The sequence below is a fragment of the Populus alba genome, chromosome 19 (assembly GCF_005239225.2).
Source record: "Populus alba chromosome 19, ASM523922v2, whole genome shotgun sequence".
In the NCBI taxonomy this organism is placed as follows: Eukaryota; Viridiplantae; Streptophyta; class Magnoliopsida; order Malpighiales; family Salicaceae; genus Populus; species Populus alba.
Window position 1 is genome coordinate 19,986,433 of NC_133302.1, and position 104,173 is coordinate 20,090,605.

General features: G+C 32.4%; 9 protein-coding genes, 1 non-coding gene and 1 pseudogene across 26 annotated transcripts; 7 read left to right on the forward strand and 4 right to left on the reverse strand.

The window, feature by feature from the left end:
• The first annotated feature begins 17,618 nt into the window (after positions 1 to 17,618).
• On the forward strand, positions 17,619 to 22,593 carry LOC118038529 (probable protein phosphatase 2C 52). 3 transcript variants are annotated; one of them, XR_004685775.2, is made up of 7 exons: positions 17,836 to 18,700; positions 19,106 to 19,604; positions 19,684 to 20,031; positions 20,143 to 20,260; positions 20,352 to 20,575; positions 21,409 to 22,008; positions 22,125 to 22,593. XR_004685775.2 is itself a non-coding variant. In XM_035044915.2 (6 exons), the coding sequence occupies exons 2-6, from the start codon at positions 19,347 to 19,349 to the stop codon at positions 21,883 to 21,885; spliced, it is 1,425 nt and encodes a 474-aa protein (XP_034900806.1). In that variant the 5' UTR covers positions 17,619 to 17,775; positions 19,106 to 19,346; the 3' UTR covers positions 21,886 to 22,112. The 3 variants fall into 3 exon arrangements, 2 of the variants coding, with proteins under 2 accessions (XP_034900806.1, XP_034900804.1); XM_035044915.2 differs by lacking the exons at positions 17,836 to 18,700; positions 22,125 to 22,593 and adding an exon at positions 17,619 to 17,775 and having other exon boundaries at positions 21,409 to 22,112; XM_035044913.2 differs by lacking the exon at positions 22,125 to 22,593 and having other exon boundaries at positions 21,409 to 22,112.
• Positions 22,594 to 26,204: 3,611 nt separating this feature from the next.
• Positions 26,205 to 30,242, reverse strand: LOC118038528 (uncharacterized). Of its 2 annotated transcripts, XM_035044912.2 has the most exons (7): positions 29,603 to 30,239; positions 28,877 to 29,017; positions 28,660 to 28,773; positions 28,392 to 28,565; positions 27,466 to 27,581; positions 26,884 to 26,965; positions 26,205 to 26,642 (listed from the first exon to the last, which is right to left on the reverse strand). In XM_035044912.2, the coding sequence occupies exons 1-7, from the start codon at positions 30,017 to 30,019 to the stop codon at positions 26,637 to 26,639; spliced, it is 1,050 nt and encodes a 349-aa protein (XP_034900803.1). In that variant the 5' UTR covers positions 30,020 to 30,239; the 3' UTR covers positions 26,205 to 26,636. The 2 variants fall into 2 exon arrangements, 1 of the variants encoding a protein (XP_034900803.1); XR_004685774.2 differs by lacking the exon at positions 26,205 to 26,642 and having other exon boundaries at positions 27,466 to 27,577; positions 29,603 to 30,242.
• A 3,344-nt stretch (positions 30,243 to 33,586) lies between these two features.
• Positions 33,587 to 33,658, reverse strand: TRNAQ-CUG (transfer RNA glutamine (anticodon CUG)). Its single transcript has one exon. It is a non-coding gene; the product is annotated as a tRNA-Gln (tRNA).
• On the forward strand, positions 33,617 to 36,863 carry LOC118038527 (uncharacterized). The gene has a single exon (XM_035044911.2). The coding sequence runs from the start codon at positions 33,632 to 33,634 to the stop codon at positions 35,741 to 35,743; it is 2,112 nt and encodes a 703-aa protein (XP_034900802.1). The 5' UTR covers positions 33,617 to 33,631; the 3' UTR covers positions 35,744 to 36,863.
• Positions 36,864 to 42,542: 5,679 nt separating this feature from the next.
• LOC118038525 (indole-3-acetic acid-amido synthetase GH3.10) lies at positions 42,543 to 46,051 on the forward strand. 3 transcript variants are annotated; one of them, XM_035044910.2, is made up of 5 exons: positions 43,090 to 43,209; positions 43,297 to 43,342; positions 43,553 to 43,654; positions 43,931 to 44,751; positions 45,418 to 46,051. In XM_035044910.2, the coding sequence occupies exons 2-5, from the start codon at positions 43,299 to 43,301 to the stop codon at positions 45,954 to 45,956; spliced, it is 1,506 nt and encodes a 501-aa protein (XP_034900801.1). In that variant the 5' UTR covers positions 43,090 to 43,209; positions 43,297 to 43,298; the 3' UTR covers positions 45,957 to 46,051. The 3 variants fall into 3 exon arrangements, with proteins under 3 accessions (XP_034900800.1, XP_034900799.1, XP_034900801.1); XM_035044908.2 differs by lacking the exon at positions 43,297 to 43,342 and having other exon boundaries at positions 42,550 to 43,209; XM_035044909.2 differs by lacking the exons at positions 43,297 to 43,342; positions 43,553 to 43,654 and having other exon boundaries at positions 42,543 to 43,209.
• Positions 46,052 to 50,524: 4,473 nt separating this feature from the next.
• On the reverse strand, positions 50,525 to 56,620 carry LOC118038524 (uncharacterized). Of its 3 annotated transcripts, none has more exons than XM_073406458.1 (12): positions 54,860 to 56,620; positions 54,133 to 54,695; positions 53,921 to 54,028; positions 53,736 to 53,836; positions 53,522 to 53,612; positions 53,325 to 53,435; positions 53,178 to 53,243; positions 52,811 to 52,870; positions 52,109 to 52,666; positions 51,323 to 51,442; positions 50,879 to 50,998; positions 50,525 to 50,788 (listed from the first exon to the last, which is right to left on the reverse strand). In XM_073406458.1, the coding sequence occupies exons 1-12, from the start codon at positions 56,544 to 56,546 to the stop codon at positions 50,723 to 50,725; spliced, it is 3,651 nt and encodes a 1,216-aa protein (XP_073262559.1). In that variant the 5' UTR covers positions 56,547 to 56,620; the 3' UTR covers positions 50,525 to 50,722. The 3 variants fall into 3 exon arrangements, with proteins under 3 accessions (XP_073262559.1, XP_073262558.1, XP_073262557.1); XM_073406457.1 differs by having other exon boundaries at positions 54,133 to 54,707; positions 54,839 to 56,620; XM_073406456.1 differs by having other exon boundaries at positions 54,133 to 54,712; positions 54,838 to 56,620.
• A 3,512-nt stretch (positions 56,621 to 60,132) lies between these two features.
• Positions 60,133 to 63,434, forward strand: LOC118038523 (uncharacterized). The gene is made up of 2 exons (XM_035044906.2): positions 60,133 to 60,758; positions 63,113 to 63,434. Exons 1-2 carry the CDS (start codon positions 60,459 to 60,461, stop codon positions 63,275 to 63,277), a joined length of 465 nt encoding a protein of 154 aa, XP_034900797.1. The 5' UTR covers positions 60,133 to 60,458; the 3' UTR covers positions 63,278 to 63,434.
• Positions 63,435 to 73,796: 10,362 nt separating this feature from the next.
• LOC118038522 (protein STRUBBELIG-RECEPTOR FAMILY 3) lies at positions 73,797 to 80,793 on the forward strand. 6 transcript variants are annotated; one of them, XM_073406874.1, is made up of 17 exons: positions 73,797 to 73,963; positions 74,331 to 74,505; positions 74,857 to 75,034; positions 75,143 to 75,214; positions 75,548 to 75,613; positions 75,720 to 75,791; positions 75,879 to 75,950; positions 76,035 to 76,106; positions 76,183 to 76,248; positions 76,395 to 76,460; positions 77,384 to 77,817; positions 77,907 to 78,310; positions 78,734 to 79,005; positions 79,322 to 79,460; positions 79,738 to 79,874; positions 79,962 to 80,118; positions 80,271 to 80,793. In XM_073406874.1, the coding sequence occupies exons 2-17, from the start codon at positions 74,382 to 74,384 to the stop codon at positions 80,385 to 80,387; spliced, it is 2,448 nt and encodes an 815-aa protein (XP_073262975.1). In that variant the 5' UTR covers positions 73,797 to 73,963; positions 74,331 to 74,381; the 3' UTR covers positions 80,388 to 80,793. The 6 variants fall into 6 exon arrangements, with proteins under 6 accessions (XP_073262975.1, XP_034900792.1, XP_073262976.1 ...); XM_035044901.1 differs by having other exon boundaries at positions 73,798 to 73,963; positions 74,905 to 75,034; XM_073406875.1 differs by lacking the exon at positions 73,797 to 73,963 and adding an exon at positions 73,996 to 74,117.
• A 436-nt stretch (positions 80,794 to 81,229) lies between these two features.
• LOC118038521 (secretory carrier-associated membrane protein 1) lies at positions 81,230 to 86,334 on the forward strand. 5 transcript variants are annotated; one of them, XR_004685772.2, is made up of 13 exons: positions 81,230 to 81,650; positions 82,042 to 82,107; positions 82,758 to 82,859; positions 82,952 to 83,014; positions 83,359 to 83,392; positions 83,482 to 83,604; positions 83,953 to 84,015; positions 84,092 to 84,185; positions 85,038 to 85,083; positions 85,166 to 85,233; positions 85,491 to 85,604; positions 85,729 to 85,794; positions 85,892 to 85,963. XR_004685772.2 is itself a non-coding variant. In XM_035044896.2 (13 exons), exons 1-13 carry the CDS (start codon positions 81,600 to 81,602, stop codon positions 85,976 to 85,978), a joined length of 912 nt encoding a protein of 303 aa, XP_034900787.1. In that variant the 5' UTR covers positions 81,238 to 81,599; the 3' UTR covers positions 85,979 to 86,334. The 5 variants fall into 5 exon arrangements, 4 of the variants coding, with proteins under 4 accessions (XP_034900790.1, XP_034900791.1, XP_034900788.1 ...); XM_035044896.2 differs by having other exon boundaries at positions 81,238 to 81,650; positions 85,491 to 85,539; positions 85,892 to 86,334; XM_035044899.2 differs by lacking the exon at positions 82,758 to 82,859 and having other exon boundaries at positions 81,234 to 81,650; positions 85,491 to 85,539; positions 85,892 to 86,334.
• Positions 86,335 to 90,235: 3,901 nt separating this feature from the next.
• LOC118038520 (uncharacterized) lies at positions 90,236 to 90,796 on the forward strand. The gene has a single exon (XM_035044895.2). It carries the CDS (start codon positions 90,468 to 90,470, stop codon positions 90,672 to 90,674), a length of 207 nt encoding a protein of 68 aa, XP_034900786.1. The 5' UTR covers positions 90,236 to 90,467; the 3' UTR covers positions 90,675 to 90,796.
• Positions 90,797 to 97,575: 6,779 nt separating this feature from the next.
• Positions 97,576 to 99,732, reverse strand: LOC118038511 (wall-associated receptor kinase-like 8; annotated as a pseudogene).
• Positions 99,733 to 104,173: the final 4,441 nt, after the last annotated feature.

Consider the following 104,173-nt stretch of genomic DNA (forward strand, 5'->3'; position numbering starts at 1 on the left):
TAAATTGGAATCATTTAATTAAATATTACTTGATTAAAAATATATTTTAGAACTTAAGGAACTACAATATAATTAATACATGAATTATATCTCTAGACTTAAAAAAATCAAGTAAGGACTTGATTGAGTTAATTTCTAAAATTTTCTTGAATTAATATATGAATATTATTCAAGAGGATAAATTGGTATTTTTGCCAAGTTATAAGGTTTTTTAAATTTCTCTATAAATAATAAATTATACCTCTTATTTTAACAGAAAAATAATGGTTGTCTGTTAGATAAAAAAAAACTATGTAAACACGATATTGCGTAAATACTCTAGGCGTATCAATCCTTTTCTCCTAAATAGGGATTTAAGAGATTTTTAATAGATGGTTTGTGTGAATTATTATTGGAGGTTAAACAATTGGATGGTTTGTGGTTTGCAATAACTCAATTTTTAAAGAATTATTCAAAACCAAAAAAGATCAAATATTTAGGTAATAGATATTTAAATAACTTTAGATCTATCTAACGGGATCTTAAAAACTCTAGAATAATTTTATTTTATACTTTCTGCTGAGGGTATGATATTTATGATAATTTTTACATTAATACATTAAAATTATTGAAAAAACTAAAACAACTATTAATTTAATATTTTTTTATATTAAATATATTTTTCAAACACATAATAAAACACAATGCTAAAAAGCCTAACCAATTCTATGCCCCTTACTCTCCGATTGTAAGAATCTTTAAACATTTTTATTTTATTTTAAAAAGGCTGTAGACTTTCAATTTGGCATCAATTCACCCACCATTCAAGTGTTTTACGAGCAAAAAATGCACCAAGTTCTCTACCTTCCACGAATGAGTGACATTTTTGCTTTACCATTCAGAGTTGATAACCTTCATCGTTATCATATAGAATTTATGACGCGGAATGTTTAGCAAATATATTCTTGAATTCATGGAATAAGTTGATAATGTTAACTATAAGAAAAGGTTGACTATAATTTCTTATCTGATTACTTAGATAGATATAATTTTATCAAAGTGTTCTACAAGCCTTGTCCCTTGTAAGATTGTTTAATTTTATGTCTAAATTAGGTTTAGAAAATGTTGTCTTGGTTTAATTTTTCCTTTGTAGACTAGGCCAGTTTAGCTATTATAAAAATAGTTAGTGTGCTATTTTCTTAATCAGTAAATTTATATTTGAGTTATTTTCTATAATTTAATATAATCTTAGAACTTGGTTTCACTATACAATATGTCAATTTAAATCTTTGAATTGAAGTCAAAATAAAATATTTTCTAACAAATATATTTGTTTGGATATGAAAATTTGTTTGGTTTTGTTAAATAGAAAAATTTAGAAGTAGAAAGATAACATTAGAAGATTTTTTTATTATTTTCTTCTTGATTAGGGATTTCTAATTGAAAATTTTTGTGGTCAAAATGAACTATCTATATATATATATATTATATATATATATATATATATATATATATAATTGTGTAGAATATCTTCCTATAATTTTTCAATTTTATTTGGTTCTCCTATTTATTTTTCTTTTTTTCATTTTACATGATCTTCTGTTATATTTATTTTAGTCCTATATCATTTAATTAAAAAATAATATAAATTATATTTTAAAATTTTATCTAAAAATATAAGTTAAGATTCCAATATATAATTTATATTATTTTCTAATACACTTTAGTATCTTTTTTTCTTCTCATTTCACTCCCTAAATTTTGTTTTTTTTTTTTTTATTCTTTAATATTTTTTTATTTTTTATCTATAAAATTGATTTCACAAAATAATATAAATCAATGAAAAAAGAAAAAAAATATAAAATTGATTTCACAAAATTTTGGGGGGATACAAGTTATGACATATTTTACGGTATAATACCTAACATTTTGAAAAAAGAAAAAAAAAACAAAATCATAAAATGTTAAACAAGATGGAAAATTAACCAAACAAAACAAATTCAATGAATCTGACCCATGCCCAAGCAAGAGTTGAGTGCACGTCGGTGGTTTTACGCAAAACCCATGCTGCATAGTTTTTTTCTCTCTCTAAAAGTTCTGGTTACCTAAAAAATTCATTTTACTTTCCATCCGAGACACGACGACATAAGATATTAAAAAAGCTTGTGATCTTTCAAGATAAGATAAACATTTGGATTTGAGATTTTTTAATCAACTAGTAATTTTTTAAGATCAATCTTTGCTCGCTTACAATTAATTTTAATGAAATTACATTGCATAAAATGTTTTAATAAAATCTTAACCTCAAATATGAGCAGATTTTGCTTTTAATTTTATCTTATGTTCATGTGAATATTCATAATTAGATCTCTCATCTATAAAATATTATCCAATTAATCTTACCATTAAACAAAAATGGACATGTTTTAAGAAGTTCAGGCTCTCCTTTTTATGATTTTAGAGGCAAAGATATTAAGACAATGAATCCATGGATAATGTTCGATTGAAATATTTTCCTATAAAGATGTAATTGAGAATGGGATGATAAACGAGAATAAGAATCTCCTTTTCACAAAAAAGTATATCCAAGCTTTCTAGTGGCTTTCATTTTGACTACGTTGCCTAATTAGCTCCATCCTTAATAAATAAATAAATAAATAAATCGTTTTCTCTAAAAATCTCTAAATGCCTCATAAGTTCCCATCAAACGATGGGCAAGTCAATGCGAATCATCGATGGTCCATCGGCATGGGGGTTCATATTCTTTTGATAGATGGAGATTTTCATGTATTCTTTAATTTCACATTTAATCATTTTTTTAAGATTTAAATCAATAAATTTAAAATTAATGGCAATGATCTAAGATCCCTTTTATTTTTGAATAAAAAATATAATTTAAAAAAAAATAAAAAATTATTTTTTTATTTACTTCAAATTAATATTTTATATATATATATTTTTTAATATCATTTTAAAATTTTAATGTTAAAAAATAAAAAAAATTATTTTGATATATTTTTATAAAAAATAATTATCACCACACTTTCAAATACCCATAAATATTAAAAATGATGATGGCTAAAGAATTGATTTTATTTTAAATATACATCATCTAATTCAAAAGTGATGATAAAGCTTGAAACATGATTGGTTTCTTTTCGAAAACAAGAGGATCTAAAATTATTTTCAGATGTTACGATTTTTCTCGTCACCCAATGACAAGAACAAAGGAACAACTTGATCTTGACATAGCATTGAAACCAGTGTTTGACACTGTAGTTCGTGGAAAATAAAGGCTAGCAAGTTGAGTTACGAAGCTTAGTGCATGGCTACCCTCCTTCGATGGCTGCCCGTAAACAGGCCAAAAATGTCAACTAGACTTTTGAAGACTATTTTTCCTTCGCACTCAATTATGGAGCTATGGAAGTCGGTCACGAGCCATGCAGATCATGACCATAATATGTTTTGGACATTTTTTAAAGCTAAACGGGTGGTCTTTTCTATATTATATTCCTGATTTTTGTCGGTTCAAATGTATAATAAAAAACCACTGAATAAAAAAAAAATCCACAGATTAAAATATCAAACTTGGATCTATTGGGTGCAAATGGCCATCAGTTTTAATAACTTCAAGTACTTTGTTTTCTTTTGAAGTTTATGGCACACGGTCAATATTTCTTTATATCACCGCTAGTCAAGGGTAGAAATTTTGATAGGAATAAACAAGCACCAATATAAAATTCATTGTATATGTCCATTGGATTTATTACAAGAATAAGAGTCAAGAAGACTAAAGAGATATTTAACGAGCCTATTCATGGTATTTGTGAACTTTGAGAATTTCTTGTGAGATGATTTCAAGTGTGAAGTCGAGTTTAAAAAAAGATTATGTCTTAAATTGGTGTAATTCAAACAAGAAATGAGGTTGATTAACATAACATATACTTGATTACACAATTTTATATTAATATGTAGTCATAACTTTTTATTTGATAGTTGGATCCAATTGAGATTTTGCTAAATGATTTTAAAAACCTTGTTTTTTATAAAATTAAAAATTTATAGTAATCTGATATATATTGAGAAGGTCTTTAAATAAAATCTAGAAGTTGGTATTCAGGATATATATATATATATATTATGCCTCATTGAATACAAGCGTGGACTTTGTAATATATTCTTAATAAATAACTTTAAAATTTGAACTGAACAATTATCATAATTTATATATCAATACCGTTACCAAGCTTCTATATCCATTTTTTCCCTCAAGATACGAATTTTCCAACCAAACACAGCACAAGAGAGAAGACTTTCATTTAATAATAAAATCCATAATTAATTTCAGATTAAACTGGACTCCATAAGCAGAATGATTCGACCGTCCACCAAAAAGTGCTCAGTTCATTGAAAAAGTATGAGTTATTCTTAAGAATTAAATAAATAGAAACTTTAGTCTTGAGACAAAATCAACGGCCAAAATTATGGATCACATAAAAAAATTGTTATATAGTCAAATACTTTACCCTACGAATTCCATTCATAGAAAAGTTTAAAAAAAAAAAAAAATAAAAAACAAGGAGAGAAGGAGAGGGGGAAAAAAAAAGAAAATTTCCAATTTTAACAAGTGCCATCTAATTTAATTAGCAAGGACAGAGTTAATCTAGGCTTGAATTGAGTGTTTTTTTTTAAAAAAAAAAAGTAGAAGAAGTTGATTTAATCAAATTTGAGATACCAGGTATTTAACCTACATCAAATTAAAACTCAAGTTTAATTTGAAAAAAACCTTAAATTAATATTATTTTAAATTAAATCAAATTAATTTGCTCTATTTATAATTTATGTATTTTATTGGTTATGATCAAACTGGATTTAAATTTTTTTATTTTAAATTAATTATTTTTAAATAATTTGAGATTATTTTAATATAGTAATGTTAAAAATAATTTTTAAAAAGTAAAAAAATATACTACTTTAATATATTTTAAAATTGAAAATTAAAATTATTATCATATTCTCAAACAAATACTAACCTCGACGGAGAAAAGAAGGAATTAAAAAGATACTATTTGACCTGAGTCGCCGTTTGTGGAAAAGAAAGGCAAGAAAGTGGAGGTGCAAGGCTAGTGGCTCCACTGGTTTGATGGCTGCCCAACAAGAAAGGCAATAAATTAATGACCTTCGAAGACTTTTTTTCCTTCGGCAGGCATTGAATGGATGGAAGCAAGGGCCTTACAGTGGGACCAATCGTGGAAATTGTAGCCGCCGATGGTAAACTGTCGGAAATTTGCTCTGAAAGGCGAAAGCTGATGAGGTGGTCGTCACTTGTACAATAGTCAAGACACTATTGCTGCTTTGGGAGAGAAGATAAAAGACATAAATAGAAATACTATTTGGTGGTTTTGGAACCGGAGAAAAAAATAATTTTTTATCTTTGTTTTAAGAAGAATTTTCAGTCCATTTGTTAATCCAAATTTAATTTTCATTATCAGAATTGAAAACTAGAAATTATTAAAAAAAAAATCATAAAAAAATAAGAAATATAAACAAAAAAATTAAAAGAGAAAGTTGATTGAATGAAATTCGATCAAACGAACAAACAAATAAAAACTCTTATAATAAAAAGTTTATACAAACTTGATTTAAATATTTTTTATTAATATAAATATTTGAGTTAGCTTGTACGTACCTCAACTAATCTTACAGGCCCTAAAGTTAATGACCATTTAAGCCTTCAGCGGCCTTGAAGTTTGTAAAACTCAAATTGATAATCTTTAAGGAAATAAGTTTAAGAGCCTGACTAGTTGAGCTACACCCTTGAAATTCTGATTTAAATAATTTTATTATTAAATTAGAAAAATATGTGAATTTAAATTTCTAGTTCTTAAAATGTTTATAATTAATTAAATCTGTGTGTTTATTGATCGTTTAAAAGTGATTTTCAATGTTAAATTTGTGTTTATAATATTCAATTGAGTGTATTCATTTTTATTTTTTAAAAAACTATTTATCTAGATGGTTATCTATTTGACCACAATTCAATAATAAAACCAAACTAATGAAAGATTGGAGAAGACAATAACGAATAATTTAATCTATTAATTGTTTTAACTAAGTCATTTGGGCTCGATTCCAAGCTCAGTAGTGATTGAGCTTTGTTCAAAGTCTATATATATATTTGGTCATTTTTAGATTCGCACGTCAAGGACCATGTCCTAACAACCGAATCCTCAAATATCAAAATAATTTAATTAGATAGCTGATACACGATGCGCCACGGGTTCAGTTAATTTCTTTTTTTTTTAAATGTTTGCATCATGCTAGTATTTAAAAAATAAATAAATAAAAACTCCATCATTACTTAATTAAATTCAATAAACTAAATTAATTTAATAATATTATTAAAAGTGAAGCATCAACAACAAATGAAAAAAAGCAAAATTTCTTTCACAATAATTAACTCATGAAATTTTTAAAATCATTAAAAATACAACATAATACAAAAAATATATAACAGAGCTCAATCTCTAATTAAATAAATGTCAAGGGATGAAACTCGAAAAATATGAGTTAAAAAAAAACAAAAACAAAAGCATACCTGGACAAATATAATAAACAAGGGTTAATTTTCTAAGCTTGCAACCCATGAAATCTCAAAAGAATAGGAATTAAATTTGACAAATAAAAAAATTAGAGTATAAAATTAAAAAAAATTCAAATTTATAAATTATTTAAAATGAAAAAAATAGTAATCAAATAAATAAATTTGAAGGAGAAATAAAAAATCCCCTGAAAATCAATTTAATAACGGATAATTTAGTTATTTTAATATATTAATACTAAGAAGCTTTTGATCACTAATTTAAATCTATATGCTTTTAAAAATAATTAAATCACTTTATTATATTAAAAAATATAAGATTATTAATTTGTCCTCAATAAATATGGTGATGACCACTGGGTCTTACAACAAATATTGTTTTACTCCCAATGGCTAATTCATTATTTTTGTTTATTAATGCTAAAATAGTTATTTTATTTCATTATTTCATAATAATATATATTTTGAGCGACAGTGAATGGCGATGATTTTTAGTTTAATTTTAATTTTAATGTAGCAGGAAATAGTGGCTACTAGCTAGCGATGTCGAGGATAGAGTTACCTTTTCCAATAATTTTCATGGTGCAACAACTCCCCATAACTTTCCGAGTTTTTTTATGCATTCAAAACACCAAAAAGTTTGTGGATTCATGGGAATTTTGATTATCTTACAATCTTATAAATCGTAGCTCTTGATTACAACAGCCCTTTCTTTATGCCAGATGATTCTATGAACCCTAAATTGATCTATCCGTACATGCAAAATCAAAGATGGGAAACTTATTTCATAATTAGCATATTCAAGTATTTTTTTTCACGGGCATTTTTTTAAAGCCTGTTTGTTTTGTTTTTAAAAATATTTTTTTAAAATATTTTATTAATATTTTTAAATTATTTTGATGTGTTGATGTTAAAAATAATTTTTTAAAAAATAAAAAAATATCATTGATATACATTTTAATACAAAAAATTATTTAAAAAGCAACCACAATCACACTATCAATACTATAGTGGCTAATACCTAGTTAAAACTACATTAAATGGTGATTAATACAGAAGCCAAAACAGGGTGGGCATATTTGCACAACCTAGCTAAGAAGAGAAAAATATTTAAAAATTTGCAACCACTTGTTCATCCCTTTGGAAGACTAGCCAAGTGGGAACTCCGTCTATAAATTTTGTGCCCACAATTACAATTTCAACTCGATGAAACAATGGAAGATTTGACCACCATAAATTAAGGAGTGGTATGTGTTGAATGGATAAGGATACGAATATTCAAGATAAAAATTAAAATATACCAAGTCATTTTGGTCAAGCTACAAGAAGATGGTTCGTAGGAAATCTCTTAATTTCAATGTAAAAAAAATCAATTTTGGTCACAAGAGGATGGATTTAATATCTCAATTCATGCAAGATTTGACCTAACTACTAAGAGTACAAAGCTATATTATTTTAGCTCTTAGTTTTGTACCTTCAACTAGCATTGGTTTTGGGACTAATTAATTGCCTTGTGTAGGAAGTCAAAACTTTTTTTATAGGAGTTGGATAATGTTGTTTTTTAAAATATTTGTTATTTAAAAATATATTAAAATAATATTTTTTTTTTTTTTTAAAATTTATTTTTTATATTAATATATTATTAAAATAATATTAATTTAAAACAAATAAAAAATTTAAGCTTCTAGATATAGCACGGTCCATTAGTGTACAAGTAAACCATTTCAGTCATGTGATAAAACTTTCTAAGGATAGAAATCTTGGTCATCTTGTACACATGGGTTTTGTTGGCGATAGGTGTGTTTCATGTAAATAGAAACGGTGCATTTTTATAAATAAATATTTGTTATTTATATATAGATAAACTAGAGATGAAGATGGTTTACCAACTTTGAATTAATTGGTGGTATCACATGTGCCTAAAATTAATTTATTCCGTATGATTTGCCTAAATTTCAGTTCAGAATTGCATTTATGTTACCATTGTTCATCTTTGGACAATTTTGCCAACTTTCTAGGCATAAAGGCCACACTTGAAAAAATGTTTAGTTTTTTTTTTTTTTTTTTAAAAAAAGACAGGCATGATTTGGTTCTTTCCTAATGCCTTTAGGAGGTTTGTTTCTTCTTTTATTATTTTGGCATCTAAAGGAATATAATTCTCTCGATGTGTTAAGTTAAAACGGATGGATACAAATTTATTTGGAGAAAAAATAATCTCTATTGTTGTACAAATTCATTTAAAAATACCTGTAAACATCAAATAATAATAATTTATTAGTGTTCTTAATTGGTGGTATAACATGTGAATTTTACCTTTTTTGTTTATAACAAGGGAGAGATAGAATGGAGTTCTTCACGGAGTTCATTCCATGTTATTTTTTTTTTAAAAAAAAATAAAATTACATTGTTTAGAAGAAAATAAGAAGACAAACTGATTTTTTATTGTATTAACTAGATTAATTTTTTATATAATTTAATTTAAAACTCATTGTAGTAGTAGTGCAGGGTTTTCTTGAAATAAATCGGGTCGGGTCGGAGTGGGTTGGGTTAAAAAATAATGAGAAGGGGAGAAATAGTAAAACTAATTTGAAAGCATGGGCTAACACTGAGTTTTGTTGGGCTAATTGAATACCGTTGCCATTATGTGGCCTGAACATGCTTACCAATTTGCAATGCATCAAGAAATATCATGTGGAAGGTTTGGTTAACCAAAAATAAAAAAGACGACTCTTTTTTTAAAATCAACATGTCATGTGGCCTTTTTATCAAATGGACATAAAATCTGGCCGACGTCAATTCACTGGTATGACTTTGTCGATCATAATTATCCTCAAAATTGGCTGAGAAAATAAGTTAATTGAAGATAAATTGATAAGAACAATACTTTTCCTCCCTGTCTCTCGCTCTTTCCTGCCATGATTATCGGCAAGCAATTGAGACCGGCAGCATCTCTTACCAGGACTAAGGTTGTCTGGTCTCCATGTCAAACCATGTTTATCTGCAATAACTTAGGGTTGAATACGTCGCTGTAAGCTAAATGACACGCATCCATGTCCAAGATGTGGAAGGAACCTCTCTCGCCTCTCATGGAGTTCCCATTATCCTTTGTGTTATCTTTCAAAATTTGGATTCAATCCTCCCATTCTTTTTTAAAAAAAAAAAAAAACATGTTGTTACCTCTTTTTAAATCGAAGCCTAGAACAATGATATGAGATACAAACCCATTTGTTGCATGAATATATAAAACTTGAAAGGTAATGCAATTCCTAAACTAAAATGCTTCTATAATTATTAGGTATTGATACTGTTTAGTATTGTAGTTCAATTATATTTTTAAAAATTTTTAATTTTTTTTTCTTAACTATATGAATGGAGTAATCACTCCTGGCTTTCACTCTATGGATAATTTATTTGGGCCACTTCTCACGGGCTAAAGACTTTGTTTGTCGGAGCTGGTGGCCTACCAACCTTCATAAATTCTGATTCTTGTGACACAATAGTTCAGCTGAAACCCACCATGATAAAACTGTTTATAAAAGCAACGTGATGTGATTATGTTTTTTTTATTTTTTTTAAAATTTAATAATTTATATGTTTTGGATTGTTTTGATATGTTGATATAAAAAAAACATCATTAACATATATTTCGGCACGAAAAATTATTTGAAAAACAACCGCTACCACACTGTCAAACAAACTCAAATTATATACATACACATGTGTGTTTGAGTCTAATAGCTCAATGCGCATAATCATCTTTTTTTTAAAAAAAATGAAACTCCACTCATATAAGATTTTTATTTTGTTTTAATTTATTTTCATAGCTGAAATGAGATTTAATTTTGGTTGATATAGAAGTTGGTTTGAATTACACTTTTATCATCTAATTTTTTCAAAAAAAATATTTACACAACTTTTAGTATTAATATTAATTATTCTCCAATGGATTTTAAGCAATTTATTTAAATTTAATTTTTTTTCCTAATATGTTAAGATGATAATATTTCAAATAAGAAATGTCAAATTCCCAAGAGAAAAGTACAGATTTTTTTTTTTATCAAGGAGGATAAAATATTTTGTTAGTGTTTCAGGATATAAAAAATAAATATAAAAAAATAAAAATATACTTGAATGCAGTGATGAAGATAGATGATGAAAAAAAAAATTTCTACCCTAGAAATAAATTTATGCACCTCTAAAAAAAAAAAAAAAGGATGAGAGGACACGAGGAGACTACATAGAATTATGAAAAAAAAAGACTTCACAAACTTTTCATATTTTCTGGTCATGACCCCGCATTTGAATCTAGACCCTTCATGTTCTATACATAAATATACACATGAGCGGTCGTCGACAATGTTAGTTGGATTCCGACGACTCTGCCCAAAAAATGATGAGATGGTTATAGAGGAAGAAGCGCGTTGTTTGATCCTTTGCTTGAAGCTTGGGCTGCATCATAGCGTAGGCTGGTCTGGGCTTCATTCCAAGCCCATTAGTGTCTATAATTTGGCACAGGTCCAAGCTTATTATATTTCTTATTTTTTAGCCAGATCCCTTCCTTTGTTACATTTATTTTCTAAAAAATATATATGTGACATATATATTATTCATTGAAACATTGTTGTATCACAGAGATTTATTTATCATTTTATGAAATGAGAAATATATGAAAAATAATTAATCAAAATATAATATAGATTTTTAATATATTTACGCTACATTTATTTATGTTTTTATCAGAATTTATATTAGTTTATGTTTTTATATATAACTCTAGATTTAACATATTAAACTTGGACTATTAATAACTTAGTATATATAATCTATAATATTCAATTGAAAATAAAATATTGTATGCTTACTACTAGATTTTATAACTTGTTTTTAATTAAGGAAGAAATTATCATTTCAAATTATTAAAAAAAAATAACCTGTAGTTAAAAAGATATTCAAATAAGTCAGTTTTAATAATAATATATATCAAAGGTGAAATATAACAATTACTATATCTCCTATATCACTGTCAGACACAATCTTATCTTTTTTGTATTTTTGATACATTACATTACATCAAATCTTGTATTGTCTTTGTTAGAAAATAATATAAATTATATTTTTAATATTTCATTTAACAATTTAAGTTTTTTTGGTTAAATTTATTTTTTGACATAGTATAAAAAATGCGATTATAATTTTAAATCTTACTATTCTTATTTATTCCATAAAAATTAAGTACAAAATAGTATGAGTCTGTACAAATTTCAAGTTTAAAGAATTTTCATTTAAAGAGATATGTTATAAAATAATATAAATTATATCCTAAAACATTACTTAAAAAACTTAAAGTTTTAGATTAAATTAATTCATAGATAATTTTAACCTCTAAGCATTACCTAATCGTGATTGATGATAGCACATTGGTTTTGAAACAAAGTTTAGCCAAGATTTACTTTTCATAGAAATGGGGGGGAAATAATGAGCGAGGACCCCAATCTCCATTGACTACAACTTGGATCCTTTAAACTTTGTGTAATTTATGGAAGCCACCATGTATTGCCCATGCTTTAAGGGGATTTCGATTTAAAATATTTGAAGATAAAGTGCTCGTTGCTTCGTAAAGAAGACAAGCTTAGAGTTTTAATCATTTTATTTTGTACCGTTTCACTTAGTTCTATGCCACTGCGCATTATCCTTCCTTTCTTACCTGAAAAAGCTGAAGCTTTTTCTTCTGCTAGCTGCCTAGAAGGCATATAATTAATTAGGGCTAAGTGTATCATTCAAACATCATCACCAAGTCAAGCATATTACTGTGTATATAGTTTTGAAACACAGTTTGGGTTGATTTGAAGCTGAAATCAGATTGAATTAAAAAAAATAAAATTTACTGGTTAAAAACTTGATTATAACTTGTTAATTTTTATTTTTTTATTAAAATAATGTTATTTTATTTTTAAAAAAATTAAATTAATGTCATAATAATCCAATCAAAACCTAATAACTTGATTAAAATCTAATTAAAACTCAAAACTTAAATTTTAGATCCGATCAAGTTTAATAACTATCAGCAGAGCTATCAAACTAGCAGGAGGAGAAGCATCCTTGGACATCAAAAGAATTAAGTTATCGTTTTATTTTTTCCAGAGAAAAGAAAGAAAAAAAATAGGATTCATAAAAAAAGAGAGAGAGAATTTTAATATTACTTGAGAGGGAAAGGAAGTAAAATAGAAATAGAAATACCCGGGTGTCATTAATTGATTTTTGTGAAGCTAAATTAAAATAAATGATCGGAATTCTCTTGATGTTTTATCATATTTTTGAAATTTAAATATGAATACGATCTAGTGCCTGCGGTAATTCAACTTCTTATTAATTTATTTTTTAGAGTTTATTTTGTATTGTAATAATTATTACGTTTTATTTGAAAATGTATTAAAATAAATTTATTTTTTGATATTGATATATTAGATTATTTAAAAATATAAAAAAAAATTTAATTTTTTTTTTTTATTAAATTTCATTTGGACCCTTTTCAAACAATCCCATTTCAATCCAAACATTAAAGTTAGAACACGACAAAAAAAGAAAGAAAGAGAAAACCCATGTAAGAAATATAACTAGAATTTAAGTAATAATAAATTGCTATGCAACTATATATAATTAAACACACACAAATATAGCTTCGCAAAAAATCCTTTTCTTGTTTCTCAAGTGCGTCTTGCAATTTCACATTACTAAAATAAAATAATTAGTTATAATAATAATAATAATAATTGAAATAATAATTTATTAAAATCAACAAGAAGAAAGAACATAATGTGTTTAAAGATCGAGACAAAGAGAGTGTTCGAAACAAGGTTATACCTATTTTTTTTTTTTAAAAAAATTTTTGTATATTTTTTCTTGTTTTGATATGCTGATTAAATTTTTTTTTTTAAATAAAAAAAATATTATTTGATGCATTTTAGCATAACAAATATTTTTAAAAAGAAATATAACTATACTTTCAAATATACTAAAAAAAAAAAAGTGTGGAGAGATCATGAATGGTGGGTTGTTGTAAAAAGAAAACGATAATCATGAAGGCACTAAATAATGATTTGTGATACAAGAAATTGAAACGAAGGAATGCATGTACAAAGAGAAAAAGAGGGCCTACATTCTTAGACTATGTTGTAAAGGCAAAGAGCATTAGAGAAACCATCCCAAAAGGTTGTGGAAAAGATAGCATATCTTTTGATCGATCGCCAACACCAAAAGAATAAACAAAAGAATTAAATAGTGAAATACATTAAAAAAACTATGAAAAAGTTTATAGATATCTTTGAAAATTCAATGTGTGGGAATGGAAATAATGAATCTGTAGTCTTTTGAAAATTCTAAAGGGATGTTTATAAAATCTAAAGATTTTCTTTAAAAGCTAGATTTTTTTTTATTAACGTTCGAGTTAATTTACACGTATCTCGAGTAATTTCACGGGCTTTGAAATTAATGATCATATAAATCTTCATCAATCTTAAAGTTTGTGGGGCTCGAACTAATAATTTTTATGGAGTAAGCTTAAAATCTGATAAGTTGAGTTATATCTTTCAAAGTTAAAATTAAAATTTTCAAAATGTAAAATGTAGTTTAAATTTGAAATTATACTTATAACAAAATATATTTCTTCTATCAGGATTTTAGTAAATTACCTTCTTCTTTTTTTTACAACTTCAAGACTGGTTTAAAATTGTATTTGACTATTATTTTAGATAAAAAAAAATATATAAAAAAACAAAACATGTTTTGATTACATGAATGAGATGAATTTAGAATGAATTCATGCCCTTATGCTCTTTTCAAATAGATAGGTCAAGGCAATATGTCTTTTTGTAATAATTGTCCCTGGTTTTTTTTTTTTTTTGAGATAATAACCTAGCGCTATTTAAGTAACCACAATAAATATTTAGGATTACTAAAAAGAAAAGAAAAAAAGAAAAAAGAAATTTTTTGCTTTTATATTCCTCAACTAAATTTGGTTTGTTCATTAATTGTTATCAATTTTTTTTTCAGGTCAACACGCTTCCAAGTCATTGTCTGATTGGAGTTGGAGATGGTTGAATCAATTTTTCATTATCATAATTCTAGAAATAAAGAATGAGGACCAGTTGACAAACCAGGTGGGTGGTGTTTAATATTGTAATAAATATTATTATTTATTTAGAAATATATTAAAATATATTTTTTTATATATTTTTATAATGATTTTATTATTATTATTATTACCATGTTAGATAACGAGAAATTTAATATTTAAATAAATATAAAAAATAAAAAGTACAGTAAAACATCAAAATAACTTAAAAATTAAAAAATTAAAACTAGCATTAAAATATTTTTTTTTGTATTTTTATAATGATTATTTTTTGTTATCATCACATCACCTAACAATAATTTGGTATTTGAATAAATAAATAAATATATATGCACTATACATAACACTGAATATCCATCTTATATATTTATATATGCATTCAGTTTCAAAACCAACAACACTCCATGCCAGCAATAATAACACAGCTGCCAGCCTACACAGGCTGCATATGTACTCTGGAATGTTTTTTTCCCTCCTTCATCAGCCTTGAACTCTAGAGTTATTGCATAATTAATGTCAATGATACATCATGATCCATTATGCAAGACTTTTATAACTTTAAAATTATTTGATTTTCATTCCTTAAACTTATTTTTCATTTAGAATGATGGTGATAATTTATAATTTTATTATTTTTTTTTCCAAACAGTAATCTTAAAAGTTATTGCAGCATCAAATAGATTAAAAATATTCAACTAAAAACTTGCATATATAAAACTTGAATTATAATTTAAGAGTTATCATAACGACAAATACATTAAAAATATTTTAGGAAAAACTTGCATGTACAAAACTTAGCAAAAAGTAGGGCAATCACGGAGGGGATATTCATGTATAATTATGAACGAATAGACAACAATTGATTAACCCCAAGCCTCTCTCGTATCTCATAAGATATCATCATTAATGCTTTGTATGGTTGAGAAGTTAGAACATTTAATATTTCTGGTTGACTTTCACGTTGTTATGCCCTAGCTAAATATTCAACTTGTACTAAAGTTTCTTTGACATTTTTTATTTTGTTCCGTTTTATTCACTCATCGATTAACATAGGAAGCAAGTCATCTCTAATTATTTTAAAGAAAACATTAATATATAAGCAACGAGGGCTCAAAATTATAAAATTAAAGAAGATAGATGGTGTCATTGCAAGAGTATAAAACTAATAAGCACACTTGTGCATGGGCAAACATGATTTAAAGGCATATAGATAGGTCAGGCATGTTATTGAGATTGTAATAAATATTATATTACTTATAAGATGTGTAGCATTAGATTTTAAATTTGTTTTTTAAAAATTACTAGTTCAAATTTTATAAACATCAAAACCACTAAAAACTTATATAATATTAATTTTAAAACCTGTAAAATTAATTAATGTATATTTAATTTAGTTCAGACATCCATATTAATAATAATAATAAAAATTATATTAAAAAAAGGCCCGGCCGATCAACTTTTCCCTCCATTCCATCTAGAATAATTAAGGTGTTCTTATAAAAGAAAAGAAAAAAATAAACTTAGTATTTATTTAAAAAGAAAAGGAGAAGAGAGGACAGCAGGGCTAACACGGAGGGTAAGTGACTGTGGGCCTGAATTCTACCACTAGCAAAAACCTTTTTTGTGGCCCATCATTTAATTCCCTTTTACCCTTATACTGCCACGTCACGTGACCCAAACTATGTGTCCGTTTTTGGCCTGCCCCTTTTAACAGGAAATCTCCACTCTTCTGAACCTCGAATTCGTTCCCTTTCACGCTCCCCACTTCAAGTGTAAAACACACGCTACCAACAAGGGACCCATAGGCCATCACATGACTATCAAGTTTTGGCTGTAAAGTTCTAAAGATAATTCACAAGCACAATGTGTATTTGATTTCGAGATATTTTTTTGTTGTGGTTTAAAATAATAAATTTTTAAAAAATTATAAATTATAATATATTTTTTAAAAAAATTTCAATGAAATCCATATAAAATTACACACACACATATATTGTTAAGCATTGATGACTAGGTCCATATTTTGATCGGCTGGGTTAAAAAAAAAACAGGAGAAGAAAAAATATAGTGTGACTTGGCTTACCTAGCAAGACTCGGTCAAAAATCTAGTTGTAACTCTTTGATTTTTTTTTAAAAGAATTAACCCGGAAGATCCGGTGACCTAGTCAAAATCTGGAACCCAAGCCTTGAACCGGACCAAGTCTAAGAACTATAACTAGGTTTTATGGTTTTACCATTTCATTGCCCAGCTTTGAATATGTATTTCTAATTCATTATTATGTCATTTCTCTCTTTCCATGCTTATTATTTATATATCAAGTAATATTAGTGTGACATGACAACTTTTGGTTAGATTTTATATTAAATTATTATAATTTAAAAACTCATAAAATTAAAGTATTGCTTTAATATTTTTAGTTCAAACACTATAAAAATCAACAAATTTAAACTATAACTAAATGATAATCATTAGAATTCGTCTCAAAAATCAATTCTTAAAATGTGTCTAATAATGTGATAGTGATTGTTTTTTAAAATATTTTTTATCTAGAAATGCATTAAAATAATAATTTTTAAAAAAACTATTTTTGATACTAACATATTAAAATAATGTAAAAATTAATTAATTTTTAAATTTTTTTTCATCAAAAACCATTTGAAATGCAAATTTAAAAGCAAATCTTAGATGTCTTAACTCCATCCTCCTTTCATAGTAACCTCTCTTCATTTTTGCAATCAACATTTGGCATGAATTAATGCGTCAGTAACCAACGCGCTTAACAAGTGCGAGTGTTATTTTCCTTAACAACAAGAAAAATCATGATTTAGGCTCTGAGCCCACACCCTTAACACATCAGTTACTTCCGGCCAACGTCCCTCCCTCTCGCCTGCTTTGCTTGCTTTTACAATTAATGCATCCACACACAAACAAGTTCACCTCTCTCCCTCTCTCTCTCTCATGTTTTTTATTTAAACATATTTTGTTTATCTATGGGTTTTGCCCTGTTCTTCTTATCCTTAACTCTGAACTTGTTTTGTTTCACTTCTCGACAAAATATTAAAGGTGCTGTCTTTGTTCCAGTTTTGAATGCCCCATTTCATGAACTTTGCTTGTCTTTCGATGATAAATATGTTTTCTTTATAGTCTTTGTTTGCTTAAGATAATGTCAACACTTAATGCAAGAAGGCTTAAAGATCTGACACATTTAACTTAAAGTGTTCATGAGCTAACTCTAACTGTTTACAGAGGCAACTGAGGAAACCAAAGGATAAAAGAAAGATGCATGCTTTATGGATCATGGAGTGTTTTTGCTTTTAAAAATTGAGAATTTCTGTTCTCCGCTATGGTATACCAAATGGGGCTCTTGAAAAATGGAAAATTTTGAATTTATATTCTATGTTTTTTGCATTCTAAGTGACCAAAGAGGGAAACGGAGTTTGAGTTGGGTTGAATTGAGTTGGTTGGCCATACAAGTTAACAGAGTTGGGTTGAGTTGGTTGGCCAAACAAGTTTCCAGTCCTTGTAAATTTTTGTTTTGTAGTGTGTGTTTTGCTCCTCTCGCTTTGTTAATAATAATTATGTAATAGTCGATATCTTTGTTATATTCTCTTTTTAAGGCCATCTTTTGATTCTGTTTTGACAAATCATACCTTTGTTTCGTCCTTTTCTACTTTTCTGTTTCTGCTTTATCTCTTCTTGGTTTTCTCTCTAGTGGGAATTCAAAGTTCTACGTTTCCTCTCTCTCTCTCTCCCTCTCCCCCCCTCTTTACTTTGAAATAATGGTCTCGTCTTAATTTTGAATTTGCTTTGATGGGTTTCTTTTTTTAAGTGGAAACTAATTAAAATGCATACTTTGTTCTATCTTTAAGTCTTTTATGGAAAACCCACCAGAAATCTAAGGGTTTTAATTGAGATTGTGCCAGCTATTATACTACTTGTCAACTCTTTGTTTTGATCTCTTCTTTGGTTCTCTACTCAAGCATAAAAGGTAAGAATTCAAGAATCATGAAAATACGTTTATATTATTCTTATGATTGTAGTGTATTTTTGATGCATTTTACTTGGCAGGACAAACAGGTTTCTTGTTTTCTGATTTGTTCTTGAATTTTAAGCTTCTCTCTTTGTTGGCTTCAGTTTTTTAATTATTTGTTTGTGGATTCTTAAGTGACATGATTTTAACTCTCCAAGTAGTGTGAAAATAATGTGAATCCTTATGAAGGACAAGATATTAGGACAGCCTTTTTAAGAATATCCTATTCCAAGGTCACATGGAAGATTATTAAATTTGGTTTTGTTTGATGTGTTGAGAGTTTAGTTACTTGCAGTCATCTCTGGTTTCTAACGAGGTATTTAATTAACAATCATTAACTGTTGTCCTCTTGTTTGTGTTCAGCCAGTTTAATCGTTGATTTGCGCAATCACTTATGGATTGTATTTGACCAAGATTAAAAGGTCATGGTTTTCTACATTGGGGTGTACAGTGACTAGTGTGGGAATCTTTGATGTTTTGGATAGTCTTTTTCTTGGTTGACTAGCTAGCGAAATTCGGAATTTTATGCGAGATCTGTTCTGGAAATAAGAGGAAACTTTTCTATTAATTAAACCATAGATGTCTTTGTTCTGGGATTGAGCAAATGGGAGCTTGTGTTTCAACTAGTCGGAGTACTTGCAGCAGTAAGAGCAATGGAGAGCCAGTTCCCCTGCCTTGCTTGGGGATTGGTCTTTGCCGGCAAAAGAGAACTAAAAGAACATTCTCTGATCATGTGGTCACACTACAACATCTACCATCCATACCTAACAGGGTTTTCACCAATGGAAAGAGCCGAACTTCTTGTATATTCACACAGCAGGGTCGCAAGGGCATAAACCAGGATGCAATGATTGTGTGGGAAGTAAGTTTCATTTTCCATTGAGATTAGCTTTTAATAACATTTGGAGTTAAATGCTTAGTATCACTTTGGATCTATGTAGGATTTCATGTCAGAAGATGTGACCTTCTGTGGTGTTTTTGACGGTCATGGTCCTCATGGCCATCTAGTTGCCCGCAAGGTTAGGGATGCCCTGCCTGTAAAATTACAATCATTCTTGAACTCTTGTCAGTCAAGGCAAAATGGGTCAGATCAAACTTGTTTCAAGGGGAATTCGATGAAATCAGATGTTGGGGATTTGGACAAGGATGGCTCTATCGAGGATAAATTGAATTCTTTATGGAGAGAAGCATTCCTGAAGTCATATAAGGCCATGGATAAAGAGTTGAAATCCCATCCGAATTTGGACTGCTTCTGCAGTGGGAGCACAGCTATCACTATTGTGAAACAGGTATTGTAGGGTGGACAGCTCAGTGTTGATATTCCATTCATATAGATCGCTCTTCATGTCCCATTTGTTTATCTTCAGCCTTATTGTATACATTTATTTGTGATTTTAAAGGGCTCCAATCTATTCATGGGATATATTGGGGATTCCCGTGCAATCATGGGATCTAAGGACAGCAATGATTCCTTGGTGGCAGTCCAGTTGACCGTTGATCTGAAGCCTGATTTGCCAAGTAGGTCATATACATTACAATTAGCTATGAATTTTGGTGGTATACCCATCTTTGCATACCCATGAGTTGACATGAAATGCAATTGTTGCAGGGGAAGCTGAAAGAATTAAGCGGTGTAAAGGTAGAGTGTTTGCATTGCAAGACGAGCCTGAAGTGCCAAGAGTTTGGTTACCATTTGATGATGCCCCTGGCTTAGCAATGGCTCGGGCATTTGGTGATTTCTGTTTGAAGGAATATGGAGTGATCTCCATACCTGAGTTTTCACATCGGACCCTTACAGAGAGGGATCAATTCATCGTTCTTGCCTCAGATGGGGTATGTTTTCACCTCTGATATATTTTTCCGAGCAGTTCATTTTCTATCTGTTGATATTGAATCCAAATTTATTTTATTTTGAGATACTCAGCTGATGAGACTTTTCAATTTGATATTTCTAAGGTCCATATCACTGACTGAATGTTTAATGACTCTGGTTACCATGTGGATGCTTGGTGGAGAGGAAAGCTTGTAGAGGAGTGTCAAGTGTATATAAATACCAATCAGGCAATAACACTTTTTTTGAAAGGCATACAAGGGAAAAAAGAGAACTCAATGTGGTGGATCATAGATGGGCCATCTGACGGTGTGGATTTTGTATGCCTATAGATTGAATTGAGGGTTCTTCAAACCTAAGCAGCAAATAGATTGACCCAGCTGTCAGCTGCCATTCCATGACAGCTATGTGACAATGGCCAGTCATGTTTTGCTTTGAATAGTGTTGCATTGTTCTATGCTTGAGCTTTTGAGTCAAAATGAGTTCCTGATGTTCCCAATCTATTCTGACTTCCGTATAATCCTGTCTTGTGCAAGCTTTTCCAAATGTTATTTTTTGATGTATTGAGTTTCTGATTGTGATACATGTGCATCATCTTGATTGGATTGCCAAATCTTTTAGTCTAACCCATCCAAATTCATCAAGAATACAGAAATGCTAAACAGTAATGTAATATCAAAGCTAATTACACCTCAGCAATTTTGAAATACCAGAACTGTAGCCTCGATATGTTCTTTTTTTCTTTTTCCGAGACAATGCTTGGCAATATATATGTATGTATGTATGTATGTATATATTTTACTTATGTGCTAAATGTTAAGTTTGAATTGCACAGGTTTGGGATGTCTTGAGCAACGAAGAGGTGGTTGAGATTGTATCCTCAGCTCCAACACGGGCATCAGCTGCAAGAATTCTGGTGGACTCTGCTGCTCGTGAATGGAAGCTTAAATACCCAACTTCAAAGATGGATGACTGTGCTGTTGTTTGCTTATTTCTGGACGGGAAAATGGACTCAGAATCAGATTATGATGAACAAGGCTTTTCCTCGGCAACTCTTGATCAGAGCAATCATTCTGGCAATGCTGCTGAATCAGACGATGGGCAGAAATCTGAGCCATGTTTGCAAAGAAATTTTACAGTTAGATCAGCAGAAGAAACGGATACTTATGGAAGGCAAGCTGTTGAAGTTGATGGAGATGGCGAAGCAGTGAATAATGCTGAGGATCAGAGTTGGCTAGGTTTGGAAGGAGTCACTCGAGTGAATTCACTTGTTCAACTTCCAAGATTTTCTGAGGAAAGACCAGGCCCATAATCTTTGTGGTATCTACATGGATGAAATGGGGCTGCCATCATTGTAATATTTTGGCTCTTGAGCCTCATTATACTCAGAAAGCTCTCTTGTTCTGGTGGCACAATGTTTTGAAACTTTGTCCAGGTAAATTATTGCCCCAGCTCCTTTTGTTGTATGTTCACAGAAATGTAGAAAGACAGCTTTGTTCAGAGAATTGAACTAAACATAGCTTTGTTAATACCACTTCATCTACTGTCTAGATTCTGAATGTGCTTGTGTAAGTTCTTCATGGCTGCCATATCAAATTCTTGTCGACAGCAAGTTTCTTATCCCAGATGAGCTTTTTCTCCAAGAGCTACGATAGTAGTCCTGCCTGACGTTCAACCATGATTGCTTCGCTGCTGAAAAAAAATGGAATTGATTCTGAGAAAGAGAGGAAATGCAAACGTAGTGTTACATAAGCAATCACTTCACCTGGCTTGTCTGTGATACATTTTCTTCGTGTGTGAATCCTGCTCCCTTTCAACCAGTCACTGCTACATCATCTTCACATATGCCTAGAGATTTGGGGGCAAAATATTCTATCAGGGGTCCTTGCTTTCTATGATGGTCAAAATCAAGACTCCTGTGAATTCAATGGGCAGCTTATAGTTTTGAGAGCAGTCATTTCATACAAAACATGTTTCAAGTGATTTAATCCCATCAATATCATCTCGAAATTTGAATCAATGGGCGGCTGCGACATAATTTCTAGTTAACGCACCAACAAATCTATATGCAACAAAGAATTTCTTCCCCCTCCTCCTCCTCTTCTGCTGCTGCTGCTGAAGGGACACCCGTTAACATAACCACGATAATTTTGATATGTTATTCTAACCCTTGCAAACATGACACATTATTTAGCTGATACTATCCATGCATTCATTACTTCTCCAGTTACCATCTCAGCAGGAGATTATTCCATCTCTTGGTTTGTTGCGTCCTCCTAACGTTTACGTGAGACACATTTGTAAAAATTATTAATGGACACGATCACAAAACCAAATCAAATTTACTAGAATCATATGAACAGGTATGGTTATGGACAGACATACCATTCATAGCATCTCTCATCTGGTCACAAGGACAAATATGTAGTTAGAGGGACGGAAGAGACCAATTTAATGGCCGCCACAGGCTTGGTAATGAAAAATAGGACCCAAATGTTAGGGAAACAAGTTTAGCTCTGCATGTTTCAACTTGTCAATAAACAAGAAACCACCTTACCATGCACTTCTAAGAGCCCCCAAACGATTTTTAGAGGGAAATTTCCAATTTCCATGGCCTTTAAGAGGGAAGCATCATTGGTTCATCCTTTATTGATCAAGACTGCTTGGATTTGTGCATACCCATCGCTACCAATCGTCTGTATGATTTTGTTTTTCATTTTTTGAGGTTTTTTTTTCAAAACCAAACTTAATGAATGTGGTTTCTAGTCACCATCAGCAACATTTAAATCAGTCTCTTCCAACCATGAGCTACCCATCTCTTTTATCCTTAATGCAAGCATAGACAGTAACACATTTACACCTTGCTGGAAAACCATCTTTGATCACGAGCAAAACCAGACAAAATCTTCCAACAACCACCCAAAAGTTCAATCAACAAAAACAAATCACTTTAGTAAATAACGGCAACACGTAGAAGATAAATAATAACACAAGATCTCAAATAGTTTTTCATTCAAAAGAGAATGCTAGGTTCTAACTTTCAAAACATGACAGGAAATGGCCAATAACCAACCATTCTGATTCTCTGTTCTATAAAAGGGTTTTTTTTTTTTTTTTTTTTCTCATTTCAGAAGTACATATTTTCATAGCATCAGGAAGATATGAAAACCTAGAAACCTTATCCAAAGGGGATAACCCCTGCGGATGCTCTCTTAATTTGGAATGTCCAGAATGGAGAGATGGATGTTTCACAAAGAATAATCTGCAGCGACGATTATAATATTTCCAGGTAAGAAAAAAGAAAACAGGTGGGGTAAAAATCTATCAGAGAGCAGCACACAAGAGGGACAGTATGTAGATCTTTCTGTTGCAGTATAACCTCTAGCATAATCTTATCATTGACTAAGGAGAAGATCAATGGAAAATGTAAAATAGCACTCAGTTCTCCGGATCGAGACGCAACACACAGTAATTTCTTAGTCACAGTGTGCACTTGTCTTCTCCAAAAATGAAGGCAAAAAAACATTTTGAGCTGCTTTTAAAGCATCATAGCTAATCACTTTTAGAGAAACTTTGCCAAAATCAGTATGTTGGAGCTAATTAGCGCGTGTATCCACCGAATATGGTGTGTACAAGACTTCACCACGAACAACCTTAATAACCAAATGAAATGTGTTTGCCATAAAAAGAAAAAAAAGAAAAACCATAAATCTAGAATCTGCCTGCTCGTAAAGGTTCCAAACATCAGTTCCGCTCCATCTTGTAACTATAAATGTGGGAATTATCTCAGTCATGTTTTGATTCAGTTCAAGATATAAGATCCAAGAACCAAACAGCATTAAGACTTGAGCTGCCGGTTTAAAAACATGAGGGTAATAACTTAACTAATTAAATTTTAAATTTGTTTTTTAAAAATTATCTATTAGAGTTTTATAAATTCAAGGTTTCTGGAGACTTATATGGTTATTAACTTTAAAACTCGTGGGATTAGTTGAAACACGTGCAAACTAGTCCAAACACCCATCTTAATATTAATAATAATAATAATAATAAACTATACTGATGTTCAAATGTTGTCTTTGACCTTCATAATAAATCACTATCATTTGAAATAACTAATCTTTGAAGTCATCGATGCCCAAGAACCACTCCTATTCATAGACCAAAATCAAACCTTTTATGATTCCCCTTCCCTCTTATGCTACCAACTCACATACAATGCAACTAATTCAAGCATCCATGTCAAAACACTATGCAATCTTTAATACCTAGATTTTCTTTTTGTTTGCTACAAAATTTCTAAATTTTGTGTCTTTTAATTTGGACTAAAATCTTTCTTGAACTCCATAATGATCTTTTATTTGCTTTTTTTTTTTAAAAGTAGATGCTCCATAGTATTGAAGGACATATCTTAATTTATAAAATTAATCTCTCACGATTTGTTAGGGAAGAAATGACAAAAAAGAGGGTAAATCCTATAGATTGACACTACAAATTCCATCTCCCAATACATATTTTTTAATTGTACTTAGATTGATAAGTAATTATAATTAGTGATGACATCACTATTTCCATTGCTGTTACATAATCAAACATGGCATTTTCACTTTATATTATTTCTTGAAAACCATAAATAAATCAAAAGGCTAAATCATATTATTTATCTTATAAATATGATCAAAATATATCTTATGCTTTGAATTTCATAATTTTACCAATGTAATTTTGTTTATTATAATACTAAAATAAAACACTTATATTTCAATGAATATTGATATAGGATAGAGGGAAGAAAAATGATTTTTTTTTTTGATATATTGTGATTATATTTTTTTTTCCTATTCTTCCTTCTGAAAGGAAAAAAAAAAAAAAAACAAAAAGGAAAGGATTAGCCCATTCACGATAGTCATTTGTTTAATCGATGGCTAGGAGCATATTTTGGATCACAATCATGAGGAGTATTACCTGATCATTATTACTAATTTTAATATATTTTTAAATAAAAAAAAAAAAAAACAATTTCTATCATATTTTCAAACAAGTTTAAAACTTTATTTATTTTTTATAATAAAATACAATCTACATTTTACCTCATTCATGAATTTAAAAATACTTAATTAATCAATACATATCAAAATTTTATATAAATTCTATTAAAAACTCTACTAAAATTTTAATTAAAAAAACTATAATTTATAATTTTTTTAAATCACAAACTACAATAATACCATTCACACGCTACCCATGCTATGACTACTGAATTCACGAGGAAGTATTTATTTGTAGCCTTGGAACATCCTGACTGAGAAGGTGAAGATACCTGCCAATTTCAGAATACGAGCATAGACTGCCTGTCATGTCATCCACATGCTCCTCACTTATTTGTGTTTGTAACATGCTGGGATATTTTTTAAAAAATATTTTTTATTTAAAAATAAATTAAAATAATTTTTTGAATTTTTTTATATTAACATATCAAAACCTTCAAAAAATAAACACATTTTTTAAATACAGAAGTAGGACAAAACACAGCCAAAGAGCCTCTTCAATGGCATGTCCTCCATCTAGTGCATGCAGCCCGGGAGATCGATTTGTTGTCCCTGTTTCATAATGGTCAATGGATAACAGTCCTGAGGAGAGAAGGAAAATCAGATGTTTCATTTACTTTTCTTCTATAGCTCCATGTTTCAATACAATGATTCTTGATTGATTGGTCCATGACTGAGTTTGAGGACCAGGTCCGTGTGATAATTTCTCCCAATGCAAGAACCTCCTTGAATTGCAAAGGTCCTTTGAGGGGTCAGGTGTCACAACCTTGTTGCTATAATTGCAGGAAGCTGCTTCTGTATTTTGAAGCTCGTGCTCCAGGCAGCAAAGAAACAATCTGCTGTTGCAGCAGCCACCAAGCCTCACCCTAAAACAATATTAATATACAGTATACACATCAACAAAACAACAGGCAAATTACGGTAGAGGCTGTTCTTGCACAGCAAGTCTGTCCATGTTTGCCTGATGACAGCAAGTGCACCACCCTTCTTGTTGGGACATGATTTTCCAGTTCATTTATTTCTGCAAGGTGAGATAAAGGGAAGGATATCAGCATATAGGAAACTAAAAATCAACTGCATCACAACATGAACCTGTACAAAATTGTGGTTCATCTGACCTACAGTATAGGTTCGATTACTTGACGCAAAGCCTAGAGGAGCGGTGATTTTTGGTTACATAGTTCAGAGTCAATGGACTTTCCAATAATATAGTTTTATCCATAATGGGATTATTTGAAAGGAAAAGTTTAATTGTGATGTACCTCATCAGCGCTGCCTGAAGAGCTTGAGTTTGCCTCCAAGGTTGTGTCAGAAATTCGAGATTCTGATTTCTCATTCGAATAACTTAAAACAGAAAAGAAAACAGTGTTAAATTGAAAATCAGCCAAGCATTTTACAAAGAAGAAAGGCTATAGCACAATTTTAACACCAGGAAAAAAAACCCACCAAAACTATGATAATAGTAACAAGTTATCACCAGAAACAGAAATAGAAGAAAGATGCAATGCTACACAAACGGTAAGAATAAAAGACATGCTCCTTTTGAGTTCATAATGGTTTGTACCTGGGGTCCTAAGTGCTTCGGAATCCTTAATTGTCATATGTTAATTACACTACGCAACCAATTAGCCACCAAAAATGATAGGTCGTATGAATTGAACAAAGCAAAAAAAAAAAAAAAGTAATTTTATAGTTCAATCCTATATATCAAGTCATAAGATTCAGTAGTTGCAAATTAAACAAACTATAAAGAGACCAGCCATTCTAGCTGGTCTAATTGTTGAGACTGGTGTTACTCATTAGATGCTCTCGTTTTTAGCTGGTTAATGATCATGAATACTTACGTTGAGAGTATGGTCACCCAGATGAGCTCCACACAATCTACCCAAAGAAGCCTTTGTTCAAGAGGGATAACACCATAGGTAATCAAATGAGCAAATGGCCAAAGCTTCCATCCTGCCTATCAAGCAGATCAACAGAAACAGTTTACTATCACCAAGACACGATGTATAAATGAACAATTATCTATCAGTTGAATGTTATTTTACATGGACCTCAAAGCATAAATGAACCTCAAAAAATTGCCTCGGTGAAAATCATTCAACTACATCAGTGTATAAAGGCAAGAAAATGGACCTTTACCATTGTAATATTCTTTCTTGCTGCTAGTTCATGCTACTTTTAGCACCATTGGAGACAAATGAATGCAATTTAGATTACATTGAGCTGTTCAAGATTTTTTCTCTTTGCGATAAAAATGATTTCAAAGAAAATTCCTTTGTCAAATTTTTAAGGGTTACAACAGGTAGGATGCTAGTGGCAGTCTATAGCCCTTCTATGTCATCTTCTAACCAAGGGCCTCAATGCAAGCACAAAAATCTTTCTTCTTCATATTCTCAATTGACATGGAGGACATTCTCAGGCAGGCTATTAATTTGTCCCATCACAATCCTAAGACCATATGTTCAGTAGAAGCCTCAATCCTGCAGTCTAAATTAGAAGAGACCTATTCTATCCTTTATTCAGTTTTTCTAGAGAAACATTTTAGCTGAATTTAAAAGCTAACAGCAAATTTCAAAATGCAATGAAAATGCTCATAAATAAGTTTGGTATAAAATCAAAATCAAAGCTGGTAAATCAATGACTTTTGCCCCAGACAACAATGTTAGTATCATGGACAAATTGAAATCAAGGGGAAAATGTGTCACTCAGGAGCATTTATTTATAGCATTTTCAACTTGCATATGGAAAAATTCGAGGAGCTTCTTACAGTCAACATTAGCCAAAACGTTGCCTTCAGCTCGCTAAAAATATTGTCTGGGGACTCAAAACGCAACAAACCTAGCGCCACATAGTAGATGCTGTTCCAAATTGCTGCCCAAACTGTTTGGTCAAAGGCAACTTTGGCTGGGACCACCCACCAATCTTCAAAAGGAAAAAGAGCCTAGAAACCAATGTAAACGATTTCAGCCATCCAAATGACATCAACATGACAGCAAGTGAAGTGAAATGAACAAAACCCAAACAACAATAATCACCTCACAGAATTGATAGTAATAATGAGAGAGGGATCCATGTAGAGTAAACCCAACAAGCCCTGATCTAAAAGTGCGAGTCCTGTCAAACTCGAAAATTGGTTTTCCTTCATAGCACTGCATTTCAGAACAATATAAACACATCAATTGTGAAAAACAAGTTGATAACTCTGCTAAGCCACCTGGGAAAAATCCCATACAAGGGAAACAGAAAACTTACTTGAGCAATCCAATCTCCTATAGAGTAGACAATCCCACTAATTGCCATTTTGGACAAAACAGGGTTCGCTTTGAGAGCTTGTTCATATGCAATCCAATTGTGCTCAGGCAAATACCTTAGAATCTCATAAAGGGTCCATCCCTGAACGATATTAAAAATTACGAAAAGTTTCCTGAAGGATAGAAATGCAATAACTAGAACAATAATTCTGTTCATTACTGATAAAAAGGTAGCAAGGAAATTTATATTAAGCTTTCTTTAGAGCTTCTTTCATCAATGGATAAAACTTCTATTCTTTAAATTACGGAAAACATCAAATAATGCTGATCCCACAATTTGTGAACCAATTCAGGTGATGCTTAACCTCACAAAACATGATTCTGACAATCAAAGGGTATCAAACCTCAAAGATTAATATCAGATTTCTAAGAGCCAAATTACAAAAAAAAAAAGAGCAATTAGTTTCACACATGTAAGATCAATGAAAAAAGAAAAGTTCTTGTGCAAACCAAGAATGAACCAATCCAAATTTTGCACAATACATCACAACTAACATTGCAAACCAAAAATTAAAAACAGAAATCCCACCTGTTAATCATAAACAGAAGCAAACTACAAAGAGCACAACTTTCACCCATGTTCATGGTCAGCATAAACAGAACTGTATTCATTTACTAACCACGAGAAAAAAAGAACGGAATTTAAGGTAACAAAAGCATTACTTACATGCCAATAATCATGATCAATAGTAAGCAACCTAGAGACAGCAAGAGTACCAAACCCCAATACAATGGTAGCATTAATAGCTCTACTTGTCATTCTCTCTTCTTCATCATCACTCTCAACAGTAGAAGAAGAAGATGATGAGAGAAGGTCAGAATCTTTGGACCCATTAACAAGCAAAGGGTTACTTTTATCTTTCAAAGGTTTATCTTTGACTGGAACAACTTCTTTGTCTTCTGTGAGCGATCCAATGATCAAAGTTCTAGTCTTTTTGGTTGAGAGGATTGTGTTCTTTGATGGGTTGGATTTGGTGAAGGGTTTTGTGGAGAGGAGAAGTGAAGGAGAAGAGGAATAGGGTTTGTGGGTTTTGGTGAGCGAAGAGAATTTGTTATGGGAAGGGAGCGTGTAAAGAGTGGCCATGGATCAGGAAGTGAGCTAAAACCAAAAGTGCAAGAATGGCAATGAAGACAATGTTGATTGGAGCTTTGATTGTACTTAAGGTTATATATCTTCTTCTTCTATTAAGCTAAAATGCATATTTCTCGAAGAAAAAAAGGGAAAATGAGTGGAGTTAATTCTGCACATACTTCTAGTTAAAGAAGTCGGATAGGAGATCTTACATTTGGACCTCAAAGAGACGAGCTTGTGTAAGATAAAGGAGCCACATCATGTGTTCGATCTCCATATACAGTAAGTCAGCATTTCAAACTTTGCCGACCTTTCCTGTGGAGGTTTTCTCGCCACATATCTTCACCTTCCCTTATGGGAAAACTTTTGATAAATTTTAGAGAACAAATCCCAAACAATGACTACCTTGTTAATGTCACTCAAAAATAGATTCATTGACATTTCTTCCTAAATTGGCTTGTAGTTAGACATTTATATAGGTTTGATTTTTAATTTTGAAACAATCATAAAGGAATTCCTTGTGATAAAACTTGTGCAGAAGTAAGTGTGTGTAATTAAAATCTATAAGTTCTCTCGGTGACTCCTTAATTTGACTTTTAGCCAAATTAGATTTTAAATCAAAACAGACTAAGTTGATTTATTCAGTAAAATATATTAATTTATAATCTGGTTGACATATTCAAAACCTGTTTTAACTTTTTTATTCTATTTTTTGAAAATAATATCATCTCATTTTTTTTTAAAATCTTAAAACAATGATATTTTAGATTGATTTAAATCAATTAGCCTGATCCTTAATTAAAACAGGTTGGGTTTAATGATTTTAATAATAAATATGTTGACCGATAATTAACTACTTTTGCAACTATAATTAGTTTGCAGGTTTGAGTTATGCTATGATTCAAAATAGTTTTTTTTTTTTTTTAAAAAAAAAAACTAACAAAAAATATACAAATTGCATATATTTTTATTAAACTCAACCTAATAGGTTTAAAATCTCTTGATCCGACTTTTTACCCAGCTTGAATTTAAAATTAAATCACATAACAATTACCGTAATGTGACCCAGTTGACTAAGAGCGTGTTTGGGAGTGTTGTTGCTATTGCTTTTCAAAGTGCTTTTCACTCAGAAAAGAATGCCAATAATTTTTTTTATTTTTTAAAAATCATTTTTGAGATCAGCACATCAAAATGATTTGAAAACATAAAAAACATATCAATTCAAAGAAAAAAAAAAAATTCAAATTTTTTCAAAAACGCTTTTAAAAAGTACTCTCAAACACTCTCTTAACCTCTCAAAAGGCATTTCAATCAACTAGTAAAATAAGCAAAAGGATAAAATTGAGAATAAAAATGAAATCGACGTAAAAAAAACTCAACTTTTTACCTAGTCCGAGTTTGAAATCAAATCATATTGGAGTTGCCTTTACATGACTTGATCGATTCAAAAATAACTTGATTAATTGGTAAAAATAATTGAAGATATAAAAAAATAATAAAATTAAAAGAAAAAAACTCTATATATGTTTATTTGCTTAGCTCGAGTTTAAAATTAAACTATATAGGAGTTGCTCTAATATAATCTAGTTGATTTAGTTGGTTTAAGAACAACGTAAATAATTGTTAAAAAGAAAATTGAAAATAGAATTAAAAAAAAAAAAGAGAAGATAGGGAGATGAATTAAAAAAAAAAAAAAGAGAATATAACAATGAAGCTACATAATGTTCTCAAGTTTGTTTTTAGTATCAAGTAATATTTGCCAAGATAATCGTAATTCTTGCTCGATATCAATCCACTCTTAATTCTTAATTATTTTATATACTTTAGCAGTTATATATTATAAACACAATCTAATTTATATGGTAGTTTTAGGCGATCCAAATGGAATTTTGCCAGAGGGAAAAGGATGTAAACATCCCCTTGGTTAAAAGTAATTTGTTTTTTTATTGGGACATGGTAGTGGTAAGAAGATATTATTTGTTATTATTAAGAAAAATTAAAAAAGATGGTGTTTTTAATGTTTATCACTTTACAAAAGTATGATTCATTGTATAGTATTTTTATATTTGCTTTTTTTTTTTCAATCTATATTTTTTCTCAAACATATTATTTAATATTTGATTTATTAGAAATTAAATTTTATCATAGTTTTGATTGAATAACCTAATTGACTTGATTTTCTTGTCTCTTTTTTAGTTGATAATTTTTTAGTTTTTTTTTAATATTTTTAACAATAGGTTGATTAAAAATCAGATTTTAGCATTTATTTCAGTTTATTTTCTATAAGGTTATCCTGATCTCATGACCCGAGTCATGAGTTGTGCATGTTAATTCGAATGAACTTAAATTGCTTTATTATGTATTTTTTTATGTTGATTTTTTTTAATTTTATCCTTCAACAATGAATTTATTAAGAATTGAACCTCATAATTTGTTCGATTTGATTTTTTTAGGGTTATTCGAGTCTCATAACTCAATTCATGAGTTTTGTAGATCAACCTGGATTGACTCAAGTCATTTTTTTTAAAATTTTTTTTATTAGATTAGCCTAGTCTCATAACTTGGGTCATGAGTTTAATGGGTTAATCCAACTTATTTTTTAATTTTTTTTTTAATTTTATTATTTAATATTGGGTTAATCAAGAATTAGGCTTCATAATTTATTTTAATTTACTCTCTATAAAATTATTCTAATCTTATGACTCAAGTCATGAATATGATAGGTTAACTCGGGTTAACTTTTATTTTTTTTGTTTCTTTTTAACTATTCCTTTCAATTTTATTTTTTAATATTGGGTTGATTGAAAAGTATGGTTTAATTTGTTTTCATTTGAATATATACGGTTATCATGATCTCATGATTTCAAGTTACGGATTTGAAATGTTAACTCGTGTCAATCTAATATATTATCATTTTAATATTAAAAAAAATATATTGCCTTGAATTTTTTTTAGTTAAATTATGTTTTATTGGTTATTCAAGTTGTCTTTTGAACTCATTAAGTTAATGAAATTATATCAAGTCAACTCCAATGCTATTTATTTATTTTTTATTGAAAAAACATTAACTATATATATATATATATATATATATATATATATTTCACCCACTGGTCATGGATCCAGTTCCATCTATGTCTTTTTAACGTAGTAATTGAAATTGAGATGTCCTTAATTGGAGGTTACATCGATCACTTTCTTCTCTCGCGTAGCTTGATGATAATCTTTAGATTTTCATACTCATCTTCATTGAAGATCTATTAATTTTTTTAGATTAGGATATGGAAAACAAAATAAGTGTAAAAAAAATTAAAATATTCCATGTTCATTAAATAAATATAAAGACTAGACTTCACTAGAAAAAAAGAGAGAAAAGATCGATTGTATAGGTTTTTTCTACATCAGACTGATCTCCAAAGAATCGAGTTCATAAACTAAATTTCAAAAAATATTTCATAATAAAATAAAAAAAAATATAAAATATAAATCGAAATACCAAAATTCAGGTGGAGTTGGGAGGTTATTAAATGTGCCTCCGCCATCAAAGAAATCTGTGAAAAATATAGTTAGAAAAAATAAAGGTCCCACCGAGATTTGAACTCGGGTTACTGGATTCAGAGTCCAATGTCCTCACCACTAGACCATGGGACCTATGGCGAGGAGTTCTCACTGAAAATATTATTTGGGAATGTTGCTCTGTCTTCTAAGCCTCTGCCATTTCTGTCGCTCAGTGTGTACACTCAACACCCAAAAACCCTGATGAGAAGAATAAACCTTTTGAGACCTCCTCCTTCCCTTCTCCCCGCAACAACCCTTCACTCCTTTACAACTCTCCTACCCTACAACAATGGCGGGTCTTCATCAAAACCTCCAAAAAAGGGACCTACACTGACTTTCACTTCAAACTCTAGGTGGGTTTTCACAGACAACTATCTCCCTCCACCTGAATGGATAGAGCCCTTTAATGACCTCTCTGATATAGCCTCAAAAATCCCTCAAGACCTTAAACCCTCTCCTTGGGTTCACCAAATTATGAGTCTTTTGTTAGATGGCTCGGTGGACATGGAATCAAGATTGGATCTTTTTTGCAACAAGTTCTTGATCAAGTTATCGCCAAATTTTGTGTCTTTTGTTTTGAAATCTATGGAACTTCAAAATAGACCTGATCTTGCTTTAAAGTTCTTTACTTGGGCCGGTAAGCAAAACAAATATACTCATAATCTTCAATGTTATGTTTCTTTGATTGATGTTTTAGCTATAAATGGTGATTTGGATAATGTAAAGTCAGTGTTTTGTAAGTATAGAGGAATGGGGTTTTTGATGAATGTTTCTGCTGCGAATTCTTTGATTAAGAGCTTTGGTCGTTTAGGGATGGTAGAGGAGTTGTTGTGGGTGTGGCGTGGAATGAAGGAAAATGGGGTTGAACCAAGTTTATTTACCTATAATTTTTTGCTTAATGGTTTGGTTAATTCAGTGTTTATTGAATCCGCTGAGCGTGTGCTTGAGGTTATGGAGAACGGAAAAATTGGACCTGATGTTGTTACCTATAATACTATGATTAAAGGTTATTGTCAGGTCGGGAAGACCCAAAAAGCATTTGAGAAGTTTAGAGATATGGAGTTGAGAAATGTGGCACCAGATAAGATTACGTATATGACTTTGATTCAGGCGTGTTATGCGGAGGGGGATTTTGATTTGTGTTTAAGTTTATATCATGAAATGGATGAGAATGGATTGGAAATTCCGCCTCATGCTTATAGTCTAGTTATCGGGGGGCTTTGTAAAGAGGGGAAATGTGTGGAAGGATATGCTGTTTTCGAGAAGATGATTCAGAAAGGATGTAAAGTGAACGTGGCAATATATACAGCCTTGATTGACTCAAATGCAAAATGCGGTAACATGGGAGAGGCAATGTTGCTTTTTGAAAGGATGAAAAAGGAAGGACTTGAACCGGATGTGGTTACTTATGGGGTCGTTGTTAATTGTATGTGTAAGAGTGGGAGGTTGGATGAGGCTATGGAGTATTTGGAGTTTTGTAGAGTTAATGGAGTGGCAGTTAATGCCATGTTATATTCTAGTCTTATTGATGGCCTTGGCAAGGCTGGGAGGGTGCACGAAGCTGAGAAACTTTTTGAAGAGATGGTCAAGAAAGGATGCCCACCAGATTCATATTGCTATAATGCTCTTATTGATGCCCTTGCCAAATGTGGTAAGATTGATGAAGCATTAGCATTCTTTAAGAGGATGGAGGATGAAGGGTGCGATCAGACTGTATATACATACACCATAATGATAAATGGATTGTTCAGGGAGCATAGAAATGAAGAGGCATTGAAGATGTGGGATATGATGATAGATAAGGGTATCACGCCAACTGCAGCTGCTTTTAGGGCTCTATCTATTGGTCTCTGTTTATCAGGCAAGGTAGCCAGAGCTTGTAAAATTTTGGATGAACTAGCACCAATGGGTGTCATTCCCGAGACAGCTTTCGAGGATATGCTCAATGTGTTGTGCAAAGCAGGCCGTATAAAAGAGGCCTGTAAGTTGGCCGATGGCTTTGTTGACAGGGGCCGGGAAATTCCAGGGAGAGTTCGCACTGTTTTAATCAATGCTTTGAGGAAAGCTGGCAATGCAGATTTGGCTTTGAAGTTGATGCATAGCAAGATTGGGATTGGGTATGATAGAATGGGTAGTGTTAAGAGGCGAGTGAAATTTCGGATTCTTGTTGAAAGTTAATTCGTCTGCCTTAATTTTTGCTTCTATACCTCTGGGCAGTTTGCTTGTGACCATTAATTGGAGGATAGCGTGCCTGCAATGACTCTGCAGTTCATTCCTGTACATAATGCTATTCACTTTATGAAGAAGCTTTGCCACCAGATCTTCTGTCCAAGTGACATCTCTTGGATAGCATGTTCAAGATGCAAATGAACAGCTCTCATTCTTTGGAGTGGAAGGATTGAGGCCCAGCCAAAAAGAAACAAGGAAAATAATGAACCTTTTACACTGCCGTCCTTAAAACTCAGCCCTACAATTGTCTTCTTTGCATCCAAGCGATCCTTACTCTGAACTGACAATAATTCAAAGACCAATAACACTCCTTATGTTAAGTTATCATACAGTTTAAATTTTGGTCCCTTGGATGTTTCATGCCCTCCTCACTTCTGCTGGTGCTATAACTCACCATGCCTTGCTGGTCACTCTTTAAAGCCACGGCCTTCTTCTCTATGTTCTCCACCTGTCAAGGTTTATGTAATGTCATTAACACATTTCCATCTACAATATAGTATCCCAGTGTGATTTCTTGATATCTCTTCCAAGTAGAGGAGAAATCTTTTCTTTTCCTTTTTTATTTTTTTGCTGTTCCTAAGTTTTCTCAATTTGGATATTTTTAGGCGGTTAAATCCAATAAAATGAATGGATTTCATTTATTTTAATCTGAAAAAAATCAAATTAGTTTTGGAATCAATTTAACACTAAGTTGGCTGAAATATAATTGAGCTGGAAAGTGAATCCTTTCTCCTTAAAACTTGCCAGATAAATGTGAATTTATGTGCAAAACAGATTCCTCATTACAGAAACATGCCCAGTGTAGCAGTGGGTCAAGCTTAAACTTCATAGTGATAGGAGCATTTCTCTCAATCAAAGACAGATCCATACAAAGGTATGTCTTCTTGTTTTTTGCTTGGGTATCCATGTAAAATTCTTACATTAGATAAACGACATTGTTCGCCCTTTTTGGCTCCATGTTACATCCCAAAATATAATGACTGTTTGTCCTTGAGCTCAATGCTCCATGCTCTATCCTTCAATGCCATTAATTGTTGTTATTCTCCCTTGTTTGTCAGCTTATGAGTCTTTTCACCGATAAGCATCATCTCACTGCATTCTTGGCCATAATATTCCAAGTGTCTGAAATTTTGCTATATTTTTTGACCTTGTGGCTCTGCTGCAGATATTTTTGTTATGACCCAGCATGTTAGTGGCAAAAGCCACGAGCTCAAAAAAATCGGCCTTGGGGACCATATCCAAGTGGATTTCATTATAGTTCCGCTGAACAACGTTTTAAAGGAGTTAAAAGTTGGAATCTAGACATTATTGTTCTTGTTTTCATGTTAGCAAGTGTTGGTTTTTTAGCCTGATTCATTACAGTGATTGATAACAATACTGCAACAGCGCCAGCCATTCAAATGCACTTAAGTAATAGCTTGATACTATGCATATAAAGCTAATGTACACAAGCATCAGTAAAGATCCTGGTGTGCTTTTCTTGCTGATACCTAGACTCTCTAATCACACCTAGGGATTTCTGGCAAAATATGATTGAATATAAACCATTATGTGGGCTTCTTTTCTGTGATCTTGCTTTCATGATATTCCATTCCCTTGCAGTGCAAAGCCATTTATGTGGATCGAGTTAGCTTCACTTAAATGGCAGATTTAGCCTGGAAATTTGAGATTCTTGCAACATTTAAATATTCATAGTTGCTGAAGGATTGATAACTGATCGATTAGCTTTGCCAGCCCCTTTAATACCAAGATTAGTTATTTACTTTAAAGTGGTCCCCTTCAACAAGTACTTTATATGTTTTGAGCAAGGTTAATAATTTTGTCTCGGCAAAAATGTCTAGTATATCTTCTTTCAATTCAAAAGATAAAATAAACCTGAATAAATGTTATCTCATTTCAAATCTTAGTCCTAGTCTGTTCTATAAATTTTGACCGTTCCAGCCAAGTAGGTGTTTTTTAATTTTTTTTTTAATTTCATTCTTCAATACTGGTTTATTAGAGATTAGACTTCATAATTTATTATAATTTGTTTTTATTATGATTATCTCAGTCTCATAATCCATATTACAGGTTTGGCGGATTAACCCAGTTAACTTAGAGTTTTTTTTTATTTTATCTAATTTTTTAATTAACATTTTTTTTATCATTCAATATTTGGTTGATTATGAATTAGGTTTTGTCATTTGTTTCAGTTTGCTTTTTATAAAATTATTCTAGTTTTATGATCCGAGTTAAGAGTTTTGCAATTTAACCCAAGTAGAGTTTGGTTGTTTTATGGTCTCATTATTCAAGTCGATATAATATGTTGTTGTCTTAGTATTTTTTTTAAAAATAGATGTTTTTTTAAATTTTTTTTGAGTTAAATTATATTTTTATTAGTCGTTGATTTTGTTTTTGAATCCATCAATTGTTCAGGTCATTTCGGGTCAATTCTCATATTTTTACTTGTGTTTTAAATTTAAATTATATATTTTCAAGTTAATTTAATTTTAAATTTGAATAAAAATAATATATATATATATATGCTGCGAAAGCCGTTCCAATTAAAAACAAAAAACAAAACGTGACAACCTTGGATTAGAGGAGTCCCTTGATGTCTGTGTTACTGTCAATCAAAGTGCCATTTTCGTCGGTTCATTCTCTTTCAATGGCAATGGCTGGTCTACATTTGGTGAAGAAGGTGTGGGGACTGGACGTTTATTTCTCAGCTTAAGAAAGCTCAGGATTGTTTGAAAAAATTTAATTTTTTTATTAACTTTAAATTAATATGTTTTTAGTGTTTTCTAATCATTTTGATGTGTTAATATTAAAATAATTTTAAAAAAATAAAAAAATATTATTAACATACATTTTAGCATAAAATATTATTTAAAAAACAACCGTAACTACATTATCAAACAAGCTTAGTCTAAAATGTGAAAATTAATGGCTGATTCAGAGCTATGGTCGGCAATCCTAAGGGTCCTTAATGCGGAGAAAAAAATAATAAGGCAAGGGTTTGATGAGCAAGTGAGAATTCCCGCAAAGTCCTAGAAAATACAGCTTAATAAATTGTGTTGTTGAAAATAGTGTTACCCAGTAATAAATTGATTGATCATAACAGTGCAATCTTTTTTTTTTTTAGAAAAATATGCAGATTCCTCTACTGAGAACAACAAATTTTGAGGTTGCTTCGTTACCCAAAAAAGCAAAAAAGAAATTTGTGAAGGTTAGCAAACTTCAAGGATGTTCAAATTCTGGGCACTCATTTGTCCAAATCTTGAACTTTTACTACATTTGTTTGTCCAAATCTTGGACTTTTACTTAAAAAAGAAGATGATAAATTTGAAAATAAAATAAAAAAAATAAGATAACTAAGTTGCAAACCAAAGAGTTGGCCCAACGCTATTTTTTTTAAAATAAAAATTCTAAATTTCTAGATAATAATCCATGAAAAAAACTACACAACTCTTTTACGAATGGAATTTGAGTCTGGATGACCTAACATGAATCCCAGTATTTTACCGGCCGGTGAATTTTGAGAGCAGTCCATCGTAAAACACCCACATGGGGCTTTGAGTGTAAGGGTTGGTTTTGGATCTCTCGGAAAGAAAATGTCGTCGTTTTTTGTCTTGCTCAGTACAACAAATGCTCCCAACCTTGGTGAAATAGCAGAAACTCCCCCGAAGTCGCTTCAAATCCCAAGTTAAAGAATGTGATCATCTTTTGATTTGTTTTTTCTTATAATTATTTATTTATGTTTTTAAATCTTTTTATATATTAATGTTAAAAATAATTTTTTAAAAATAAAAAATATATTTTTTAAATAAAAAAACTTTAAAAATCAACCGCTCTGCATAGACGCAAACATCCCTTTAATAAACTACAGTCTCTTCATTTTGAGAAAGATATTTCATTGGCTTTACTGAAACATGATCTGGATGAGGATTCTTGAAGTCATTACAGCATGCCTTGGTGACGAAGAAAATACAAAAATGTTGACAGCCATTAAAGATTGGGGGACCTTGAGATATTATATACTACAAAATATGGTGGTGACTGAAGAAAGTGACACTACAAATATGATCAAATCTACGTTAACAGGGGTCTGTATTTTGAGACCACAGAAGATGAACTGCAATTTAATGGTCCAACCCTTCAGGCCTGGTGAAGATGCCAGCCGATTTACAGGGGCCAATCTATTCCAATATGCTGGTCATTTTTCAACCACGCTAGTACGTGAGATGGTAAATTTTCAATCTTCTTTGTAATCTCTTAAACCAGTTTAATTAGTATTGCAGTTAAATGAAGGTGGAAGTATTGTAGGAAATACAAAAAATATTTGGGTTGATTTACCAAGATAGAAAAAATAAATATATAAAAGATAAAAAATGTATTTGGTTAAAGAAATAAAAATAAAAACATAAAATAAATATATTTTTGAAATAATTTTAGAATGAATTTTATATTTTTAAGATATGAAATACAAGAAGAAATGTTTATTTTATCTCAACTCTCCATGTCTCTTCCGTCTAAGATAGTACTAACCAAACATTAATGTTTTTTCAATCCAATTTTATTATTAAACATGCAATTACAAGAATAATTATTAAAATCAGCATGGCATAATGGTCCGACTCGGTAACCCTTCAATCTAGAGCCTAGTCTAGGTTGGGTTTCATTTAAAATTAATTTGGAGATTGATCTAATCAAGCATGAATTAACCTGATCAATCCTAATTGGGTCAACTTTAAGAATTTTTGTTGTTGTCTGAAACGAGATTGTTTTGGATTGATCCAGTAACCTCGCAACTCAAGTTTATAACAGGGTCTGATAATTATACATACATGTAGAATTATAAAAGCATTCATTTAGTGTTTTTTCAATCCAATTTTATTATCAAACACTCATAAACAAATATAGCTATTATACTCGGCGTAACGAGTGGACCTGATAATTAATTGATCTAAAACCTAACCGGAGATGAATTTTATTTTACTTTATACTAGTTTGGAGATTGATTTAGTCAAACTTGATTGACTCGGTTGACTTGACCGAGTCAACTCTAAAATATTATTTAAAATCATGTCATTTTAGATTTTTTTTAAGCAACATTGTTTCATTTAAAAAAATAACATCTTTTTGGGTTGATTTGGCAAACCTAAAACTGAACCTTGAATCAGATATGATAACTATGTTTACATGTAAAATTAAAAAAAAAAAAAAAAAAAGTAGCCTTTTCTTTTTCAAGGCTACTATATAAATATTTTCAAATAAACTTTGAATTTTTGTAGGAGACAGGAGCAAAAAGTCAATGATTCAAAAGATTAGTGTGTATTTAGCATTGTGGTGTATTATATTTTTTTAAAAGTGTTTTTTTGTTTAAAATGTATTAAAATAATTTATTTTTTTAAATTTTTTTTAGTAAAATATACTTTTAAAACACACCCAAAACAAAAACTACTCAATCACAAACACTAGTTTAATGGTCAAGAAGAATCATTAATTTTTTTTAACAAGTATAGATTTATATGTTTCTACAAGTATGGTAACGCAATCGGCAATGCCAATGGTTATTACGATTCAATAAATATATGAGATGTATATGGTTTGTTTCAATTAGTTAAATTGGCAAAGAAGACGTGCTTTCCATAACGAGAAGGTCCATAAAGCAAATGTTTTATTATTATTATTATTATTATTATTATTAGGGTTTGTCCATCCCTCATTTTAACCTAATATATGATTACATATGCATACAATTTGTGGTGTAAAGGGAGAGAAACTTTGATATTTGCATGATAACTTATAAGGTACGCAGCCAATCACTTACCTATATTTCTTTATTAATATGTTCTTCACTTCCTTCGAATCAAGGAGGCCCGCCCTCAAGTATAAGACCTACTCCTCTTGCCTTCTGAGTCAAGTACTGAATGAAGTTTACTAGATCTTAAGAACATCTTTAATGGCCATCTAGCTCATAGCTTAGGATCGGAGGCCAATATCTAGCTTGTTTCTTGGTCCACGTAGTTTTCAATACAAGGATCTAAATGAGTCAAACCAGTTATTGTGGAAATGGTCAAAGAGTGTTTTGTTGTTGATTAAGGAGTTAAGCACATATATATATATATATATATATATATATATATATATATATATATATATATATATATATATATATATAAGGGATACGAGGTTTAAAATTAAGTTATTTTTCAGTGATTTATACTGCTTACTAACTTAAAATAGGAGTAAAATCAAATTTAATCAAGGAGAAAAATAACTCCCACATGTTTCTCACATAATTGTTTTTTATTCAGCAATAAAAAATATTTATGAATGAACTAGTAAATTTAGTTGATAATAATTTTTTAAAAATGTTTTTAAATATACACCCCCAATATAAACTAGATACATTTTAAAATGTTTAATAAATTTAATTGAACGTTATCATCAGAATCTAAATAATAATAAAAAGTGTATATATATCCTTTATCAGCAAACCAATTGTCTTAGAATTTCTCGAATTCCCCACTCTTGTGCCCTAGCCACCCAGGAATGGCTGGAATTCTTGCAAATATAACCATATGTTGAAACATCCTGTCATCCACCAATCATAGCATCTCTGGATTGTTCCGAAGACACAAGAGAAAGAACCCACGAGTCGTTGGCACCAAAAATCGCTTGATGCCTAGCTGTCTAAGCAGAAGTGTATAATGGAATGGTTTTTTTGGTCCTGACTGCTTGTCACATTCTTCTTCATACATCACTCAATTTGAATGAAGAATCTTTATCTCTCTGTCGTCTCTATAGGCTATATCCGTATTGATAACATGGCCCTGTCTTGTGGTCTATAACCTATCGTACAATTCCAAGACGGAGCTTCAAGCAACTCACATAGCAGCTTTTGTTGAGGTTTTTAACAAGGGGACAAAGTTCAAGATAAAATTACCGCAGCTAAGAGAGCAATATTTCAATGTGTGCGGGCTCTCCTATATATGTCGATGTATCGATTGTACACAAAGTGCCCCCCAACTCCTAGCTTCATTAATATTGGTTCCATTACTTGTTTACTCTTGTTTTGTACCTAGCTTGCTCGGTTCCATCAACTTCATGGAAACGAAAAACACCAATGGATCAAGAAGCTATGATCATGACATTATCGGTTGGTTTGAGGACGTATCAGAGAAGGCCGGCCAGGTCCAGACCGAGACTCTTCGCCGGATTCTTGAGCTCAACTGCGGTGTGGAGTATCTCAAGAAATGGCTAGGGGATATTGATGTTCGAGATATGGATGCAAGTGCATTGGAGTCGCTTTACACTTCTTTGGTGCCTCTTGCTTCCCATGCAGATTTAGAGCCTTACATTAGCAGAATTGCGGATGGGGATACTGCTCCTTTACTCACTCAACAGCCCATAACACTTCTATCCTTGAGGTATGCACTTCCTTTTACCTCTTTTTTTTTTTAATCAGTTCTCGGATGCTTGGACAACATTACTATAGCATAAGCTTATCTTTTCAGATATGATGTGGAAAATGGAATCAGAATGTATACAGGATTATCATGGGTAATGGGCTCTATTAGGCTCTTCTTCATTTCATATACCTTACGGTTATCTTTTAGGATTGGCTAAGGGGTACAAAAGCTCAGCTTTTTTACATTGATTTGAAAGGATTCCATTAGCCATTATTTCCACCATTTGTGTCAGAATATTTTCAGATTTATTTTCCACTTTCTTGGATGATTCTGATTTTGTTCACGGTCCATTTCTATCAAGCTCCGGAACCACAGAAGGAAGGCAGAAGTACGTTCCTTTCACTGACCATAGTGCCCGAACTACTCTTCAGATTTTCACCTTGGCAGCAGCCTACAGATCAAGGTTCATCCAATCTCTCTCCCTCTCTTGCACAAACACAACCCAAATCTTTGTGGTCTTTAAGAAGATCATCTCTGGAATCAAATGTCACTCGTACTTGGAATATTAGATAGACAATTAACTTAAGAAAAGATGGATAAGTACACTTTATACGTTGTGTGGCCCAACTGTCGGACATGAGAAAAAAATATAGTAGAATATACTCTTAACTTATAACAGAACTGTTTCAAGATATTTGTTTTTCTTATACTCTCTCATTGTTCTATGTGATGGACGTAGGGTTTATCCAATAAGGGAAGGAGGAAGGATCCTTGAGTTCATATACAGCAGTAAACAATTCAAAACAAAAGGAGGGTTAACAGTAGGAACAGCTACAACCCATTATTATGCAAGTGAGGAGTTCAAGATCAAGCAAGAAAAGACGAAGTGCTTCACTTGTAGTCCACCAGAAGTCATTTCCGGTGGAGACTACAAGCAATCTACTTATTGTCATCTTCTCCTTGGCCTCTACTTCGGTGATCAAGTAGAGTTTATAACATCTACCTTTGCTTACAGCATAGTTCAAGCCTTTAGAGCATTTGAAGATGTTTGGAGAGAAATATGCGATGACATTAAACAAGGTACTCTGAGTGAAAGAGTCACCTTGCCAAAGATGAGAAAATCTGTGCTGGCTATCATCTCTCCGAATCCAAGCTTAGCTTCAAGGATAGAAGAAAGCTGCAAGGAGTTGGAAACTCTAAACTGGCTTGGTTTGATTACTAAACTCTGGCCAAATGCCAAGTATGTTTACTCCATAATGACAGGCTCCATGCAACCTTACTTTAAAAAACTAAGGCATTATGCTGGGGGCTTGGCATTAGTGAGTGCTGATTACGGATCAACAGAGAGTTGGATCGGAGCTAATGTGGATCCTTATTTGCCTCCTGAAGATGTTACTTTTGCAGTAATACCCACTTTTTCATACTTTGAGTTCATGCCTCTTTATAGAGAGAATCATGATCGTAGCTCAGCCATTGATGACTTCATTGAAGATGAGCCCGTACCACTCTCAAAAGTTAAGGTTGGGCAGGAATATGAGATTGTCCTCACTACTTTTACTGGTACGTTTAAATCCTTTTATCCTGTAGTTTTTACTATATTTTCCATTTTGATCATATCATCAAGTTTTTCCAGTAAATTAAATATCCATTTCCTGTCGGTTGATATTTTCATCATATATTGGACATGGTGATCAAGCTAGCAGCTAAAATCATTGAGTGTTTTTAATGGGAATGGACATATTGTGTCCTGCACATTTAATGACGTCCCTGGAAAATCTTTAGTGCATTATTGATATGTTTGTGCCCCCATTGATTATTAATGGATTGTTTGAATATATAATTTCAAAAATAATTAAATTTTTTAAAATAAAAAATATTTTAATATATTTTTAAATAAAAAATACTCTTCAAAACCAAACCCTCTCATTCTTCATTTAGTCTACCATCAATGTGACATGTCGAAAACTCATAGAACAAGAAAACAAATCTTGCGTGAATCTTTCCCTTTACATTATTGAGAAGATAAAACTCGTACAATATAGGAAGTTGGTTCCAAGAACTTGGAGTCAGGTTTCCATGGTCACAAGACTGTCCACAAGCCATGGTTTTAGAATTGTAAGCATTCCTATTTCATGGGGACAAAAAAAACAAAAAAAAAAATTATTTGATGAAGATATATATGATCAAGTCACCTAATTGTTGTTATTATTTTTCAAATTTGTTCAGGGCTTTATAGATGCAGGCTAGGGGATGTGGTGGAAGTGGCTGGTTTTCACAAAGGGACACCGAAATTGAACTTTATATGCAGGAGAAAGCTAATTTTAACGATAAACATTGACAAGAACACTGAAAAAGATTTACAATTAGTGGTGGAGAAAGGGTCTCAGGTGCTCACGAGCAAGGGGAGAGCAGAACTGGTGGATTTTACCAGCCATGCCGAGGTAGAAAAGCAACCAGGTCACTACATAATTTACTGGGAAATCAAAGGAGAGGTCGAGGAAGGGGTTCTTGGCGAGTGCTGCAAGGAAATGGATGCATCGTTTAGTGATCATGGCTACGTGGTCTCAAGAAGAACCAACTCCATTGGACCTCTCGAGCTTTGCGTTGTCAAGATGGGGACTTTCAAGAAGATCTTGGACTATTTCATAGGCAATGGGTCAGCATTGAGCCAGTTCAAGACTCCTAGGTGCACTAGCAACCAAGGAATTTTGAAAATTCTCAATGGTAGCACCGTTAAGAGGTTCTTCAGCACTGCATATGGCTAATAGTATAATTCCAATCATTTTTGTTTGTTGTCATAGTCCTCAATTAATACTTTGTAACATTTTATTTTAAAAGATTAAATTTTCAACGAATAAAAGTGGGCAATTTATGAAATCCAGGACCTACTCCACAAACTGAGTTTCATATATATATATATATATATATATATATATATAGATGATGTGACTTGTTCAAAAACCATTACATGGTAAAAAGAATAAATAATGTTATTTTGATTTTGTTTTTATAAATAAAATAATATTATTTTGATTTTTTAAAAAACAAATCCATCTTATCTATAACCTAATTTGAAACCTATATCAATTTTAATTCAAAGAAAAAGCTAAAACATGCTGGAGAAGTATTGTACACATCTTGGTTTGTTGTGCGTTATAATAATAAATTAATAATTTTATCATTAAAAAAATCACATTAAATAGTCCAGGTACGATAGTTTTTTTCACTTGATTCATTTGTTATTTTAAAATTATTGAGGGTATCTTGGTCTTTTCATTATATTTTGTACAATAATATTATATTATTACTCTTAAGCATAAAACATTTAGCTATGGTCTAGAAACTTTATTGATATTTTATAATTTTTGCTACAGTATAATAACTCTTTTGTCCTTAAAATCAAAATTTCAAAAGCCTGACTATAAGAGCTTATTCATCATTTCACCTGGATTTAATCATTTTATTTTAAAAGATTAAATTTTCAACAAATAAAAGTGAGCAATTTATAAAATCTAGGGCCTACTTCACAGACTGAGTTTCATATATATAAAAGATTAAATTATACAAGAACTCGCACCTCTTCTCTTTTGAAACTTGAACATATACCTTGTAATAAAAATCTCAACAATGTTCTTGCGAATCACAATTAAATTTAACTTGGTATATACTACTAAGTACTATATATTATGAAATGTCATTGTTGTTATGGTGTCGACTTTACAATGTTGTGGTTCATATTAATAGCTGGGATTCCCAAATATATATATATATATATATAAAAGAGAGCTTAGATAACAACTTGAAAATCACTTTCTTGTACTCCTGACCGGGCAGATTTTTCTTTGATAGAAAGATAGCTTCAAAACGTGTTCAAATAAAAACTGCTACACCTCCCCATAAAAGGAACATTTTCATGACTATTGCCATCATTACTTGTCCTTGACGATGAAACAAGAAGAGAGAGAGGGCTCTTAATTCTACGATTTCTGTAAATTTGGACCTATTACAGGGTTATCATGGAATGAAAAACCGCACGTTTTGTATAAAAAAAAATGGGGGAAGGGGATTTCCCACTTGTTTGAAAGATGTGTTTGTTCTTAGCCATTTCCATATATGTAATGAATTAAGGGAATTATTCAATATCAAATATGTGTTTTGTTAATAGGTGAATATGTTTTTTTTTTTTTTAAATTAGGATGGATATATATATCCAATATGAAAATTAACTAGCATTTTTGCATGCATGGGAAAAAAAGAGAGAGAGAAAGGAAATATACTTCTAAAGATAATTTCAAAGAAACATACTTTTTAAACAAGTTTTTTTTTGCATGCATAGGCAAAAGAAAGAAGAGACAGAAAGGAAATATCCTTCTAAAGATAATATATATATATATATATATATATATATATAATTTTAAAGGAAACATACTTTTTAAAACTATTTAAAGATATAAAAAAAATCTCAACCTAAATATATCATAAGTAGAGTACAAATATATTACTAATATAGTTTAATACAATATAAAATATTAAAAAAATTATGTAACTTCTTTGATAACATATTGATAATACATAGTTTACATGAAAAAATAGCTAAAAATTTAGTGCATCTGAGTGTTGACTCGGTTTGTCCAATTCTCAACATATCTTTTTATAAATTATTTTAAGTTATCAATAATTGTGTTATAATTAGAACTTTACTATATATGCACTTCTTTTGTCTACATGTAATAAATATTATTTTCTATATCAATAACATATATGACACAATAATCATATTCCATGATACACTAACCAAGAAGCAAACATGACTTAGTTTTTTAATATACAAAAAGCATAAATGTACGAGCACCATTCTTTCTCTAGTGGATGGCCTCCTCCACAGCCAAGATCCAGCACTAATTTTTCTACCACTCATATGGTATATCCTTCTCCATTAATAAATTCCAAGACCTTATTGTATAAATTAATACATTTATTCACCGGACAAACAAGTCAGGGCAGAGTCAGGCCTAGAAATTAATCAGGACCACTCTAGCCACACATGGCATTCACACCCCTGAAAAATCAGCCTCAACACATTGAAAGACAATTAGGGCTACACCATTGAAAATCGGTTCCAACCATACAGTTTGTAGGCCGATACATATAGACATTTATTCTCTAACTTTCATTTTATATTTTCTTTTTCTGTAAAATTTACCCTTTTTCATAACTATATGTCAAATGAATCTCTCATTTATATATATATATATATATATATATATATATATATATATATAGACACACACACGCAGTGTGACAGAGATTATAGTTAGTGTTTGATATTATGTTTTGAAAATGTTTTTGAAAAAATTTAAATTTTTTTATATTTTTATTTTAAATTAATATATTTTTTTTTTTTTAAGATTATTTTAATATGCTGATGTTAAAAATAATTTTTAAAAATAAAAAAATATTATTTTAATATATTTTAAAAAAAAAAAATATTTTAAAAAATAATAATAACCCTAATAGATTTGCTGGGAGAACTTTCAATGTTTGAAACAGGAAAGCTTAGAAAGCCAATTATTTGAGCATTGGTCCGGTATCGGGTGGCTTTTAAATCCACTATATTTAATTGGAGCATTTTTAAAAAATAATAATAATGATGATTGTAGAAGTTGAAAGTAGTTCACTCTATAAAAATATAAAAGTTTTTTTAATATATATAAAAAATCAAAATAAACAATTTTTTTATTCCTTTCTAAAAATCTGAAACCAGAAACGTAAATGTCACCAAAGAATCCTTTAATTTTTTTTCTTCATTATTCAAGAACTCCTACCTCTTCTCTTTTAAAATTCAAACATGATACCTTCTAATAAAATTCCAAACATCAACAATTGGGATGTTCTTGTAAACCACAATTAAATTTAACTTGGTATTTCTAAATATTAAAAAATAATGTAAATTATATTTTAAAATATTTTCTAATAGCTTATATTTTAGGTTGAAATAATTCTTTAATATGAATTTAGAATTTTATTAATTAAACCATCATAAATTTAAATTTTATTATTTTTATTTTATTTAATAGAAATTAAATATAAAATAATATCAACATTTTAAATTTTAAAAAATTTTTACTTTAAAAAAACTAATATAAAATTATATTTTGAAACCTGTGTCGCTTGACAAGGTTGTGGTTTATATTAACAGTACTTGAAAGTCACTTTTTTGTACTACTGACTGCAGATTTTGCTTTGACAGAAACCTAGCTCCCAAACAGGGGGGGACATGTTCTACAGTCAAATAACCACCGCCACACCTCCCCATATAAGAGAACTTTCTCCATCACTACTGGTCCTTGACAATGAAACAACAAGAGAGGGAGGGCTGTTAATTCTTCGATTTCTGTAATTGTGGACCTCTTACAAGGTTATCGTGTAATGAAAATCCGCACGTTTTGTAAGAAAATGGGGAGTTTCCCACTTGTTTGAAAAGATGTGTGTGTTCTCCACCATTTCCATATATGTAATGAATCAAGGGAATTATTCAAGATCAAATATGTGTTTATAAACATAAAAACAGAGTCCAAATTTATTACTAATATAGTTTAATACACTATTTTAAGAATAGAGTCCAAATGCGTAGGGAACCTTTCACCGGAAAAGCGAGATTGTTTCAGAATGCAGAGCTCAGGGGGACTGGCAGAAACGGTACTGAACTGCAGCAAAGAAAACAAGCATTTCTGCTGGTCCAGCCCTCAATTCTTGAAACAATAAAGTTCAGAGAGCCAATTATTTGAGCATTGGTGCAGTATCTTGTGGCTTTCATATTTACTGAACATGCCCCTATGACAACTGGCTCTTGCCCTGTTCTACTCTGATGCCAAAAGGAGCTGCCATGTTCCCCATTAAACACTTGCCTGATGTGTTTCTCTGCGTGTAAAGATGCTTAAGGACTTGAACACTTTAGTTTTAACTTCCAAAACTACAGAGAAATTGACGAAAGAAACTGAGTAAACGAGAGGTAGTTCTTCTTCTAAATACCGTCAACAGAATTACAAGTAGAATTATATCTAAAGCTTTTGTTCCTGACAGTAGAAAGGTGAAGAGATTTTGAACTCGTTCAGATCCTTAATCACAAGATCAATTCCTTTGACAATGTGAAGTGTTTTTGATATCATATAAAAATATACAAAATAGTTATATTTCAACAAATTACATGAATCTTTCAAATTTATATTGCAATAGAATGAATTAATTAATAATTAATGTATCAAGGGTCAAATATCAGATCAATCTTATGTTTCACCAGATTTTGAAGAAAAAAAAATTGTCGTGAGGGAGATTCTCTCATGTTCCCCTTTGGGTTTTACGGCGATGGTGACCACGACAGGAAAACAGAAGAAATTCTTTTTTATAAATTTGTGCTATTTAATCTCAATATGTTCTTTGCTTCTTTCATCTTTACAAGAGAAGACTCCATCGTTGATGTAAAAGCAAGCCCCTTCGAAGTATTTGCCAACATGCACCAAACCCTCATGCTTTACTGTATCTTGAAAAGGGTCTTCAATTTAAGAACCAGCTTCCAATCTCCCATTGACAGGTCATCCTGTGCAGAAAACAAATAAATATTAGCAATTACAGTTGATATTAGCATTGAATGAAATGTAAACTGTATCCAGAATTGAATAAAACCTACCCGATAATGAGCTTTAAGAACATCTATTGACCTTCTTGTAATGTGGCTGACTAGTTGATCATCGTTGTCGAAATGCCTGCCATGCATTTTTTGCTGCTCCTCCGGATTGGTGCCTATGATCTTCAATATCACCAAGGAGCAACAAATAAGATCAACTCGGACAGTATGGAGAAATTTCAAGGAAAGATACCTAGAACAGAGATTGAATCTGTAGTTTGATAGAGTTTTTCTACTACCCCTTCTTCATAATCATCCAACTGTTACTTCTGCCATGGTTCTAATCTTTTTTTCTTTTGGACTATACATGCTTTCAATTTTTAAAATCAAAGGAAAAAGGTGAGACCTTTCACTCATTGAATTAACAGAACTAAAATATAGAATTTCCATTATCATAATTACGCTGCGAACTAGTAATTTCAATCAATCAACAACAATGTGCCATACCTTTATGGTCACCTTCTGGCCTTTCTTTGCATGATCCACTGCTTTCTCGTTAAAACGAATGGAAGCAATCCGACCAATGTCAGTGAAGTCTTTTTGTAGAACACATACTGGAGTCCCAACCTGTGCAAAAGGGCACACAGTTTCAGAGGACAGTAAAGCATGAGAATCCTAATGGAACTAAGAACATGTATGTTGACATGGCCAAATTTATAGTTTATGTAAAAAAATTTGTAGAAGCATACAGCAGGCTTCACCCACATACATCTTTAAACAAGGTTACTATGCGATGAATCATAATGATTATTATAACTATCAGCTTTGATCTTTGAAATTATTGCATGCGTAACATCCAAAAGAAAATGTTCACACCATCCTAGCATTCTGTATATCCTCTAGAAACCTTGTCACTATAAACAGGAAGGTAGTGCTATCACGGAAGCTATGCAGCATCAAAAGAATCAAATTGGTGTAGAAATACCAAAGGCCATGGCTCTCCCAGTAGTTAATCAAGTGCTAGTTCCCAAAATCACAGTATACTGCCATAGATTAATTCCCAGATCACAGAGTAGTGTCAATTAAATATGCTAAAAATGATCCATACTTCATTTGATTTAGGGTAAAGCAAAAGCCATGCAACATTGTCCAGGGCTAGATCTCCTATACACTAGCTACGACACCACTCCATAGGTATGCCCATGTCATGCACAAATGAGACCAGTAACTCACCAATGTATGCATGGATGAAATAGTGGAAACAAAACAAAATGCCTTAGAATATAGTTTTACCTTGAGGATGCCCTCGAGAACATCAACCCCCAAGACGATTGGAGCTTTCTTGTTGAAAATGCACTCTGGTATTATCTCAAGAACACAAGGGAAAATAGCTTCACCAGCAGCTTCCCTCTTCCTTTCCTCCTTCAGATTCTGAATGTAAGCCTTGAATTCTTTAGAAAAGCAATAAATGGTATCCTCTTTGAAAATCTTTACTCCTAATTTATCTGCAAGTTCCCGAGCCTCAGGTGTCACTTCAACACCAAATGCCAATATGTTGGCATACTCCTTTTTCTTCTCAAGCATTACACTGGCCTTGATGACATCCTTTTTATGAACTGGGCCAATGCCTATACCACTAACAGGAATGCTTGGTTCCAGGGACTTCAAGAAGTCCAGCAACGCTTCCAGTGAGCCAAGGGAAGATGCTTGTACACAAACTCCCTCACCACTTCTATCAATCCGACTCGTGACTGACTTCATGTCTTGCATTGCAGATTCCTTGACCTCTTCCAAATCATCATCACGCCGGACCACATATAGACTAGTTCCAGCAATAGCATGTTCAAGGCCCTGAATAAAATAACAATGCAAGAAAGAAACCAAGAAAATTTATTACCAGGAGTTGAAAATATTTACGAACTCTATAGAGGCATGTGCTATGTATGTGCACAACATAAACTAATCTTTATTGCTATGTTTGCGAATTACAATCACCTGTCCAGTGATCTTGATACCCTGTGCAGCCTTGATTTCCTTATGGTGCAGATATGTCCCCTGAAAGTGGAAAAAAAAAAAACATAAAGAAAAACATGGGGTTAGTATCTAATCTATCAACACTTTTACTCATTCACACAAAAGTTGAATCCAATAAAACAAATGAATTTGAGAGGAGGGGTTGCTTCTCTGAAATCTGAGAAATTGTGGTAGAAATGGCCACTAAACACAGAGGTGAAATTGAGAAATTTTGACACACACCAAGTCAAAAGATGGGTTAAGCCCAAATCAATCCCTGATCACGCATGTTATATATAAGAACGAACTATGGAGAGAATAAAAGGAGGTAAAAAAAGCGAAACCACACCTTAACCCGGAGTTCCTGCATTGGGTGAGGCGTCAGCAGAGCTCGAATTGTAGTAACAATGGGACCCTGTGAAGCAAAATAAATTATCAACAACTCAGAAACTAGCAGGTCAACAAATCTTCAGGAAAAGGAAAGTTTTGAGCTTGCCTGTAAGCTGCAAAACACAATTTGATCGCCTTCATGGAGCACACCATTAACCAGCACAACATCAATTGTTGTTCCATGGCCTTTAGTAACCTTGACCTCCAATACCGTACACTGGAAAATGTACCGAATTGCAATCAGATATCTGTGTTATCTTAATGCATTCTGCATGTTAATATATAGTAAAAAATAAAACTTGCCTGCACTTCGTTTCTGAACGTGAGTTTCTCAATCATAGTTTTCTGAGACCATTGGATCAGTAGTAATAACAAATCAGGAATGCCTTCTCCACTAAAACATATAGAAAACCAAAGCATGAGCACAATGGATGCAAGGGAAAAAACATGATAGATTTTAAAGCCAATGAGGCTCAGCCTGGTTATGTGATGGAAAACTAGGAAATCTCGGGCTTACCTAATCGCACTTGTAGGTACTATGTTAAAAGTTTCTCCCATGTACTTGTTTTTATAGTACAATTCAGTGTTTAATCCTTGCTCCTTCAACTGCGTTATGACCTGGGATTCAGGAGAAAAGAAAAACATTTAAAGAAAGGAACGAGATGATAAAACTCTTCGAAGGAAGCAAGAAAATTGGGTGACCTCCATGAGCCTCCTGTCGAATTCATTTTGCACATCTTTTGACTGCTGCTTCAATGCCTTCCTAATAGGTGCATTAGGTTGTGTTTTCCATCCATAGAGTCTGTCGATCTGAAAAATTGAAAAGATAAAGAAACAGAACCCAGCATCAATCGAAGGGAGGATTATAGAACTATCCCTATATCAAATTGAAAAAAGAAGAAGAAGAAACAAACCTTGTTTAATGCAACAATGAACTCCGTGTTCCTCTTCCTCAAAAGATTGAGTGATTCTATGGTTTGCGGCTCCAAGCCATGCATTATGTTAACAACCAGAATGGCAATGTCGCATAAACCTGAACCGTGTGACCGTAGATTGGTGAAAGATTCATGGCCAGGGGTATCAATAACTAGCAGACCAGGAACATTTAATGTTGCATCAGCTTTCAATTCCTTAGTCCTGTCTCGTATGTTCTCAACAGGAAAGAATGTTGCACCAATCTGTTGTGTGATACCCCGAGCCTCCCCTTCCTGAACATGGGTACCTCGAATATAATCTAACAGCTTGGTTTTGCCAGTATCTACATGGCCCATAACACAGCAAATTGGAGAGCGCAGGGTCTCTTCACCTTTACGAGGGATGACATCTGAAACTGCTCCTTTACTTTTCGCAGAAGCATCTTTCTTCCTGTTTTTTTCAGAAACTTCGACCTCAGCCTGACTTTTCTTATTTTCAACATCGTGAGAGTCCATTGGCTGTGATGTAACAGGTTTTCTCACTGCAGTTGCAGGCTGTGCAGCTGCAGGAGGGGCTGCAATTATAGTAAAAGAATGAAAGGGAAAAAAATTAATTAGCAATCAGAAACAAGAGCAAATAGTAAAAAGAGAACATACAACTTGATAATCCAACAGGAAATCAAAGCAAAAACTAATTCTAATGCACTGCGAGAGGCTGGAGCTGAACCTTTTGTTTCCTTCTTCAAGACAGGTTCAGGCTCAGAATCCTCATCATCATCAAATGCACCCTTAACATTGAGATTTACATCATCCCAGCTCTTTGCATCCCACTCCCACTCCCCATCATCGTCATCTTCCTCCATTCCATCCTCCACAAGTACATTAGCAACTTCTGTTTTCTCTGCTTCCACTGGCTCAAAATTCTCTAATTCTAAGGATTCGACCTCGTGTACTACTTCCTCCTCCTCCTCATGCTCTTTTTCCTTAGCTTCTACAGGTTCCTCTATCCTGATACTATTTGCTTGATGGTGAACTGGTCTTGACCTCCTAGTCTGGTACCTAGGACGTCGTGTAGGTCCACCATCTCTTTCTGCATTAGGGACGGTAACAGTTGCATTAGCAAGTATTTGATACCTCATAGACTCTAGTCGCCGTTGTTCTTCCTTCTGCTTCCCTGTTAGAAGCTTGCCTTCCTGTTTCTTCTTCAAGAGTCTCTCCTTTTCCCTTTCCTTCTTCCTACGCCTAGCCTCTTCTGCTTGCCTCTCGAGTTCTTCTTGCCTTAGCCTTTCCTCTTCTTCCTTCCTCCTCTTATCCTCTTCCTCCCTCGCCTTTCTCTCCTCCATTTCTTTTCGCCTAGCAAGTGCCTCTTGCATCTCTCTAACATGTTTTGGAAGCTTCTTCTCAGCACCTTTACCCTTTGCATCAGTCTTTTTTGGCTCACTTGTTTCAGCTTTTGCTTCTTCCAGTCTTTCTTCCTTTGCTGCAGCCTTCTTCTCTTTCTCCTTCTCTTTCTTCTTCTTCTTCCTCTTCTTTGCAGCAGAAGACTCTTCTTTTTCATCTTCACCCTCCTTCTCAGCCACAGAATCTGGCATTGAAACTGGTTCAGGCTGAAGATTGGGTTTCTCCTCTTGTGAAGGTGGTGCCAAGGATTGTGAAGTAGGTGGCGCGTCACCAAGCTCCGCAAGAATCTTATTCAAATCATCCTCTTCTTGAGCATCCCTTGCACTCTTATTCTTCTTCTTCTTCTCGTGCTTCAAAGTTTCTTCCACCTGATCTTCACTCTTCTCATCAAGCAATGCTGCACTAAACTTATTATTACCACTCTTTTTGTTAGACTTGGATGAAAATCTCCCAGCAACCTTCTTACCACCCTTTGTAAATTCAATGACAAGCATGTCATCGTCATCATCCCCATCTTTATCCATCACCTCTCCATCATTCTCGCCATCATCGGTAGCATCAAATCCCGAAGCACTAAACACACTACCACCACCACCACTCTTCTTACTGCCCTTGCCCTTTTTCTTCCCTTTAAAACTCACAACCGACTCATCCTCCTCCTCCTCACTATCTTTCTCACCAGTCAACTCGGATAACTCCTCATCATCACCATCATTATCATCCTCATCACTACCTCCCAATAACCCAAAATTCGACCAATTAAAACCAGTATTCCCACCAGCACCACTCTTCCTCCCTTTCAACTTCTTTTTCCCAGCAACAAGCACAACTTCCGGCATTACCTGCTCATCCTCCCCTTCCTCTCCCTCATAATTCCCCTTCTTCTCCGACAAATCAGTACCAATCGAATACTGATCATCATTACCAATCACCAACCCCTTCTTCCTTGACTTCCCTCCACCACCCAAAGCCGCGCTCTCATCATCACGCCCGGATGCCTTCTTTCCAGCCATCGATATTTCGACGAGGGTACTTCCTTCTATAACAAAAATAAATACACCCGATTCTTCTCCTCTATAATTTCGGAATAAATTAAAACAAATAATCAGAATATTAAAAAAAAATTGTTATTAGATCGAGAGAGAGGGCTTACTTAAGACAATGATGTTGTTGTAGTTTACTACTTGTTTATATAGAATTGTGCATGCAGCGGACGTTGTTGTTGTAGCTGACTGTGTTACTACTCCTTTCTAGGGTTGTATATGGAATGGGCTGGGCTGCAAAATATTGAACACTGTTGCTTTTTGATGAGGTCTCAGCAGCCTCGTTGGATCTTTGAAAATCTCTTAAACTAATTATTAAAATCTAAGCTCACAAGTATATGAATCTTTCAGGTTTTTATTGCTCATCACACATTTAAATTCTTTATATATTAGTTTTCATATTTATAGAGATTAATAAGGATTCTAATTTACTAATTAATTAATTTAACACAAATCCTTCTAGATTAAGGATTCCTGGATTTTAACTAATATCTCTCATGGAAGGTGGCTTAAACTCAATGTCGATGGCAGGACGGTGGGTGATCAAGGTGCAGAAGGATTTGATTGTGCGAGCTGGCATGATGGTTTCTCACGTTGGAATTAATTTTAAAGTTTTTATTTAAAATATCTTTTAGTTTTTTTAAGATAATATTAAAGATATATTTTTCTTTTTAAGTTTCTTGAATTATCCTAATTAAATTAATATAAATATATCATTGGAGTTTTGTAACACGTTCGTCGGCTTGTGGCTGGTGGGAAAAGTTCGTCGGCCTGTCCACGTGGGATTTCGTTGGCTGAGGTGTATGACGCGGCACTTGACGAGTGGAAAGCATTGCCTGACATGAGCACAATAAGTTGCAGATGTGTTGGGGTGACATGGCAAGGAAAGATCCATGTGGTTGGGGGATTTGCTGAGAAAGTAGTACGTGGGTTCCATGACACACGTTGGAGCGGTGTTCTGCTGAGGTGTACGACTCGGAGCATGACAGGTGGGATCTCATAGTAAGTATGTTGTTACCTGATGAGTTGTGATTTTGTAATCTGTTTAATTATAGAAATTAAATTAAATATTATTTTGTAATCTGATGATTATTGTGTATTCAGATCAAATTTTATATAGGCAATAATTATATAAATCTGATTAATTATAGAAATTATATCAAATCCTGTATATTTATACTTTCTTAAAATAAAATTGTTATTTATTTAAAACTCTGCCTGTATAGAACATTGCTTAGTCAGTACACTGTCTAATTGTCGATATATTTCCTCTTACAAAGATAAGAATACCGATAAAAAAATTCAGCTAATAAGCACCATTGTTTTCTACAGATGTGGCAATTAGATGTGCCACCTAATCAAATGGTAGCTCTTGAAGGAAACTTATTTAGCTCCGGTGATTGCTTGAATGCTTGGAAAGGTCATATAGAAGCATACGATGGAAAACTCAATATTTGGAATGTGGTTGATGGTTCACGTTTGCAAACCCTATCCTCTCCTATGCATCTCCACGTAGGACGCCACGGGGGCAAACCAGCCACCGGCCACCGCCCAAACGGCTTTATCTTACCGTGGCACCAATTAGAACTCTCTAGTACTTCTTGGCAGGCTACCGGATGCATGCCAAGTGAGGATTCGAGATCAATAGCGGTCGTGCACGTGTCCAACACATCAGCAAATGAAGATAGGTGGAGGAGCTTTGAACCCATGGAGGAAGAGGGAGGCAAGGAGCTTTGTAGCCATTGCTGTGTTGCTAGACAGAACTCATAAAGTAATACCTGCTCGTAGCATTATTATGGTGAGGCTGGGAAAGAGATCATAGCTTACAAGTCAAGAATAAAATTAATTCAATTAAATTTTAAATTATTAAGTTATTAAATCCACCTTTCAAACTAAATTAAAAAATATTAAGATAATAGTAAAGATTGTTTTTCAAAATTTATTTTGTTTAGAAATGCTTTAAAATATTATTATTTTTATTTTATAAAATTTAATTATATTTAACATCAACATATTAAAATAATTTTTAAAATACTAAAAAATAAATTAATTTAAAATAAAATTAAAAAAAATAACAATTGAACTGCACTCCCAAACCGATGATAATAACTATGCAAATAGATGCGTAATTCTATTGCAAGAGGAATACACCGAGATTACCTAACTACAATCAATTGTCTCGTATCTTTTACCTTCCAAACAACATGGCCCCACCAAGTGGGCCTATCTTCTCAATGAAAATGAACAAAAGTGGGCCCGAGCTGTTGAGTACTAGAGGATTATTGAGCCCAACCCACAATTGTATCGTAATATCATCAAAAGAAGAGAAAGCTGATGAAACTCTCTCAAGTCTCAGCAAAAGAAACCAATAAAAGGGTTCTTCACGTATGGCCCAAATTTGCACGGGCCCTCTGTGACTTGGTCCCACAATTTGCCAAGCCTCACCAATCACTAACCCCTACACGCCCTATTGCACGTGCCATCAACCCTTGAGAAAAGTGACGGCCCTGATTCAAATGATTATCCTGCTCATCTCGATTCTTCGGAAGGATCAGGTTCTTACTGTTTCGCCACGTGTCATTCTGTGGGTCCATAGCTCTGGGATCTGTGACACGAGAGGCACGTGAAGCCTGGGACTTGTGTTATTATCCTGCAGTTACTGCAAGGACTTCACCAGATAATAGCTTATAAAGGTTCGTAAATGTCAATTTTTTTTTTTGTTTTTTTATTTGGTTGTGAAGCCCAAATAAGGCCGAGGTTATATGTAAATGAATGGACTCAAATTAATCTAAATTATTAATTAGAAATTTTAAAGAAATAAATTAAAACAATACCACTTAGAAAAAAAAAATAACATATTGAACGTTAGGTTTTTATTGGGTCAAAACTCATGTGTCATTCCAAAATTAATTAACATGTACAAAAATCAAACTAAAATTAATTAATTTATTTTAGATATACTTAATATTGTTAAAATAAATTTAACAAGACAAATCAAATCTGTCCTAAAAAATTACCAAACAAAATAGTAACTGGTTATGAATTTGTTCAAACTTAATTTAAGTTTATTTTCAAATTACACAAACTTATATTATTCCTCCAAAAATCTAATTTATTTATCAATCCAGTCTATTTGAGACTGTGTTAACAATTATGATTCAAAGCATTGTTTACTTAAAAATATATTAAAATAATTTTTTTATTTTTAAAAAATTATTTTTAAAATTAAAACATCAAAAGAAATAAAAATATAAAAAAAATTAATGAAAAATTTTTTTAAAAAAAAAATTAAGTTAATGCGACTTTTCCTAAACTCAACTTTAACTTTGTTTGTTTTTTATTTTAAAAACATTTTCTGAAAAAAATTGAAATTTTTTATTATTTTAAATTAATATATTTTTGATATATATTTTTAAAATTATTTTAAAAATAAATAAATATATATATATAAAAATATATTTTTAAATAAAAAAATACTATAAAAAACAATCATAATTAATAATTACTCTTCCAAACATACTTTTGTAATACAAAAAGCTCTTGTTCCCACCTTAGAAACTCTCTCCCTCTTTCTCTCTCTGTGTCCGTGATTTGTAGTAAAACATTAAAACTTTGCTTTAGAAGCACGAGTCCATTGTTACTACCATAAAAGCCTTGATCTTTGCACTCATAAAGAACCCACCTCTCTTTCTCATTCACTCCACTCTGCTACCTTCACTAGCTATATCCCCATTTCCATGCTTAACAAAACAAGTGTTAAGACCCTATGACACCCTGAAAGAAACAGGCAACCGGGTTTGCTTTGGCTTCTCTTTCTTTAATGAGAGACAAGAAGGTAGAGAAAGCTTGGATATTTTTGCTAGACATATATAATTGGTTGTAATGGGTGTGGAAGATAGTTGGGATACAGTAGTGTCACCACCAACTACAACATTGGTGCCTCTGAATTTAGAAAGAGATGATCATTGGAGACATTTTGATAATTCAGTGAATGCTGTGTCTTTTGGGTTTGTAGCTACTGCTATATTGATATCTATGTTCCTTGTTATGGCTATCTTTGAAAGGTTTTTAAGGCCAAGATCATTGTCTTCCTCTGCTGGTGCTAATGGCAGTTCTTCTTCTTCTAATGATCTTGAAGCTCAAGTTGTTTTCCATGGCAAGCTTGATTTCCCATCTCCAAAAGTACTCTCTCCCTCTCATTTCATTGGCTTATATTTTGGATGCAAGAACACAATTTGGTTGCATTTTTGTTTCTGTTTCTTGCTTTTGGTTTCTGGGTAAGGAAGCGATAGTGTTTATTTACTAAATTAATTTTTGTGGTGACAAAAGCAGCATTAATTTTGATTTCCTTTTCTTGTTCTGTTTATGTCTTGAATGTTTATGGGAAGACCTGCAAGGTGTAATGAGTATACCTGCAAGCATGACTGTGACTGCTCCTTTTGCTTTCTTTCTGTTTGCAATGATAACTAATCTATGGCAATTTGACTGGTATTATGCGAATTGAAATATTTGTATTTATGTGTTTAAAGTTTTTCCTTTTTTATGCTTTCTTAAATTTGTCTTTCTGAAATCACCTTTTGTCTTTGGTTTATTGTAGTAGTAAGTAGTAACCAATGAGATATCTATTTTTTAGTGGTTTAGGCTCTCACATTATGCATATATCTACTTAGTTGACAGTAATTAAGATGAAAAACATTAAGTCTTTATGCATAAATTAAGTATCCGATTTTTCTTGTATCTTATTTCATCAGAACTTGAAATGAGTTCCTGATTGAAAGAATACTATGTAAGTTTTCATTTTAGTTCAACTTAATGTCAAGTAGTAAATTATCTTTAGCTCCTAGTGTCCATGAGCAGTTTTCTAAACCATGATTGCATATGTCACAAGTGATTTAAGATTATGATTAAAGATGATCATTGTGACAATTAAGCTTTAGCTAGTTGAAGTATGGTGGCTTAATTTGTGGACAGATCATACAAATTTGGAAGATTAGTGGGAATTATTTGGAGCTTCTGTACTTGGCTGCATTCTGTTAAACAATTCATCATTTGCACTAAAATATTACATTATGACGGCTCTTTAACGCAACCTCATTCGATTACGAACATCTTAGAATAATAGAAATTATTATCCTAATGCATCTTCATCGTTATTAAGAACTATAATATTATTACCTTCACACCTTTCTTATTTATCATGTACAAAATATACCTTGGCCAGAATCTACTGCTACGCCAAAGTCTAAATCTACTGCTATAGTGCTGTAATTTATAAGCAGCTGGTATTGTTGACATGGCTGGCTGTTCTTATCGTGATTAAGCTCTGTGTATCATATTACTGATTGATACAGGTGTCTATTAAACAATCCGGTGCACTTTCTGCGTGGTTAATTATGTTAAAAGCACACATGGGAAGAAAGCCATTAATTACATTGATGTGCTTATCTATGCTAGTTTATCGAGCCAATGGGTCCATTATAGCTTTCCAGCATGTGATTTTTGTCTTTATTGCTTAACACCATTATAGTATCTCTATGGACTGTGAGATTGCTTGCTAAAGATTAAATCATGGAAGAAGAAAAGTCACTGCTTTATTTACTCACAGAGAAGAACATAGGAAATGATGTGTGAAATTTATCATAGACAATCTCTCATTCCAGCCTCCCAAGACTTGTCCTATGCAATTAAATGCAACTAAACATGTCTAGACACAATTGTCAAGTTTTTCATGTCTGAATTTGTTTATTATCTTCAAGTAACTTGCAGCAGGCCAACAGCAGCACCTGATGTGATGCTGTGGGTGAGAAGAGAAGTCTTTTGAAACATAACTGGCATCTATATTATGTGCCCATTGGTTTGCCATGTCTCATTGCTCCTTACCTACCATAGTTAAGACATGCTAGGCCAGCTTTTCTTTTGTCTTGTTCAATTGGTAGTCCAATATATTGTCTTGGCATGGCTACCTAATTTTTTACCTTTCATATTTCAACATGTTTCAATGATATCACATTTTTTCTACACTAGATGCTCGCAAATTGATTTGAAGTTGATTGAGGCCCTTGATTTATGGAAAAGAGGTATGAAATCCGGAGACAGTGGAGATAAATGTAGGAGGTATTAGTGCTTGTTAGGAAATCATTCTACTCCACTACTTGATGCCTTTGTACCTGTATCTTAAGAATGATTAAAGTAAAACCCTTATGTCTCTTTTTGCATGGCTTCATTTTTCAGCTTTTCTCTGCTTGAAATTTGTTCGAAAGTGTTTATGTTCATTAGTTGCCGAGACCATTAAACCTTCCATGGCTGGAAAATTCGTGGACACCTTGTTTACTACATTAAAGTATGCCATGGAACTTGGAAATGATACCTTCCACTAATATCTTGTTTCGTTGTCTACGAGGATTGCAAAAATATGATGCCTGAATAGTGATTCTTGAGTTTTACATGTATCTGGTTTAGTGCCAGCGAAATTCGCAGCAATTGTTGCTGGTTCTTGGTCCCTGTTTTCTTTGATAACTTCTTGTTTCATTATGCAGATGACAGTTTATGCGAAAGGGGTGTCAGTCCTGATGCCCGGCGATGATGTTCCTACCTTCCTTGCACACCCAGCTCCTGCACCCTGCCGTCCGGAGCGCATCATACAACCGCTCCAGCAACATAGCCGATGCCTCAGCTACACCTCAACCTCTTCTTCAAGCTAAAAACCTAACATGAATTCAAAATAACTAACTAGAACAAGGGGTTTTTTTCTTCCGATCATTGTCATCAACCAAATTTGATTTCAGCTGTGAACATTACTGATCATGAATTTGTGTACATTTGAATTCAATGATTACGTGCTGGTTTGGTTTGGGTTAAGGTTGAATTTGCTTTTTATTTAAATTTGAAATTTTTTTTAATTTTTTAGATAATTTTAATATGTGATATAAAAAATAAAAAAAATTTTAAAATATAAATAAAAAAAATTTAAATCAAAAAAGATGGAAGAAGAACTTCCAAACTATCACATATTCAAACCAATGATGGATGTAGGTTTAGTAAATGTGACAATAATGCATTGTGTTAAAGAGATGGAAGCGCTCTATGTTTGTTAAATTCAGTTTTAGTTCCAGTAACTAAATTCAAAACTTAATTTAAATTGAATATCAACTTTACAAAACCTTCTAACATGAATTGAATCAACATTAATGAATTTTTTTTTTAAAACAGTAAAATAATATTATTTTAAATAATTTATTTCCATGTTAGTACTCCGACCAAACCCCCGACAGTTATGGTCTACAAACGACGCAATGCAGCGGCAATTGCTCTAGCAAATGACCTTGTGTACTCATTACATGGAAGAAAGATGCAAGATGCGGTCAGTCATGTCAGCAGCAGCTGCAGCCTTGAGCTAAATTACACTATCGTTTCACAAATTTCCTCTGGGTCCCAACTCCCACCTCCAATCACTTTCCATATTTTCAAACTTGAAAATGGAAGTATATGGATGCATGGTCCCAAAGAACAAACAATCAAACTCTTAACAGTCTTGAATATTTCCATTTCAAAAGAAAATATTCATGTTATCAGAAGCGAAGTTCCCAGAGAAAATTTCTTAAAAACCATAATATTTTTTTCCTAGTTCCTGAGTACTTGTTGTTTCTTTGTTTTTTTTTTTAATTAATATGAAGGTATCCTGAATCAAGCTTACATGTAACTTAATTAATTTTTCGAGCTCTGAAATTACCAATTAAATAAAACTTTAAAAATAAAATTTTAATTTTAATTTATAAATCTAGAAACTGCATTTCTCAGAATAGTTGCAGCCATTATGTACCTGGAATGCATCGCACCTAGCAAAAGGGATGGTTAACCTCTTAAGATTATCAAGTTATGTCAAATCAAAAATAAGGTAGAACAAGCTTTCATTAAGAATGTGATTGATGGCTATAAGATTCAGGTAATGGTGTTACCATCGAGCTATGAAGAAAGTGACAAGGACTCGTGGTCGCCTGGTGGTTGTGACCGGTGTGCGCTCTACGGCAGCTAAATGAGCCAGTCCCGGAGCAATGCCCTACCAACCAGAGAGTGATGGTCCCATTTTGCATCAAAATGGCCCTGCTTTTGTTATTCAAGAATCTTTTTGTACATGGAGACTCCGTATAAAAATCAAATCAGTGAAGCACCAGCTTGGTTTCAGCCCCTGGTCGTCTCCTTGTATACAGTTTCTATTATAGCTAACACTCTCGCGATATATCGAATAATAAATGAAAAAGAAGACCCGACAACGTTAAGAGGTAAATTTTTCATGGGTAGAATTTGAAGTCGATTTTTAATATATATAAACCATATCATGTATAGTTTTGAAATGCAACTCGACCCGATGGGTCGACCTATAACCAGAACCGGGTCAGGTTGAAGAAAAAACATGGGAGAAAAAAACCTGGTGTGACTCAGCAAGATCTGGTAAAAAATCTGTTGCAACCCGTTAACTTTTGTTTTTATACTAAAATAATATTGTTTTAATTTTAAAAAAAAATTAACTCAAATGATCTGTTGATCTAATTCAAAGCTGGTAACCCAATCAAAAACTAAAACTTGGATCTTATAGTTGTACATATTTTTTGGATAATTTTCTTAATAGTTATCTATTTTCAAACTCAGATTCCAATCCAAATTTTGCAATCCACCTTCATACAAAATGATGTTGTTCTCCAATCTGCTCTAAGGGATTTTTTTATAAATAAAGAACAAAATCTATAATTGATAGTAGAAAGCGATGGTGAGCAACCTTTTAAAGCCCGTAAAAAGAGAGGAAGGAATTTGTTAGGAACCTGTCAATTCAAGAATGGAGGTTTAATTGTTCTGTTCCAGAGCCAACCAATTCGGGCACAAACCAACAAGAGCAACCAAGTTAATGGGCTCCGGAATAGAAATTGTTGGAGATTACAAGGATAACAGATTTGTAGCTAAAAAAATGCCAAGGAAAAAAAAATTGAGACTCGGGTATTTCTTCATAATTTAAATTACATGAATAAATAAATATAATGATAATAAATAAATTCATAGATAAATTAATAGTAAAAAAAAACTCAAATTGATGTCATCTAGATTATTAAACAATTCAATATTTAAAGGTGAAAATTAAAAAAATATACAAAAAATAAACATCGGTTTAACTCTTAAATTCTATGGCTATGGGTTTAAGATTGTGATAATCTCTTAAAAAAAAAATTAAATAACATTTGAAGAACAATTTCTAATAAATTAAATGAGTATATAATAATTTCATTGAAAAAAAAAAAAGAAACTCAATTACTAGCAAATACAACGTTGAAGGATAAATATTAAAAAAATACAAATAAATAAAAATTTAAAAAAACTTGATCCAAGCATACTTGGATCAAGATGTAAAAATATTTAACCCAATCATGATATTATAATAATCATGTTTGAAAATAAATTAAATAAAATCATAAAGTTTAATTATCGAATAATTCAATATCAAAAGATTAAAACAAAAAAATAATTTTAAAAAATAAACTAAAAATCTAAATGAATTTGGATTAACCTACTAACATATTGTTTTAAAAGTCTTAAAATAATTAAAAATAATATTTTTTTAATAAAAAAAACAGTTTAAAATAAAATACGGCTCAAATCAGGCTTTGAGTAAGTAAATTATTGAATTGACCACTATATCAAAACTAGATTTTATAACTATAAATAAAATATTTTTTTTTCTTTGTTTTTTTTTTTTGTGTATTAAGGGTGAGCAAAAAAATTAATTAAATTGAGAAAACAAGAAAAAAATAATCGAAAAAACTGAACCGTGAAAAAAAATAATTAAACTAATTAAATTTTAAAAAAACCAACTGGTTTGGTTTTGATTTTATAAGTTTGAAACTGAAAAAACCAAACCCAAATTGAAAAAAACTAGAAAAAAAATGGAGTCAAACCCAAAAACTAAGCCAAATAAAAAAAAAACAAGCCAAACTGTTTTGATCCGATTTTATCCAAAAAAAGCCAAACTTAAACCAATCGGTTTGAACCGATTTTGGTTCGAATTTGGTTCTTTTTTAAAAAATTAATTTAATTATTTTATTTTTATAAAAATTAATTTGAATAAAAAATAATCATCCCTTTTGTATATCTTTTCTTTTTGTGATCAATTTTAGTTCTTTAAATTTACTAATTTTTCTAAAGAAAAAAACATTTCAACGTCTTAAGGAAGATGTATTTTTTTTTAATCACCAAGTGGTAATTTCGAGCTAACCTCCTCATGCTGAGATTAAATTTTATATTCATGTTAGGATTGTGAAGATTTAAGCTTCATTTTAAAATAAGAGTTTAAATCCAATAAAAAGAAGATAATCAAGCTTAAGATCTTCAGGTTCAAGTCTTATCAAATCTTTTTAAAAAGATTTTATACCAATGTCATGTTATGTCACTTACAGAAGTATCCTATGATGTAGCCCGACATTGATGCGATTAGAATCTGTAAAGGGTGACAGCATTCGTTTACTGTATATAATACCCACCTATTTTATTAAAAATAACTACATAAAAAAAATAAACTCAGTTCGAGCTCTAAATTACTCATACAATGACCACTGAAAACGGAGGGTTATATGATCGTTAATTTCAGGGCTCATAGGATTAGTCGGGTGCACGCAAACTGGCCCGGACACCTACGTTAAACTAAAAAAAATAACAACATAAAACTATATAATAAATGATTTAGTGATATCTAAATGGTAAGTGGTTGGATTAAAGAGTTTATTTTCCTATAGTCTCATGTTTCAATCTTGTAATTGTTAATATAATAGTTATTAGAGATTTACATAATCGTTAATTTTAAAATTTATAAAATTAATTCAGATATACATAAACTGGCTTGAATATTCACGTTAATTAAAAAAATATATAAAAATTAAGTATTATAATCTCTTGGATTATGATCGATTTTTATTACTAAGAAATTACCAATCAGCAATTCTATAATCCCATTTTCATCAGGCTCATGGAGGATAGATGCCAAACACTTCATCTTCTATTAACAAAACAATCAAAATAGATAGGGTAAGTGTCACTGTTTATATAAGAAAAATCTCACGATGCTAGGAGTAATTTGTGGTATTTTATTAATTATTTCTTGTTACTTATAAAAGAGAATATAAAAATTATGATTAGTCAAAAGTTATAAAAATATCTTTATTTAAAAATTTTATTTTCTAGTTGTATCTTTCTATTTCTTTAGAGTGGATTGTAGTGAATAATTATAAAAATATAATTAATTACTTTTTAAATACAATAAAATTACTTGTTTATATTAACAGTGGAATAATTTAATATTTTTAATCAAACCCTTTTATAGCCTAATTAGAAGAATTAGACTTGAAATTATTGTAAAAATACAAAATTAAAAGATAATGTGTTAAAATATAGAAAAAAAAATAATATATGGCTCACCTACTCTAGCAACAATTTTTATTTTGATGTGAATTTTTATTTTATTTTTTTAATCCTTAAGCTAAAAAGAAAGGGAGAAACTGTTTGAAAACAGCGAAGAGAAATAAAATCGCTTGTTTGATTACTTTTTAGCGTAAACTATATATAATTTTTTTATTTAAATTAAACAAATTCCTTCAATGTAAAATATTAATAAAACTCTAGTCTCCTTATCTTTTATTTTTGTATTTTTTATTTATTTATTTGAATTGTTTAACAATAACAACACCTAAAAAGTTTAAATAGACTAGAAATTATTCTTTTGTATTAAAAAATATTTCGATACAAATGGTGGCTTGACCAAGACTTGGAATCATTTAATTAATTTGGTGGTGATAACGAAATCATAACTATTAAAATTTAATTTTTATTTTTAATTTTAAATAAAACAATATTAGTTATACCAAGCTTTCACCCTAATCTGGTAACTTTACAAAGAAGCATAGCGAATAAGAAATTCGAGTCATCATCCTCAAAATGGTCGGTGACTTCAAGAGATTCTCGATGGATGACAGCTTTGCTGCGAGGGTGCCAATTAGGATAAAGAGATAAAGACTGTTTGCCTTTTCCATTTATTTTTTAATATTTACTCCAATTGATTTCTCTTTCGATTTTTTTTCAAGACTTTCTTCTTTTTCGCCCGTTGAGAGGGGATAAAAAGGAGGAAAAAACTGCTTTTTCAAAAGTGGCCTTTGTTACCTGGAATTTTCCTGCGTAACGACAAACGGTGCCGTAACGGTCCTTAACCCCAGTTGTAGAAAAAGTAGACAGAATTCATCACTTGCAAGTTTACAACGAGCTGTCACGCTCACCCCTCGACCCTCTCAATTTTTTGATTTGTTAAAAAGATAGAGATAATAAAATAAATATATTTTTAAACATAGTAATTTTTTTTTTTTAAAAAAATATAAGATACAATGAACATGTTTCATTTATCTATATTATATTTGTTTTAATCTATTTCAAAACAATAACCAAATATATTTAATAAAAAAAACCACCTTGAAAAAAAGAAGAACAAAAGTAGTAATTTAATATATACATATAATTTGCTTTTGATGATGGCTTTTTATATATTAAATTAAAAAAAATTACCACGAAAAACCCACCATATCATACTCTCAAACTTGATATCTCTACCCGTCAAAACAGGTATAAATATAATTAAATATTAAAAAATTGTACATTTCATTTTACTTAAAAAGGAAAATTTATGTTGGGAGCGAACAAAATTCAATCTCTTATGTTTCCATTCTAAAAAATAATTAATCATGAAATTGAATTGGTCGAAACTTTAGTCTCCTCTACGCATGCTTTTTTCCCTTTTTTTTTTTCAAACATGAAGAAATTATATTGTCCTATGGCAACGATATTAACCCACTTTAGTCAATGAGAATTACCCCACATCTCTCATTTTTTATGTGCTTTGTCTAGGAATACCAAGGCAAAGAAGAAAATTGGTACCATCGGGTTGATGGCATGGAGATGCTCCCTTGAATTATTTTTTGTATGATTGCTATAGCTTCTGTAGTTTCATTTTGACGATGATACTACTATGGTGAATAAACCTGTTTGAAAGTATATCATTTGTTTGAAATCTTGAAAAAAAAAGAAAAAGAAAAGGAGATTTAATCTCCATGAACATGTACAAGTTAATTAAATAATAGTTATTAAATTTAGTGTAAATTTGTGACTCGATTTTATTAAAGAATAATATAAATTATATCCTAAGATTTCATATAATAATTTAAGTTATTGGGTTGAATTGATTCTTTGATATTCTATCACTTGAGGCTAAATAAATCCATATTTTAGTTAAATAAAATTGACTCAACTAGGTTTTTAATAATATTGTGTAACCTTGTTAGGTTAACATTAATGAATTATTAAAAAAAATGTTATTATTATTATTTTAATTGATTAATTTATTGATTAGTCAATTTAGGATCTAAATTGGATTTTATATAAAAATTAGGGAAGCTAACTTGATCAAAATCCAAGTATTATTGGTTTAATAAAAAAAAAACTTTTCAAAATTTTTTTTTAAAAGATAAATTGAAACAACATAATTTTAAATTAATCTACCTAATACGAGACCAGGATCTTAAAACGGTTCAAGTTTAGTAGCAGTCTTGACAACTATGACTTGAATACGAACTCTTATTTCAATTTGTATATTGAACTAGAACCCAAAATAGAATGGAGACCTTGACTCTTCTTGTCTCTTGAATCCCAATGGGTGTGATCCTCTAGCAGAAAAACACAAACTACAATTCAAGTCCTTGTTAGAATGGATAGAATTGCAACGTAAGACTCAGTGTCCAAATCAAACACAACATTATAAATCAGGATTTACATACGAGGAAAGATGTAAAGTCAAGAGAAAAATGATGCAAGAAGGACTCTATCCTCGTGAATTATCAACTCCATGCATCTCTCAATTAGTTGAATTAGTGGATTCTAATAATATTTAGTGAGGTGTGCGCACACCAATATCCTTGTAAAACATGATTGAAATGTTGAATTGAAAAGTGAAATAGAATGATGATTTATTTACATTATAAAGCAAAAATGGTAAATTATTCGAGTCAACAAATTTAGCCTCTTGTTTGGAATTACAAGAGTTGTGCAAATTTTAATTTTTTATTTAAAATTATTTTTTATGTTTTCAAATTATTTTAATGTTTAATATAAAAAAAAATTTTAAAATATTATTCTGATACATTTCTGAGTGAAAATAACTCCAAAAAACAATCACTATCACATTCTTAAACATCTTTTTAATAAATGATTCCACTAATTTTTTTTCTTAATTACTTGGGTTAAGTAATTATTTTTTGAGCAAGAATATAAATGGGATCATCACCATAGCAACACAATTTGGTCGGCTCAATGATTAAAATGGATCTGGAGCAAAATATTTTTCATCCATTCATTGAGATATCTTTTATCTCGATGTAGACGGGAGAGAGAACCTATAAAGTAAAAAATAAATAAAAAATACCATAGCTTTATGTATAATGACAAATTTGGAATAGTATTTTTGTCATTTATTCTCAACATCCAAATCAATAAAGAATCTTACTATAGAGCAAGTCTACTAATATTAGTAATGCGTACATGTTAATTTAATAATTAGATCTAAATAAAATTTATTTTATATTTATATCTTAGTTTTTTCAATTAAATAATATTTTATCTAACCATTTTTATTCTGTCACGAGACAATAATCTAGTAATATTATCTTGGATTACTCATTAAATTTGGGTATTATTAGATATTATATATATATATATATATATTTTTTTTCTTGTAATTTAAAGATTTAAAATAAATAAGGCCTTGCTAACAATTATTTGACCACGCATGTGACGCCCATAGAAACACTGACGGCTAATATTGGCAATTACGACGCCACGTAATTTATCACCATCTTGGATTTCTTGCCGTTGAGTGCGTCAATACGCGCACTGGGAGGACGTGACAACACTGTCCACTAATATCATAGCATAAATTTCCCATAAAATGCACTCAACGCTCTTTATTTTTTCTTTTAGGAAAATTTATTTTTTTAGTTTAGATTTTAATTAATTATTGAAATTAAATTCTTGATACTCTTGAATTGATTTAGATGTCATCATTCAAAGCAATAACCTATTTGAGATTGTAATATTTTAAAATATTTTTTATTTTTGAAATTTATTTTTAATATTAGATTTTAAAACATAAAAACATTTAATTCAAAATTAAAAAAAATCCAATTTTTTTTTTAGAAGTTCAATCATAAAAGTTATCTTTTTAATCAACCCTTATCACATTCAAACTTGCAAATTCAATTATTTAGATTTATATTCATCTAATCTAATCTAGCATAGATGGTTAGTATTTGCTATTTTTTTTTTAAAAAATATAATATTTTCATTTGTTCACTCGTTCTAACCCAAAACCCAGTAAACTAAAAGGTATAAACTAATTTTAATTTTAAAAAATAAAGAAATAATTTACTTGATTTAACTCGATTAAAAATTTAGAAATGATTCATGACTTAATCAATCTTAGTAAAATCTAAATAAAATCTGAGCAAAAAAATCATTATTTTTTTAAAAAATATTTTAATCAAAATAATATCATTTTAATTATTTTTAAAAAATATTAAAAATAAACTCACAAAAATTATTAGCCTTGTCTTAACCCCTGCTTTTAAAACTAGGCCATAGACAGTAGACAAGGAAGTGGAATCAATTCTCTTACAACAAATAGAACCCTACCTATCTTGAGCCTATTCACAATTCTACTAGAAATAGCCTCTCAACTATACATAATTTTTGGGGATTTTCACTACAATCATGAGCGCCACCCTCACTTCCAAGCTCCATAGACAGAAACACCCCATTCCACGCGCCATCATAGCGCGTAAAACACTATTATTACCAAGCCAGACACATAGTTAATGGTGCGTTTGGTTCTTGTACTCTCGATTTCATCTTATTTGATCTCTATACTATTCTTTGTTTCAATATCACCCCTCTTTTGTTTATTTATGCAGTTATTTGATCCTTTTGTGAACTTATGACTTAAGTACAATTGTATTAATAACTCATATATTTTATTTAAAAGTATATTAAAATAATTTTTTTAAAAAATTTTATTTTTAATATCAATATAATCTAAAAATACAAAAATAATAATTTGAAAGCAAATAATTTTTATTTTTTTTTAAAATATAAAAACAAACATACTCTAAACCGACCATTAAATACACTAATTGCATTCATAGAATAAATTTCAATAATTGTTAATATAATTAAATAATTATTAAAATTATAATTAAAATTTTTCATATTAACTGTTAAAAAATAACACGGTTAATTATATTACAAAAATCACATTAAATTCAATAATAATAATAATAAAAAGAATGTAAGAAATAGTAAGTTTTTACCATTTTCAAATATGCTAAAGATTATGTTAGGTTATTTTGAATTTGATGGATCATTTTTTTTCTAACGATAAATTTTTTTTTATTTTTAAATATTTTGTACATCAAATTCCTTTGGAATGATCTTACAAACAACCTTTTTATATATTTTCAAAAAACCAAATACCTTTTTATCTCAGCTTTAATTTCTTTTTATTTATTTATTTATTTACTTATCAGGAGGTCTGTTGAGTCTTTGGACTACATAATAAAGGGTTATATTCCATTATACAATAATCAAATAAACCATAGTTACTAGATTTGGAATTACTTCCATTAAAAAAGTCACTAGATACACATTAAAGGATTTTAATTTTAAAAACATTGGTTTAACTTTAAAGGCAATTATATCAATTTTACTAGCAATTATGATAAAAGTCCATAGATAAACAGACATTTAATTTAAATGACATTCAATTCAATATAAGTAAAGATATACCATAATTGCAATTTAAATTAAAATAAATACAGTTAAGTATATATAATAGTAAATAATGTCATTATAATGTTATTTATCATAAAATTTATTTTAATTATTTTTTAGATAAATTCCATAAAAATTTTATTTATTTGTAGTGCCCATAGAAAATAGAACTTGACCCTTTAATGAACATGAGAGGATCTAAATCCAAAAAAATGAAATTAGAGGGATGATATGAGAGCACAAAAAAATTTAGGTAAACTAAACTAAGAACTAAGAACAAAATTCAAAGAAGACACACATGAACATGACTTGCACTACTCAGACACACAAATTGTTAACAGCTCTTATGTACTCCTACTCGACTGGCTTGTGGTCTTAGAGAGAGAAAAACACTGAAGGAAGCAAAAGAAAAAAAATCCCACCTCTCTTTTTCTCCACATTCTCTGCTCAAAACTCTCTTTCTGCAACTCTCTTTACTGTTCTTTACGGGAGTAGGTTCTTTTTCTTTTTTTATTTGGATTTGGTTGCATAAAAAACCGTGATGTAATGTCTGCTTACGTCCATTTCTTGCTCTCTCCATCTCTTAATTCTTTGAATCTTAGCACTTAAGTTCTCTGCTCTACTTTTAGAAAGAGCTTCAAGAAAGTAAAAAATAAACTCTCTTTCATTTTTTATTGACAACAATTTGCTTCATTTAAGCTTGACATTTGTCAACTTTGTGTTTTTTCTGCTCATTACTGGTTTTTTTGTATGTTTTTTGTTGTTGGGTTTTAATGGTTTGAGTTGTTGAGCTTTGATAAGATCACTAACTGTGTGTTTTTGTGGTTTTCTTTTGTGGGGTTTGGTTGTTTTTTACAGATTGGAAAAGTGGTATAGAGAAAGAGGAGATAGTTGAGTTTGGGAGATTCGATGGGAGTCAAGAGATCTGGTAAAAGAGAGGACTTGAATTTGGAGATCTATGGAAAGTTTTTTACTGCGTTTGTTTTGATCTGCACAGCAAGAATTTCAGTTGGTGTTACTAATCCAAGTGATGGTAATTAAGCTTGACTTTGTTTTCTTTTGCTCTTTCTTTTTTTCTTTTTCCCGGTTTTCTTTCAGCTGTTTGGTTTATGAGAAAATGTGGGATAAGAAAATAAAGTGAAGTTAATAAAGTGAAGTTTTTCGTTATAACTACAATGGTGTATGCCATCACAACAAGGTGGAAGAAGTGCTTTGATTGGTTTGGTAAACTTTCTGTCTTGCTTTAAGTTTAATTTTTCTCCAGCAACCAAATCAAGATTACTGGTAATTAGTGTGCAGTTTGGAGCTGGAAATGAAGTATTTGTCACATTTGTGTGCGTGTGCATGCGTGTGGATATAATTGCTCGTTAATTTTGTTTTATAGTACATGGAGCTTTGAATCTTATCACCGGCATTGTTTTGATTGAATTAGTTACTGCAATTAATAGCTTATACCTTTCTCTGGGATCTCCTGTACTGCCTGGGTGGGTCAGCACTGGGGGAGATCCGTGCGGTGAAGGGTGGCAAGGCGTTCTATGTAATGTTTCAGAAATACAATCCATGTATGGAACTCTGCTTTAGTCTCTTCATGTTAATTGCAATTTGTCGGTATGGATAATGTAAAGCTGTGTAATGATTTTTTTTTTCTTTTAAAACTTGCTGTTTTACAGAGTTCTTAATGGTGCAAATTTGGGAGGAGAACTTGGTGATAACCTGGGAATGTTTGCTTCTATCAGATCAATGTAAGTGGTAGTCTCTCAATCTCTCAATCTTTGGGAGCAGAACTTGTGCATATGTGCATAGGTGTGAGCTTATGAACGACGTGGTTGACTAATTGAAATTTCTGTCCTTCCAACCCCAAACATTTTTTAACCTATTCCTTTGATGCTTTTAGAATCATCTGTTTTGGTTTATATTTTAAGTGTGAGGAACAGAAGGGGCATTCTACATGTGCCTTTGGACTGTTATTGACTACAAGAGGCATTGAAGATATTGCATGGGATTGTTTTACATTTATAGGTGCTTTTAGAACTGACATTAATCTTTGTGTTTCTTTTTCTTTTATTTATTTCCAGAGATCTAAGCAACAACCATATAGGGGGGAGTATTCCGTCCAATCTGCCTGTTACCATGCAAACCTTGTATGCTTCCCCTTTACATGAGATAACCTATTTGTTTCTTTTATTTCATTTCTCAATTCTGGGTACCCTTTTATGCAACAGCTTATGATAGTCTTTACTTTGACAGTTTTCTTGCAGACAATAACTTCACCGGAAGCATCCCAGATTCTCTGTCATCTTTAACTCTATTGAAAGACATGTAAATTTCAGCTCCTCTTTTGCTGGTGTTGATTCCGACTTGTCTCAGTTTTGTAATGCTTATATCCTAACTTTTTATGCCCTGCAGGTCTCTTAATGATAATTTTTTAAGTGGAGAGATACCGGATGCCTTTCAATCTCTTCCAGGGTTGATCAACTTGTAGGTTCAATTTTTAAAGTTGGCTTACTTTTCCAGTTTTATTAAAGGTTCTTTATGGTTAGTGTAACCACTTATTTTTTGCAGAGACTTGTCCAACAACAATTTGAGTGGACAGTTGCCTTCTTCTTTCGTAGATTTGGCTAGTCTTACAACCCTGTAAGTTGTCACAACAAGTCCATTTATATTGCAATCACTTAATCTCCACATGTAAGGCTAACAACTTAGTTGGCAGACGCTTGCAGGACAATCAGCTGTCTGGGACCCTAGATGTTCTACAAGATCTTCCCCTGAGAGATTTGTACTATTCCTAACCATGTCTCTTATAATTTTAAATGATAGTACTTCGTTACTTATTCAGGAATTTCATTGTCTGGTTTCGTAACCTGAATTTTGTGGAATAATTCTCTTCCTTACTTTTTGTCTCTTTTGCCCCATTTAAAACAGGAATATAGAGAATAACCTGTTCTCAGGACCCATACCTGAGAAGCTCCTGGCCATCCCAAATTTCAGGTGAAAGTCAAAATGTATTTCAGTTGAAATAGAGCTTGATGTTTGTCAAAAGCGTTCATGTATCCATATGAATTGCTCCATCAGGAGGACTTGAATTGTTGACTGTTTATGTCAATGATATATCTTGTTCTCTCAATTTAGGAAATTTCTGGTTCTTGACAATTGTATGAAAACTCCACTAAGGTTATATCTGTGAGTGGGTTAGTAGAGGATGTGGGTAATGATTAATGCATTTCCATTGCCTTGTTGCAACCAGAGCATGAGCAATCAAATGAAGTGTCTCTTAAAACAATCAGGTCCTGGAAATCGTACCAGGTTGACATGTCCAAACAATTCAGACTGATCATGTTGTTGATGGGGTGGTCTATTTGAAATGCATGGATTTTTTTAAGCCAGGATTTTTTTTGAAGATAATCTACATGCGAAGAAACCTGTGACTCTCTCTTGGAACTTATGGGGAATAATACATCCAATTCATGTATGTGGTAATTGAGTTGAATCACATAATTATATGCACATATTTGTGCCTTACAGAACTGGGAGCTGGATGAGTTCTTGAATGCCTGTCAGAAATTTGCCCAAGTTGTCTGAGCATTATTGATCATAATGTGCACAATTAAATCTTGACAATGGCATGGAAATTATTCCAGAGGGACTTTCTGATCTCCACTTTCTGATGCAGCAAGTCAAAAATACCATATGATTTTTATGGCTCCTACCAGCTATTAAATCTTTAGGCATAATATTCTTCAAATAGCCATGATGGAGGCATTTGCTTTAACTTGCAGTCTACTGTGTTTGGTATCTAAGTTCATAGAACTGTGCAATGTTGTTTAAAGTGAATAGGAAGCCTGTTTTGTGTGGTTTGGAAAATTTGGTTATCACTTGCTTCATTTGTTTGCTAATATGGTTGCTTGTTGCAGAAAAGATGGCAATCCTTTCAATTCATCCACTTCTCCAGTACCTGCACCCATGTCCCCACCACCAGCGACACCACCACCACCATCAGCACCACCACCACCTTCAACACCAACACCACCATTTTGGGTCCCACCATCTCCTCCTTCTCGAAAAACACCTGGGAAGCAGGCTGATGGGCCGTCTTCAGCAGAGGAATCGAATTCTGGAGGAAAAAAGTTTCTAACTACTAAAAGATTAGTTTGGATATCCATTGCAGGGGTATTGTTGTTTGTAATACTGGCATTAGCACTTGGGCTTCTTGTTCCAAAATGTAGCAGAAGAAGGAAGGAGGCCAGTAGAATTTTCAAGCGGCATCAAGTTGGTGCTTATAAAGGCAACAGAGAGAACCCAAGGGACAGTGGATCCTCAGCCCAACCAACTAATCAAATTGAAAAAGGCAAATGACTTATTTAACTTGAATCATCTGCTTCCATTGGAGATTTCAATTCTTTTGATCACTGACATGTTCTAAAATTTTTCTAACAGTTCCGAAGGAGACTTTACAGCAGCCAAAAGAGGACCATCCAAAGCCGCAAAATGTGCACAAGAGAAATGAACCTAAAATGGACCTTGCACCAAAGAGGGATGATTATTTAATAGACGTTAGCAGACTGGATTCAGATTTCATGCCGCCTCCGCCGCCTCCTCCACCTCCACCTCCACCACCACCACCTCCTCCACCCCCTGTTGAGAATGTCATTGTTAAGCCAAATGTTCCAGCTGAAGCAAGCTCAGGGAAGCCTTCTCGTAAAACTCGGACCCTCCTCACTTCTGCTAAGTCTTTCACCATTGCATCGCTTCAACAATACACAAAAAGCTTTTCTCAAGAAAATCTCATAGGAGAAGGCATGCTGGGAAGTGTTTATAGGGCACAGCTTCCTGATGGAAAGGTATGTATGATCTTTTATTATGATTGCTGTTGTTTGTAGCAATTTATTTATGGAGATTAATGAGCCAAGATATTCTATCAGTGGATTTGCTGTGTTATTATGTTAAATTTATTGTTTTCTTCACGACTTTGTTCCTTCTCTCTCTCAAAGACTCACTTTTTAAATCAGTTTCATTACGTGCTCTTTTCCTCAATTGCCTAAAACAATTGATTTTTAATTGTTGAAACCATTATTACAAATCCCCAAACAAAATATATCAATGAGCTTTAAAAAGTTAAAACTTTAGTGGGTTGGTTACTCTTACTGCAACCCTCTTTTATATGGTGCATCTATCTGATTAAGCAGCTCAATTTTGTTGTAAAAAAAACATATAGTTGAATGTCTTTGGTTTTCAACCTTTAATGTATGTGGTTGCTTTTGTAGCTTCTTGCTGTCAAGAAACTTGATAAGAGGACTGCAGAGCAGCAGAAGGAGAACGAGTTTATTGAATTGGTTAACAATATTGATCGGATCCGACATGCTAATGTTGTTGAGCTCATGGGTTACTGTGCAGAGCATGGCCAAAGGCTTCTGATCTATGAGTATTGCAGCAGTGGCTCTTTACAAGATGCACTACACTCAGATGATGAATTTAAAAGGAAACTATCCTGGAATGCCCGCATTAGGATGGCACTTGGAGCCGCTAGGGCCTTAGAGTAAGTGAACCAACCACTGTGATAGAACCAGATGTCCTTAGAAAAAAGTCTAAATTAACTAGTAAGAAACACGAATTCAAAGAGTGTGCATGTGTAGAGAGACAGATTTGAATAGCAGAAAATTTAAGTCTTCTATTGCTATATCAGTTGAAAAGACATAATTAAGTAGTCCAATATGCTGGAAATGGTTTATAGATTCAGGTCTATAAAATGGTCAACTGTTCGCAAACAATCTTTCTATGGGATGAAGGTGGGAGGTGTGTTTTTTTTTTTTTTTTTGCCTCTTGTGCATACTTAATTTGTTCCATGTGTGAAGGTATTTGCACGAGGTCTGTCAGCCACCTGTCATCCACAGAAATTTTAAGTCTGCCAATGTTCTTCTTGATGATGATCTTGATGTGCGTGTTTCGGATTGTGGTCTGGCTTCGTTAATATCATCAGGGGCTGTCAGTCAGGTAAGTCATGCTCATACAATGAGGCAGTGGTCCATGTTGAAATAGAACTCTCTTGGTAGTTGACTTTCAGACTTGTTAAATTGAGTTAATTTGCGGAAATTTATCTACTCATGAAAGTGCAATTAGAATGTAAAACAAAAGGAATTTTGTTGATCAAGTTGATAGCAATTGATGTTTTTAAGTATTTGGAAAAAACTCTTCAATTGGTGTAGGGATGTGTATATCTTTTTGTTTCAATGTCCACTTACTATCCTAAAATAGTTCCTCTTATTTTCAGTTGTCAGGCCAGCTGCTAACAGCCTATGGTTACGGGGCTCCAGAATTTGAATCAGGAATTTATACTGTCCAGAGTGATGTTTACAGCTTTGGTGTGGTCATGCTAGAACTTTTAACAGGCCGCAAGTCCCTTGACAGGTAAAAAAGTAAAAACATATGCTGTGTTTGTTATCCTATGCAATTTTTTGTTTCTTAAATGTTCCTCTTTCTTAAAATTTTGCCTAGGACACGGAATCGCAGTGAACAATTTCTGGTGAGATGGGCAATCCCCCAGCTCCATGACATCAACACATTGTCAAAAATGGTTGATCCCTCTCTTAATGGAGAATACTCTGCCAAATCTTTATCACACTTTGCCGATATCATTTCCCGATGTGTTCAGGTGAGAATTACACTGTTGGTTTCTTTATGGTTTCCATACAGACTTGATCCATCATTAACAAGTGAATGCCATCTAGTTGGAGTCATAGATTTTTTTTCCCTACGTAACGAAATATAGGATCACCTTTACCTAACCACAATGATATCTTGCAGTCTGAACCAGAATTCAGGCCACCAATGTCTGAGGTTGTCCAGGATCTAACAGACATGATGAGGAGAGACCGTCCCAGCAAAGAATCAATAGGTGACTTGAGTCAAATTGGTATATAGAACTTGTGATTCAACTTGTGAATGTAAAGCTTTAAAGTTGTAATCTCCCACAATGTCAGCACTGGAAGATGCACATCGACTGTAAACAAATGCAGCAAGCTAACACATTAACTGTTCACATCCACATCTCAAGTTCATACCTCGGAGAAGTCCTCAAGGTAGCTGTAGCAAGAAATGTGAACAATCCATTCTTCTGGTCAATCATTTGTGATTCCATTGTTCATTAAATCATGCAACCAAGCTCTGCTTTTGCAGAAATCTGCTAGCCAATTGTTTTGTATTATTATTTGTTGGTAATTCTTGACAATGAAATTTTGGTGCAGTGCACCTGAATCTGAGTGAAACTTAAATATAGCTCTAGCAAAATCCATAACATTCCGGTTACGTTGGATTTTTTCAGTTCAAATGAACAGTTTGAACCCATTCTCATCTTTGAAATGAACTAGGAATTAAAAAAGGTTACCCGGCCCTCTCTGTTGTGGGGTTGGTTTATGTTTGTGAAAATGAAAGATCGACTATGAAAGAACACATTGGTCTCATAAAATATAGGGCTGATGGCGAGATGCAATGCTCTTGGTCACATGGAAACTTGTATTTTTTGCTGTAACATCCTGGGAGAAAACCAAATGAGCTACAGGGTTGACCCGCATGGCAAGTTGCTTGATAAGTCTGAACTGGCTGCAAATCTGTGTTGATTGTGACATCTAGACGATGATTATGCGTCTCTTTCATTTTTTTTTTTTTAACTTAATTTAATTTCTTCATAAATCATTAGCTTCTGGAAGAAAGAAATTGATGACTCGTTATCACCGAATTTGAAAATTGATTTGGGTTATTGAGTTAAAGTCCTAGAAAGAAGTTCTTCTTTGTTTTAATAAAAAAAAATTCTATAAAAAACTAACCAATTTTCTAAAAAAATAAAATAAAAAATCAAATCCCGGTTCAAACCGAGTTGACACCGAGTCGATCACACATATATAAACTCGGCACCTCTCTTCCCCCTCTCTCCCGCGAATATTTATCTTCCTTAACGTCCAAGTTTTTTTATTTTTTATTCTTTATTTTTCTCATTTTCACCGCTTCGATTTCACCAATCCGTCTCTTCCTCTCCATAAATTTGAATCTCTAATCAATCACATTTCCTCCTCTCAGTTTTCGATATCCAAATCTGAAATTACGAGTTCAGATCTGGTGATTACTCAGTAAGAAGTAATGAGTCGGTACGATTCGAACCCGTTCGAAGAAGAAGTCAATCCTTTCGCTGTACGTGTAAATATACGTATTTTACTTGTTACATCTGTGTATGATTATTTGTAATATTCGCGTATGTACGTAAATTATACGCGTATTCTTTTTCGAAATTTTGGATTCTTAGTAATGTAGTTTTTTTTATTGTGTTGTTTGGTTGCTGAGAAAATGCGGAGGATTTTGAGAGAAAATTGAAGAAGCTCGGATCTTATTTAGACTAGAAAGAAAGTCACCCTCTCTCTCTGTTTTTTTTTTTTTTGGCTTAATTAAGTAGAGTTGTAACGTAGTACTTAAAGTAGCAATATTAATTATAGATTTACATTCTAATTATTTTATTTTTTTAATTTGAGTTGTTGAGATGAAGAAATGAAGCTCTTATATTTTGCTGTTTGTTTGGTAATGGAAGGATCAAGGAAGAAAGGGGAAAGGATCAGGGCAGTCAAATTATGGCGGAGGCGCGTTTTATATGCCTGTAACTTTCTGTTTTTCTCTTAATATTCAGCATTTTAGAATGAGTTTGGGGCCGCCGTGCTGCTTTGAACATGGAAATTAAGTATAATGTGTAGGTCTAATATGATGGAAGATGAAATTTTTCAGTTGGTTGTAGGATAGTTTGTAGCATTGTTGAAGCGAGAAAGGTTTTCCCTTTCGAGAAAATTGTGAATCTTTTTTGAGTTGCTATATTTTGTTTGTATGTTGGATCTGAGATGGTTATAATTGCTAGTCCAATATGAATCTCAAGTCTGGATGCTGAAACTTAATCTTAATTACTTGTTCAGTAGGAATGGAACCCGGGGATGAAGTGAAGAACCTGTAAGTGACATGCAAGGAGAAATGGGAACACTAGCTAATAATGCTTAATGTCTCTCTTAAAACGCATCTTTTTTTTTTTTTTTTTTTATGGCCAATTTCTTGTTTAGTTACTGTCCTTTATGGATCTTCTACTTGCTGCTGAGTGCGAGTCCCAAGCTACACCTGGATATAGTGTGGCAGATTTACTTGTTCTTGCATATGTATGGATGTTATGAATTGGTGGTGTGCTTATTTTTTGGTGTAAAGATTCTCCGGTAATGCTGTTAGCTTATTCTCTTGTGTTTTGCTGTATTCTTGCAAAATTTCTAGAATCCCGGAAGTGTCCCCCCTGCAACTTCAAGGCTTTCACCCCTTCCTCATGAACCTTATGATCGTGGTGCAACCATAGATATTCCCCTTGATTCTGGAAAAGTACTATAAATTCTTCAAGAAGTTTGTTCATGTAGTCACATTATCTGAATGTTGCTTTCTTATTTTTGTTTCTGTTCTTTGTCTGACTCTAGGATTTAAAAGCTAAGGAGAAGGAACTCCAAGCGAAAGAGGCTGAATTGAAGAGGAGGCAACAGGTGAGTGCTCTGTTATAGTGACACGTGTACATAGGTGTTTACACACACGCGCGTGCTCTTCAAGAAGTATGGTCATGCAGTCACATTATCTTAAGGTTGCTTTCTTATTTTTGTTTCTGTTCACACACACACACACCAACTTCATTTTGGAAATCAATAGCATGTTCAGGAAAATCCTGTTTGGCCAAAGATTATTGATTTTCGTTGTGTTTTCCTTGTGTCAAACTTCTAGAATCCATGAGTTTTGCGGTCAATGAAACCTTGAGAGTCTTGCAATTTCTTTCATTTTTAAATTGTATTATCCTCAATGGTAATTTAGAATCCATTTTCCTTTTGTTTTTCAGGAACTAAAACGGAAGGAAGATGCAATAGCACGTGGTATGTTTATCATATTGGTGCTTATTTTGTTGATAATGAGTGTGTGCATGGTGTTAATTAGTTTAACATAATGTTCTTTTTTTTGACAGCTGGAATTGTAATAGAGGACAAGAATTGGCCACCATTTTTTCCGATTATCCATCATGACATTGGAAATGAAATACCAATCCACCTACAGAAGATTCAGTATGTTGCATTCACAACATTTTTGGGTATGTTTTAAATTCTACTTCTTGGAAATTCTGTTTGATGGCCACTTGTCATATTTTATTGTTTGCTGTCCTTGATAGTCAATTTTGATAGGTTGTTCTTCAAGTCTCAGTCCTATTAGCGAGAATCAGGAGACAAGATTTTCTAACTGTTGCATTTTCATGACGATGCATCTTAATTGTCAGCATTTCATTTTGTTTAGTTTGGTTTAGGTCATTCCTGTGATCGATCCTGTAGCTCAAATTGTGTAAAACAGTTCTGTTTAGTTGGGTAGAGGTGGATCAATTTGTGAAATGTTTTAACACAAACAACTATCAGCTGTGTGGTAACCTAGTATCTTGAAATTGCAGGTTTATTTGTCTGTCTTTCATGGAATATTGTAGCTGTTACGGCAGCCTGGATAAAAGGGGAAGGTTGGTGCAAATCCATTCAACATATATAGTGCATGATCACATTACCTGTTTGTCTAAACTCGTTTTTCTTTTCTAGGTCCAACAATTTGGTTTCTTGCTATCATCTACTTCATATCAGGGGTTCCTGGAGGCTATGTTATGTGGTATCGCCCTCTTTATCGTGCAATGAGGTATTCTTCTTTGACCATTGGCCAGTGAAATTTCTTCTATAACTATATCTGTACTTGTATAGCATGTGTTTCCTATTCTGGCTCTATGTTTTTGAAATGTTTCTGGATGCTGCAAGTATTTAAATATGATTATAGAAGCTTGATTCATGTGTTTGCAGAAATCAGAGATAACCTTATGGATAGTTTGGAAACCTGATCTTTCATGTTCAATAATAATGAAGCTATAAATGATGATTACCTAGACATGGTTGATGAAATTTCACATGTGAAAGCATGATTTGAATTGAATATTTGAAGATCCGAAGTATCATCTTGTAAAAGAATATGCACTTTTTTTAAATTGTGGGAAGAATGTGATGTTGTTCACTGGTATGACCTAAATTTACAAGGGAGGTCCAACCAAAAAGAGGGGAGAGGGAGGAGGGAAGTGAAAAAAGGAAAAAAAAAAAAAAGTGCAATGCTGTGTAGGAGGGATCATGTGTAGTTTATCTTCTATTAGGTGGCATGTTTGCTTGGGAGGGAATCATAATCCTGTTATGCTGGATAAGAATGATTGTCAGACAATGATGTGTTTTGAACTTTGTCCTTGATATATGATGGATGAACGGGTTCAGATTAGCTAGATCCTTTTTTTTTTATTTAGCACCATTGGACAACTATGGTAATTTTTGTGCGTTATTTTAGCAATAGTCTAATGAAAAATATAGGGAGGGGTCTTAAAAGTACTTTCTCCATGCGTGCATCTCATTAGGAGAATTTGATGGTTGTAGTCTTTTTTCATTTGTTCATTATATGCATTATGAATTTTGATGTCCCTACTTTTATTTAATTTTGCATCAACTCCTTTTGCAGGACAGATAGTGCTCTGAAGTTTGGATGGTTTCTCTTGGCTTACCTGGTAATCTCATTTATATATTTCTTTCCCTTTTGAAGATCCTCTAGAAAATCCCTCATTTGTTGTTTCCGTGCTCTCCATGCAGCTCCACATTGGCTTTTGCATCTTTGCTGCTGTTGCCCCCCCAATTGTTTTCAAGGGGAAATCTCTTGCGTAAGTTTCTTTAAGATGTTGCATTGAAGATGGTTCTTTTGCTAGAGAATCAAATACATCATAGCTTGTTTGGAAAATGAAGCAACTATTCTGGGAAAAGAGGATTTTCTCACTCATTCAAATTTCATATTATCGTTGTTTTCCTGGAGTGTCTTTTCCTGAAATTTTGGGTGGACTGATTGGGTAGAAATTATATTGATCTGATCTTCTTTTAGTTTCTCTACTCTGCTAATGTTTGCTTGATCTTTTGTCGACAGGGGTATTTTGCCTGCTATTGATCTTATGGGCAGCCATGCTTTAGTTGGGGCAAGTTTTCAGCTTTGGTTGTTCATTTCTTGATAATATCAGTGTACCTGCACTTCCATTATGAAGTATTTTCTCACTCATTCTAAGCATAATGGGAGAAATGCATTTTTACATATTTGATCGTGAACTGTTATTATGTAGATGTCCAAGCAAGTCTCACTCTAATAACATTACAATTTTTGTTTGCAGATATTCTACTTTATTGGATTTGGATTCTTCTGCGTTGAATCACTCCTCAGTGTCTGGGTTATTCAGGTTAAATAAATCCTTTTACGACTTGTGCATGCAACCTTGCTTACTATTTCATTATGGCTTTGCTCAAGATTCTTTGTTTGCTGGTCCTGATTTGCAGCAAGTCTACATGTATTTCCGAGGTAGTGGAAAAGCTGCAGAGATGAAGCGGGAGGCCACAACAAGGACCATGATGGCTGCCCTATGACATTGCTCCACTGGACAAAAAGCTATTCTTGGATGGAACTAGAAGACTACGCTTCTTGCCCACTTTTTCCCTTCATACATAACGAGTCTTGCTTCATTATTAACCTTGTTCATGTCTTCATCTTTAAATACAATTCCCAAACAAAAGAACTTGACAGATTAGAAAATTGAATAGGATTGACATTTAGAGTATTGTGTTCAGCCGAGACGTCGAATTAGACAGAGGTTGATGCATTGTTTCTCCCTATAAAATGATTGGCACTGTATGTGAATTTGTTTTGCTCTTCTGGTGATTGTAAAGAGAGGCAAATGCCGAGATCACAACCACTGGTCTTAGGCTTTAAGGGGTTGATTCAATACAGAGTTGGCCTGTTTTGTTCATGTCCAGCCATGGAAAGTAGCAGGAGAGAACATCATCTCAATACTAGAGGACATGAAATCGAATCCTTCGGGTGGTCGCGAACAGCAGATGCAGGAAACTTTGGTGTCGACGGATTGCATCTGCATCGACTGCTCTTGAATTTTGAACCTGTTTCGAATTTGTTCATGTCCATCCATGCATCTGTGCATTCTTCACATAAATTCTGCTTAGTAATGGAGTTATGGATCTCCTCCCTTCTACTTTGTTTAATTTGTAGATCTTGATTGAGCCACTTTGAGAAGGTGTAGTTCGGCCGAAAAGTAAGCTCCGCTGGGCCTTTCGTTTTAGATCCAGCTGGTTTTTTTTTTATACCATCAGACTGACCATGCATATAATTAAAAGAGATGAGCACAAAACCTTTAGTTTGTACTTTTTAGGATCTGTTATCGGGTAAATATATGTGAATTCTGTATTTTTTTTTAAAAAAAATTAATCACCACGAATATTGAAAAGTGCATCGTATATTTATAATTGCAAATATCTTCATAGAAAATAATCAAAAGCAATAATTTAGTCACAATTAGTGAAACATTATGTAAAATATTCAAATTCTAAATATGAAATAAATTAATTAGATGTGTTATTTTTTTATATTTATATATGCACGTATTGCGTACTTGAACGATACATGCAATTGACTAGGCATGATCGAGTATAATTATTGCAACCTTTTCAAGATGCATGAACTTTTCCAGGACACTGCTGTCACGACAAAATCCAGACAGGTATAATTCCTTGAGATCTGGAGAAGAGATTTTTAATGATTTATAACGGATTTCCATACCACCATTATACTTTCAACTCTCTCTCTCTCTCTCTCTCTCCTGAGATCTAAGATTGCAAAGTTTTGTCGGATAATCAACCACTACCTTTTCAAGTCTTTCACCTGAGATGCCAAGGTTGCGAAGCTCGGAACTAACAACCTCAAAACTTTCCGAACATGAGCTTTTGATGCTGATACTGCCGACGACATCAACTATTTAACTCTCATAGACTTCGACGAGAAGAATTGCAAATTCGGGAGCGGAATTGAGGAAGGAAAATCCCAATAAACCATTGGTTTATTGATGAAATCCAAAGTTAGATACCTCAACGATCCACTTCTATAGAGGGAAAGTAAGCGGGGCTTTTTATTACCATTGACAATAAATTAGAGATAAAGCACTTCAACTCCATTGCGTATCGCATAAATGCATCAATGTCAAGGGCCGACGATAACGATCAGACCAACGAAGGTGAAAACACAGCATCTTTCCTTCGCCACGGTGAGCCAAGAACCGTTCCATATAATCAACCAATTTGTTTGCATATCCTTCTCCTCCTGTCTTGCCACTGAAATACGATAGAAAATCGAAAGTCAAGGACGGTGTGGTGAGGCATGGTTCCTTGCACTTTTTCGATGAACGGTATATATAGCGCAAAGAAGTATGGAGTTGGAAGCAAGGAAATTATGTTTAAGAGCAAGCTCTTCTGGAAGCTCCGTGAATCTATCTTCATGCATTGTTGTATCCTTAGACAAAGCTGGTAAACTAGTAGCTGCTGCCATTGTCTTTAATCTATCTAATACAGAACTAGAAAGTTGATGGTTAGGATGATAAAAATTCAGTGGTTCAGTTTAATTAAAACAGATCATCTATATATATATATATATGAAATAAATTAATTCCTCCAAGCCAAAAAAAAGAGAGATAAATTTGGTCAGACAATTATCAACACAGCAATATATTGATCAGAAGGAAAACTAAACACTAATATTTGGAGCAATGCATGCAAAACAAGATGTTTTCTTTACCAAAAGTCTAAGAATATTACCTGAATGATGGCACCGAGCTAATAATTTCCTGTGAAGGGTTTTTCGATCCTTGTTTGGAGAAGAAGAAGCATCGATGGTGGGCATGAAAATAATGGTCAGGAGCGTGCAGGATTAGGCTATATAGCAAAATATTAAGATTGTTTTGGCTACTCATCAACTCATGGTTTTATATAAAGAAATACATATTTTTCAAAAATCAAATATTTTAAGATATAATTTATATTATTTTCTAACATATCTTTTTAAATTAAAGGCCTTTAACCTTAAAATTTGTATAAACTCACATTATTTTATTCTTAAATTTTATTAAATAAATAAAAATAGTGAGATTCAAACTCATAATCGTTTAGTTATTAAAAATATAATATCATACAAAGAATTATTTCAATCCAATAACTCAATTTGTTAAGTAAAATTTTAATATATGATTTATATTATTCTTTAACAACATTGAAATGAATTACATAAATATTTGATTTATAAAAAATTACACCTATTTAAATATTTTTATTTGAGTTATATTCTTATTTATAAGCTATATTGAACATAAATAATATAAAATAGACTTTCAAAATTATTACCAGCTAAACTATGTTGGATATAGAGTGTGTTTGGTATTGCTGTAGCTGTTGTGGTTGTGGTTTTAAAAAAGTTGTTTTATTACTTTTAGTATTAAAACTGTGGTGAAATTGAATAAAAAATAGTTTAATATGTTTGGTTAAGAGTGTTTTTAAAATTAAGGTTATCAAATAATTTTAAAAATATATATTAATACTGATGGTTTTTAATTTAAATGTTATGGATTTAACTATTGCTATTACTTCATAAAATAAATACTATTTTATATAAAATTAGATAAAATATTATTAGGAATAAAATTGATTTGATATTACAGTGCAAGTGAATTTAATTCACTTTAAACTAATTTTTTTAAAAATATATATATAAAAAACAAAACACACTTAAAAAAAAAAAAAAGAAGTTCACGTGAACAGTGCAAATAAATTGCACCGAGGCGTGCACAGTGCAAGTGAATTGCACTGTGCACGTAAATTAATTTTGAGAAGCAGCCAGGAGCTGCTTCTCAAAATTCGCGTGTAAAACGCGAATTTTCATGGGCCCCACCAAAGTTTTATTGTGTTTTTAACATTACCAAACGTATTGTTTGCTGTGGTTGCTTCAAACGCAGAAGCAACCACGCAAACAAACGGACTCATAGTGTTTGTTTTTTTTTTTTTCATTTTTATTGTTAAGAATCTAAAATTATTTAAAAATCAATATAATATTGTTTTCAAGCTAATCAAACATCCCTATGTGTATTATATAAAGTAATATTGTTTGAATTGTACCCGCATGGATTTTCTCATAGCACTTAGATTTACAAATTCTCCGAACCCAGCCGAAAAATGGACAGAAACCTAATAATTGCGCCCACATTGTCTCTTGTCAACAAAGGCTGCCAGACTGGCCACCATGCTTGCTGGCCTGAACAATGACATTGCTGTTTACAGTCTATGGCTCCCTTGCGTGCACGGTTCAGATCCTAGGCCTCCATCACCTTCCTTGTGGTTGCAAACCCCACCGTATTTTACATGTGGAAAACCCAGAAAAGAACTCCTTCAACGAGAAAGGAAGTATACCACCACCTCCATTAATGGATGAGTAAACAACTTACGAACGACTCTTCCCCCTCATAAATTTGTAATCAACCACTTTTTTAATGTTTAGCCCTGCGTGGATTTATTGTTTGTATTATATTTATTATCCTTTAGATTCAAAATAAATGCTGCTAAAAAGAAATTTTTTATAAATATAATAGCAAGATTAAACCCGGCCTTGACTCACATGGTCGACGAGTATATAGGCAACTTAAGCAATGGTTATACCTGGGTTTTGTGTTTTCCAAGGTTATACCCTATAATAAATGCAAACTCAACCGATAGCCTAAACCAAGTTTAATTACACTGTATATTGAAAGGGAGTAGACAACTAATAATAATAAAAAAAATAATTGTTAATGGCTTCAATTTTATCATTCAAAAGCAGGTTCGAAAATTCTTACAAAACAAATATCAAATATCTGTGTATCTAACGGTGAAAGACCACTGAAGTTGCTCGATCTTTAACACCGCTCATGCATATATAAATGCGCTTGTCTATCTGATATTATATTTCTGTGCTTGCCAAACCACATCGCCCTCTCAAGTCCCAAAATCAAAAAACACTGAAGCGCAAGAATAACAAGACTAGAACACCATGGTTTGCTTTTGTTTTCTCGTTGATCAGACCCGGAAGGTGAGAAGAAGCAAGCCGGCAGCCGGAATTTGTTCAAGGTGTGGTGGTGGAGCAAGTGTAGCTGATATGAAAACTTGTACAAGATTTTGCTATGTGCCATTTTACTGGAAATCTTGGAGAGCTATCATGTGTACTTTCTGTGGAGCTGTACTCAAATCTTACCATTGAATTATTTTGTTTTAGAGGACTTCTAGCATGGTATTTCTTTCCCACTTAGTTTATAGAATTTTAATTAAGTTCTGTATGCTTTGGAGCTAATTATAAAAAAACATGCTTAATTTTATCCCTAATTTTTCGTGGCTTGTTATAGAATTTTTCCCCTCTTCTGTTTGTACCATTTTGTAATGTGAAATTAGCTTGAGGGAATTGCATAAAGCAGCATTGTTCTTAAAAAAAGAAAAGAAAAGGAAAAAAAAAAGAAAGTTACAGAGAGCTCCTTCCCAAGAGGGAGATGTGCACTTTTTGTTCTTGTTTGCATCCAAAAAATATAGGACAATGGTTTGGTCTGCAGTCGTGCAGTTTGTGCAGGATTTGTAATAAAATTACAGGTGGAAAGCTTTTGTGAGGAGGATGGAGATGGCTGAACAGTGATGCCTCATCAAGTGGAAAGGACATGGAAGGTGAAGTGTTGGTGATGCCGATAGCTATATGTATGTATGGAGTCTGTTTCCAGAAATAAATGAAGTGGTTGAACCTTCCATTGACCTAAAACACGCGCGGCAGCAATCAAACTACAATTAATTTTCTGTTTTCAAAGTTTAGGCTGCTCCAATCTTCTCCCAATTTCTTCATATAATATTTAACTTAGTTTTCTTTGATGATCTAATTAAGGAAAAGTAGAAGTGTTAAGCTCAGTTCAATGAGTGGTTTATTGGCTATAACTAGCCAGGGTTGGAAGACTCTCCAATTAAACCTTGAAGTTACTGTTTTTGTTTTTTTAATTATTTTCTAAGTTAATTTTAAATTTTTATTGTTTTTTTCTACATGGTTTAGATTTTTTTTTATTAAATCAGTTTTTATCTGTATATAAATAGTTGGTATATTATTCTTTTATCAAATTATTGAATTAAAAAACTATTAAGAATAAATTAGAGAGTTTTTCTCTATTAATTTCTCTATAATTCAAGATTATATTCTTCTAACTTAAAAACCCTAGTATTTATCCATCCTTCTTTATTTGAAGTGATTTAATTATCTGGTTGAACAATATCAGCTATTTTATCTTTTCATTGCCATTAAAGCAGTGAAGAAGAAATGCACCTCCTGCATATTAGAAGATTTGTCTGGTAAAACCTACCAAAATACCCATATTGCAGTGAAATGAAGGTGATTTTTTTTATTAACATAGTTGTCCGGGTTAGTTTGCGTCCATCTCGACTAATTCTACAAATTCTAAAATTAATAACCATATAAACTTCTAATAATCTTGATCCTAAGTTTATTATTGAATATACTCAGTAAACTCAAGTTTGCTAATGGATACAATGAAGACATTGCACTGATGAGCTAAATACTAAGGCTGCTACAATGAGCTTAGTAGTCGGTTAGAGTAGGCACAGTAGGTGGTTAGATTCTATTGTAAAGTTTGGTATTAATCTGTTATTTATAACTGATTTTGTTACTATACTAAATCGTAGGTTATAAATACTGTATCGGTTAAGTCAATGAATAAGAAGAAAATCAGTTAACACTTTCATTTCTAATATTTATAATTTTTAGAAAATAAATTTAATACTGATCAGTTAAGCTAGGAATGATTTTTCAATCTTCTTCACATGCCTAGTTATGTTTATTTAGGCTAGGGACATGCCTTTCAAATCCCCTCAAAGAGAGATGATGCATATAAAGTTGTGCCTGTGAAGGTGTTGAATGAATTTGTCAATGTTCATGTGAAATTAATGCTAGAAAGAAATTAAAGTGTATCGTTGTTAGTGTTTTTTCTTTTTGTTTTCCAGTTTCAGCTCAATAAAATCATGAGAAAGGATGTAATAAATGTTCGACTTGATGAGAATGCCAGTAGAATTCAAATATATTTATTTGAAGTGATGTATTTAGTTGATCAAGAATCGATGATGTATTTAGTTGATGACACTTCTAAACTTTTTCATGTTAAAATCAATATATTTTTTTTCTTAAAAAAAAATAACAAATTTAATTATGACTTGAAAATAATTATCATCACCAACTCCTCTTGGATTCAGCGTACAGTTGAATCCAATTCCTCATTAAATAAGAATCTTAAATTAGCATGTGATTAAGAAAATATCATTTAATATTTACGTTAGCCATCCAATTTCTTAGAAGGGTTACATTTAAAGAAATTGATCATCATATGGAAGGAGATATGAGAGGATACTAATCCCGTATCTTTTAAGGAATGTCAATTTTATAAGAAATGGGATTAGCATGAGAGGATACTAATCCCATTTCTTTAATCCCATCCTAATCCTATATCTTTTAAGGATACTAATCCCATATCTTATAAGAAATGTTAATTTTATAAAGATACTAATCCCATATCTTTTAAGGAATGTCAATTGATGTAGGATAATAATCCTCCATTAATATAGATACAAGGAATGTTAATTTTATAGGACGTTCTTCTTGAAATGACTTTTAAGAAAATCTTATGCATTTAATGAGAATCCCATATCTTTTAAATATATCCAACAAACCCAATTACCTTTTGAGGATTGATTGAGCTAGATTTATTACTATTAGTGGAAAATTCAATTACTAAGAAAATTAAGAATGGATATGGTAATACGAGAATTTAAATGACTTTCTATACTTGAAGTTTTTTCTACGTTATATATACTCTCTCTAAAGAAGATATCTATTGCGTGTATTTTGATAAATAATACTTCACAAGTTCAAAAGAATTTTTTTTTTCTTAGGAGCATGGCCACATGGATCCACTTTCTTCTCTTCTTTAATTTTGCACTTTGTGTTTTGAGTACAAGATCAATTCAAGATCAGGCCAAACAAAATCTACCAACTATTGCAATCATCAATTCTTTGCCAGCAAACTTGGTACCAGTTCGATTCTAATGTGCTTCCAATAATATCACATTGGGTATGCACTCACTTTTTGTGGGTGAAGTCTACCAATGGAAAGTTGTGGAAAAGAATACATATTACTGCGCAGCTGAATGGAAAAATATTTTTCATCGTGGTATGGGTTTGAAGTACCTAGAGATGAGAATCATGGAACTGTGTATTCGTTGGTGAAGGAAGATGGGGTAGCATTATGTCAACATTTCTCTCAACCACCATCAACCACCTTTTTTTTTATCAACCACTATCACTCACCTTTTGACCACCATCACTTCTCAACCAAGCTGCCAAGGCTCTCATTTCTCCTATAAATGGAGACAAAGAGAGAGCAAGGTAAGTGTAAGTGTAGAGGGAGTGTGCAGTGAGTGTAAGTGCAACTGTGAGAGTGTAAAAAAACAGATCTGAGAGAAACACTGAGTGTAAGAGTGAAACACTGGGTTTTGCGGGATTGTACTGGGTTGAATTCAGTGTTTGTATCATTCCTCCAATAATATACAATCTGCTGCCTCCGTAGATGTACCCAGTTTTGGGGAACCACGTAAATCTGCTTGTTTGTGTTTTTACTTGTGTTTGCTTTTGGTCCAATATGCATAAAAAACTGGTATCAGAGCATTATGAAGCTAGAACACTGAAAAAAACACGTTTTTTTAGCTCTCGGTTCGAAGTTGTAGAATTTTCAAAGTTCACAGATCTAGATTTTGACCACTTGCAAAGATTCCTCTTGTCGATACGAGCTCGATGATATAAAGATCATCGAAATCGGAGTTGAAACAAGCCCTGTAGAGCTTGCCAAAGTTTCGCCTGAAATCTGCTGGAAAAACCAGACATTGCCGAAATTCTAGCCTGAGAAGATTGCCATGTCATCTGCCACATTAACATCGAGTCAGCATCCATGTCATCAACAGATGTCCACAGTGCCATGTCACCAGCCACGTCATCTAATAGTAACAGAATATTCTCTTGACATAATAAGAATATTTCGTTAATTGTAAGAGAATATTTCCTTGACTGTGACAGAATATTCTTTATCAGAGACAGAATATTCCTTTCCTGAGTCAACTCAGTCAGATTAGTTTTTTGGCCAACTCAGTGATTTTGTAGCCTGTTTTTGGCTGAGTCAAGCTTGTTCCCAGCATTTTCAACCATTCTAGACGTAATCGTGGTGTCTGTTTTGTGAAATAGCACACTGAAGTTACTGTTTTGGCTCTTTTGAGCATAAAAATGCGTGTTTTAACAATTTCAGGAGTCCATTTATAATCCAAAGACGTCCTAATGGCTGATATTCCAGAAGAAAGATCAGCATGGAATGCTAGTATACCTCCACAATACATCCCGGTATCGAGTACCAAATTTGAGATGGAGAAGTTTGATGGGAAAGGTAATTTTGGCATGTGGAAATTTTACAAAAGGACCAATAAAGAAATTGGAAATAAAAATGGTAAATCCAAAGACAACTTTGAAATTTTATAAAGTCCACACGAAAATCGAGTGGAGAGGAGATAAAAGAGAGGGGAAAGCATCGTTAGTGACAAACCGTGCCATTAACAACCCCATTATGGAAGGGGGGTTTTTGCCTTCAAAAGGCATTGCTCATGCTGTAAAAAAGGCAGGTCTTCCACATGTTGATATGTTTATTGTGAGAGTCAATAATTTTTTATTTTTGTAATTATTTTTTATATTTAGTCAAATAGAAAGCTCCTCTCAAATGGCCTGATAATAACAAAACTAACCAATGTAAAAATACAAAAAAAAAAAATAAATCTTTTGATGCTAGTTTTAAAAATTTTCTTTTTAGGGCATTTTGGTTGTTTAAGTTTGCATTTAAAATTGGAATAATCTTATTTGTCACTGATTAATTTAGTAATGACTAATACATCTTATAAAAAAAAACATGAATTCCCTCAACCTGGAGAGGTATAGCTTAATTGGTCAGGCCCTGGGTTAGCTCCCTAGAGGTCACCATTTCGAGTTCCACAAACCTCAGGGCCACTAGAGGCTTACATGATAGCCCAAACACCCATGCTAATAATAAAAAAATAAAGACATTAATTCCCTTGATAGCCAATTCAATATTTTTTTGTAAGAAATTTTCTACTTATTCTAATTTCAAAATGAATCCTATGAGTCCACACCAACTCTTGCTAAAACCTTTGATGCTAGACCCTCCTCCTTTGGGCTTAAACAAGCGATGAGCCTAAGAGCCCGTGGGTTTGGCAAGCTGTCAAAACCATATTCAGTAGGTGTTGAACCCAAAAGTATTTATCATATGTGGGCGTTGGACCCAGAAAAGGAAAAGCTTAAAAATGGGTGTTGGACCTACAATAGAACTCAACACGGGGACTAAAACTCGTAAAAATCAACAAAATTAGGAACGGGAACTAGATGGAAGGCTGCGATAAAATCCACTTGCTTCCCTTTAGAGAGGTTGAGGAAATATAGGTTGGACATAGATAGGAATATCATATATCCCACCATTTTGGTTAAAGCTGTTGAGCCTCGGAAAAACTCTTGAAATTCCTTGGGAGAATTACTTAAAGCCTCCAATTTAGCCTGAGAAATCTTATTCTTTTCCTTGACAGTTGCCAGCTCAGCCCAAGTAGCAGCAAGCTTAGCCAAGTCTAAAGTAACGTGGGTCTGACATGCTTGCCAGTCCCAAGGCGCCTGGACTTGACAAACAAACAAGTCCATAATGAGTGGACTTGACGGTCTGTAAAGTCCATGTAACGTGGGTCAGGCATGTTTCATGGGCTCAAGGCGCTTGGACATGGCAGAATGCAAGTCCAGAGCGAGTGGACTTGGCAATAAGACACGTCTAAAGTACGTGAGTCAAGCATGTTTGCCAGACCCAAGACGCCTGGACTTGACAGTCGGCCAAGTCCAAAGTAATGTTGTAAGAAAGCTGCAATGAATAGAAAAAAACTATAACTTGAGGCGTGTATAGACACTGTCTTTAAGGGTATTTCTTCAACACAAGGCTATCATCTAGGATCCAATAAGTTCCTCCTCTAAAATTGAGGGTTATAAAAACAATGGCCAAGATAGAAAGGAAATACCAGCAAGCCTTGCAAGCACAGAAAAATAATGCTATGTTTTTTTTTTTTTTGCTTTAATTTTTATGGGTGTGATTTGTATTTCTTTAGGATAAAAAAATCTGAATTCGGTCTTCCAAATGTATGTATGTATGTATGTATGTATGTATGTATGTATGTATGATCCAAATATCATTTCTCAATTTAGAATCATGTATTTTTTTAACGACACAATGCATTTGTGAAGTGTTAGTTAATAACTTCTTTTGTTCCTGTAAAAAGGGACCTTAATTTGATGGGAACGTGGTTCAAGAAACACTTTTGAAAACTGCCAATGTCAGCAGTGTCACCACCATCAATGGTACCGAAGATGCAATAACAAAGTGGCGACAACATGTATAGTTTATCAACAAGGCGTAACCATAAGAGGCCAAAACTACAAAAAGTAGTTGCGACGACTTGTCAAATTAGAAGTTGGAATGAAATGGACTATGGCATATCGGTTATCATAATGAACAAGTTAGTGAAATCACTTAGGTGGCGGACATTGCATTAAAATACCATGTATTTCTGCAAGCCATGGTTGTTGGCCCTCCTCGATGCTCTCATTCCATGACATATTTCTGCAACATGGGTATTGCAATCGTGAACGTGCAAGGTATTTTTTTTCTTCTCCACTTGGCGTTTGGTCTTTTTTTACCTAAAAACCATTACACCAAGGTTTTGTTTGGTGAATCACCCGTTGATTTCTTGGGAATATTTTGGTTCAAGGTAATATTGTAACCATGTTTATAGTTTGTTCTTAAGTAAATGGTTGTGTTTTTACCATCATCTCTATTATATAATTAATTATACGACGTACAATACTCATGAACTAATATTTCTTTCATGTATGTTTGTTGATGGACGATATTACTATTGCAGGTTGCCTTTGGTAAGAAGTATATATCTCATTTCCAACATATAATGTTGTAATCATAGAATCAATGTGTGATGATGAATCTCTCCAACTCTGCGACTGCCATTGATGTTGAAAATGCATCCCTACTACTGCTTGCTTGATCAGCCATGATGTTTTTTGTCTTTTGGATGTCTTGTTGAACATGTGGTGCTTGTGACGATTTAATTATCCTTTCCAAGTCTGAGGTTACTTCTCTCATTATTGGTCAGTTTCTCCCATGCAAATTCAAGCACTTTTTTGCAATACTGGCAACAACAACAACTTCTTCATTTTGGCAATACTCTTTCATTCTAGCATCCAAAATATCAAATAGTCTCCTGTCTTCCATCAATGTAATAAAGTGTTTGGCTAAACTTCTGGTTCTTATTGGACTTGTAGAGAATACCGGTTTTCGTCCACTCATAAGCTTAACCAAAACCACACTAAAGCTATAGACATCACTTTTTTATGTATATTGGCCGGATCAGAAGTACTCTGGATCAAAGTAGCCAAAGGTACCTTTCACTTGAGTGGTCAAGTGAGTTTGATTGATGGCCACGACTCTTGAAGTTCCAAAATCAGATATTTTGGCTCTATATTCCTTATCTATAAGTATGTTCATAGACTTAATATCTCGGTGATATATCGGAATGGATGCTTCCGAGTGTAAATAGGAAAAGGCTCACGTAACCTTTGTAGCAATCTGCAATCGTCTTTCCCAAGATAATAAGAAATCACCGTGTGGAACATGGAGATGCTTGTAAAGATTTCTGTTAGGAATGAATTCATAGACAAGGAGAGGAACTTAGGTCTCTAAACAACATCCTAGTAACTTAACCACATTCTTGTGGTTAATTTGTGAGAGAACGATTACCTCGTTAATAAACTCCTCAAGCCTTTTTCACCCACTTTTTCAGACCTTTTAACAGCAACAATGCTACCATCTTCTAACATCCCCTTATAAACTGTGCCTTGCCCACCTTGACCAAGTATTTGAGATTCATTAAAATCATCAATGGCAGTCTTTAACTCTTTTAAAGTAAATATCTTTGTTTTTTTAACACTGTCATGATCTGAGGATAACTGCTGCTGTAACAATAAACTGTCATTTTGCTTGAAGAAATTCCTTTTAATTAGTTCTTTGTTTTTTCTTTTTTTTACTAGTTTGTATAACCACCATATGCCAATAAGTAATGCCCATACAAAAATGAATGCTCCTATAACTGCAGCAAGTAAAAAAATGTTAAGTTGACATATATGATTGTTTAACCAAAGTAACATTTATTTTATTGTGAGTGATTTTTAATGCATCATGCAGTTGCAGAAGAGTTTGAGAATGCCAACATTACATTTCATAAAATAACATTTAATGTAATGTTGTTTTTTCTAAATAAGTAGAAGACAATACAAGAAAAGGAGTCTAAATACAAAACTTCAACTTTTTAATAATTTTGTTTTGCTGATTTAGCCTAATTTATTGGCCACAAGCAACATCAATTTAATTAATTAATCATACTATTCAAACTATCAAGAGAGTTTTTTTTTATTTGACAGCTTCTTTTCAGGCCTAGTTCTTGTAAGAGTTAAACAACCGATTTCTTAATTGGTTTTCTCTTTCAAGCATCTCATTTCCTAACGCATCAAGTTAAAATAAAATTTATTTTATTGTTAGTGACTCTTTGCCAAACAGTAGTTATAATGCATGCTGAGCTATTCCTTGATACACCATGTAGCTGCAGAAGAATTTGAGAATACGAATATTACATTTGCCAAAATAACATTTCATGAAATAACGAGGCAAAGATTTCGTACCTATTATAATTATATAAATTTTATTTCTCTCACAACTGCCTCTTATATTCAATTTGAGAATCCCTTGGCACCAGTTTTTCTTTGGAGTTGTGCCTTTATCAACATCTAATAAAATAACGAAGCAAAAATCAACAAATATTTATATGAGAAATATTTACATAAGCAATATTTACATGAGAAAATGATATTTACCCAAGCATTCAAGGTAAGGGTTGCCCTGAAATCCATCTCGGCACTCGCACTGGGATGTGAAGGAGTTTTGATAGTGAAATTTGCACAAGGTGGAAGAAGCATTAACCTCATTCGAGTTGATCAACCAATGCAGGTATATTGGAACATAATTTCTAATATTTATATTGGATTTAAACCATTCTGGATCAGCCGTCATGCATCCTTCACCATCTTGATTAGCGATAGAACACGTCTTATTTTCTCCCAAACTAACGTTATTCTTCATGTTCCTGCAAGTGGACAAGCAACTGACGATATCTTTGGTCATGGAAGCTTCAGTACTATTACAAGTACCCACTACACTGAACATATTTCAAACATAGAAAAAAAATGGAGTTCCAGAGAGATTAAGAGTTGCACTATCTTTCCTGCCAGTGCAATTGAAATACGTCGTTGGAATTTTGATAATAACGCTGCCTTTTTCAACTATAATATTCACCACCTCCAATTTGATTGAACTTATAAAAGCTGTCGGAGGGCGAGCAATTTGGTTGCATTCAATTCTGAACCACTTGTCCTTGTAACACTCTCTTTTAGTTCCAAAGGGATATGAGATGCGAATCTCTCCACATTGATCTGGGCAGCCAGACTTTACTAAGAATGCTGCTATTGCTAACTATAACATTAACATCATCATCAACAAAACCATCCGAACCACCAAAACCATTTTATCCATTTCGGTTACCTCAGGGCAGAATTCTTTCTCCACAAACACCAACAATTGCAACAGTGAATAATGGTGTAAATATGCTAGACTGCTACCACAACAAGAATTAGACTAAGTTTGACGAGAAGAATCATATTTATTTTGGATTACATGTCATATTATCATTATAAAAAAATTATCAGTCTTACAAAATAGGAAATTTTAAAACATTGGCTTTGCCTTATGAAGCTACGGTTCTTACAACTATAGCTGGGGGGAAATAAAAGTTGTTCCGAGTGGCTGACAAACATGACCTAAAAAATGGAATGGTGGTTCATGAATGAACTTGCGTGATTCAGTCTTCATTGGCAGTGGCGGCATTGTTTACTTAAAATCGCTACATAATTAACATCAATCAGCCTTTATTTATATATATATATATATATATATATATATATATATATATATATATACCATTTAATTATCCTAAAAGGAGTTAATGTATTGTCACACACACACAACACACACGCACACATTGTCTAGCGTCCTCAATCGTTACTTTTGATGGGTGTTATATATATATATTGTTCCGAGTGGCTGACAAACATGACCTAAAAATGGAATGGTGGTTCATGAATGAACTTGCGTGATTCAGTCTTCATTGGCAGTGACAACATTGTTTAGGATAATTAAATGGTGTATATATATATATCATAAAAGGCTGATTGATGTTAATTTTGTAACGATTTTAAGTAAATAATGCCGCTAGTGCTAATGAAGACTGAATCACGCAAGTTCATTCATGAACCACCATTCCATTTATAGGTCATGTTTGTGTGTGTATATATATATATATATATATATATATATATAACACCCATCAAAAGTACTATTACAAGTACCCACTACACTGAACATATTCCAAACAGAGAAAAAAAATGGAGTTCCAGAGAGATTAAGAGTTGCACTATCTTTCCTGTCAGTGCAATTGAAATATGTTGTTGGAATTTTGATAATAACGCTGCCTCTTTTAACTAGAATATTCACCACCTCCAATTTGATTGAACTTATAAAAGTTGTCGGAGGGTGAGCAATTTGGTTGCATTCAATTCTGAACCACTTGTCCTTGTAACACTCTCTTTTAGTTCCAAAGGGATATGGGATGCGAATCTCTCCACATTGATCTGGGCAGCCAGACTTTACTAAGAATGTTGTTATTGCTAACTATAACATTAACATCATCATCAACAAAACCATCCGAACCACCAAAACCATTTTATCCATTTCGGTTACCTCAGGGCGGAATTCTTTCTCCACAAACACCAACAATTGCAACAATGAATAATGGTGTAAATATGCTAGAATACTACCACAACAAGAATTAGACTAAGTTTGACGAGAAGAATCATATGTATTTTGGATTACATGTCATATTATCATTATAAAAAAATTGTTAGTCTTACAAAATAGGAAATTTTAAAACATTGGCTTTGCCTTATGAAGCTGCGGTTCTTACAGCTATAGCTGGGGGGGAATAAAAGTTGTTCCGAGTGGCTGACAAACATGACCTAAAACTGGAATGGTGGTTCATGAATGAACTTAGGTGATTCAGTCTTCATTGGCATTGGCACCATGTATATATATCACAAAAGGCTGATTGATGTTAATTATGTAGCGATTTTAAGTAAACAATGCGGTCAGTGCCAATGAAGACTGAATCACGCAAGTTCATTCATGAACCACCATTCCATTTTTAGGTCATGTTTGTCAGCCACTCGGAACAATATATATACAACACCCATCAAAAGTAACAATTGAGGACGCCAGACAAGTGTGTGTGTGTGTGACAATACATTAACTCCTTTTAGGATAATTAAATGGTATATATGTGTGTGTGTGTGTGTGTGTGTGTGTATCATAAAAGGTTGATTGTGTGTGTGTGTGTGTATAACACCCATCAAAAGTAACAATTGAGGACGCCAGACAAATGTGTGTGTATAATATATATAACACCCATCAAAAGTAACAATCGAGGACGCCAGACAGGTTTGTGTGTGTGTGTGTGACAATACATTAACTCCTTTTAGGATAATTAAATGGTATATATGTGTGTGTGTGTGTGTGTCATAAAAGGCTGATTGTGTGTGTGTGTGTGTGTGTATAACACCCATCAAAAGTAACGATCGAGGACGCCAGACAAGTGTGTGCGTGTGCGTGCGCGCGCGCATGCTCGTGTGTATGACAATGCATTAACTCCTTTTAGGATAATTAAATGGTATATGTGTATATATATCACAAAAGGCTGATTGATGTTAATTATGTAGCGATTTTAAGTAAACAATGCCGCCAGTGCCAATGAAGACTGAATCACGCAAGTTCATTCATGAACCACCATTTCATTTTTAGGTCATGTTTGTCAGCCACTCGGAACAATATATATATATATATTGTGTGTGTGTGTGTGTGATAATACATTAACTCCTTTTAGGATAATTAAATGGTATATATATATATATATATATATATATATATATATATATATATATATATCATAAAAGGTTGATTGATGTTAATTTTGTAGCGATTTTAAGTAAATAATGTCGCTAGTGCCAATGAAGACTGAATCACGCAAGTTCATTCATGAACCACCATTCCATTTTTAGGTCATGTTTGTGTTTGTGTGTGTGTGTGTGTGTGTGTGTGTGTGTGTGTATAACACCCATCAAAAGTAACGATCGAGGACGCCAGACAAGTATGTGTGTGTATAACACCCATCAAAAGTAACGATCGAGGATGCCAGACAAGTGTGTGTGTGTGTGTGTCTGACAATACATTAACTCCTTTTAGGATAATTAAATGGTATATATGTATATATATCACAAAAGGTTGATTGTGTGTGTGTGTGTAACACCCATCAAAAGTAACGATCGAGGACGCCAGACAAGTGTGTATGTGTGTAGACAAGTGTGTGTGTGTGTGTGTGACAATACATTAACTCCTTTTAGCATAATTAAATTGTATATATGTATATATATCATAAAAGGCTGATTGTGTGTGTGTGTGTATATATATAACACCCATCAAAAGTAACGATCGAGGACGCCAGACAAGTGTGTGTGCGTGGGCGCGCTTGCGCGCATGTGTATGACAATGCATTAACTCCTTTTAGGATAATTAAATGGTATATATGTATATATATCACAAAAGGCTGATTGGTGTTAATTATGTAGCGATTTTATGTAAATAATGTTGTTAGTGCCAATGAAGACTGAATCGCGCAAGTTCATTCATAAACCACCATTCCATTTTTAGGTCATGTTTGTATATATATTTATATAACACCCATTAAAAGTAACGATCGAGGACGCCAGACAAGTGTGTGTGTGTGTGTGTTTGTGTGTATAACACCCATCAAAAGTAACGATCAAGGATGCCAGACAAGTGTTTGTGTGTGTGTATGACAATACATTAACTCCTTTTAGGATAATTAAATGGTATATATGTATATATATCACAAAAGGTTGATTGTGTGTGTGTGTGTATAACACCCATCAAAAGTAACGATCGAGGACGCCACACAAGTGTGTGTGTGTGTGTGTGTGTGTGTGTGTGTGTGTGTGTGACAATACATTAACTCATTTTAGGATAATTAAATGGTATATATGTATATATATCATAAAAGGCTGATTGTGTTGTGTGTGTATGTGTAGACAAGTGGGTGTATGTATATATATAACACCCATCAAAAGTAACGATCGAGGACGCGCACAAGTGCGCGCAGGTGTGTATGACAATGCATTAACTCCTTTTAGGATAATTAAATGGTATATATGTATATATATCGCAAAAGGCTTATTGATGTTAATTATGTAGCAATTTTAAGTAAATAATGCCGCTAGTGCCAATAAAGACTGAATCATGCAAGTTCATCCATGAACCACCATTCCATATT

Bases quoted from the DNA above. Each gene is read 5' to 3' on its own strand.
- LOC118038529 (XM_035044915.2), top strand. From the start codon at position 19,347: ATGGGAGCTTGTGTTTCAACTAGTCGGAGTACTTGCAGCAGTAAGAGC. The intron at 19,605-19,683 runs GTAAGTTTCATT...GGATCTATGTAG, and splicing joins ATGCAATGATTGTGTGGGAA to GATTTCATGTCAGAAGATGT. The intron at 20,032-20,142 runs GTATTGTAGGGT...GTGATTTTAAAG, and splicing joins CTATCACTATTGTGAAACAG to GGCTCCAATCTATTCATGGG.
- LOC118038528 (XM_035044912.2), bottom strand. From the start codon at position 30,019: ATGGCCACTCTTTACACGCTCCCTTCCCATAACAAATTCTCTTCGCTC. The intron at 27,582-28,391 runs GTAAGAAGCTCC...TCTGCTTGATAG, and splicing joins CGTTTTGGCTAATGTTGACT to GCAGGATGGAAGCTTTGGCC. The intron at 26,966-27,465 runs GTAAGTATTCAT...TTCTGTTTTAAG, and splicing joins TGGGTGACCATACTCTCAAC to TTATTCGAATGAGAAATCAG.
- LOC118038527 (XM_035044911.2), top strand. From the start codon at position 33,632: ATGTCCTCACCACTAGACCATGGGACCTATGGCGAGGAGTTCTCACTG.
- LOC118038525 (XM_035044908.2), top strand. From the start codon at position 42,887: ATGGAAACGAAAAACACCAATGGATCAAGAAGCTATGATCATGACATT. The intron at 43,210-43,552 runs GTATGCACTTCC...ATTTCTATCAAG, and splicing joins ATAACACTTCTATCCTTGAG to CTCCGGAACCACAGAAGGAA. The intron at 43,655-43,930 runs GTTCATCCAATC...TGATGGACGTAG, and splicing joins GCAGCAGCCTACAGATCAAG to GGTTTATCCAATAAGGGAAG.
- LOC118038524 (XM_073406456.1), bottom strand. From the start codon at position 56,546: ATGGCTGGAAAGAAGGCATCCGGGCGTGATGATGAGAGCGCGGCTTTG. The intron at 54,713-54,837 runs TGCATTAGAATT...TTTTACTATAAT, and splicing joins TCAGCTCCAGCCTCTCGCAG to TGCAGCCCCTCCTGCAGCTG. The intron at 52,667-52,810 runs GTGATTGTAATT...TATTTTATTCAG, and splicing joins GTATCAAGATCACTGGACAG to GGCCTTGAACATGCTATTGC.
- LOC118038523 (XM_035044906.2), top strand. From the start codon at position 60,459: ATGGGTGTGGAAGATAGTTGGGATACAGTAGTGTCACCACCAACTACA. The intron at 60,759-63,112 runs GTACTCTCTCCC...TTCATTATGCAG, and splicing joins TTGATTTCCCATCTCCAAAA to ATGACAGTTTATGCGAAAGG.
- LOC118038522 (XM_073406874.1), top strand. From the start codon at position 74,382: ATGGGAGTCAAGAGATCTGGTAAAAGAGAGGACTTGAATTTGGAGATC. The intron at 75,215-75,547 runs GTAAGTGGTAGT...ATTTATTTCCAG, and splicing joins TTTGCTTCTATCAGATCAAT to AGATCTAAGCAACAACCATA. The intron at 78,311-78,733 runs GTATGTATGATC...TTGCTTTTGTAG, and splicing joins CACAGCTTCCTGATGGAAAG to CTTCTTGCTGTCAAGAAACT.
- LOC118038521 (XM_035044896.2), top strand. From the start codon at position 81,600: ATGAGTCGGTACGATTCGAACCCGTTCGAAGAAGAAGTCAATCCTTTC. The intron at 81,651-82,041 runs GTACGTGTAAAT...TGGTAATGGAAG, and splicing joins AAGAAGTCAATCCTTTCGCT to GATCAAGGAAGAAAGGGGAA. The intron at 85,795-85,891 runs GTTAAATAAATC...CCTGATTTGCAG, and splicing joins TCAGTGTCTGGGTTATTCAG to CAAGTCTACATGTATTTCCG.
- LOC118038520 (XM_035044895.2), top strand. From the start codon at position 90,468: ATGGTTTGCTTTTGTTTTCTCGTTGATCAGACCCGGAAGGTGAGAAGA.